The 144,179-nt window shown below is 35.8% G+C and overlaps 6 protein-coding genes across 10 annotated transcripts in view; 1 reads left to right on the forward strand and 5 right to left on the reverse strand.

Annotated features, from left to right (window-relative positions):
- tlcd3ba (TLC domain containing 3Ba) overlaps nt 1–9,259 on the reverse strand; it is a 21,056-nt gene extending 11,797 nt beyond the window's left edge. The window contains exons 1-3 of one of the 4 annotated variants that reach the window (XM_056453335.1): nt 9,174–9,259; nt 8,333–8,501; nt 3,625–3,780 (exon numbers count right to left, since the gene is read on the reverse strand). In XM_056453335.1, the coding sequence (XP_056309310.1) occupies nt 3,625–3,749 (125 nt within the window). In that variant the 5' untranslated portion in view covers nt 3,750–3,780; nt 8,333–8,501; nt 9,174–9,259. Of the gene's footprint in view, nt 1–3,624; nt 3,785–6,423; nt 6,666–8,332; nt 8,502–9,173 lie in introns of those variants that run through there. The other 3 variants (XM_056453334.1, XM_056453336.1, XM_056453337.1) reach the window with 3 other exon arrangements.
- Nucleotides 9,260–12,622: 3,363 nt separating this feature from the next.
- Nucleotides 12,623–40,522, reverse strand: nlk1 (nemo-like kinase, type 1). The gene is made up of 12 exons (XM_056453338.1): nt 40,294–40,522; nt 36,111–36,419; nt 32,128–32,257; nt 31,979–32,034; nt 27,885–27,991; nt 24,928–25,013; nt 24,635–24,844; nt 21,580–21,681; nt 21,383–21,469; nt 18,181–18,379; nt 16,699–16,792; nt 12,623–14,670 (listed from the first exon to the last, which is right to left on the reverse strand). The coding sequence occupies exons 2-12, from the start codon at nt 36,416–36,418 to the stop codon at nt 14,622–14,624; spliced, it is 1,428 nt and encodes a 475-aa protein (XP_056309313.1). The 5' UTR covers nt 36,419; nt 40,294–40,522; the 3' UTR covers nt 12,623–14,621.
- A 2,924-nt stretch (nt 40,523–43,446) lies between these two features.
- On the reverse strand, nt 43,447–63,249 carry LOC130221037 (vascular endothelial zinc finger 1). Of its 2 annotated transcripts, none has more exons than XM_056453340.1 (8): nt 62,481–63,249; nt 62,171–62,321; nt 59,244–59,617; nt 54,922–55,271; nt 51,549–51,612; nt 50,843–51,014; nt 46,810–47,213; nt 43,447–44,314 (listed from the first exon to the last, which is right to left on the reverse strand). In XM_056453340.1, the coding sequence occupies exons 1-7, from the start codon at nt 62,514–62,516 to the stop codon at nt 46,888–46,890; spliced, it is 1,473 nt and encodes a 490-aa protein (XP_056309315.1). In that variant the 5' UTR covers nt 62,517–63,249; the 3' UTR covers nt 43,447–44,314; nt 46,810–46,887. The 2 variants fall into 2 exon arrangements, with proteins under 2 accessions (XP_056309315.1, XP_056309314.1); XM_056453339.1 differs by having other exon boundaries at nt 62,171–62,324.
- Nucleotides 63,250–65,405: 2,156 nt separating this feature from the next.
- On the reverse strand, nt 65,406–74,738 carry cdipt (CDP-diacylglycerol--inositol 3-phosphatidyltransferase (phosphatidylinositol synthase)). Its single transcript, XM_056453341.1, has 6 exons — nt 74,558–74,738; nt 71,159–71,293; nt 70,923–71,076; nt 69,039–69,120; nt 68,399–68,480; nt 65,406–66,292 (listed from the first exon to the last, which is right to left on the reverse strand). Exons 1-6 carry the CDS (start codon nt 74,598–74,600, stop codon nt 66,147–66,149), a joined length of 642 nt encoding a protein of 213 aa, XP_056309316.1. The 5' UTR covers nt 74,601–74,738; the 3' UTR covers nt 65,406–66,146.
- Nucleotides 74,739–76,845: 2,107 nt separating this feature from the next.
- Nucleotides 76,846–117,972, reverse strand: taok2a (TAO kinase 2a). The gene is given in 21 exon segments (XM_056453342.1): nt 76,846–81,891; nt 83,333–83,515; nt 84,591–84,709; nt 84,712–84,802; nt 86,199–86,438; nt 87,863–88,066; nt 88,167–88,295; nt 90,194–90,430; nt 90,513–90,641; nt 92,330–92,536; nt 95,100–95,267; nt 98,427–98,508; nt 99,648–99,741; nt 100,128–100,219; nt 103,102–103,215; nt 103,384–103,480; nt 103,714–103,759; nt 103,834–103,935; nt 106,476–106,547; nt 106,619–106,759; nt 117,524–117,972. Coding segments are annotated over 20 exon segments (3,417 nt in total). The 5' UTR covers nt 106,751–106,759; nt 117,524–117,972; the 3' UTR covers nt 76,846–81,012.
- A 4,445-nt stretch (nt 117,973–122,417) lies between these two features.
- LOC130217470 (transmembrane protease serine 9-like) overlaps nt 122,418–144,179 on the forward strand; it is a 23,846-nt gene continuing 2,084 nt past the window's right edge. The window contains exons 1-11 of the mRNA XM_056449584.1: nt 122,418–122,551; nt 125,113–125,133; nt 125,216–125,384; nt 127,416–127,681; nt 127,768–127,910; nt 132,231–132,500; nt 135,723–135,810; nt 136,296–136,316; nt 141,046–141,211; nt 141,297–141,565; nt 143,967–144,106. Of these exons, the coding sequence (XP_056305559.1) occupies nt 122,497–122,551; nt 125,113–125,133; nt 125,216–125,384; nt 127,416–127,681; nt 127,768–127,910; nt 132,231–132,500; nt 135,723–135,810; nt 136,296–136,316; nt 141,046–141,211; nt 141,297–141,565; nt 143,967–144,106 (1,608 nt within the window). The 5' untranslated portion in view covers nt 122,418–122,496. The remainder of the gene's footprint in view (nt 122,552–125,112; nt 125,134–125,215; nt 125,385–127,415; nt 127,682–127,767; nt 127,911–132,230; nt 132,501–135,722; nt 135,811–136,295; nt 136,317–141,045; nt 141,212–141,296; nt 141,566–143,966; nt 144,107–144,179) is intronic.

Below are 144,179 nucleotides of genomic sequence, written 5' to 3' on the forward strand. Positions count from 1 at the left end.
TACATCCCTCAAAATGGTCTACTGTTACTCAGCAGATCTTTAAGAAATCATATTATGCAGGGATTTTTTAAACAATATGTAATAAAACTCGCACACATGTAAGTGTCCAAACAATGTGTGTGTGAAGTTTCAGCTTTAAAGCACCACATGCATCAATTATTACTGATCTTTTTTTTTTAGGTAAGAGAGAATCAGCCATTGCAACTTAAATGTGTTGAGACTTCTGGTCTCATTCACTTCCACAATTTTTTTGTCATAATATTCATCTTGTTATGCTGCTTGAGATTACAAACTAGTATTTTCCATCTATTTTATCTGAATTTTTAAGCATTGTCAAACACATACTCTTAAAAATGCTGGGTTCCACATGATCTCTTCATGTCGTTCCAGCGCAAATTAATTAAGTTAGCTTAATGGTTTGTACAATTTTAAGTTGGTTGAACATAAAATAACCAAGTTATCCCCCAAAAAACTCAAGGATTATGTTGTTTCAGCTCATTTTAAATACGTAGTTTAAACATGCAGCATTTTATTGAGTGCATTGGTTTGTTCTAGCTTTGTAGTTTGACAGTTTACTGCCATTTGTTATTCTTAATCATTTACACACATGCAAATGAACAGGATGTTCTTACACAAATGCAGAAGAGAGCTCATTTTAGGCCAGTTTAGACTTCTGCATTGAGTGCATGCGGTAGGTCCGGCATAGCCTTCGCAAATGTCACAATGGTCTCGTACCCTTCACTCATTTTAGCTGCTTGTTCAAACTACTTATTTGAAATGATTTGATCAACACAATTTTTGAGGTTTTTTTTTTTGGAACAACTTAATTGTTTTATGATCAATCTACTTAAATTTGTAAAAAACAATCAAGTTAACATACTCTATTTGCGTTGGGACAATTGTGGAATCCAGCATTTTTTACAGTGTTTGCCATACCCTAATGCAGTGTTTCCCAACCCTGTTCCTGAAGGCACACCAACAGTCCACATATTCAACCTCTCCCTAATCAAACACACCTGAATCATCTTATCATAACATCAGAAGAGACTCCAAAACCTGAAGTTAATGGGTCAGATAACGGAGACATCCAAAACATGTACTGTTGGTGTGCCTCCAGGAACAGGGTAGGGAAACACTTCCCTAATGCACACCTCTCAAATTTAACTACATCACAACCACCAAAAACGCAAAATTTATGATTGATTAACTTGGTGGCAGTGGCAAATGCTGGTGGGTCTGAGAGCTGTGGGAGCATTTAACAAGGTTTGAGACCCGTGGAGAAGCTCTGGATGAATACTTTTGTTGCATCGGTACATTTTTTTAGAGGTGTGTGTCAGGGTATGGTAGGCCTGTCACAATAATCAATATATCGACTTATCGCACAACATCGACATGACCTCAATCATTTTTGGTGATGCAATATACAGTTGAAGTCAGAATTATTAGCGCCCCTGAATTATTATAAACCTTGTTTATTTTTTCCCCAATTTCTGTTTAATGAAGAGATTATTTCAGCACATTTCTAAACATAATAGTTTTAATAACTCATTCCTAATAACTGATTTGTTTTATCTTTGCCATGATGACAGTAAATAATATTTTCCTTGATATTTTTCAAGACACTTCTATACAGCTTAAAGTGACATTTAAAGGCTTTAATAGGTTATGTAGGTTAACTTGGCAGGTTAGGGTAATTAGGAAAGTTATTGTATATTAATGTTTTTTTCTGTAGACTAACAAATAAAAAAATTGCTTAAAGGGGCTAATCATTTTAATCTGAAAATGGTTTTTAAAAAATTTAAATCTGCTTTTATTTTAGGCGAAATAAAACAAATAGGACTTTCTCCAGAAGAAAATAATATTACCAGACACACTGTGAAGATGTCCTTGCTCTGGTTAACATCATTCGGGAAATATTTAAAAAAGACAAAATATTCAAGGGGGGGCTAATAATTCTGACTTCAACTGTATATTGCCCATACATTAAAAAAAAAAAACAATTCTAGCAACATTTTAGCTGATTGTGCAAGATCTTGATCTCTACTGGAGGTGTCAGTAGCTATGTTTCCAACTAAAAATGCTAATTAAATTTATGGGCAAAACTGGAATATCGCATAAAAGATATAGATGTGAAGATAGCAGCATTTCCATCCAACGAATCAAAGAGAACAAAATCGTCACTTCCTGATTAACTGACACCAAATACCAACAGTAAAAACAAAATTAGCTGTGGTAGGAGAAGCTGCGTGAGTCTTTTCTTTATTTAATAAATTACATGCGCCTCAGAAGACGATGCCGACATGCAATGAATGTGTGGTGGTGTTTAAAGGCGTGAGACGCAGAGCGCAGACACTCTTGACAGTTTTGGAGGTAATTGATAATATAATAACACTAATACTGAATCGGTTAAGGCATTTGAGAAAAAAACCAAAACAACATTTCAGATGTTTTACAATGTGCTCAGCCTGCTGCTTTGTCCATTCACACACATTTTGATCATCACATGATCTCTTATTACAAAATCACATGACTTTTTTAATGCACATAGTGGAATGGAAAGTGTTTCCATCATAGTGTATGTGCATCTTTTCTTATCAAATAAAAAGTTTATCCTACTCCTATCCCATCTCTAGGAAACATCGATAAACACTCATACACTACAGACAATTTAGTCTACCCAATTCACCTGTACCGCATGTCTTTGGACTGTGGGGGAAACCAGAGCACCCGGAGGAAACCCACACGAACGCGGTGAGAACATGCAAACTGCACACGGAAACGCCAACTGACTCAGCCGAGGCTCGAACCAGCGGCCTTCTTGCTGTGAGGCGACAGCACTACCTACTGCGCCACTGCGTTGCCCAAAAACACTATAATATTTACTACAAATTACTATAATATATTTTCATATGGGTGTCTGACAACTGAAAATAGATCTGGTAGCAGATATCACAGCCTCTGTTACTTTTTAGCTTGCACTTACACAACATATTTATGTATTTAGGATATGCATTTTCACATTCTGATTTCAATGCCTAATTATTAAATTGTTAAAATGACTATAATAAAATTAAATAATGTTAAGAATAAAATATTATGTGTTCTTTGGAAGAGTTTACTTGCATTATGATGCTATTATATTGTCATTCTGCCATTATATAATGAGTGGCATAAAATGATCTTAAAATGATAATTGTTGATCACAATATATTTTGTTGCAATACATTGTACAACAAAATGTAGATATCGTGACAGTCCTAGCGTATGGTGAAGTATATGTAATGTGCGAAGTAAAATCATATTAACCAATAAAGCTTTTGCCACTGAAGATTACGTAATATTTTTAATTATTTAGATTTTATTGATGGATTTTTATGCTTACACAGAGGATTACACTAGTCACAATCACTAATTAAAAATCATTAAAAGCATTAAAAATTATTATTAAATTTATTATTTTACTTTTTTAACTGAAAGTTACTAAAAATCACAAATCAACTGCTAATACTTTCATGTTCATTAAAAAAAATTGTTCTTTACTAGATACACAGGTAAACAAAACCCAGGTAGGTTGAGCCTGACAGCTCCTCTCGACACGTCTCACTTTCTCTTCCCCTTATTTACCTGGATGAGACGATGACAGCATCCTTCTCGCTCCATTTGAGCCCAGGAGCATGTTTCAGAAATCGCTTGGACAGCAGAAAGAGGCCTGGGAAGAATATGGAGCCAGCTGCAAGGATGCTCAGCATAATCTCAGGAAATGTCGCTCAACGTCACTGTCTGTCTAAGGAGCATAAACATCACAAATTTTAGCATTTTGTTTTAATAGGTGTCTAAAAATACCCATTTAATACAAATGTGAGTAAACACAGCCTTGCCATTCATGTAAAGACAAAGATGTAATAGAATTCTTATTACGTTTTTCAGAGTAATGTCTGTTTAGTTAGTGACAGACGTTATGTTTGACCGTTGAATTAGCATATTAATAACGTGGTTCTCACCAAAATCTGATCACTGAAAGAATGAGAGAGAAGGGCAAGGCAAAGATAGAAACAAATAGGGAGGGTAAACAAAGAAAATACATTAGACCACAAAAATCTACTTTTGCAGTCAACACAATTGAGCAATTTTATAATGCAACATGCAAACAAAATGTGCTGCATCAGGTTACCAAAACATTCTCACTTTCAAAGGAATAGTTCACCCAAAAAATAATACAACCATCACTTACTCAACCTTGACTTGTTCCAAACCAGTTTGAGTTTCTTCTGTTGAACACAAAATAAGATGTTTTGAATAATGTACCCACTGACGTCCATAGTATTGCTTCTTTATTATTATTATTATTATTATTAATATGGATGTCAGTGGTTACAGTCAGGTTCAATTCAATTCACCTTTATTTGTATAGCGCTTTTACAACGTAGATTGTGTCAAAGCATCTTCACATAAAAGGTCACAGTAAATAGGAACAGTGTAGTTCAGTTTGTAGTGTTTAAGTTCAGTTCAGTTTAGCTCAGTTCAGTGTGGTTTAATAATCACTACTGAGAGTCCAAACACTGAAGAGCAATTTAACGTTGCGCAGCTCTATAGATAGGTTCAGGCACTAGTTTAGAACAAGTCAAAGTGGGATGAACCGATACCACTTTTTTACAAACCGATACAAGTATAAGTATTTTAATTTGTGTACTTGCCGATACCAAGTACCGATTCCTCGTCCTTTCGACCGAGTTCGTTCTTTCGAGGTAATCTGGGAATACTTTCAATACTGTGAATATAGGCGATTGAAACTGAAACTGACAGATGCAATGGATTATTTTTTTGTCATTAACAATGAAAACAGTTTAATATAGGCTTTTCTGAAAAGACGCATATTTAACTTGATTTTGATTATTATTTTATTTAACAAACCAGTTTGTGTTTTTGGCATTGAAGCATACATAGCGGACTTGTTTTGAAGCACATCACCTCTGTTATTGGTTCTGGTTTATTTTATAGATAACTGACCAACAAAACATACATTAAAATTAAGATACAAATTTTACCAAACGAAATTTGTTTTAAAAAGATCATTTGTCCAAGAAAAATATATGAAGTATATATTTTTGTTCAAGCCCGTCTTACAAATCTGAGCAGGTGGATGGCTTCATGGAAAATAAAGCAATTAATGAGCCATAGTAAATTGCTGTATCACAAACCTCTGCCATATAGGCCTATTTGCTATACAAGTAATACAAGTCATTATTTTTTTTATTCTGTCTTAAGCATCTGAGTATAAAGTTTATATATAAAATGAGCGCTAGCTTGTTTCACCGTGATCATATTGCATATTCGATACATTCTTCAGTAGCCTATAGATTGGTTAATAATGCATTTTATAAATAGATTGTTTATAAAGACTAAGCTATTAATATATAATACATTGATTAATACATTTAGACTTTAAAGTCAGGTAGAACAACAAACCACATCCACGTAGTGAAATACTGTTGAGTGCTTTCGGTATTTCATGCACGATACGAATATGACTATTTTAACCAAGTATCGACCCGATACCCAGATCGGTGCATCCCTAAAGTTAAGGGTAAGTAAATGATGGCTGAAAATTCATTTTTGGGTGAACTATCCCGTTAAGTATACTACTGAAGTCATATTCAAGTCTATTTAACAGGGCATACATTTTAATGACACGACACAGATAGAATCCCCAGGTATCTTCAGGAGGACAATCCCATAGTGAATGCATCCTCTCATCTCATTACTGCATTGCAAGGACTCCTTAAATCATTCCGCACAACTGGCAGATTTATATATCTATATAAAAAAGGGAGAATCTGTACAGCCCTACTGAAATAGGAACGGAAAGGATTAGCAAGCAACAGATTTAGAAAGATTACTGCAGGGAGAGGGAGGGCATCAAGACAAGGGGAGACCGAAAAGAAAGAAGGAAAACGGGTGTGTTTTCAATAATGGGAGGGTGGAGGACATCATTCAGTGCTATGGTCACAGCCAGGGTAACCTTGTGGGAGGAGGTGAAAGGGAGTGTGTTATTGCTAAAGTGGGACTGTGGATGCATGTCTGTAGCAAGCCAATCACAAAAGCTGTGTCAGGAAATGTAATTTCCGTCCAAATCTAAACATCACAGCAAATCCGAGAAGTGCAGTGCTGTCATGCAAGCCTGCTTAAACGAATCTGATGCGACGCGCAAATAATTCAAGAGACCGAGCAGGGCGCACGTCAAATTATGAACACACACACACACATCATCATCAACACGGACGCAACAATATGACGGGTTCAGTTTTCAAACACACTAAATCTCGCGAACAATATACCATAAAACACACCACTGTTGCATTCGTCATTTCGGGTCATGCTATGGTTTTCTCCGTCCGTATAAACAACAGCACTCAAAATCGCTACCTTTATAGCTAGCTGGCTAGCGGCACCCATCCTATTGTGTCCTCGCCAGCGGTCCAGCAGCACGCGACGCGCCGCGAGGCACAGGGAGTCTCGTCGGGACCTCTAGCTAACAGGTTGCATGCGATAGGCCCGCTGGCTGCGTGTGTGCTCTCGGCAGCCAGTAATGGATCGCTTTTCTTCCCACATGGTTGATGGAAAAAAACCGGCTGCCAAAATAGGGATGCGCCCCCCGAGTCCCCAACACGATATGATTATTATTGTGCACCAGTGTTCAGTCCATGCCATGCAAGCAACTCTTGCTGTAACCCGTTCAGACCCGGAGACACAACACACATCAGCATTTCTGTTTTCGTATTTATAATCTAATTCCATTGCAGTGGCAAGCCACGACATCTAGAAGTTTATGCATAATCAATATTATATTATGCTTATTTACGACGATTATATACTGATGCATGATCGTTATGTTGATTGCTAACATAATTGAATTGCTAAACTATTCGAGAAAACTGAAATATTTAAAGGTAACACTTTGTTACGTTGTGTTATATTGTTTAATAAGTCTTCACAACATATTATGGTGGTATTTTTAAATCATAAATCAAATAAAAAAAAGTTTAAATCCTATTTTTCCATTCACATAAGATAAATTGTGCTATAATATTAATTCCCATGGCGTTAATGTGAAAAGTATGGGTCTATTTTTATCATAAATCATACTATTACACTGGAAACAATTAAAAAAAACATGCTAGGCTTAAACTGTAAGTGACATTAACAAAACAGAATGCAATTATTAATCATGATCATCTGCATGACAATTAATCGCCTACACAGGACGAATAATCACTACAGGTTTTAAAAATATATAATATTATAATAATAACAATATTCATTCATTAATTCATTCATTTTCTTTTTCTGCTTATTCCCTTTATTAATCTGGGGTCACCACAGCGGAATGAACCGCCAACACTGAGCAACACACTCTCACATTCGGCCAATTTAACTAACCCAATTCACCTATACCGAATGTATTTGGACTGCGGGGGAACCAGGAGCACCCAGAGGAAACCCAAGCCAACACGGATAATAGCAATATAGCATGCATAATTGTGCAAGCAGCTAACCACAGCTCTTTAGTCAGCAACATGCTGTTAATTAACACTAATCTCTAGTTAACTGTGTGATTATACTACAGCACGACACCGCAACATAAAGGGCACAGCAAATTAATTTGATCTGATTAAGAGTTTCATTTGCATGACAGATATAAGAGCTTAATAAAATATATAAATAAACGTTACTTAACCAAGTATGTCCTCTAGCAGGCGTTATATCCCTTTGTGAGCTTCAAACTTTTTCTCATTACAATGAAATGACCATTGTAATGGTGATTTCATTGTCCCATGAACATTTCCTGCTTGTTATCGAACTGTAACAAGAGGCATTTCAATCATAACTTCATGTTAAAACAGCTATTATTTATCAATATGTGTCTCATTTTAGATTCTCAGAAGCTATAGAGATTGAAAATGTAAAACAGGAAATACGTTGGGACCCTTGTCTTGGTTTACATCCCTCAAAATGGTCTATAACCAAAGAGACACAAAGTGGACAGTCAATACACACTGGCCAGACTTATATTGCTATTGCTGTTACAAGCAAATGATACACAAATGATCTACAAATTTGTTTGAATATAGTAATGAAACTGAAACCATACGAGTTTCTTTTCTGTATTATATATATATATATATATATATGATATAAACAAAAAAAGTAAGTGAGAATTTACGTTGGGGTCTAAACGGGTTAAACCGTAAATCACGGACAACAGCATAAGAATCAAAGGATCAAACTAAACAAGAGCAGAAAATAGCAATCAAAAATAAGGGGAAAAGATTACATTAAGGTCGAGCAGCGTCAGAGGAAGGCCAAAACAATCCTGTCACAGCCTTGCAGAAATCGGATCACAAGGTCCAGGAGGCATCTGTGAGACGGTCCACATGTTGTTGTCAATTCATCCAAAGCGCTTGATCCCCGAAAGCTTCACCGTTTTGGTTTGACAGCACCTGCTGGGAAAATACAACCATTAAAATAGCAGCAAGGAGAGAATTTTTTCAAGGAAGGACGACAGAAATGCAAAGTTCATCTGTGAGCTGTCTGTCCTCATCCACCTGTCCAGCAGACGAGCGCATCCCTACATATAAGAGAGCTGATCCGCGTCCATCTGGTCAGCTCTTCACTCGAGCTGAGTCAGCAGATCAAAAGCTGCAGTGGTCAGATGTGACCACACTCAAACATTAGCCTTGCAAATGACTTATTTACATGAAAATGTAGGCTGCCGTGGCGGAGAGCGGATACCTGGACCAGGTGGATGAAGGGAGAAGCAGGTATCCAGGCAACCACTGTGGTCCCCGGTTCTGCCTCTCTGACCGCCTCACTAGGATTACACAAAACAAGTGGGAACGGGGGGTGGCGAGGAAGGTGGAATGGCTCACATTTGACTACAAAACATGTGCAAATCCTGAACCAAATGGCGAAAGTTGTCTAAATAGAGGCGGTATTCTAATTCGGCTGTATACAAAGTAGAGAAAGGGAGTCACGCTAGCTTTCGGGCTAGCGCTGTGCTAACATGACTCAAAGCCTGGCTTGGAGGATGAATACAGCGGTTGTCTCTAGCTACAAATCTCCGAAAAACGGAGTAAATATTATGAGGAAACGGAGAAAACGCCGGTTTGACTTACTGTGATTCGCTTTCGGGTTACAAATAACGTCTTTGCGAACGGCCCCGGTCGTAAATGTGTTGTTAAGAGATTAATTTTACTTTTAAATCTGCACCGCGACTCTTAGTAACTATCTGCTGATAGGCCGAACAAAAGGAACGCGACGTATTTGCCCAGCGTTGATTGGCTTACGGCATGATTGACAGTAAGCACGACCAATGGCGAGTAAAAACAAAGTGACCTGATAGTGCGAGACCGTATTAACTATTTATGGTCCGACGCCTTTATTGTCACCAACATTCATTGTTTAGGAGGGAGTCCTATTTTGCAAGCTATGCAAATGTGTTCATATTTTGATTGAATATTTATTATTATATCGCTAAAATAGAGATTTTGTTTACATTTTATAAAAAGGGGGTGATTTAAATTTAGAATAAACGTGTGGTATTTTGTCAATAGTTTGTTTACATAACAAAAATCAATATGCTAATGCTTTAATTAAAAAGTACATTAATGCCATTTAAGCAAATCAATTATGCACACAATGCAGTTCCTGACATGGCAATGTTGCTATGTAGCGAGTTTAGTATCCACTCCATAAACTGCTTTATAACACACATGTAATATTACATTTATATTAAATACAGCCTATTTTGATTTTGTCAGACATGATTGGGAAAACTATTAGGATTTAGCTTATGTCAAATATATTTTCATAATAAATACTACTGGGCAATACATTTCTGTTCAAACATCAGGCCCTTGGACCCTAAAATGTATTTGACAATACAACATGCATACAATATTTAAATGTGTTAAGAGAACATTATCTTATATCCTATTTTTAAATAGTTATTTCATTGATTCACAGAATTATTCAGTGACAAATTTTCACAAAGCATTCAAAATAAAAAAAAGCAGCATCTTGTTTGCCGCAGCTACATTTAGTCTAAAAACATGCAATTTTGCATTTAAGGTACTATTTGCTGAGCTGTAACAATAGTTTTAATTGAAAAACTAGATTTTAAAAGAAATACTCATATTAGTCTAGGGTAAAGATGTCCAAACTAGGGCCTGCGGGCCAAAGTTGGCCCATGGTAACCTTTGATTTGACCCATCATCCCATCTGAGAAGATCGGGAGAATGATGGGGATGATTTAGAGATTGTAATGTCAAATTTAATGTAACCCTTTGTTTGTTAAGCTACAAAAAAAGGCTAACTGAAATAGAAATGTTTCAATTTAAATGCTGTAATTCAGTTTAAAATGTACATACTGTCACTCGACTGATAGAGGACAATGCAGAGACTTTGGTAAGGGAATCAAGGCAAAGGCAGATTCTGCTTGACTAGTGTATTCAGCAATAATTGCAATAAGTTCTAATTGAAAAAGTTATACTGCATTAGTTAATACAATTCAAAGTAAAGTTTTCTATTTTTAAATATTATGGAATAAATTAGGAAATTACCCATGGAATCTTTATTGTAATATAGCTTGGTATATGTATCTTCAGCCCACAGCTCTCAATAATATTTGGTTTTTGGCCCTTTATACGAAAACGTTTGGGCATCCCTGGTCTAGGGCAACTGCAATAGATTAGCAACTGTTTTATGTCTGAAAGGCAATACACACACTGAAATAAAAATGAAGGTAGGGTCACAAATTGTATAAATATGGTTACGGGGACTTAAACATAGCATTTAAAATTAACTGAACCCACTGCAGATTCGGAAGCACATATGGCTTTATACAAATCTGAAAACTTGTGTGTACATGTACATTTATAATGAGACCTACACACACACACATTATACACGAGGCATTTGATCCATTAGGATTTCATTCAGAGTAACAGATTAGTAATTTGTGACCAGTTTTTTATTACTCAAAGACCTTTTTTTTGGTAGAGCTTTTATATCAAAGTCTTACTTAAAGGGCACCTGTGATAAAAATCAACATTTGTAAGCTGTTTGGACACAACTGTGTGTAGCTATAGTGTGTTCACTGTCATATTGGAGTGACAAACCCAACCGAATTTTCTCCACCCACCGAATTGATTGACACAGCCATCATGTTTCTATAATAACATGTATACACCTCCACAGTACAGTTTTATTTTTTTTTGCAAATGAACTGGGATTCAAATATGTGTTCCAACTCTCTGTGATTCTTATAAGTTAAAACGTTTTTAAAACCGGATGTTTGTAATAAAGACAATAAAATCTCTAATTCTTAACCGCTATAATCACCATGGTCGCATGGTGTCAGTAAATGCTAATGTGTGTGTGTGTGTGTGTGTGTGTATGGCAAACGGCATTTGTGTGAGACTCATCATTTCAGAAAGGCTTGAGTAAACTCCACCAAAAATACATTAAATAAACTTACTTGGTATTTTTGACGAATGAGCTGTATTTCAGCTTTATTAATCTCTAGCCGCCTTTCCACTGCACACGACACTTGGACACGAGTGTCGGAGTACTCCCCCTTGTGGCTGTCGCACAGAATTTTCAGTTATGTCATGCACCATGGCAGAGAAGCGGTTCTCGCAGTGTCCGAAATAAAGGAGTAAAGAGCCTTTATTCTCTGTGCGTTCACCGTGGTTGAATGAATGCAATAATAGAAACTCATAAACTGCTAAATATTTTGGAGAGATTGTGGAGACAACATAAAAAAATTATTACTTATTTATGAATGGAAACGTTTTTTTAATATAGACTTTTTTCTGATTCAAAAACTATGAAAAAAACAAACAAAAAAAACAATTTCTCATCTCGCGCGCACAGACCTGCTTAGACAACACTGGAATACATCACATCTGGTCAGCCGGTGGTATACGGTCTAGTCGCAGAAGTTCAAATATTTCTACGCATCCGCAGCTCAAATCGGATATGAATTTTCCACATACGGAGATGATCGAAACTCCACGCTCCTAGACTACTCTCCATTGGACTCTCCGGTCTGACGCTTGTCGTGTGCAGTGGAAAGGCGGCTTGTCTCTATTACTGATGGCTGTTTATCTGACATAACGTATGATGAGAAGCAGACACGCACATAGGAACGGTGGGCATGGAGAAGCAGCTCATTTGCATTTAAAGCCAAAGGCTACAAAAACACCTAGAATGAATTCAGACACCAAAATGGGCAGATTCTGGAGGCTATAATAAATTATCTGATAGGTATTTTAAGCTGAAACTTTACAGACACATTCTGGAGACATTAAAGGCTTATCTTACATCCTGTAAAGGGAGTAAAATTGGTGCCCTTCAAAGTTGTGATGAAACTGAAGTAGCAAAAAGCTTTTATATGTAATAAGGGTCGTATGCATTATGTTGTCAATGATTTTTTTTCTTTAAAGAAACAAAATGGTCAGATTATTTACAGACCTTTAATAAGGCAGTATTTCAATGTCTCCATTAGCTGCAAACTAAATTTGATTTATGATGATAAACAAATAAGATGCAGGAGGCGAGGTTTCCAGTGTCTGTTTCTTTAATGTCTATTTTACCCTAATGCACCTCTCTCTCTCTCTCTTTTTTCTTAAAAACTTCAAGTATTTGTTGGGAACACAAAATTCCAAAACTTTTTTTCTTCTAAAATGCAAAGACAAAATAATAAGAAAAAAAAATCTAAAACAACATATAACAAGGAAAAAAATAACCATCTTAAAACAACTGTTCAATCATTTTTTTTCCAAAGCCATAATAGTCATTAACACGAATATCAAGTTTTCAGTTTCATCTTAAAAATGTCTAACATCTATTATCTTACGACTAAAAGGAAATTCACCATTTACTTAAAAAGTTCACTTTCTGCTTGGCAGTCGGTAAGACACAAAAAATGACTATACCAACCCACTGATCTTCATTCCGGTGTCACTATTTTGCTAGTTTTTCTACCAACACAATAGCAAAAGTGGTCTTAAAAACACCAAAAAATAAAAAACTAAATAAATTGGTCACAATACATGAAAACATAAGCCCTAAAAAGAACCAAACGTGTTCCTATCATAAACATAAATAGCAACAGCACATATAAAAAGTTTCTAAAATAAAACTCAATGCACTGCAATTGCAAATCCAAGTGAAGTCCATACTCACATGCATTGAGAGACATTATTGATGAGGAACTGCCTTGATATAGCCAATCTTGCCTTGCGCTTATGCTGCCACCTGGTGGTAGGAAGCAAACATTTACAGTACCACACTTTTTCAACCAGGACAGCACCGTCGACTGCTTATATACAGTGTATCTGTCTAAACCCACGTCTTCAGTCCATATTGAAGTAATATGAAACCTGAGTCGTAGACGTGTTTACTTTTACAAATAAGTCGGGGAGGTTTCGGAGGTATTACACAAACAGCAGCATCACCGTCCCAATAATTCCTCGATCTGAAGGAAAACTAAAATGACTGATTGCGGTCCAGCTCCACACACACACACGCACGCACACCTGACGTCATTCGAATGCATTACAGTACATTTCTGATAAACGATTGGGTTGAGTCTCTATATATACACCAGCTCTGAGGGCCGGCTGAGGTAATGAAATATCCGAAAAAGGTACAACACTGCACATTCCCTAAACTGCACAGCTAATAAAATAAAATAAAAATAAAAACAAGCCAGACCAGGTATCTCACTCTGGTCCGCCTAACACAACACCGAACAAGCTGGACAAGATGACAATAAATTAAAGAAGAGAAAATAAATAAAGGTTCCATCTATCTTCTCTGCCTCACCCAATCAGAACGCAGGATACTGACGTCAATCTGGTTTGGTCCTGATAGGGGACGGGACCTTTTGGGAAGATGTTTCAAAACAAATATGGACGTCATACCTATACAGCCTTCGAATACAGCATGACTTGCGCAGGATGCTTCATTGAGAAGAAACACTGAAAATAAAGAAATGCGAGCGATATTGAACAGAAAGAATGAGGAAGTAGTAACAAAATAAGAAGACTTGAAGTACTTTTGGTTAGCAGAATTTCTAAGAATAAGGAACCCGCAAAAAGGAACACAGTGATAAAAGTCTATGGACAGAGTTTGGAGGATAAAGATGGCCGCGGGGGCGATGCTGTGGGCTTGTGGGCACTGATCCTGATGCTGGTCAGCGCAGTCTTGTCATATTTGCATTATTCCAGAAATCTGTATTGCACAACACTGATGTTGGCTCAAAATTCAACAATCCATGAGATTCTTTTTTTCTTTTTCCTATGGAAAAAACGATTTCCCATAATCCTCAATCGCACACATTCTGTATAAAAGTGTTCTCAGCAGCATCTCAAGCTCTTTTTTTGTTTAAGTGTTGTGTGGAACTGGAAAAATGTGTTAACCCCCCCACCCCCCAAATACGGTGAGTGCTGAGACTTCGTTCGAAAAGCGGTGTGTGATCCATCAAGAACATCTTCGATCATCTCCAATGCAAGCTCGCTCCTATGATCCACACTTCCCAGAATCCACCTCATCACTCATCTCTCCTCTTTCCTTGATACCTTTGAGGAATGCCAGGCTGTGGATCTGGTAAGACAGTGATGAAGAACAGGAATGGTTTAACAAGATGCCAAAAGAGAAAGTAATTTGCTGAAGATGAATCATCAGTGATCATCACAAAGGTCACAGGCCTACTACTACAGCTTATGTGTAAAGCTAAATAGACTACTGTATCAACACTAGCTTTTTACATAAACAACTTCAAAATATACTTAAAAGGTTTCAAATTTACATTAATAACTTAAGTTAAAACAACATGTATGGTTTTCTCAAAAGCTCAGGCACAAATATTTGATAATCTTAGTATTTTTACATCTGATGGAAAAACAAATGAAAGAGTATCTTCTTACAAGTACTAGGGTATCTGGATTGATGATAAGCTTTTATTTAATGTACACATTGCTGATCTGATTGGGAAGCTAAAACTGAAGCTTGACTTTTATTTTATAAATAATAATAATAATAATAATAATACATTTTACTTTTAATGCTAAAAAGAAACTTTTTTATCTGTGCTTTGGTGATATTTTATCTGATTATTGTGATATATTATACTTGTATGCGGCATCTTTTATTCTAACAAGACTTGATTCTGTATACTATGCTTCACTGCGTTTTATTACAAATGCAAAATCCCATACTCGTCATTGCATTTTATATGAGATGGTGGGCTGGACATCACTAGCTGCACGTAGAAAACAGCACTGGTATATTTTTATCTTTATAGCTATGTTAGTTAAACTTCCAGTTTATCTTTGTACTTTTCTTTGTCTTAGTTCTGGGAATTACCAGCTACGCTCTTCCAAGTGTTTGCTTTTTAAATCCAATCAAATTAAATCACTTTATTTTTTAATTTTATTGTTACATTACATGTACTCTGATGAGTGAAAAGCTTAGGTGCATGCTCCAGACGGTGCAAAATACAATGACATACTCCAAAAACAAAACCGTATACTATTATCAATGTTGACAATAAGCATGTAAAAGACAATACATACATAAAGACAATAAATACGGAGAGAAAAACACACATTACACATGTAGACACAAATAGACAAGTACACAGTCAAAAAGATGCACACATAGTTATATACCTCGAGTTAGCACAGAGCTGGGGAAAACAGCTTTTTCATTATTATTGTGCACCTTGAGCATGGAATAATTTGCAAAAAGACTAAAAATGGTGTATTTTTGTTATTTTAAGGTATTATAAAGAGAGCGGTATTGAAAGCATGTGATTATTTTTTTGTGGTGCATTATAAAATTGTTTTACTGTATAGCTGTTACCTTGGCCATGCCTCTCTTGTAAAAGAGATTTTAATCTTAATGAGACGTACTGGTTAAACAATGGTAAAATAAAATAAAACTATTAAAAAATAAAAGTAATAATAATATTAATAAAAACAACACCAGAAACAACATTAAAATAACACAACAATCTTTTTTTAAGAATCAACTTAAACCCTTTAACAATACAGCAACTAAAAACACACAAATACCACCACCTCTAATAATACTATCAATAATGTTTATTGTTGTTGTTTTTGTTGTTTATTTGTTATTATTATTATTAATATTGTTATTATTTATTATTATAATAGACCAAATAATAGCTACACTGATTATGTCTTTGTTTATTTAGTTATTCCCAAATCAGCAACTTACAACCATTTTATGGCAAGATGAATATAGATAAAAACATATCACATACTAATAACAACTTTATAATTCAATAAGAGATGATTAATGAATATACAAATACATCAATGTATTCATTAATAATTAAATACATTAATTTACATTAGAAACATTAGATACCATTTTGCAGATTGATATGATAAATAACTTTTAAAATAATCCTTCTGGAGACACATTTTTAAAAACATGCTTTAAAGCGCTCTAAGTAAATAATAATAATAAAAAAATCAACAACAATTATTAAAGCTAAAGCACCTTCCAAATGAACTACACAAATGAGTAAACATTAAGCCTCAATGTTTTCTTTAATTCTGTGCATGTGCAAAAGTTCTGTCAGGAAATGTTTGTACCACTGACCTGATGAAGGTTTTAAAGGCTGCACTCTGGGGATTGATGCACAAAGGCACTCGTTTGCCTTGCTGGTGCTCTGTTATAAAACGATGGATGAGCTCTGAGATGAAAGAAAACAGGTCATCAAAACATGTTCTTTGTATCAAACAATGATACGGTTTCATGTCTTGAAGGACTAGAACAAGGGTGCCCAATTCTGTTGCTGGAGATCCTACATAGGCTGCATCTGAAATCACATATTTTTATACTATATAGTACGCTAAAAACAGTATGCGAGCCAAGTAGTATGTCCGAATTCATAGAACTCAGAAAACAGTATGAGAGAAGTACCCGACTTACTTCTTCCAGTTCGATTCTAAAGTGCACATCTGATGTATACTACGCTATCCCATGATGCTCCAAGAGAATTCATGAATGGAAGTGAAGCGACGTAACTGACGTGGGTTGGTCACATGATCAAGACAAAATAGTGGATGTAATACGTCAGTTTCATTCATACTACTCTCATTCAAACTGAACAGAACGTACTTTTCTAATGGTCGAGTAGTACATTCAAATTCAAATGCAGTACCTACTCAGTAGTAGTTTATGGATGAGGCCTTAGTTGGTTTATGCTGAGTTCAGACTGCATAATTTTAGCCCCGATTTTGATTCGCCGACAGGTTTTGAGAAATCGCAGACAAATGCCTGAAATCACAGGCAAATTGGTGCCGGTGCACGCGAGAGACAATCACACAGTATGAACTATCAAAGACGCGATCTGAGAGAATCAACGATGCCTGTGAGATATCTGGCGTGCTAAATATCTGGAGCTGTCTGCGATTCCAATCATGCCGTGTGAAATGAGTTCTAATTGAAAATAACATCAGCGATCGCCAACAGTCAATGAGAGAGCAGCATTCGCTTCTGTGTGTTTGTTTGTGTACCTGCAGGCCAGCGGGAGGTTGAGGGAGAAGTTAAAAGTGCTCATTTTCGGTTTATTTGGACCCAAGAAATGGAGGAAAAACTAGTGGAGGTTTGACAGGAACACCCGTGTCTGTTTGACGATTCATACAGAAAGTTAAAAAAGAAAGTTGAGGAGAAATTGCTAATTCCCTCCAAACCCAGGTGAGCAAATATGTACATTTTCTACCCAATTAAAGGCTTCTTTCTTGTTATGTAGTTAATAACAAAAGATTTACAATGTGTTTTTGGCTGTGAGATTTAGTTTGGACGAAGTTGCCGGCGATTCTTCCAATTGTAAAGTCATGCAATGTGAATGCCCCTGTCGCCGATCCATCTTGCAGTGTAAACACGGCCTAGCGACAAAACGCTAGGCCAGATAGTCATTCAGTGTGAAAACATCTGTGACACGACTACTTTGTAAATCATGCAGTCTGAACTTGGCATTAGCTTTGTTTGATTAGAGTTGGAGCTGAACTCTGCAGAAAGTTAGATTCCCAAGAACAGGATTGGGCACCTGGATTGGAGTCCTGAAAATACCATCACCTTTGCCCTGCCAGACGGAGTGCATGCTCTGCTCATAGTTGTGGCTGAACGGCCGATCCGCAGGAGGCTCAAAGTCTCGGGTGTAAACCCTCCCGCTGGGCACAGAGTAACAGCACTTGCACATGCAAGTGTGGTAGCGCAGACGACCCTCGTCCAGATACGGGTGAGACAGAGCGTCACTGCCGGAGATGCGCTTGGCCTGTAGATTAACAAATACAAGACTATTACCTTTAATAATATTTCAACCAAATTCAAACAAAGTATTTGTCACAGCTAGGGATGTAACAGGGAAATCAATGATCATTGCTGATAATCTGACAGGCTGTAATGACAAAACATTGTATTGGCCACAGTTAATGCACACACTAAAGCCGCGGTCACACTGCACTTTTCGCCCCATAGACTTCCATTCATACGTATGCGACTGCGACCGACTGGAAACGCAAGCTTGTGTGACAGGTTTCGCAGTTCGTTGCATTGCAAAGTTCAAGCTTGTTGAATTCTGACCTGCGATCATGTGACTGCATAAGACCAATCGAAGATCAAACATGACCTCTCTGCACAGAAATGTAAAATATCAACCAATCGTTCACTTTTTTTAAATTAGTGAATCATTAGTAATGTCACGTTGCGCACCAAGGCTTCGAAGCATATATCAAAAAAGATACATCTCGCAGTAAAGCAGTGTACTGGAGCTTGATTAGTTTTGACATAATCTGTGACGTCAAAAGCTTCATTTTCGCCTATATCCACGTAACTGCTTCAAATTTTGATTCAAAGGTTTAAACACATTGGCATTTGTACAGTTTATTGGCACAGAAATAAAATAAAAAGTGTTCTTGGAGCTTCGTATGATTACAGTTGATACACTTAAGTCACGTGTAAAGATTTGACAAAGTTATTGGCTTCTTTTCTGGACTTTGATCGTCTTGAGATCGTTGCCGTCTATGGAGAGCTCTCAGATTTCATCTAAAATATATTAATTTGTGCTTAAAAGACAAACGAAGGCCTGAGGGATTTGAAACAACATAAGTGTAATTAATTTTTGTTTTTGGGTGAACTAATCTTTTATGCATTATGTCCCACCTTTTAAAGAGACAAATTGCAATAGCATGTTAATAATGCGATATTCAATACAATATTTACAAAAAGAAAAGTTCTCATATCATTTCAATTTTAATAAAGTTAACTAACATAAATAAAAACATTTTAAATTGCGAATATTTGATATACAGCGCAGCCATATTTTTAACAGATTACTCTTCCTACATAACAAAAAAACAGTGAAACATACAGTCTTCCAACATTATTAACAGATTTGGATTTAATTGCAATTTACGGAAGTAAACGGAACATACAGCTTACATGCAAAATATATACAGAAGATGCGAGGGAAAAATTAAGCAAAAATGTTGCGTTGTAGAACGTATTATCTGATCGTTAATTGTTTTGAATGGCTTAGCTAATCAACTAACTCAACTGGTACATTTAGATTATGATTATAGAAAAAGTTTCACATTCTCTGGAAATTTCCTCAATATACTGCATAAATTATAAAAAACTCACCAACCACTTTATTAGGTACACCTTACTAGTACCGGGTTGGACCCCCTTTTGCTTTCAGAACTGCCTTAATCCTTCATGACATAGATTCAACAAGGTACTGGAAAGATTCCTCAGAGATTTTGATCCATATTGACATGATAGCATCACGCAGTTGCTGCAGGTTTGTCGGCTGCACATGCATGATGTGAATCTCCAGTTCCACCACATCCCAAAGGTGCTCTATTGGATTGAGTTCTGGTGACTGTGGAGGCCATTTAAGTACAGTGAACTCATTGTCATGTTCAAGAAACCAGTCTGAGATGATTTGCGCTTTATGACATGGTGCATTATTCTGCTAGAAGTAGCCATCAGAAGATGGGTACACTGTGGTCATAAAGGTATGGACATGATCAGCAACAACACTCAGGTAGGCTGTGGCATTGATACGGTGTTTAATTGGTACTAATGGGCCCTAATGTGCAAAGAAAATATGCTCCACACCATTACACCACCACCAGCCTGAACTGTTCATATAAGGCAGGATGGGGCCATGCTTTCATGTTGTTGACACCAAATTCTGACCCTACCATCCGAATGTCACAGCAGAAATCAAGACTCATCAGACCAGGCAAGATGTTTCCCATCTTTTATTGTCCAGTTTTGGTGAGCCTGTGTGAATTGTAGCCTCAGTTTCCTGTTCTTAGCTGACAGGAGTGGCACCCTGTGTGGTCTTCTGCTGCTGTAGCCCATCTGCCTCAGGGTTCGATATGTTGTGCATTCAGAGATGCTCTTCTCTTCAGTTGTAACGAGTGGTTTGAGTTACTGTTTTTATCAGCTCGAACCAGTCTGGCCATTCTCCTCTGACCTCTGGCATCAACAAGGCATTTGTGCACACAGATGCTTTTCTTCCACATTCTGATGCTCGGTTTGAACTGCAGCAGATGGTCTTGACCATGTCTACATGCCTAAATACATTGAGTTGCTGCCATGTGATTGGCTGATTAGAAATTTGCATTAAGGAGCAGTTGGACAGGTATAACTATTAAAGTGGCCGGTAAATGTATATAGTATATACATGAGAGAAAATAACAAACATTTACTCATGTAGACACACACATACACCATTTTCCAGTATTGGCATTGAGTGTTTATTTAAATGACAATCGATCAAGAGAATTTGAGGAAACTGACATCACTACTCAGAGCAGTTCCTGAGTTTAACTCGGACTCTTATATCTGTAATGCATTTAATATTAACACTTTCTATTAAGAGTGAGATCATTAAGATTACTTCCGACTTTTAACTTAAAAAAAAACAACAACATAAAATTGGCAATGAACTTGGCAGAGAAGACTTTAATAATCATTTTTTAGGGGTTTTCACCTTTTATTGGGATAGGATACTGGAGGACAAACAGGAAAGTATTAGAAGCAGAGAGAGGGAAAGGGTCGGCACAGGACTTAAAGCCGGGAATCGAACTCGGGTCGCCATGAGCACCATGGTGCTATATGTCAGCGAACTTAACCACTAGGCTACTGGCGCCGACGGCAGTGAAGACTTTTAAAATACATTTACAAAATACAAAATGAATAGTATATATAGTATTAAATACGATTACAAATGTTATCAGCTTAAATATATAAACATCATACTCACTGGATCAAAAACTAGCATTCGGCACAAAAGATGAACGGCTTCATGTGTTGCCCCATCTGACAGCATGTACAGAACAGACAATGAGGGCTAAAGGAGAGAAAATCATAACTATTTAGAATATTGCATTTCATTTGAGAACAGATTTGAGACTAGCAATCGCATAAACTAATAAATAATTTTAAAGAAAGGTACAGAACTGGTTTGTGGGGCCCTCTGAGAATGTGCGCTCGAGCTCCTTCACATGCAGACGTCATGGCAGAAAGAGGAGGAGTCCCGAGGAGATCAGTTATCAGATCCAACTGAGAGAGGAAAAAAAGATAGAAATTAAGAGATTGATTGTGAAGACATTGAGACGGAGTAAAAAGACACTTGAATTCAGCGTTTCAAAATCAAATACAAATCAAAAAGAAAATCCGATTAAAGTAAAATTTGTGTATTTTAAAGGATCATCTTTAACAATTTTAATAACTTTTGTGGAGACCTAAAATACATTACTTGTAATACACTTATTTTTACTATTTAAAACATTCTCAGAGGACTAAAAAGCAAAAACTAAAAAAATTTCATATAATATAATGATCAATTTATACATCTTCAGCTTTGAATTTAATTGTTTCTGGGGTTTTTTATCTCTCATCAAAATGAAACACCAGATAAAGGTGCAATGGAATGTAAATCTGGACATACCTAGGCATGATTGAAAAATAAGAGTTCAGTAATGACATACTGTGAGCCTCAAAAACCATTGTTACCCTGTTCTTATTTAAATCCCATGAGTGTAAAATCCTGGTGAAAAACCGGGTGAAATCCGATCAGAACAAAACACTGATTCTAATCATACAAACAGGATTTGCATGCCCAGGCAGCAGTTGAGCATTTCCTGATCAGATCACAACAATGTTCATGTTTCCCCTTATTTTTAAGTTCATCTAAGATTGTATTATACTTACCATGTATGTGGGACTCTTATTCTGAAAACAAGTCCAGCATTATAGGGCTACCAGATAACGCAACATTATCAGAACACAAAATTTGGGAAATCCATATATAAATGGATTCAGGTGCACCTGAAAAGACATTTTTAACTGTATATTTTGTTAGTTTAACCTTTATATTATAAAATGTGTTGCATGTAATAATGCAGCATACTTGTGTAGGTTTGTAATGAGGTAAACATGTAAACTACTGAGCATTAGTGTTTAATGCATGTTTATGCATGGTGTCATATCTCTCCGCTTTTAAGGTTATTTATTGCACACGGAATCTGAAGTTTTCGTCCATAATTTTTGCATGTTAAAAAATAAATTCGACCTCATGTTGTGTGACTTGTACTGACACACAGCCTCCGAAACTTTCGTCCTTCATAGAAAATTCTAACTTGTTTTTTTTTTTTTTTTTGCATCCAAAAAAGCGCTTTGAGAAGTGTTTTGCAGTACAAGCGTACAAGCCACCGTACAAGTGAACGGCAGAATGTCGTAACTTGAGCCATAGACAACTTTCACAATCACAGTGTATAATATAAGACAGAATGTGGCAGACAGTTAAGAACCTATGATGGATTCGGTGACTGTCACACCTCTCCCCTGCTGCTGTTTGGTGTGTGTGTGTGTGTGTGTGTGTGTGTGTGTGTGTGTGTGTGTGTGTGTGTGTGTGTGTGTGTGTGTGTATCACATGTATCATTACATTTGAAGCACAGACATAATCGACGCATGGTCCGCCTTAGTCCGTTTCTCCGATACGTCAATGCGGCCATCATCTATTATATCATCTCCTCTTTCTACTTTGGATAAGAAAGAGGAAAACAATGCATCACTGCTTAAATTGACTCTGAAATGTTTTGCGTTTTTTTTCTCGCAATGGATTAATTAACACGCATCGGACTCCGTGTGCAAGGTTCGTTTAATTAATCGACAAATTTTTTGCATGGGAATACGAAAAAAATCATACGAAAATTTCAGACTTCAGTCTGTAAAGTCCTTTATTTTATGCCATAAAATATTTCAGATTCTCATTTAACATGTTTTCTTGTTTAGTTTTTTTTTTACAATAAAACCAAAATCAAGTGTAGTGCAACAGGATGTTTGTTTGATTTTTTTTTGTAAACCAACAATGCTGTGTGTGTAAGCCATTATTTAAAAAAGTCATTCTTTAAATGACTTTAGCAGTCATTATTTAAAACAGTAAAAACATGGTCAACCGTTTGGTGGGGCAGTCAAAAGGTTGACCTATATATTGTAAAATGTGTTGCATGTATTTGTAATAACGCAACATTCTTGTGCAGGTTTGTAATGAGGTAAACATGTAAACTACTGAGCATCAATGTTAAGTGCATGTTTATGCATGGTGTCATGTCTCTTTTTCTGGAGTAAAAGCATTATAATTAACTTTAAGGTTGATATTAAATCCTGTCTGTGCTGTCTCATAAGTTAAAGCAACAAAATACAATTCTAAATACATTTCAGTCTGCCCCTTTTGTCAAGTACAATTATAATTTATTTTTGAATTCCTAGGGTTGTAAATGGACTTGTAAAAGTGTTTCTGGGTCATCTTTGCACGTACGCTTTATTTACAAATCAGAGAACAGTTTAACATTGTATCAATGCATTCTATGACACCTTTAAAGGGCACATATCATGCAAAATTAACTTTTGGAAGCTGTTTGGACAGAAATGTGTGCATATATAGTGTATCCACAGTCATGTTGGATATAAACAAGTCTCTTTTTAAAAATTTCCTGACTTTAAAATAGGATTCAAATCCCAGTAATATTGTTGCCCACTGTGATGTAGCATTGCAGTTTTCTCCGCCCACTGAGATTGATTGACATGCGCGTATAGTCATGTCTACAAGACAGGATTTGCTAAGAAACTGGGATTAAAAGATTTGCTCCAACTCTTGCTGTAACAGCGTTTGTGTGTGGCTCATTCATCTTACTGTGGTATTTGTGACTGTGGGTCTTGGTTTCATCTTGTCTGAGATTTTGCTGTTTATCCTGACATCTGACTCTGGTTATCCTTCTCTGAAGAGAAATGGCCCAAAAGTGGGTGGGCAGAACCAGCTCATTTTCATTAAAAGGTACAGAAGGAAAACAACGCTACCCCAAAATTCCATTTTCAACAGGGTATTCTCAATTATCTGATGGGCATTTTGACCTGAATCTTCACTGACAGATTCTTAAGGACACCTAAACGTATTTAACATCTTGTGAAAAGGCCAAAATTGGATGCCTTCAAAGCTAGTGTCGATCATCACCTGCTGTATGGGACTCTGAGCCTGGAAGAGAATCCGTCGACCCAGCAGCTCGGCAAAGATGCAGCCAACAGACCAGACATCTATAGATGAGGTGTAATGCTGGCATCCCATCAGCACCTCTGGAGCACGGTAATACTGCGTCACCACCTCCTGGGTCATGTGACGAGAAGGATCTGGCTCCTCCACACGTGCCAGGCCAAAGTCACAGATCTAGTTGAGAAGAAAGAGAGACCTCCATCACTTTATGGTTCTTTAATAGCATACAGTTGAGCACTTGGTGTGGTGTATGGTACCTTAAGCAGGCAGTTGCTGTTGACCAGCAGGTTCCCTGGTTTGATGTCTCTGTGGAGAATGCCTGCTGAGTGCAGGTACTTCAGTCCTGAGTGAAACAGAGAGAGGACATTAAGGTATCATTACTGCATTTTCAAACTGTTTTAGAATGAAAATGTTCCTCGTCCATATTGGCGTTTTTATTGAATTACAGAAAAACGATCTTCATCCACATTGTACAGCCTACAACACATGACACGTGATCATTCACACTCACTTGGCATGTGCATTTTTTTGCAGGAATCTGTACTTGCAGTCTTTAGGTTGTGTAATAGTCATATGAGATTGGCTTGAGACAAAAAGACCAGTCAAATAACGATTATGGATAGCTGCACCTTTTAGTATTTCAGTCAATCTATTTCGAAACAGAACACCAGCATTTCCACACTAAAATGGGTTCTTCTCAAAAGCATTTTCAAAATGCTCCATTTTTGCAGGTCGAACATGCCGGAGTAGTGTGGACATCAGGCATAACAAAATTTATGCGTAAAAAAATCACTAGAGTAAACTGCACCTTGATTCTCAAGTATGCTCTGAGTGAAAACATTTTTATTTTGAATTTGGAAGACATTTTATTAATGGTTTGGTAAAATGTGGTAATGTAATGTATTTTTATTTAATGCTTTGTCAGCAACCAAGGCTATTTTCACAGCAAAAGCATTCCAACAATAAATATAAAATTAAAAATCAACAAACAACTGAATACATAAATTAAATAAGATTTTTAGCGTTAATACATGATAAAAATTCTAAAATCTTTTCTGGTGTCACTTTGCTAGAAATGTCCTTAAATGTTGGTAAAATGTGGTAAATAAATAGTAAATAAAACAAAGATTTACCTCAAACACATAGCAAATCTTAAACCCAGAAAAACTATGAATTGTGAAGCTGCCTGTTATTTTTTTTTTATAAGAAATGTTTCCTAAACACCAAATAAGCTTTTAGGCATGATAATGTGACAGAATACAGAGAATTAATTCCATTAACTCATTCCAAAACATGCAAAAAATAAAAACAAACTCTCATCTTGTATTTTTGATCAAATAAACAAACTAGAATTTTTTTTAAAGCTAGTATATATATATATATATATATATATATATATATATATATATATATATATATATATATATATATATATATATATATATATATATATATATATATATATATATATATATATATAAATATTTACATATTTAATTTTTCAAATGATGCATTTTTTGGCGAGACTTTAAAATAATGGCCCATTGCTTAATGAACAACAAACTTATCACAGTAAATTTATATATTTGTAAACATTAATTAATGAAAATAAAGTTTTCTATTGTTAGTTTATACCAAGTTTGTTAGTATGTTAATTAAGGGATGAAGTACATCCAGGCGGTTGCTATCGCAGAAGAACTTAGGCTGTTACAAAAAACTGGGCTTTATTATTATTTATTATTTAGGGCTTTATTCAGCGAAAACAACCATCCTGGATGTACTTTAGCCTGCTTATTAAACGGCTACAAAGCATAAAAATAACACACAAAACATTGTTCGGAGTAATAATAGTTTACCAATTCTTCAAATCACAAAGCTGACAGAAACAAAAACAGCTGATAAAGAATTCGCTAATGGCTGATTTAAACTTCTGCGTCAAGCGCACACGTATGGTCCGGCGCAGCCTTCGCGCAGTGCTCGCTGTGGCTGATGCCAACACTCTCGAAAAATGTGACTACACGTCGCTTCAACGCGCAGTGCAAGCTCTGTGATTGGTCGGCTTGGTAGCTGTGATGAGTGTGGGCGGTACTGATAGCTTGTTGAGTCCTATGAAGGAGTTCCAGATAAAAACTTTTGTTTTGTGTTTACCTGATCATTAAAGTTGTTGCACTTCCGCTGGTTCCTGCCTCTGAATTTAGCTACTTGTACATTAAGGTAGTGTTCAGAAAAAACAAAACTCCCACGAAGAAACTTGAGGAACATAAAAACCTACTGTCAGCTAGCGTTTCGCCAGAGTTATTGTAGAGTAACACAAACAGCACGCAGAAGAATCAGCTTGCTAAGTGGTGACGTGTTGGTGACGTATGTAATACTGTTTCTGGGTCCAAGCCCCTACTTATTTGAATTGAGAAAATGTTCGTTTATGATCACTTTTTAGTCATATCACACATTAAAGTGACTTTTATATAAAGTAATAGTGTACACAACAATCTCTGGGCTTGCTGCATCACAAATACCAAAATTTTTACACAATTTATAAAAAGATGAATCATTTCATAAGTCTCCCCATACAGCCTGATAAAGCGCTTGGACCCGGAAACTGCTTCGCGTGACGTCACACTTAACAAGCGGATAAATGCACATCTACATGCAGGGCAGGCATTGTGGGTCATGTCGATCAATCAACGCAGAAGTATAAACCAGCCTTAAAGATACTTTGAAATGTCACGACTGACCAATCAGAATCTAGTATTAAAGACATCCGTGTAGTATCTAATGTCAACAAGCACAACTTTGGATTTTAATAATGCGTTATTAAATGCTGCAAAAATTGTTTCTACTTCGTTCATGTTAGTAAATCATTAATTAATGGACCATTATATTTATGTTTTATATTTTATTCCTAGTACAACATCATTAACATCCGAATCAACATCCTTACTCCAGATTTATTTAACACAAATACGGTTTCAGCAAATCATATGCCAAAAAATGCACTTGACTCTCAAACCGTTAAAACTGCCCCAAACAAGAATAACAGTTCAGTGGGGTTTCGCTAACAAATTTTTATTCCCAGAACACAAGATTAAAGCTTTCCAGGCCGATTACAGGGGGTCAAATATAATCCCATTCTGCAAGAAAACATCAAACGTTCCAGATTATACACTCCCGATTTAAAATAATCCAAGAGAGACATATGCCCATGTGAACTCACCCCTGAGTATCTGGTAGAGGAACACCTTGATGTGATCGGTAGTGAGAGGCTGAGGGGAAACGATGACTTTATGTAGGTCACTCTGCATGAGCTCAGTGATCACGTATCTGCACCACAGACCCAGTTAAGAAATCAACTGACCTGCAAAAATGTCTACAGACACAACAACTTCTACTAGGAGGACAAAACAGAAGAGAAACCTGTATTTGGAGGAATGAACATAACAATTATTAAGAATTGAGAATGTGAATTGAATTTTACCAGCCATAAACCATTATTTTTTTATCTTAACATAACATTATTTGCATTTTTACTATGGCAGGAAGATTATTTTACAGCTTTTCCTAACATTCTTGCACGTTTCAATTTCTAATACATTTACAGTTCCAACTGGCAAATAACAGTTTTATTTATTCACCAAAGCTAAATCTCAGTTGCATTTGGCACTTGTCGAGGTGTTAATTTTTGATACTCAATGCAAAGCTGGATATTCATAACAGAACAAATAAGTGAACGAACGTTTTACATTATGCAACAAATAAAAATACAGGGATTTTATTGATGACATTAAAAGTTATAATTCTAACTTCTGAGCCACTGCAAAAAGGATAATAAACAAACTAGTAAAATGAGTACACCCCTTACAGATCTATTCTTTAAAATAATAGTTTCCATAAGAAGCTATACAACAATATATTTGTGTATATAGAGTATACAGGAGTCAGAGAGTGAAATTCAATACCTTTTAAGACCTTTTTTGAGACTTTCCATACATTTTAAGACCTTATAACCACGCAAGATTTTAACTTATAGTATATTTACTAAAAATTAACGTGAGAAACTAATCCAAAACTAAAACATTATTCATATAATGAATAAAAATCGATTAAATCTAGCTGATTCAGCGGGTTGGTGCCTATAGAACTGTAGAAATAATGGTGTTGCCTTGATTACTGCAGTAAACAAAGCAGCATGATGTCAAATCTAGCAGGATTTATTGATTTTATAAACTAAACAGCATTCTGATATTCGCAGATTTAATTCAGGCAAACTTTAGCATACAATCATACATAACCAAAAATGATATACAATTTAATACCTTGAAAAATAGCATTTAAGACTTTTTAATACTTTAAGGGCCTTAAATTTCTCTACATCGATTTATCAACTTTTAATACTTTTTAAGACCCCGCAGACACCCTGGCATAATTAGGGCTCCCACTTTTTCATGAACCTCAGATTGAAGGACTTTTTAAAGCAAAATTAACTTTAAATCAAACATCATTGTAATTCACACAACATTTTTCTTTACACTTTATTTTTACATCAAAAATGTCAGAGTAATGATGATTTAAATCTGTTGTTTTCTTAAAAAAAAAAAAATTATAAAACATCTTCCAAGAACTTGAATAAAATTTGTCAATACCAGTAATATTCAAATGCGGTTTCTGAAATACTGATAAAATAAATTAAAAAAAGGACATTTTTCCATTATTGTTTTGTTCTGTTTTGTTCTATGGCAGCACGGTACAACTTTTGAAATAACATTCATTCATTCATTTTCCTTCAGCTTTATTCATCAGTGGCCGCCACAGTGGAATAAACCACCAATTTATCCAGCATATGCAGATTATCCAGATACAGCGGATACCCTTCCAGCTGCAACCCAGTGCTGGGAAACACCCATACACTCTTATTCGCACACATACACTACGGCCAATTTAATTTATTCAATTCACCTATAGCGCATATCTTTGGACTGTGGGGGAAACCGGAGCACGTGGAGGAAACCCACACGAACAAGGGGAGAACATGCAAACTCCACACAGAAATGCCAACTGACGCAGTAGGGACTTGAACCAGCAACATTCTTGCTGTGAAGTGACAATGCTAACCACTGAGCCACCATGTTGTCTTTTTGAACACCAAAAATTTCAGCACTTTCAAGGACCTTTGTTTGTTTGTTTTTTTAAGTACTTCCCCAGTCTTGAATTCATATGCCTGGAATTCAAGTAATTTCAAAAAGCGTGGGAACCCTCTATAATAGATTAGTCAGTTCCAAAGCCAAAACTGGAACTAACGAACCAAATAATTTCATGGTGTAAAAAGTAGTACACCCAAATTACTGTTATGAAATATATATATATATATATATATATATATATATATATATATATATATATATATATATATATATATATATATATATATATATATATATATATATATATATATATATATATATATATATATATATATATATATATATATATATTTAAGAGGAGAAAACAAAACCATAAAAAAAAAAAAAACAGTTAACATTTTGTAGTTATTTTGTAGTCTCATTTGAATTTAAATGCATTACAAAATATATTGTCTGGGTGTAATAGATCGCGGTTGATCAGTGATTCGTATGGATCACAACCCACAGTTTGGAACACACACGACCCTCAGATTAATACTTTATTTTACTTGTAGATTAATCCTAAATTTGTAACGATCGCATAGATCGCCTCTCACGTCATTAAATTAAACATGTATGAAAGCATTTAGGCTTTCCTGTAAAATATAGTGATGACGGAAGAAGTTGTTTAGGTTATTTAGGATGTGGTGGGTTTCTTAGGTTATTAAAGGTGTTTTCTGTCACTACTTGTTTAGCCTGCATTAACGCATTCAGTGTAAGCTGCACAATTAATCACTAAAAGATCATGATCTCAACACCCACACAATATATAAATGATGATGACTTGCATATGTTTATCAATCCTTCAAAATCACTGCATTCAAATATGTGTTTGGAAAACGCAAAAATCAATAAAGAGATTCAGTCTTTAGAGTGAGTTAAGAAGTTACCAGAAGTACTGGGATAACAGTTTATAGTTTGAATGAAACCACTGATGTTTATGGTAAAGATTAAAATCACCGTTAAATGCATTTAACTTGACACTTAAAAATGAAAGTTGTAGGCAGCAATTACTTTATTTAATCAATAGGTGACCAATTTAACCAGCCATTAACTATGCCCTTGAATAATTCTTCAAGAATAGTACATCTAGCAATGTAACAAAGTTTTAAGTGAATAACTGAATCATTTATGGAAAATGAGACTAAAAATAAATATGGGTTGTACAAATTATAATGTTAGAATTATACATTTAGCGTCATCAGCAACAGTAGTAGCAACAGTGAACTTTTTTTATAGTATTGAATATTTTACTATTTATTTTTATTCAGCTGATTATTTCTTCATTTTATTCTTAATAAAATTGCAGTTTTAATAAAAGTTTTGATAATAAGCAAACGTTTCTTGCAGTTCTGTTTTTGTAATCAACAGAAAGCAAATTACATTTGTCTCCTCCCCTTTTTGGCTGATCTGAAAAATGGTCCGTGACTAAACCATAATGTGATCTGAACCGGGACATTCGTGATCTGTTATACCACTAATATTCACTCAAAAAAAAATAATATGCTGATATGTCTAAAAAAACATAATGGGGGTCAAAATTCATGTATGCGGATTTCCTGGTTTAAATAAATAGTATATGCCATGTATAATTGTGTTTGTTTTATTCTTACATTTTTCATTTCATTTTCGATTTTGCAAAACCACAATAACCTACATTTATATATACTGCAAATGCTTTATATAAATTATGGCCACCAATAGCAACTTTATGCAAAATTTCCGAATTCAATTACCCAAAATGTAACCAATACACCAGTGTGACTGATATATGACAAACAATTTTATTTTTCCAAGGTATGTCAACATATGCAATTTTTATCCTGCGCATTTATATACTTTCCAAAGCGTTTATACAATATACAATGAGGTTATGCTGTAACCCTTTAGGACTTGTTCTGGTCAGCCATTACGGCACGGTTGAACCACTTTCACAATGATAACGGTCAAGCACAACACTGATTTGCATGCAAATGCATCTACAGCAGTTTATTTAGCATTATACTATCTGCCAAATGCGTTACACAGTCACATAGTGCTAATGGAAGAGAACCAATCACTTAATCCCCTCAATAGTGAGGCAAGAATTGAATAAAATAATAAAATTACAAAAGCATGAAATGAAGGATACATCTCCTCAAAGCAGTCGATTTGTGGAGGTTGGAGAATGTCAAGGGCAGAAAGCACCTGTCAGAGCAAATTACCATCATTACGAAATCAATTCATGAAATTCTAAAGCACACACTGCAAAAAAAAGAGAAAACACTCTACGAAACTCACGTTGTCATGTTTAAAGAAACACAGCATCCGGAGTTCCCTGAACACACGTTTGCAGGAGACCAGGTTCTGGAAGACATTGGGCATTTTCTTCAGAGCCACCTTACGTCCATCCCGAGGGTCCGTCACAGACCTGCCACAACCAGATGTTAACATTTGATGAAGAATATGACAGTGTGAGAACATGTAATATACAGTAGCAGCATTCAAAAGTGATGTCTAGACGTAGAAAATTGATATCTTCCCCAGCAAACAATTGTGTGTTTGTGAGTTTCAGTAGTCATGTCAAAGCAGTTAGTAAATCAGCATACTATCATCTCAAAAACATTGCAAGAATCAGATGCTTTGTTTACAGTGAAGACTTAGAGAAACTTGTTCATGCTTTTATCAGCAGCAGGGTGGATTACTGTAATGGCCTCCTCACTGGCCTTCCCAAAAAGAGAGTCAGAGAGTTGCAGCTCATCCAGAACGCTGCGGCCAGAATTCTGACCAAAACCATGAAATCAGAGCACATCACACCTGTCCTCAGGTCTTTACACTGGCTCCCAGTTACATTCAGAATAGATTTTAAAGTATTATTACTGGTTTATAAATCACTAAATGGCCTATAGATCTCAAAACATAACAGATATGCTCACTGAATACAAACCTAACAGATCACTCAGATCTTTAGGATCAAATAAACTAGAAATTCCAAGAGTTCAGTCAAAGCAGGGTGAATCGGCTTTGAGCTACTGCTGCCCCCCGCTGCTGGAATCAGCTTCCAGAAATGATCAGATGTGCTCCAACTTTAGGCACATTCAAATCAAGACTGAAAACACATCTGTTTAGCTGTGCCTTTACTGAATGAGCACTGTGCTACATCCGACAGATCGAACTACTATGTTTTTCTCTTCTTTTATAACACATTTTATCTGCTTTTTTTGCTTATTTATTTTTTTAACCATTTTTATTATTAGATTTTTTTTCTTATAATTGTTTCTTTTATTCCTGTTTATGTAAAGCACTTTGAATTGCCACTGTGTATGAAATGGGCTATATAAATAAACTTGCCCTGCCTTGTCAACCTACTGTCCTGTCATATAAAGGCAAAAATTCTAAAAAATAAATCTAAAAAAAGAAATAAATGTAATATAAACTATAATCAAAGAATAAAATAGTGTGACAGCATTTAGAACAAAATCAGGCCAAAATGTAATACTAGGGGTGTCAAAATGTATGGTTTCTTTGGTGCTCTGCGACGCAGAGCGGACTATTTTGTATCAGTTCAGTAGTAGATTGGTTATGACATATTGCCGTCATTTATCTTATATGCGTGATATTGCGGCATAATTAAAATACTTCAAATACTAAAAATAAAAAACACAGAAACTCTGTACAGGTTTCCTCTACTCTCAGCTGTTACAGCGATACTTGTGAATCCAGACACGACTGAGTCTGCAGAGCGAGTTTTCTCCACGCGTCTATCATGCATCAGCTGTGATCACCAATGCCATTTATCAGTGTCACTTATCTGTGAACAGCGCCAAATCCATGCTGATCATTAGAGCCAATCACAGCCCGTTCTGTTGATCGCGTGACTAGTCATAAGCATTTAACAACTCTCTCGACAACGATCAAAAAGCGGGATATTTACGTTTATTTTTAAATGCTCATGCATTCCTGTGCCTGTACTTGAGTTTTGTTTAAAGAGCCCATATTATACATGAAATAGGGTCATATTTAGGTTGTAAGGGTCTCCAACAACAGTCTAATATGCATGCAAGGTCATAAAACACTTTGATGGTCTTATCATCTGCATTTATTTTTACCTAATTATCCCAACGACTCCAATATGACTCGTTCAGCGATTCATTTGTTCCCAACCCCCTCCTCAGCGCGAAGCTAATCTGCGCTGATTGGACCGATGACAGCCTGCTGCGATTGGTCGACAGTGACAGGCTTCAGCACGAGACAGAGTGAAATGCCCAGCTGGTAATCAACTATATAAAAGTAGTCACAGTGCACACGCGCTTCATAGTGTAAGGCTTTTTTCACACACACACACACACAACCCTCCTCAGAAGAACTGGGGAGATCGACGCGAGTCTCTCTCTCTCCCTCTCCCTCTCTCACACACACACACAACGCTCCTCAGAAGAACTAGGGAAAGCGACGCGAGTCTCTCCCTCCCTCTCTCTCTCTCTCTCTCTCTCTCTCTCTCTCTCTCTCTCTCACACACACACACAACGCTCCTCAGAAAAACTAGGGAAAGCGACGCGAGTCTCTCTCTCTCTCTCTCTCTCTCTCTCTCTCTCTCTCTCACACACACACACACACAACGCTCCTCAGAAGAACTAGGGAAAGCGACGCGAGTCTCTCTCTCTCTCTCTCTCTCTCTCTCACACACACACACACACACACACACACACACACACACACACACACACACACACACACACACACACACACACACACACACACACACACACAACGCTCCTCAGAAGAACTAGGGAAAGTGACACGAGTCTCCTGTCTCCTAGCTTACGATCGATCGGCATAGCAACGACAAACGGCTGTGGAACGCGAGCTCACAAAAGCCTTTAACGTTAAATCCGTAAACAAAGCGGCACGCGTCGCGTTTTTAACGTGGCTTACATGTGATAAGAGAATATAAAGAGTAACCGCGTGTACTGTACCAGGTTAACAACTCATCTTTGGGTAGAGACTGTCAATATTATCCATCTGAGCACAGCGTGACTTCATTCGACCGGCGGCGTCTGTGTGTGTGTGTCTAGTGTTTTTTCTGTGTTAGTGGGCGGGGCCGCAGGTTTCATATCTCCCTGGTTTGCGCGCGTAACTACTGGCGAGGCTTGTGTTTCGTGGCTGCGTCATTGCGAAACACCTAATGACTCGTTATCAAGACGACTCGTTTGAAGCACTATGAGTCGACTCTTTTATAGATGAATCAATAGTTTTAAACACTGTACACTTACAGATTTAAGCCTTAGTTGGATATTTCACTTCACTTAGAGCTGTGTTACACACTACATGGAAGGGCATTTTCAAAAACCCATAATATGGGCTCTTTAATACATTGAAAAAGAGTGTTTTATTTGAGCAAGTAAAATTAAAGGTACAGTTCATATATCTGTTTGTATTGAAGGACAAAATTGTATAACAAATACACAGAAAATGTATTTATAAATTATACATTTTAATACAAGAATTCTTGTGCTGTGAAGTAAAATATAAAGACTAAAAAGATATCAAATTAAATCGAAGGCATGATAATCATAACTGAACCAAACCGTTAGACCCGTGTAGGTTCACACATCTATGTAACACCCTTACAAAAATGATGAAATTATTATTATTATTTTTTATCTGTAAAAATTACTAAAATTGAAAAACTAAAACGGCAGGACAGCATTTAGAACAAAATCAGGCCAAAATTAAATTTGTCTGGAGCTTTAGGCATTCAAAACAGCTTGCCAGAGAAAACCTTTCAGATAATTCTGCTGTAGCAGATCAATGTCTTTAAACATCATTGGTCAAAATATTCAAAAATATTCTCCAGTTCATTTTCTCTGTTCAGCCAGTTGTCAAAAAGTTAAAATACTGAAGAGCTGCTTTTATGTAAAAAAAGAAGTGTAATTCTAACTGAAAATAACACTGACTGTCATGTTTTAGTGTAAGGCCATCTGCAATATAATGTGCCATAAAAATCTATTATCATATGCTTTCTCAACAGTCGTTTTCTCACTATTGTGATTTTTACTGTCTTATTGAGTTGAAAGTGAGCAACACATATTTACATATTGGTCAACAATATCTATTAATAACAGTAAACCACTGCTCAGTTATTTTGAACTTATTTAACCCCCAAACAATGACGAAAACATCTACCATGGGCTTGAGAGACTTTGATCAAGCATATCTAAAAATCGAACCAATCCCAAACTTTTCAGTGCTAGTCTACCAACAAAATTATCAACGGGACTTACCAGACCACTCCAAACGCGCCGTAACCGATAGGTCGATCAGGCTCCATTTCAGCAGGACTTGGCACCTCACTAGCTGGATTACTGTGAGGTTGCGGGATGGCCGCTCCTCCGCCAGCGCTGCCCCCGAGAGACGCCGGGTGTCTGGGTGTTCCAGCAGGCGCGTTGGGCCCAGTCGGATTTGGTGTTGCACCGAGGCCCGTTGAGGTAGTGCCGGCCGTGGCGTTGACACAAAAATACTTGTGGCCTAACTCTGATGCTGGGAACAAGTTACCACACACTGTCGGCCGAGTGGATCCATGGAAAGCCATCCTAGATTAGAGCAAACATAGACGAGAAATTAAAGGAATATAGCATATAGGGCTGCAGGATAATATACAATATTGATATTGATTATTTCTTATGATATAACACTTTAAGAAGTATTATATCAGCAATTTTTTTAAAAAATTATGTAATGAACAAAAATAAACAGGTATTAGATCTTTTTTCTAAGCTAATTAAATATAAAAAATAAAAAAGGGCTTTAAAACACCATGAATGACTGAAAACATCGGCGGAAATTATGATTCTTATTGGCTGTTGTCATTTTCCTCTCTCAACGCACATATGGAGCACACAAATGCTTGGCACATATAAAGTATTTTCTCTGTGATATGGATAATGCATATTCTATTATAGCGATGACGATAATTTTTCGATATTTTGTGCAACCCTAATACTATACACAAAAATGACAATTCTGGTACCATGATTAATATCATCTCTATGATTTTCAAAAAGATGTTGTTATGAAGAAAGCTAATAACTGAATAGTTCTGGTTTTCATTGACTTCTATTAAATGATGTGACAACATAACAGAGATGAATGGTAACTGAAAATACTTGCTTACCAGTAATTTTCAACACATATTTTTTTCTGCTCAGCGGTAACAGTGCAAATGATCACTTTTGGGTATAATATCTTTTAAAATCGATGAATTACACTAAAAAAAAAGAAGATTAACAAAATACATTTCATAATGTGACCGCAAACTCACAAAAATATTATATTCTGAAAAAATGCAGTCATTTACTCATCCATATGTAGATTTTTTTTATTATTTAATAATTAAACTATAATTTACTTTAAAAGTTGCATTCACTGGAGACGGTTTATCCTATTGAGTTTTTAAAACTATAATACTGGTTCATGTCTGAATATGTGGGATGAAAAATGGCATGAATAGCTTAGGGTAAAGGGAGGTTTCCACTGAAATATGTCATATATTTTGCATGCTTTGCAAATTAAACTGTCATACACCTTAGGAAGACTTGAAAAATAGTGTCATGGGTTATACATACCACTTTAATACAGTCTATTTTGTTTATCAGAGGCTTAAAGAGAAATCATTTACCTAAAAGACAAAATGTACAGTTAATTTACTCCCTTTACAGTTATGAAAGATGTATTACACCCAAGTCTGTGTAAATTGGAAGTCGCTGAAACGTATTTTAAGTATTGATTAGGAGGTGCGACTTTCTTTTGATGCATAATTTTCTCACAGCAAACTAAAAGGTAAGAGGAGCGTGGTTAAGTATATTGTGGCTGAAGCCATCAAGCTGATGTCAACCACTCTAAATGTGGAAGCTTATGGTTGGACTTTGATTGAAGATTAGATTACCAATTCTTTTTTTTCTTAACAATAATTGTGCAAAATGAAAGAAAAAAAATTATTTTACAGACTTTAAACATTAAAGCAGGGGTCTCAGACTGCCGGCCCGCAGGCTATTTACGGCCCGCATCTACTATCAAAAATATATAATGAGATTCGGCCCGCCAAAACATATTTTGAACCACTATCATTGTTGTGCAGTCACGTCTAGCCACTTGTGGTTTTGACCGCCACCTAGTCGACATTTAAAGTATTGCATTCAGACTATTTTTACTTTCATTTTCTCTCAGTGTACGGTTGAGAGTAACATATGCGTTTTAAATCTGGGGCTGATTTAAACAATAAAATATGTCCGTAAGTGCTGTATTTTTACTTGAGCTCTTTTTTTGTAAATATTTAAGGGGTCGTTTGATTGCTATCAGTTTTATTCCACTTGTATATTATTGTACAAACACGTCTTCATAGCTTACACATTATGCTGGTGGTGTAACAACTTTGATCAATTTGCTAATATTCTATTCATATTGCCTCATTTAACAGATTTTCCTCATATGCTTATTAAGATTTGCATAAAACTACGTACATTAGCAAAATTGTACTGCTGGTTGAATTAGTAAATGTGAATATGTACATACTTTTCCCCTCTTTGTTGTAGTTTTACCAACAAAAAAAAAAGATATTGAGAAGAACAATTGCCTGTAAAGTCACTTAAGTTACCCAAACTGCTTTCTGCTGTTCTTATGCTATCGGGACAATACAATTGGTTGAGACAAAATAATAATTATTATGCCTATTATTTGTAGTATTTTCATAGGAATTTAAACTCCCTCACAATAAACATGCTGATTTGCATTATCACTGGTGACAGGTAATGCTTGAAATATAAACTTCATGTCTGTTGTCCTAAGACGCATCAATTATGTCAGGTTTTTACTTTTTTCTTGTGCTTGAATGTTAAAGCTGCCCTCCTATAAATTGTCAGTCACTAAATTACAATAAAAGGACATTTCATCCAATGCGCATATGTGGTGCTGTGGTTTAACTTGAATCGAGAGAACAATAAAGGGCAAGCTATATTTCTTACATTTCTATGGTAACCTTATGCACGTAAATTCAAACATTCATGAGTGGCGATGGCAAAAAGAAAAATAATCTGTAAATTGTTCTTTCTTCATACATTGTGATGCATAATATTTGTTTATTTTTGAGTTGTGCATGGACATAAATAAAGGTTTTGGGTATAAATAAAGGTTTTGTTATATACACACACCACTTATGGCTTTTTAAAAAAGCATTTGATTAAAAAAAATCTGAAATGGCTCTTTGCTGAAAAAAGGTTCCTGACCCCTGGTCTAGCACAACATTCCTGTCACAAAGTGGCTTGCAAACAGCAGAAGCTATTGTGTGAATTTCTGCATGCCATTATACTGTGATCGTAACCTTGTTAAAAAGTATTAATTAATGTTCATATATATATATATATATATATATATATATATATATATATATATATTAATGACTTAAGTGCTGGTAGACTTTAATTATAATTACCAAAGTACCACTGTTTCAGCTACAACAAATTCTTTAAAATTCCCTTAAGACTCATGGTAATAAAAATAAAGAATGACATGTCAGTGAGTAAATGATTACAGAACGTTAAACCAACTTAAGATGACAAATTAATTTATGTAAGCTACGTTTAAACGTAAAATTATAAACACGTTTAACTATTCCCCTAAACAACGTTGTCTTGACAGTGGCAGTAGACTTGGGTAAAGACTTAACTTGCTCAGAATGAATTGGGTTACAAGGGAGAGCTATAAATAAAACATTAAACCTAAACAAACAAGCAAATATTAGGCAATACAAACAACTTGTCTCTTTAAAAGTCAGTGTCCAGTACTACCAGCAGCCGCATTGCAACAGTGCAGCTTGCCCAGAAACATTAGATCAAATTCAATCAAGCCAAAGGTTGATGTACTTTAATCGTGTGCTCTGTCGGTGATCTGACAGCTCCTCTACCAGTTAAACAATTCAAGCAAAAAAACAATCCACCTCTTGCTCTCGACACGTTTGTCAAGTTAACATCACTTTTCTTCCTCATCTTTGTTCGCAAGAAGCTCTCGTTTCCTCAACATTTCGCTAAATCCAAGCTAACAAGCTACACTGGGATAACACAAACCGTGTTAAAAATCAGCCCGCTTTATGCCCCTCAACATACCACACTAACAGGTCTGCACACGCACATCTCAACCATCTAGTTTTAAACAATTCTAACTCTATTTATAACATAACTAACACGACCTCACCAGCTGTTACCTCAGGCTAGCTAGCTAATTAATCTGCTCCGTGACCTATATATGATGTTTATATGCGCAAACGATGCCTTCGGAGCGCAAATAGCAACATAAAGTGAACGTATTACACCTCAATGCGTAAACGAATACCAAACTATAACTAAAACTGGCGAAACAGGCTAAGGTTTTTCGGCTGCAGATGTTTGTAAAGTTAGCTTTAGCACAGCGGCTAACCTCTCGGAGCTGATGGCAGCGGCGGCGGCGGAGCTCAGTTCTTCATGTCGGCCGCTGGAGGATCGCAGCGCTTTTCCTGCATTCTCCACTCGCGGTAAATCCTTCTCCTGCCAAGGGTCCAAAACCCCAAATCTCTCGCCGTGTTCCTCTCTGCGCGATCTGGAAATCAGCTGTTGGAAATAGCGGTAGTGAGGGAGCAGAAGGAGGAGTTGAAAGAGGGGGATGGAGTGAAAGAAAGGAGGGATGAGTGAATGGGGGAGGGGAGGAGAGGACCACCGGTGTAAACAATGCGAAGGGACGCGGTTTAACCGCTCACAGGCTACTGCCTCACGAACAGGGTAACCGTGTAGAGGGTGAAACTTTTATTAATGAAGCGTTTCTTTTCTTTCATTTTTAAAAGTGAAAGCTGTGCCGGACCTTCAGGACTATTTATCTGATAACTATTTATTATTAATAACATTTATGAATGAAAATAATTCATTTGAAATGAACACTTTTTTCTTGTAGTAACTTGGGTATCAGGTGTGAATGGTTTAACTTTATGAATACAGTTTGTGTAGAAGTCGTAATATAATATATATGCATGTTCTTGCCAAGATTAGAGTTTTTTTAATCAATGAAGCAATACATTAAATTAAAGAATTAAATGATTCAGTATTTGCCTAATAACTTCACATTTATTCAAGTTTATGAATAAAGGCTAGTTAATACTGCAATTAAAGATAATAATAATAAAAATTGGGAATTTGAATAGGAAAACTACATTTTGCTTGCATAATACATTCAAATCTGATTAAAAATAATGCATTGAAGTAAATAATTTACTATATTAAACAAAAATAACTTGTATAAAATAATTACTGAATTGTTCCAGAATTGAAATGAAGAATTAAACCAAATAATACATACAAATTTCGGATGAGATGTTAAACCAAGGTCCTGACACTCTGTGGTTATTAAAAAAAAAAAAAAAAAAAAAAAAAAAAAAAAAAAAAAAAAAAAAAAAAAAAAAAAAAAAAATCGCAGGATGTCCTTCGAAAAAGAGTAGTGGTTTAACCCCGGCATGCTGGCTAAATCTGCCCACTGGCCTCTGTCCATCATGGCCTCCTAACCATTCCCATATCATAATTGGCTTCATCACTCTGTCTTCTCTCCATCATCAATCAGCTGGTGTGCGGTCTGGCGCAATATGGCTGCCGTCGCGTCATCCAGGTGGATGCTGCACACTGGTGGTGGATGAGGAGATTCCCCCCTTTGTGTGAAGGGCTTTGAGTGCCCAGAAAAGCGGAGAAGCGCTATATAAATGTAAGGAATTATTATTATTATAAATCTGATAAAAAAAAATAATAAAAGTAAATAATTTATTTACTATATTAAACAAAAAGAAAAAAACTTGTATAAAATAATTACTCAATTATTCCACAATTGAAATTAAGATTTAAAGCAAATAATACATACAAATCTGATAAAAAAAAAATAAAGTAAATGATTTATTTACCCTATTAAACTAAAATAAAAAATAACTTCTATAACAGAATTACTGAATTATTCCAGAATTGAAATTAAGAAATAAAGCAAATAAATGATTTAAATCTGATAAAAAATGTTAAATAAATAAACTTTTGTTCTTGTAGTAACTTGGGTATCAGGTGTGAATTGTTTAACTTCATGAATACAGTTTGTGTAGAAGTTGTAATATAATATAATGTAATATATGCATGTTTTTTATTTATTTTTTGCCAAGGTTACAGTTTTTTTAATCAATGAAGCAATAAATAAAATTAATTAAATAATTCAGTATTTGTTTAATCATTTAACATTTATTCAACTTTATAAATATAGGCTAGCTATACTGTGATTAAAGATAATAATAAAAAATTGGGGATTCGAATAGGAAAAAATAAGCAAATAATATATACAAATAAGGTTAAAAATAATAAATGAAAATAAGTAAATAACTTATTTACTATATTAAACAAAAATAAAAAATAACTTGTACAATATAATTACTGAACTATAACAAAATCTGAATATTTTTCAAATATTACTTAAAACCCATTAATAATAATAATAACAATAATAATAACTACACTGTAAAAATGAATAAGTAGACTTAAAATAGTCAACTTTTACAGATGCCTTTTACATAAACACTACCTGACAAGTCTTGTCACCTATCCAAGTTTTAGGAACAACAAATTATAACTTGTATAACAACAAATAATAACTTAAATAATGACTTCTAGTTGATCACTTGGTATCAGAAGTGACTTATATGAAAGGCAAAGGCCTCTAGATTACGCTTATTTTACAGAAATAAAATATGATCATGGATTGATTTTTAACTATTTCATTAGAACGATAAGGTCTGACTTTGCTTAAACAAAAGTCTTGTCACTTAAAAGAATCAACTTATTAATAAAGTCATCTGGAATGGCAAAGAAAGCGTTCTTCCAGGACTCCCAGAGTTCATCAATATACTTTGGATTCATCTTCAATGCCTTATCCATCTTACCCCAGTCATGCTCAGTAATGTTCATGTCTGGTGACTGGGCTGGCCAATCCCGTAACACCTTGACATTCTTTGCTTTCAGGAACTGTGATGTGGAGGCTGAAGTATGAGGAGCGCTATCCTGCTGAAGAATTTGCCCTCTCCTGTGGTTTTTAATGGGCAGCACAAATGTCTTGATGCCTCAGGCTGTTGATGTTGCCATCCACTCTGCAGATCTCTCGCACGCCCCCATACTAAAATGTAACTCCAACAATGATTTTTCCTTCACCAAACTTGACTGATTTCTATAAGAATCTTGGGTCCATGCGGGTTCCAATAGGTCTTCTGCAGTATTTGTGATGATTGGGATGCAGATCAACAGATGATTCATCAGAAAAATCTACCTTCTGACACTTTTCCAAATGATCGACTAGAAGTCAAGTTATTATTTGTTGCTCTTACAACTGGGATCAACAACAAGACTTTTGTCAGGTAGTGTAAGCACATGTGTTCCTTAGACAAAGATTATGATATTTGGGTGTTTATAGTGAATAAAAAAATGAACCCCCCTGCTCAATATGCAAAAAAAGTGTCTCTTTTTTTAGTTTCACAAGAGTAACTGCATCAAAAGCATATGTGTAAAAAAGAAAGTGAGAACACCATTAGTTAAATCCAGTATAATTAGGTGCATGTTCATTATACAGAGATTAATAAGGATAAGAGCACAGCGATACCAACACATATTGGCGTTAAACAAGCATCAACACAAACCCAACTGGAAACATAGGTTACAGATCTTATGCAACATAATCAACACTACATTTGTTTAAACTTCTTTTAGTCAAGATCAATAAGAAAAATACCAAAAGTATAGAGATGGAATAGATGCTTATTTTTTGCTTAATATTCACGTATACTACATACATTACAAATATAAATATTTTGTCCAAGTTTAACCCCTCTTGCGATCCTGATGAGAGGAAATGGCACTATATTTGATCCCCTCGAATGTTCAAGTTGTGCGCAGGCGGCCCTCAAGATCATTTATGATGGAATGATCTCTTACAACAGAGTAAATTCTTTTATAAAACCCATCTCTTCTGGACTTGGAGAGCATGTGGATACAGACGTTATTATATAAGGAAACAGATTGGAGGTTTAATGTATCAATTCCTCTCAGCGTTCTATATTCCTCAACACTGCTTTTTTTTTTTAATAATGAACTAGGACAGTGCTTAATAACAGCCTACATTTAAAACCAGTCATCTCTCCAATGGGACTGTGCAAGGAAATGTACTGATACCCAAACCAGTTGTCCATCAGATCTTCTTCGATAAAAAAAATTGGGACTGTTTACACAATCTGGGCATAAAAGTGAAAGTAAAGCAGGGTTTATGTTTCGTGAGTTCATTCAAAAGTCAGACTTATTTTGAGGAGAGTTCCAGAACAGTGGCGGCAGGGTGGACGGGATGGGTTTGGGTAACGACTAGGTTTCCATGGCCATCTTTGTGTTGCCGTTTTCAAGGAAGCCTGGGATTAGAAAGAAATCAGAGGTTTATTTTGTTAAAAGCTGATGTGCAGTAGTGTTTTCACTATTGTGGAAATCCTAACTTCGATATGATTCCTTGAAAAATATCGATATTCAATATCATTTTCGATACCACGAGAAAAAAATACAGTGTTATGCTGAACACTTGCAGCACGTGTCAACTCACGATGAGAAGAGAGAAAGTTGGTAACAATACTAATCAAAAGCAAGATCGTATCATTTTAAATATTCCAGTATCGATATGTATTAGAATGTCGCGATTTTGACAACACTACCTTAAACACATACATTTATCTATTAATCAGTGTTCATTTAGTTCATTTTATCAACAAATAAGAGCAGAAAATGTATATAGATGACCTTTTTTCTGAGACTAAAACAAGGACTACATTAGCATGCAATGACGCCAAAAGGCAAGACTTAAATGAAGTCAGAAAGATAAAATCTAACCTACACTCATTTTTGTTACACTCTGTCAAGTTTCTGTCCGATTCAAGCCATAGGCGATGAACATAATTTTTTACAATAATGGTATTTCTACAATTGATACGAAACTTTGACAAATATCAACATTCTATACCATTTTTGATACAGCAAATAAAAAAAAATACATGGTGCTATGCTATGAGAAGAGAGAAAGCTGTTACCAATACTAACCAAAAGCAAGATCGTATCGTTTAAAAATGTTCAGTAGCGATATGTATCGAAATGTTGATATTTTGACAATACTACCTTTATACACATACTGTTATCTATTAATCAGTGTTCATTTTGTCAACAAAAATAAGAGCGGAAAATGTTTGTAGATGTTCTTTTTTCTGAAACTAAAACAGCGACTACATCACCATGCAATAATTCAAAAACACAAGACTAAAATGAAGTCAAAAAGATAACCGACATTCATTTTGGTTACACTGTCAATTTTCTATTTGACTCAAGCCACATGCAATGCACATTTTTCATCTTTGTTTCTGTTGACAAAATTAACACTGCTATTAAATAACACATGACTAATGGAATGTTATTGTTAAGGCTTCCCACATATTTGGATAATTTTCATTTAAATGCACAGTATAAGCAGTAATCTTTATTAATATGCGCCACACATTGCAACAACGTGGGTTACTAACATAAACTTTCATTCTAAAACCTTTTTAAAGGCATTGTGTGACATTTTATACTCTCTTCTGTCTTAGGAGTACAGAAGATTTTTTTTCCTGAAAGAAATGACCACTTATTCAATAAGGACAATGTTACAACTAATCATTTTTCAAATAAATGTTGTGCCATTTAACTTCTATTCATGAATCTTGAGAATCAATGCATCGTGGTTTTCACAACAAAACTGTTTTGTGATTTTATTTTCATAGTTAGTCATAAGAAGAAATATTATGACACCAGATCAGCAAATTAGAATGATTTATGAAAGATCCTGTGACACTGAAAACTGCAGTAATGATGCTGAAAATTCAGCTTTGAATCACAGGAATAAATGACCAGAACAGAAAGAGTCAATTGCTTTAATGTGAAAATATATAATATATAATCAGTGCTTCCCACACTCCGAGTTCCCACTCTCCGAGTATTTAGTAAAGTTTTTGAATCGTTTAGATTAAAGAATCTATTGTTTACTTTTTCGCTCGTGGCTATGCGCACTGCAGCTATGAAGCCAAGCAGAAAGTAATCTTTAATAAGAGTATTGCAAAAACGCATACAATTAACAACAGAAAGCGGAAGCAAAAGTCGACTCCCGGACATTTTATGAGATTTAGAAACACCAGGCGAACATTTAAGCTCCAAAAAAGGTGCATCTCTGTGGGTCTCTGCAGAGCACGTGAAACTGTCTGAAGTGTTGATGACAGTTCTCGTGCACACAATGAGCAGTACGAAATGTGTAGGGTGCGAGAAGAGTTTCCACTAGTTAATTGAACGTGAATGTTTGATTATTTTAGATTGATACAAAAAAAGAGGATGTAAAAGGATGATAATATTGGGGGAAAAAAAACTTAATCAAATATACTTTTGCGGCTGTTGATATACCTGGGCGGCCCGCCCAAGTAAAGTCTATGTGTGGGAAGCATTGATAATACTATAATATATATTATAATATATATTATTATTCATTTACTTATTTGTTTAAAAATATTAATACTACAGCCTTGGTGTAAATAATAATTAACACAAATAATAAACAAATGAATTATGCGGTATTTGAACTGTAGTGCATATAAAATTCCAGATAGAAATAAAATACATAAATAAATAAAAACCTCACAAACCTCCAAAAATAAGAGTGTTCAATTCATTCATTTAAAAGAATTGAGTCACAGATATTAAACATTAAAACTTCTGCAAACTGCAAGGCAGGCAGGATAGACCAGTTTTTATGAAACTTGAAATGCACATAAAAAAATGCACTCTAACATTTAATTTCATACCAGTAAGTATCTAATAAATCATGAAGTTCTTCACTCACCTGTCCAAACTAACCCCATCCTCCACGTATGAACCCCGTCTTCATCCATCCACCCGCCTCTCTCCTCTCTCCTGTTGGCTAGCTGTGGCTCTGTGGAGCGATGCTGGAGCAGTCCGTCACCAGCAGCCCCACTGTGACTGGAGGACTGGAAACAGGAGCGGCTGTGCCCACCGTCGCCACTGCACTGCTGCTGCTGCTGATGGGGCAGGGAGCGTTGGGGTCCGTCTGATTGGCGTGGGTGGCCATGTGGCCCTGCAGCTGCGTGGGGGTCTTACAGTGAATGCCACACAGCTGGCAGAGCAGCACCCCGCCTGGGCCCGAGCCACGGCCAACGCCGCTCTCCTTCCATTCCTGCCCGTGATGCTTCTGGGCATGAACACGCAGGTACGTCAGTGTGGTGAAGCCTGCGAGGAAACAAGAAGATACATTTTTCAATAATAAAAAAAATAACGTTTTTGTAAATTAAATATTATACAGAGATGTTTTGTAATGGTGTAAGGATGGCTAAGTCTCTCCATAATATCAGAACCTGATAACTGTTATGAAATTCCATGAGGCAAGACCACAAGAATGGTCAGGCACTAAAACAATAAACTTTCTAATCTGAGAAGAAGATCAGCTAGGAAACCAGTTGTCCAACTGTCTCGATCATGCAGCTTGAGCCTTTCTCTCTGCCCTGGACTTTACCTTCTCCACCAGTGAAGCTCATTCACATTCCACACAGATAATATGTAATATGGTGTACCTTGTGGCTCTATATTCTTGTTTGGCGTCATTTTAAATGTGTCTGTGTGATTGGTAAAGTGGTCTCAATTTCACTGTAATATTTTACAATCTCCCTTATATCAGTTGATTTGGGTTTTGACTTTGATAAAAGCTTTGCTAGATGCTCCACTCCAGGGAAAATGGTCTTCACATCAACTCATGACCAGGCAAGGGTCTTGGTGAAGCTTTTATTGTCTTGAATTTATGGTGATTTGAGTATTTAGGCGAAGCATGCAGAAGTGTCTGTGGGATTCTGTAGCCAGGATACCCCATTGCAGTGTTGAGTCTCTGAGCTCTGCATCAGGACTCATATGCTGCAATGTATTTCTACATGGTCAGGTAATAATCTCTAACTCTTAAATGGATCTTTGAGTAATTGACGTTGTACAATCTGAATTGGCTTATTTTGTTTTATTATGTGAATTGGAACGGAAAGTCTTTGCCTGACAAATAAATGTAAAATTCTTGTTTAACTATAATATCTCTAGAAATCATTGTAAATCTAGTAGATTGTTTAGGCTGATGTTTCCGCAGCCTACGACCAGGATTAGTCATACATTCAGGCTCAACGGATGGAGCATAGGCACAGCATTAGAGACATGTTGATTTCTGACAATCACTGACTTAACATGATATAATCTAGTGGCTAAACCAAACTTTATGTATGAGCAAGCATGGGGTGGCCTAATATTACTTAAAGGGAATTAGTTTAAAGTTATATCCTCTATCTAAGAACCAGAACTGAGGAGGATGTGTCCGTGAGCAGATGTAACTGGCCAGCATACTGACTCTAAGTGACTTTGAGTAAATGATGAACCTTTAACTGAAAATAAGGATTTATTAGGTTAATCGATCTAAATTAGACCAAATCACAACCTATAAGCTAATGAGCCTGAATTGGATCTAAATTTAAATGATTGGAAATTGGAGTCAGATTAAATTCAGAGTTGGAAACAAATTAAAATAAATGTTAACAAATAAAAATATTTCTTTTCACATGTGCTAAAAAGGCTTTCACGCATTTAACCTTCACTTGACTGATAGATGGACCCTTACAACTGGAACATTCTAAAAATATTATTTTTAAGCCTCGTTTATTGCTCAAATTGACTACCCTTTCATTGTGTTTTTGATTGTTTTTGCCCCATTGACTTCCATTATAATACAATTTTTTGATTGTAAAGCCATGACAGCATATAATCATGCATTCTTGATTGTTGTTGGTTGTTCCTGTTGGGAAGAGGTAAAATTTTAAATTTTTACTGTTGATCATCAGTTGGCAGCATTAACCCTTTAGATGGGCCTGTGCAAAAATATATATTGAGTTCTATGGAGTAAAACAACAAATTTTAGTGTGCGTGCATAGACACACTAACCATGTTTACTTAGAACATTGAAATTGAATTATTAGAATTATTGAATAATTAGAAAAGTGTGATGTGGCCACAATGCACGGAGGAGTGGTTGTTGATATTTGTCAGGTTTTTGTCCTCAAATTGCTGCATTGTGTAGCATTTGTTTCTTACACATCTCATCCAAATTTGTTTAGTTTTTATTTTATAAAAAAAGTTCTTGACTGTTATGGCTATAAAATAGGTATGGGATAATTAATAGACTGGCGTGCATTAAAGAATTTAAAAAGCACAATGCTGAGGCAAAAAATTCAATTCAATTCACCTTTATTTGTATAGCGCTTCTACAATGTAGATTGTGTCATAGCAGCTTCACATAGAAGATCATGGTAAAATGAAACAGATTAGTTCAGTTTTCAGAGTTTAAGTTCAGTTCAGCTCAGTTCAGTGTGGTTTAATTATCACTACTGAGTCCAAACACTGAAGAGCAAATCAATCAATGCGCAGCTCTACAGATTGCAAACCATGCAAGCCAGTGGCGACAGCAATTGACGAAAGTGAACCATCCAGCTATTGATTATCCCACTTATTCCATGGTCATTTGTCAAGTTTTAGACAAGACAAAATTAGTAATGTTCTTGGCAGCACAATATATGACTGAATCAGGTTAATCATTAGTTACAACATATTAGATCTCCCTGCTTTATAGGGCCGCACACCGTACAAGCCCCGGCATGTCTTTTAATTTTCAAAACATTGTTTTCTATTTGTGTACACACATGCATGGTTCCCAGCTACACTTGTTGGTCTAACTTAATTTAATTAGCACACACATTTCTACACATTTTGAATTCCATTATGTCAACTGGTTTTAATTGAGAACTTATTTTAGGCAATCACTTATTTTATTTTAAGAAACTCTTCTAAATCTTCAAACTAAGTGAAGATCAAATTCTAACAATCTTTATTCTAACTTAAAACACCAAAGATGACTTTTATTGTCGACATTCCCTCCTCTTAATTCAATCCCATGCAAAGCATGCTAGGAACTACATATACACTAACCAGGTAGTTACACCAACACAAGTCCTTCATGTTGTCCCAACACAAAACAATTAACTTAACGTTTTACAAATATAAGTGGACCGAACATAAAACAAAAAAACTGTCTAAACAAATGACAAGTATTGTGTTGTTTCAGATCATGTTAAACAAGCAGCAACAATGATTTCTTTTTTGAGTGTACTAATAATGATGCTGTTCAAATTACTGCTGTTCCACAGAATACGATCTGGAGTCTTGTATTTAATAACATCATTGTGTATAGTGTCTGCACGCTGGTGTACAATACTTCAAGCTGTCATAGACATAGTAACATGTGTTAGCTACCTCTTGGTTAATCTCTATTGGCTCTCTGGTGAAGTCTGAGGGACACTGGGTTACTATGGTTACTACCAATGTCTGAGGGCAGCGCAATTATTTTGAATTGTAATCTAAATTCACTGGAGCTTCCTGTGCGTTAAACAATTTTTTGCACACCTTCCAGCCAATCAAAATCTAAATTTTAAAAAGACCATGGAATAACTGAAATCGTTTAGCGAAGTGATAAAGAACTAAATTGTCATCAAGACATGACTGGAACTACTTTAGCTGTCCGTTTATCTGAAATCAATTGCACACCACAGAAGGTTAATCAGCCAATTGGAATTAATAAATCAATGTAATCATAATTTCATAATACTGATATTTATCATAAGAAACCCCTTTTAAAATTTTCCCTTTGAACAGTATATTAAAGCATATTTAAAGATTCACTTTCACAAAATATACATTTATTAAAACAAAAGGTAATTAGAGTAATGGAATTGTGTCCTTTTCTAAAGCACAGGTGAAGTAATCTAATCAACGAGACTCACTGCGGTTGCAGAGGTGGCAGACGTGATGCTGTGATTGGTTATGAACCCTCATGTGATCTGTGATGTAAGCTGGGGAGAGAAGTTTGCCACAGATGTGGCAGGGCACCTTGTCCTCATGTCTTATCATATGAGCCCGTAACCGGTCTTTAGTCGCAAATGCGGACTCGCATGTCTGCACAAACAAACAACACACTTTATATTAAAACACATTATGCATTGCGTTCTCTGTGGTACTCCAGCTCAATCTGCACAACATGACTCATCCAAGACTCACACACTGACAGACACATACGGCTGCAGCCCACACACACACACACAAGCTGAAAAACCTAGAACACAGACCTAATTCATGGCAATACCACAATAAATTGGTCTGAAGTTTAATAAATGAACTCAAAAGCAAGAATGTTTTATATTAAAAATAATGAATGCAGAATGTAAATATAATAATAATATAATAATATCTTCATCCACATGTTAAGGATACATACGCAAAAAAATGTTTTGTTTAAGAAATCAAAAATAATTATGAATTTTAAAGTAAAAAACCCAACAACAAGGATTCTGTTCATACCAGGATTATTAGGATAAGACTAATAAAGTGACTAAGTAATGCTTTTTATTGAATGCTTTTCCTTTCTTTATACAATCTAAGGGATGCTGCATGGAGAAAAGGTAAAAGGTGGTGGCAGAACATTTTGCTTACCGGGCATTTGAAGGGTCTTTCAGTAGAGTGTACCTGTCGCACGTGACTGTTAAGATGGTCAGGTCTGGTGGAGACAGAAAGATCGCTCAATTAGCAAATGCACACAAACCCACATTAACTACAAGGAGCCCTTCATCTAAAATTTTTTGGCCTTTCTGGCTTTATTAAGTGAATAGGACAGTATTTCAGACAGGAAGCAAAGTGGGAGAGAGAGAGGTGGTAGGGATGGGAAAGGTCCTCGAGCTGGGATTTGAACTCGGGACACCCTGAAGTGCTACTGCACCATATGTCAGTGCGCTAACCAGTAGGCTATTGTGCCGATGGAGCCCTTCATCTCTATTGAACTAGAGCAGAATGGCCTCTGTCTGTAAAATCACGGCCCTTTTAAAACAGCAGAAGCTTGTTTTCGTTAAATATTTACTTCTGTATTTTCAGCAGATGCTTGACTCAAACCAGCTTGCATATCAATGTATTTTTGTCTGAAACAATATTGTGCCCTTTCAACAATAAATCAGCCTTCTTTTTTTATAGGGACACACCTGTGTAAATTGATTAAAGGACATTATTTCGCATTTATAAAAAGGACATTTTCAGCTAATCTTATCAAATGTATGCATCACCTTTTAGATCAGGTTCTTACATTTTATCAATATCAAGTTGACTTAATAACAATCTAAATGATTTCAGAACAGTTCTAAGAACAATTCAAATACACTTTAATACAAGTCAGTTCAGTTTTCAGAGTTGAAGTTCAGTTTAGTTCAGTCTAGTGTGGTTTAAATTTCACTGCTGAAAGTCCAAACACTGAAGAGCAAATCCATCGATGTGCAGCTTCACACGTCTAAAATCAAGCAAGCCAGTGGCGAGGAACAAAACTTCACCAATTGACAAAAGTGAAGCAAAAAACCTTGAGAGAAAGCAGGCTCAGTTGGGCATGACCATTTCTCCTCTGACCAAACATCCTGTACAGAGCTGCAGTGTAGGCGCCGGGCTAGAGAACACCGGATATCCATCGTGGAGAATTGCAGGTGTGAGTAGATCACCAGCAAGTGGTCAGTCTGGCTCATGTGATCAATGCAAAGACTCCTCCATGACTGCAAATTCATCTGGTCAGGATACGGCCTGGTCCAGGATTATGGATACCTTGGCATCATCAGAACAGTCAGGTATGGTTGTATTTCCACATGAGCCTGGTATAGTTCTCAGCCCTGAATTCTAGGTATGGGTAAACAACTGTGTTGAGCCGTGCTGGTAAAGTGCATGTGCATGTGACATCACCATCCTATTGCCTGGATACCAGTTTCTCTGTAACTGGCTAAGCGGAAGCACACAATTTTTTTCTCATTCAGTAAATATCAGATAAGGAGTCACAAAAACAGAAATATCATCATCCATATTGCTGTTTACATAACACTTGCATTGACTTGCGCATTTGTATTACATTCCAAAAAGCTCCATTATCAGCACCACAGCGGAAAATGAAACCGCATCCATACTGACTGGCCGGGATCAGCACAGAACGGTTCAGCTAAGAAAACCATTCTGCCCAATAGTCAAAGAAAGCTGCTATTGTACACCTCAGCATATGGATGTACATCTGTGTTTAAATATATAAGATAGATGGATAGATAAATACAGGCAGAAGGTCACTTATTCCTCATCACACTAACCCATTTTCAGTCTCAAATTAGTAACTGGAGCATCACTCTGTAGCTTTCGGTTAAATGACAACATTCAAGCCCTGCCAGAACTACAGTATAATGCTCGCTGTTGTGAAACCTGCTGTGAATTGGCCTGATACTGGCCCCAGTGAGCATGTGTTTATAGAAATCATGAAAAATGCATGCCCTCGTAATCTTCACTCGTGGAAGAGTTTTTATGCTGGGAAGGGGTGACGTGGACTAATATCTCCATATTTTCAAGAATTCATTGCAATAACATTATTGTAGAGGCTAAGCCTATTGCTTGAAGTCCCTGAGATGTTGTTAGACAGGCACCCAGATGACGCACACTGTCCTTTGTTTGATGAAGTGTATACACAATGAACAGTCTTACTTGTTTCCATGAGTATTTAGGTTTATTGCAGTTGCAAACTCCAATAGTTCACAAATTTCCCTCCAAGTAAGTTTCCGTTTGTACATCAAACACTGCCTCATATCGTGACATACAGACCAAAAAAACAAACTGTCACGCTAAAGCGTGAATGAATGTGTATGCGTTCGTTTTTGTGTGTGTATGAATGAATGTGTGTGTATGTGTGTGTGGTCAAAACTGTATGTGCTCCCTTCCGTCTAGCAACACCTGTTACCTGAATATTCGTTCCCACTTATAAAGCCTGTTTAAAGAGCACCACCTAGTGGAGCAATTGACAGTTGCCAAATGGCTCCTACAATTATTAACAATATTATTCATATGTATGGACGAAGAGATGAAAAACAGCCACGTAACGATAGTAACGATAAAATAGAAATGCTTAAACTGATCAAACCTGTAGACAATATACAAGATTGTGGTGTTCTTAAAGCCACCCTTAGAGTTTTTATATAAGAATAAAGTATATTTAAATTATAAAAGCAATGATAATCAACATAACACAACATAACGCTTTATAGGATACTATAAATGGACTGCATAGTGGTTAGCACCTCAAAACAAGGTCTCTGGTTCAAGTCCCAGCTGGACCAGGAGTCCATTCTGTGTGGAGTTTGCCTGGCCTTGCTCAGGTTTCCCCCATAGTTCAAAGATATAGGTAATTGGATTGAAAAAATAAAAAAGGAATTGGCCATAGTATATGAATGAAAGTGTGGGTGTTTTCCAGCACAGAGGCTTTACTCTCAGTGTTGGGTTGGGGCAGTAAAAACATACTGGAGGGTAACTGGCAGTTCATCTGATTGTGGTGACCCTTGATTAAGCAGGGAATAAGTTAATGGAAAGTAAATGAGTGAGAATACTACAAAATAGATTGATTTCTTACTTATTCTGGATAATGAAACTATGTTTGGTCACCAAAAAATATTTCACATATCCAACTAATGTTATGAAGTCAAATCGGAGTCAAAGTATGTCTGTAAATCTCTATGAACATAAATGGGCTCAAAACACATGCACATTTGTATTGCACACTCAATACTGTAGTGCAATTAAGGCGAGTGTCCACTGAAGTGTTTTTATGAAGCTGAAAACACCAGCACTGTTGCAAAAAAGCTCAGCTGCAAGCGCATTTCCAACTGTCAAGGAATCCAGATTGTAGGCTTTATCATTCTTATCATGATAATTCTAATCATGAAGAGTTTTTTAATCTGTATATCCCCTATTTCTAGTTTATGCAATTAGTTTTCTGGTGTTTACAAGTCTGCAATTGTGTTTCGCTTACCTTGAGAAGCCCTTGGCGCAATGCGGACACACATACGGTTTCTCCACTCCTCCCTGGTGAGAGCGAACATGATAACTCATGCGATCCTTTCTCTTGAACCGCTGTTGGCAGATTGGACAGGAGTACGGCTTCTCATCTGAATGGGACAAGCGATGACGGTTCAGATGGTACACATCCCTGAAGGCCTTCCCACATGCCTCGCAAGCATGGTTCTTCCTGACCGGATTGGGATTTGGGTTGGGATTAGGATTGGGAGTTGGATTGATGGGTAACGGGTTTGTGATTGGTATAGATATTTGAATCGGGGTGGGGTTGTTCAGGTTATCATTGATGTTGCTATTTGGTGCAGCCTGAAAAACAAGAGGAGATCAGATTTTATGAGCCTGAGCAGTTTTTTGTGCTGAAGAGCCACTAATGCAGCAGATCTTTCTGTGTCTTCTGGGTGCAACAAGTACAATGTTTGCTGACCTACTAACCGACTGACTGCAAGTGTTCGACAAATGAGGTGCAAGCAGGTATGAGACCATGTTATACAACTGCTGACGCCATAGCCTGATTTCTGCAATGTCTTGGGGATTGAAAACTGAATGTTTGAAACTGACTGTTTTACATTAGAATGGGAGAGCAGGCGTGATAAGAAATTATGATGAAATAATGGTCAATTTTAGTGTATAAATGAATAGTGAATTGTTAAGAATTCAAATTCAGTAAGATAAAATGGAAACATTACAACATAATAATATTTTTACATTTCAACTCTTACACCCAATCTGTTATATTTAATATCATTATAAAATCTAGGCTGAAAGTTTAGAAATAAATAGAAATGGGATGTATTTGTAATTATATTTATTTCATTATATATTTTTTTACTTTTAAATAATTTTATGTAAAAAAAAAAAAAAGTAGGCAGTAAAATTTGCTCAGTTAAACCCAGGGGCATAGCTAGACCCCATTTACTGGGGCACGTGCCCCAGTAAAAATTGCCAGTGCCCCAGTAAATGCTTTGAGATACGATTTACTTTATATGCAAGTGTATTTATAAGTGTGGTAATCCCAGAAGACATTATTCTCTATGTGACACCGAACCAACGCTGTGGTGAAAGCAATGTAGTTTAATTGAAAAGCAAACTGACGCAAGTGCGCAGAAAAAAAAACATTCCCATGTGTCTCACACACTGCTCCTTGTGAACATGCATGATGAAAAAAATACGCAACGCTCATGCGACATGAAACCGGCGTAACAGCCTTTTATGTGGAGGTGTCCGTTTTGGAAATCGACAGAACTAAAGTTTAAATAATATGATGGTGATCTTATTTAGACTAAGCACAGCTCCTGATAGATTTTGTTTTGCATGAAGCGGAAAGGAGGGATGATGAGTCAGGGAGGTAAGACTTAATGAAGTCTAAGACAACAGATAATTCTATAAAACATCTTTGTTTTGTTTTCTATAGAATTTCATTCAAATGAAATTAATATTCATGCAAACGATTTCTTAAATGATCTTATGATCACTCTAATTGTGTCTTTAGATTGTTTTCCAGTTACATTTAGGATTAATTTATGTTACTTATTTAGAATAATAATTGAATAATAACAATAATACTTTTATTTATTTATAATAATTTTCTTTTGTATATGTATATATATATATATATATATATATATATATATATATATATATATATATATATATATATATATATATATATATATATATATATATATATATATATATATATATACACACACATACATACATATATATACACACACATATTTTTTCTATTTATTTATTTTTCTGAGGGGCCGTGCCCCAGTAGAGCCATAGTTTATAGTTTAAGCTATAGTTTAAACTGCAAGCTTTAAGTTAAAATTAGGTACGAAAAAAGAATAATGATTTAAACTTTTACTAACATTAATTTAATTTACATGTCATTAGCATGTTTATTAGCACATAGATAATATTTTAACCATGTTTAATTGTATGCTAGCATTGATTAGTATGTTGCTTGCTTAACTTTTTCTAACATAAGTATCACTCTACTAACGTGTTAGTAACATGTTTTAACATGTTTTAACCCATGGTTATAATTTCTTTAATACCTAAGGAATTAACATTTAAATAAAATAAATTAGCATGCTGTTAGCATGTCTAGAATTTTAACATTTTGCAAACATACTTGTTATGATCACCAGCGAACTGCGTGTTTCCCAGCAATCTGCAGCCGCTAGATCGCTGGTGATCATAGCAATACTCATGTCTCTAGCATGTTTAACACTGCTAATTTGAATAAGCATGTTGCTAACATGTTTCAAACAGGCTTTAGCACATGGCTAACATGTTTTATTACATTGCATGTTCTAACATTATGCTAGGGTTCTCGCAAAACCATTAATTCACGTTACGATACTATACCAGCTGAAGTATTATGATACCAAGTAGTATTGCGATACTGTAACTCGTAACTTAAATCTATGAAATAAAGAAAATTGTCAGAAATACTATATTTTATATGTCATAATAGGCTTACTTGAATTGAATTCATAATTCCCATATTATTGAAAAAAGTATTTGCACATCACTTCATTTAAACTATTTTGTAGATAACTGACCGTCAAAAAACACATTAAAATAAAGATACAAATTATACCAATGAAATTCATCACAAAAAGAGTATTTTCCAACTATTTCAGCCTATATGAAGTGGTCAAAAACTGTTTCAATGTTTCCTGTTGTTCTTTTGGGTTTTTCATCAATAGTTTTTTTAGTCTTATCAGGTATTTAAAATCTCATTTTGTGAGTCGTTCTTTTAAAGAGATTGTTGCGGTTGTTGTAGCTACTGAATCATATTGACAGAAACAGAAATGAATTGATTCAGATGTGCATTCGAACTTAAACTTCAGAAAACGTGCAATAAGCGGTGTGAATGGTGTGAATTCTACAGTTTTGCAACCTTAAAGGGCTCCACAGACTATTCAAATAAAATGGTCTATTGTTGCACAAACATGAGCATTTTACTGACTTTCCACATGCAACATTGTGTATTGTAGATAGATCGTTAATGCCGATACTACCGTTAACAAACTACAGTGGCACCACTAGTATTTTGGAGCCATAGTATCGCGATACTACCATAATACCGGTAAACCATGCAACCCTACATTATGCTAGCATAAAATACCATGTTGCTAGTATCTTTGAGGATCATATCACAAACATGTTAAGCATGCTTCATGTATCTAGCATTTTAAACTTTTTGCTAGCATACGCATGTTTTAAGCATGGTGACACTGCTAATATGAAAGACACTGCTAATATTACTAGCATGTTTTATCATGGTTATCACAGTGTAATTTGGTTATTAGTAGGCCCACACAGAATCTGCGCGTGCAGAATTCCGCAGATTTCCAGCCCATCATTCTGTTTATTTACTTGAGTAAATGTGTGTAAATCTATATTTATTGTTTTTAAATTACAGTAAAATTATTGACTAATATGAAAATGTTTATCTGATTTATTTACAATAAAGCTTGTACAGTAATATTTCCTGTCTTTTAGTAGATATATTATATAAAAGACTTGCTTTGTTTAACAAATAAAGTGAATCTAATTGGATTTGCATTTTAAACATTAAATAAAAGTTAAAAGATATAATTTTTTATTTCACATATTAAGGTTTTAGTTATGATACTCCCAAAATAATTCCGCAGAAATCCGCAAATTTTTACCAAAATTCTCAGAAAAAAATAGCAAAAAACGTCTGCAGATTCCGTCTGGCCCTAGTTGTTAGTTAGACCTGTGATAAAGAAAGTCAATGTGAGACACGCAGAATTCCGCAGATTTTTAGCCCATTATTGATTGTTTATTTACTTGTGTAAATTTATATTTATTCAGTTTCTAAATGGATTACAGTAATATTATTGACTAATATGAAAATATTCATATGATTTATTTACAATAAGGTTTGTAAAGTAATATTTTCTGACTTTTAGTAGATCTATTATATGAGAGACTTGCTTTGTTTACCAAATAAAGTGGATCTAATTGTATTTGCATTGTAAACATTAAATAAAAGTTAAAAAGGTATTACTTTTTATTTCATACATTAAGTTTTTAGTTATGATACTGCTAAAATAATTCCGCATAAATCCGCAGATTTTTAACACAATTCTGCGCAGAAATAGCAAAAAATGTCCGCAGATCCCGTCTGGCCCTAGACAAGACACATGTAAGGAACAGCCAAACAATCAAGAACAATACATGTGCAGCAAAGGTATTATGCAAATCATTAGCAAAAGACAAAAAACACAATCTAACCTGCACCATTGTCCCTGTCACCACAACTGCAGTAGGGAGGGGCTGGTTCATGGTCATGGAAACTGTTGCTGGGGCGATAGACAACGCGACTGTTTCCACCTGCTGATTGGTGATTGGGGACGGATGGCCCATGGCATCGACTGCTGAGGGTATGGAGGCTGGTATGGACAGCTGGAGGAGAGAGAGAGGAATGGTCTGCCTCTCCACTCGTGCTCCAGCCTTCCCTGCATCAATTTTCTCTTTAGCGGCTCTGTCCTTCATCTTTACTCCGGTGTGGACAGACTGATGACGCCGCAGGTTGTAGCTATTCTTAAACTGCTTGTTACAAATGGAGCAGATGTGTGCAGGTCGGGCAGGTCGACTGACTGGTTTTACTGGGAAAGAGAAGAGAGAGACCTGGTTAAAGGAGACTTCAAGTATTCATAGACACATGTAGTCTACAAGGCTTCTCATTCAAAATGCTCCTTTAAGCTAATCAGTGCGAATGGCACACCAAGTATGAAATTATAGACATTAAAGAAGGGTTTAGGATTGTACACTTAAAAATGTACGTCTCGATTAAAAATTTGCATTTTTTTTTTTTTTTTGCACATTGTTTGATTTGATTTACGTATTACAACAACAACAAAAATCACACAAAGCAATTCTTTAAAGAAAATACATTTTATCATGGTCGAAATGGAGCGGGATGAAGCACAAAAACATTGTTATTCTTTAGGTGAACAATTAATCCTTGCAAGTTAATTAATTGTTTTGGTAATATTTAATCAAAGTCTCACCATTTGCTTATGCCTTTGGAGTGGCGTTCCTTCTCTGATCATGTCAATTTGACAACTTCAGCCACAATATTCTTAACTACATCCCTCCTACCATTGTTTTGCTATGAGAGAATGATGAAAAAAGAAAGTCCCAACCCCTACTCAATATTCCGTTTCATGCCAGCACCGATAACCCATCATGACATATAGACTATTCAGAGGAGTGTAAACAATAACAATGGTCCTAATATATTCCTTGTTATATATATTTAATTTCCCTAGCTTCTGAGAATCACTTAAGATCTAAATATTGATAAATAATGTCATGATCACTGTTATAATGTTAAGTTATGATTGCCTCTTGTTACAATCGTGCAACAGTTTGACAAGCAGGAAATGTTCATGGGCCAATGACATCGCTACATTGAAATGGTCTTTATGTCCTGAGTTCGAATCACGACTCATGGACCTTTGAAAGCTGCATCTATCAGTTGATCCATCAGCAGTTTGACAAGGCATTCAAATGCTAACATAATGTTTTGAACAATTGGAGAAAAACAGATATTTTATGAACCTTTTGTTCCATGCATGAGGCATTTACAATGGAAACAGAGATACATAAATACAAGTAAAATACACACACATGATTATATATATATATATATATATATATATATATATATATATATATATATATATATACACATACATATATACACATACATATATACACATACATACATGGGATGCTCCAATCAGGATTTTTGGAGCCAATACCAATTCCTTGTCATAGTGATCGGCCGATACTGAGTACCTAACTTTAAACATGCATAAAGCACATGTTCCCTCTATGTATGATAGTTAAGAGAAGATCTCTTCTTTCCCAAAAGAATAAATGAAGGATATTGCATATAATCCCTTAAACAAGTTATGGCCAGAAGCAGATTTACAGAAAATAATAGATAAAATGATGCCGGTAGCTAGCGGTCTGTGTGGGTCCTAACGCCCCAGTAAAAAAAAAAAAAAAAAAAAAAAAAAAAAAAAAAAAAAAAAAAAAAAAAAAAAAAAAAAAAAAAAAAAAAAAAAAAAAAAATCGCAGGATGTTGTTTGAAAAGATTAATGTTTAACCCCGGCATACTAGCCAAATTTGCCCACTGGCCTCTGTCCATCAGGGCTTCTAACCATCCACATATGATAATTGGCTTCATCACTCTGTCTTCTCTCCACCAATCAGCTGGTGTGTGGTGTGCAGTCTGGCGCAAAATGACTGCCGTCGCGTCATCCAGGTGGATGCTGCACACTGATGGTAAATGAAGAGATTCCCCCCAAAAATTTGTAAAGCGCTTTGAGTGTCCAGAAAATCGCTATATAAAACGTAAGAAATATTATTATCACTAAAACAGATAAAAAATTTGGTAAGAAAAATGACTAACAACGCATTTTGGAAACATCTCAAATAATGGAAGAATAATTCAACATGCCTCAATGAAAAAGTTTGGAGTGAATACAAACAAACACTTGCAATTGGTTTATGCGTTTGGCCATATAGGAGAGTAATTATCGAGTCATAAAAAGTGATTATCGGCCGATACCGATTTCCGGACGATCGATTGGAGCATTACTAATATATATATATATATATATATATATATATATATATATATATATATATATATATATATATATATATATATACACACACATACCGCCAAGTTTTTATTTTATAAATATTATTAATAATGCATCTTCTATTTATATTTTATTTCACTTTCATTTTAAATTTATTCATTCATTTACTCATTTTTTGTTATTAAAGACATTCATTACCCCAGTTTCTAATCAAATTGGTGAATCTCTCTTTTGCATTGTGGGAAGTGTAGTTGACTTATAGCTAAGCCCCTTTTTAAAATGATAACAACAATTAAAACGGAAAACACAGAAACTTGGGTCTGATCCCTGTGTCATCTCATAAACACTATCATTCTTACATGATTTCAGGGCAACAACTAGCAGAAGCACCTATGCCTGCTTCCCAAATGTATGCAAATCAATGGCCTGTTTAACCTTCTCACTAATTTACATGACTCTCGAGGCACCACAACTGCAACCAGCCTAACCTCCTGTTCTCCACTCCCTGCCCACCCTCCTCCTGTTTTGGCCCTCCCTCACCCGGCACGGGCTCCTCGCTCAGCGCGGCGGTGTCCACCGTGGACGGGGGCGGGGCTATGTGATCGGGGGGCGGGTCCTGAGCGGCGTCCGTGAGGTCCGGGAGAAGATCTGATTGGAGGGTCCCGTCATTTTGCGACTGCGAGGGTGGAGTCTGCTGTGGGAGGGGGCAAATTCACAGATTTTAAACATTCTTCTGGCTAAACTTATGAATGAAAGAACACGGGGGTTATAATGCAGATTTTAAATGTCATGACATGCATCTGAATTGAACAAATTCAATATATTATATGTATTGCAAATATTTTCTTACCTGAAAGAGAAAATTGCTCCAAGCTGCATCCATCATGACGTGTAGAAGAGTACAGATCCCGTTTACAAAGCTAATTGATTGTTTCCACTATTTTATCATACAGATATACAGTGTATTGAGCTTGTAACACTATGAATTATAAAAAGAGTTTTAAATATTTTAAAAGTGAAAGAAATATTACACTGACGCTGATAAAATAATAAATATTAGCCTTACTTCAAAGTATTTAAAAGACATGACAGCTGTCAGTCACAGTCTTTGTTATTAAAGCCGCATTGTGACATAACAGTGGCCCATCGTGCTGAAAAATACCATAAAAAAGAAATTAATTCTGCATTTGACGTTTTCTTGTTAATTAGACCGCTGTGCATAATACTTCATGCGGAATAAATATATACATCATTAAGATGGCAGTTTAATGTTTCATTTGCTGCAAGCGGTCGCATGGTGTGAGTAAAAATGCCATCAAATTCATTATAAGAATCTCCATCCAGGCCCCGGCGGCTTCCGCGCGAGCCTCGGCGTTGAGTTAAATCTCACGCGTGTCTGGAGAGCGCCTCACCGGTCGTCGTCCATGGCTCCGCCTCGGCATTTCAATCGAGAGGATGACATTTTTTCCTTTTTTTCCCAGCAATACTCTCACCCTCCCACCCTCGCTCTTTCTTCCTTTTCTTTTTTTATCCCGTCTTCTCTGCCCCGCTATCTCTCCCCCACCGCCGTGTCCCCCTTGTTTTAAAGGGATAGTATATTTTGAGTGAACACCCCCTCTTGTGTCTTCGTCCCCTCCTCCACGCGATGTTCTCGAGCGCGGTGTCTCCCCTCCGGCGCTCGGGTTCGGCCGACGCAAATTACAGCATAAACATCGAGATCAGTCAAAAGAAACCATCCGCTCGTCCCTCTCCAAAAACCCCGGTCCACAACGCGAAGATTGTCGGGCGTAGACAACTGGATGTTCGTATGGGGGAAAAAATGTCGCAGGTCCTTAAAGGTAAAGACGCACGCAGACGCAGCTGCGGTAAATAATAAGCGGCTCCAGATCACTGCCGATAATAATTGTTCTCGCCCAATGGGATTAAACACACATATCAGTAAATATCAATCTCATTCCCAAAATATCTAAATATATATTTTTCTTCCCAGTACAGTAGTAATTAATAGGTTTCTCTGAACGTTCAGTTTTGCTGTTTATAATGGACGTTTGGGACGTTTTTTAAACCGATCTACATTATATCAACATAAAAATTACGTTTTGTCTGCAAACATAGTCATGGAAAATTAAGTCAATGTTCTTATAACTTTTGGATCTGATTTTTTGGGTTTTTGTGGCTCTGGGAAGAATAATAATATTGGCCTGTTTTAATTCGACGAATAAAGTTGTTTCTTTGAGTCAGGATATACTTTTTGGTCCCTCAGAAATTTCCCAGAGCAGATATTTAATGTTTTTAGTACACTGGTAATTAATATGTAAGAAGACTAAAATAACCATACAAGTTAGCTTATAATTTTTTTTAAAATTATGTTATAAAATCTGTCTATAAGCATTTAGATTTTAGCGTGATTAGCCTACTTCTTTTTACCAAGAAAATGAATGTTTTGAGTTTCAATGAGCCCCATACCTGGAATTGCTGAGGGTCCCCAAATCACTAGTCCCTCCCTGCTCCGAACATTCCCTGAACAGAGCTTTGCTGTTTATAATGGAATAGGACGTTTGTTTTGGACATTCCTTTAACCGCTCTCCATCACGTCAAATCAATACTCGTCTGCAAACATTACTGAATTAGTCATGGAAAATTAAGTCAATGTTCTTGTAACTTTTGGATCTGATTGGTTTTTATTGGAAGAATAATAATATTGGCCCTCAGAATTTTCCCAGAGCAAAGATTTCACACTAGTTAATAATATGTCTCTCAGAACGTTCCCTGAGCAGAACTTTGATGTTTATAATGGATGTTTTGCACGTTCTTTTAACCGTTCTACATCATGGTTTGCGGGTATGGGAGGAATAAAAATATTGCCCTTGGTTTATCCACAGCCTGAGCTATCAAGACATTTGTGCTGCCCGTTACATTACAAACCACAGGGGGATAGCACTCCTTCTCATACTTCAGCCTCCACATCAAAGTTCCTGAAAGCAAAGAAGGTCAAGATGCTCCAGGATTGGCCAGCCTAGTCACCAGAGATGAACATTATTGAGCATGTCTGAGGTAAGTTGGAGGAGACATTGAAGATGAATCCAAAGAATCTTGATAAACTCTGTAAGTCCTACAAAAGCGCTTTCTTTGTCATTCCAGATGACTTTATTAATTTAAGTTATTCGAGTCATTGCAGAGACGTATGGATGCAGTCCTCCAAGCTCATGGGAGTCATACACAATATTAATCATTTTTCCACTGCATTATGACTTTATATTCTATACTGTACATACCATACTATACTGCAAAGTCAGACCTTACTGTTAAATAATTAAAAACCAAGACATGATCATGTTTTGTTTTGGTAAAATAAGCGTAATCTAGAGGCCTTGGTCTTTCACATAAGCCAATTCTGAGACCAAATGATTAACTAGAAGTCAAGTTATTATGTGTTGTTCCTAAAACTTGGATAGGCAACAAGTCTTTTGTTAGGTAGTGTATTGCTCTGATGCAATTTGATGAATAAAGCAATAACTTCTTGTCAGGAGGATATAGTTTGTGAGCCACTTAGAATGTTCAGATGAACTTTGTTAATTTATTTAGATGATGATTTAGAAAACTTTAACATTTACTTCTCTACCACATTTCAAACATCCCAACAATATCACACAGGATTATTCTTGAAGATGTTCTTGAAATATTAGGAACTGCTTCCCCTAACCTTTTTTTTAATATGAGAAATACCAGCTGGAGAACTGCTGTAAATCAATGGCTAAAGAAATACAGCTTCATCTCACTGTCAGGATATCTTTATTGTCAAACCACTTATTATTACAGTACAAAACGACTTTTTTTTCTCCCACAATCATATAACGCTCATGTATTTCTGATCATGTATAATCACAGCTCTAAAACTTCAGAATGTCTACCCCTCTACTACAGTCTAATAATACATTCAGAAGGCTATGGACGAAAATAATGCCAAAGCCACTAGAATTCTAATGGCTTTGCGCTCTTCTAACTGATAAATAATATTCGGGACAAAAACAGTGATAGACAGGTTCAAATACAGTATGTTCAATTCAATAATAATAATAAAATGATAAAAACAACCAGCAAATACAGTAATACTCACGTGGCTTCAGTTGAAGTGTGGAATGTATGTGTCTGCCTGTCATGTATGCGTGTAGAAATATAGCAGTGCTATTCTAACCCCAATATAACGGCATGATATTTTCATTAACAAATAAAACATCCCCAAAAAATAAAAATTTATATGAAAAACACCTCTAAAGATGACATAAACATAGTACACTCATAGTGCAACTAGCTCCATCAACAGCACAACTAGAATAGGAATATGGATAAATCTTTGCCCTGGTTTTATGTCACTGATAATCGATATTCAAATAAATATACAGAAGCTCAATGAGGCTTTGCTAGGTCCCGTGACTGATTTCCCTCATCTACACTGGCCCATGTTCTCCCTGTGTATCTCTCCATTTTTTTCTTGGTTTCTCTATGTGCTCATGTCTTATTGTGCTTTGCTCCGCTCTTTCTCTCGGTCGGCCACATCGATAGCAGCCATATTGCGGGAAGCGGTGATGAGGTGAAGGAAACTTATGGCAGACTTCAGCAGACACACCACGCCGCAAACTCCCAGCAGCCACTGCAGCCACACTGAGCAAAAACAGAGAGGGTAAGGGGTTATTTAGGAGCAGCCGATATTCAAGTTGAAGTCATCTGGGTTTTCATAATATTGTGGTAGTGTATACGTAAGAAATAAGCTGGAACAGGCTGTTGAATTATAAGATGATAGCACACAAGCACGGTGGTGGACAATAGGATCATTCGGCAATGGTTATCAGAGCTAAAAATGTTGTTCAGATGGTGCTTTTCAAGATTTTTCTTTAGTTTTAAGTCCTCTAGCTGTAGCAGTGTGTGGGACTAGTTTCTTATGCGTCTCATTCAAACTAGGGCTGGACAATATATCGTTTGAGCATCGATATCGCAATGTGTGTGTGTGCGTGTGTGTGTCAATTGCAATATTCACATAGCAAGATATGCAATGTTGAGTTGGGATTATAGATGACCAGGAACCATAGGTCAAAACACATGAGATTTGTGGAGACTCTGCAGAATTTAAGCATAATAGGGTGAAAGTGAATCATGTGTATGTGCATAAAAAAAAAAAAGTTTAATAAAGATTGATTTTATTGAACGATTTATATGATGAAGACTACGCATTGTTAATTTACATTTGATTATTCAGTTTGTGTAACCGAATACTGTTAGACTTTCCTCAGAAAACTGTAAATCACTGTTTATTTTACTTTAATATTTGCTTCATTGTGTTTATGACTGTATTTTGTTTAATATATGTATATAATAACTTGCATTATGTGCAGTTGAAGTCAGAATTATTAGCCCCCCTTCTTTTTTAAATATTTCCCAAATGATGTTTAACAGAGCAAGGAAATTTTTACAGTATGTCTGATGATATTTTTTCTTCTGCAGAAAGTCTTATTTGCTTGATTTCAGCTAGAACAAAAGGAGTTTAAAATTTTTTAAATACTATTTTAAGGTCAAAATTATTAGCCCCTTTAAGCTATATTTTTTTTATGTCACTTTAAGCTGTTTATAAGTGTCTTGAAAAATATCTAGTAAAATATTATTTACTGTCATCATGGCAAAGATAAAATAAATCAGTTATTAGAAATTAGTTATTAAAACCATTATGTTTAGAAATTAGTTGAAAAAATCTCTCTCCGTTAAACAGAAACTGGGGGTAAAATAAACAGGGTTGGCTGCTAATTCTGACTTCAACTGTATATAATAAATGATTCTAAAGTCTTTGCAAAGTCATCTGGTGAAATTATATTTCAATATATTATATATAATCGCAGAGAAAAAAAATAAATAAAAAAAATAAAAAATAAAATAAAAAATAAATAAAAATTGCAATGTCAAAATTTTCCAATAACATGCAGCTCAAATTCAAACCTATTGTTTTATTTTCATTTAAAAGGAACAATATTTAAGATTTAAGGTTTTATTAAACTATAAAAAAAAAAACACTAGATAACACCGTGACATATGTTGCTCACATTATATTATGTGCTTACATTATATGAAATGTTTCAAAGAATTTTTAAATCCAGAGAAATTTGTAATTTTAACTAGTGAAATGAACATGCTAATGATGTCATACACCCTCGATTTTGGTTTTATAACAGGGAAACACACACTTTAATATGTTTTGAGTTTTATCAGGATGCACATTATACCAGAATCTTAAAAAAATGTATTTAGTGTGATAAAACAGCACTGCTGCTTCTCCACATGATCAAGAGCGGAAAAAATGGGAACAGTGGACTGTGTCATAATAAAAGCTGTTCTGATTTTGTGCAGTTTTGCACTCATCAATGTAATGAAAACCACAACTCCCCTGATTCGTCATACAACTATACTTTTGTTTGTTGTGAATAAGCACCCTCTAGTGGTGAACATTTTTGACCCTGCTTTTAAGTTTGGACTGTTCTAGGATGTGAAATGACTGAAATAATTAGATGTAGTGATATGGAAATGTATGCAGTCAAGACCTGCCTGGAACTACTTTAGCTGTGCATTTATCTGAAAATATTTGTACATGTTTATCAGAATCAAGCATACGATGACACATACGATGAATAAAAATAAATAAATAAATCAACGACACTTCAACTAATAAAACTGGTCGGGGGAAATTAAATATTAAGTAGAATATGATATGATGCTGATACTCACTCTGGGGTTCCTCGATGTAGTACATTATATACAGCAGGCAGAAGAACAGCTCATTGCCCATACACATGAAAAACAGCACCGGCTGTAAAAACAAAGACAAAACAACACAGCACATGTCATGACAGCCAGTACATTTTTTTAAAGATGTACATGCTTGACTACAACTAGTTAACAAGCAGAACCCCACTAGTCAAGTGAAAAAAGCCTTTAATGTGAGTTCTTGACTGTGGTGCCATTTACACTAATGTGTTTTCGTTTATCAATGACCCCAAAAAGCAGTGTAGTGAAAACTATCCAGAGAGTCTGAAACACAAACTTTTGAAAATATAGGTGTGGCTATCCCCAATCGCTATCTGATTAATCTCCTGGACCATAACGCTCCCTGATTCTTCAAGCCCTTCACACGTTATCTTTAAAACAATATGTACAGATGCCGTAAAAATATGTGCATGTCTAGTGAGCTTTAATGATCACCTATAATGCGCTTCAGGTTGTATAGTGTGGAAGGAGATTGTTTTCCTAAACGTAATTAAAATGGCAGTGTGGATGAGGAGCGTTTTCATTCCAAAAAAAGTTTTTAAAACAGAAACGCACTAATACTAACGACACTCGTGAGTGAATGCGTAATTGATTATTTTACCCTGGATGTATAATACAGCCGTAAAATGGGGTTGCCAGAGAGATCAATGGCCTTGTGACTGGTGGCTCCCTTCATCATGGAACTGGAAGCAACAAAACAAACAGACACTCGTATTATTAGTAATTGATTTAGAACATGCAGGACACAAATATACATACACATAAACAGAATTATATTTACTTTTTATAAACATGAACTAATATGAAAATGTAGTAGTAATATGAATTCATAAAGGAAGCAAAGTTGTAAATAGTGTTCAGTTCATTTTCACAGTTGTTGATCGTCATAAGACTTGTTTTTCATTTTATCTTGCCTATCTATCTATCTATCTATCTATCTATCTATATATATATATATATATATATATATATATATTCTCTTAAAATACTAGTCAAAGCTGACTTGAACTGTTTTAATCACCAAGAACCACAGTTTCAACTAAACATCTTATTTAATTTTCTTCTTAAGATAAAGTCACCTACATCTTGGACTCGGAATGTCTGATGGTTAATAAATGAACAGCAAATTTAATTAAAATTTTTGGGTTAATACTTTAAGAGAACTAATCAATTGAATAAGTTGTTTAATCAAAAGTTGATTTAGGAGTGTGCATTGCATTGTATTGACTGTATTAACTGTGCGCCCTGACCTGCGCAGAGAGAAAATATATGTGTGACCAAAGTCAAATAATTGTATGTTATTTTTTCTTTTTTGGACAAGAGTCTCAGGACTGCTGCTGCTTATGGAGGATGAGAGAGTCTCAGATTCATCTAAAATATCTTAATTTGTGTTCTGAACATGAATGAATGGTCTCAGAGGATTGTAACAACATGTGGTTGAGTAACTAATAACAGAATTTTAATTGTTGGTCAAACTAAACCTTTAAGAATTACAAAATGATTGTTTGAAATAATAATTCATGTTGAAAAGACATAAGAAGTGAATTATATGTTTTTATTATTATAATTCCTGTATAAATATTAAAAGTTTTGTATTCAGTCTGTCCTTGGGTTGGCTGAGGATCTGTAAAAGCTGGAAACCCATGCGCTAGAGGTATGATCCCTGCTCTATATAGTAGAGATTATGGCTTCAAAAGAGTGTTTTAACAATAAAACTGCAGTTGTCAGTGGATCTGTATAAAAAGTGGTTGCACATTTAATTTGGAAGTTTTACTGGAATGGAAATCAGGCTGCAAATTAGACAAGTGGAGCGTGCATCGGAGAAGGTGTCACTGGCATCCCATGATTCTCAAATCAACAGTGCGAGCCTACTTAAAATGACTATGTTGGATGATCCCTACCAATTTAGAGCAGAATAATCTGTAATCAGAAAGATTTTTGGTGCTCAACGGCTTCTAACTAATTTATGTACTGTATACAGCAGGGGTGTCAAACCCGCAGCTCTACAGTTTGGTTCCAATCCTGCTTCAACACGCTTGGCTGTAGGTTTCAAACAAGCCCGAAGGACTCAATTAGTTTCATCAGGTGTGTTTAATTAGGGTTGGAATTAAACTGTGCAGAGCTGCGGCCCTCCAGGAACTGAGTTTGACACCCCTGGTATACAGTATATCCAGTGATGCGTACAGAGTTTCGCATTGATGACATATTTTGTTAAGCCAACCGAGAAATTAGAATCAACTCGACTCTCTTGATAAAAAAAAACATGCTAAAGCAGAAGAATTTAATTTCCCTGATAATCTTGGTCTTCCCCACTGTAGGCTACGTATTAATAACCATCTCTTTGACAAACAAAAAACACACACAAAAGCTTTAAAAAGTGTTGACTCTTGGATGATGGAACCCCCCTTAAATTCAGAAATGCCTTTTCCCTTGCATTTAGGACTTCCAGCAGCTCTATTTTAAATATAAGGTGATTTGGACACACCTGTGCAGATGTAGCCAGTGACTGGCCACGTCCAGACACATGCTGAGCTGGAACAGGAAAGTGTATGACGGGTACAGCAGTGCCAGGTTCACCAGCAAACACATGGTGGCACAACGATCAGTCAACATGTCCAGCATCGCACCAAATTTTGTACCTGAGGACGACGCATGTATGAGTACAGAGAGTGGGAAAGACAAAGAAAGAGGAATAATGTACAACACCGAGCTGGAAAGGACCTTGATTGAGCGCACGGGCTGCATGTCCATCGAAGGCATCCAACAGGGCACTCAGCAGGTAACAAAACACTGCTGGGCCTGGGCAGCAGGGCATCAGGAAGAAAGACACCAGAGCCAGTACGATACGGGCATATCCTATTAAACGTGTGGGAAAAGATACAAAGTAAGCTTGAGCGTACAGTGGGAAGTCACTCATTATTTACTTGTTCAAAATCTCTCAGACTTTCTTCAGTTAAATACAAAGAAGATATTTAGAAGAAAGATGAAAACATCTAACCATCAACTTTGATAGTAGGAAAAACAAATACTAGGGAAGTCAATGTTTACAGGTTTACAGATTTCTTTAAAATTTATTATTTTACATTACATATTACAGAAGAAAGTCTAAGAGGTTTTCAAGTAAAGGATGAGTAAATGATGACTATTTTCACCTGTGGGTGAACTATCCCTATAAAGGCATTATAAAACATTAGAATAGCGTTATATATTTATATATGATGTACTTGCATTATCCCAAATGCTTCGAAGTATACTCAAATCCAGAGAAACATGCTATTAAATCTAGTGACATGGACAATACTTTGTGTCTCCATAACAATGACATTGTACCAACCTCATTATCTTGTTTGGCTTTATAGAAAACACCAAAGATGTTGTGTTGTGCATTTTATTAGACTGCACAGAGCAGCTTTTTATAACAGTAACTTAAAATGTATTTGGTGTAATTAAACAGCGCTGCTACTTCACGTGATCATGAGCGATAAACAATGAGCGGTGGACTTTGACATATTAAACGATCTGTTGTTTTCATGCAGCATCCCACTCGTCTCATCATTTGTTTCATTCATCCTCATATAGTATGTCTTGTAGGATATGAAGATGACAACTCCCATATTTCAACACTTAATCATGGGGTCATCAGACTACACCTTTGTTTGTTGTGAAGAAGCACCTTCTAGTGGTGAAAATTACACGCTGAAATTGATGTTTCGATGGACAGAGATTGCCACATCCAAAGCTATATAGTATACAATAGTGGTTCTAAAAGTGGGGGTCGGGACAAGGCATGGGCCGGTATAAGATGCTGACAGTTTGATAACCTTGGATAAAAATATTACCATGATATTGTGATTATTGCTCTAAAATAAGCTCTTTTTAAATGTCTGGGTAAAAAGCAAAAGGAATTTTCCAAAATATTTTATTGTTAGAAACATTTGTAATATTTTGGAGCAGTAAACATGTCAGGCTAAATAATTCAACTGAATCGTTGACTTCTGCCGTCTTCAAAAACACTGGTTTCTTTTCCCCTTTTAATGGCATCTTTGGATATCTTTTCTGCTGGAGATAACAAAACAACAAAGTAAATAAAAAAAAAATCGTACACATACCTTATATTACAGAAAATTTTGTCTGTTTTAAAACCTTGAATTTTCCAAATCGCTGTATACCTTGAAAACAGTTATCGTCCCATGCCTAGTCGGGATCCCCTGGAGGGTCACGAGACATTGATAGGGGGGGTGGCCTAAGTGATTACCAAAAGTCAAATAAATGTTATTAAATCAGACATCCCAAGTCTTCCCGAAGTTCTGGGAGTCTTCGCATATGCATAGACTCCCGGATGCTCTCAAACGAATGATAATCTCACGGAAATCTCGCGTCTCCCGCACCCCCCTCTCTCTCCCCACCTGTCTTCACATACGTTGCCGCACGCCGTCTACGTGATTCTAATAATTACATACAATGGGCATGGGCACATTACTATCCAACCAGGCCACAGGGGAAGATTTGTGAACGCCAATGAAGCAACACAACTGTGCTGCCAAATCACATGATTGTGACAATACCGAAAATGTAGCAAGACAGCTTAAAACTTATACTACACACATTTGTTTTATATAAGTAATTATTTAAAAAAAAGAGACAATAACAATACTAGAGTAACAACAAGATGATTTTAAAACCTGAAATCAAGAGTGTATTACATCATTAGCAGATGACACAGCCCATGTCACTAGTTAAAATGTCGTTCTTCAAAATTCATCAAAACATTTCAGATGCAAGTAGTAGTAGTAGTAGTAGTACACAAATCAACAAAACATATAACACTGCACTAGTGAGGGTTTTTTTTTGAAGAAGGGGATATTTTAATAAATGAATCTTACATGTTGTGGCTTTAAGTTCTACTTCTGTAGATATTCTGCTGAAAGTAAAGTACTGCAGGAGTCATTTAATGTATTACAGTTCTGAGACAGGGATGACACGGTAGCTCAGTGCTTAGCACTGTCGTCTCACAGCAAGAAGGTTGCTGGTTCGAGTCCCGCCTGGGCCAGTTGGCATTTCTATGTGGAGTTTGCATGTCCTCCCCGTGTTGGTGTGGGTTTTCTCCGGGTGCTCTGTTTTCCCCCACAGTCCAAAAATATGCCATATGGGTGAATTGGATTAACTAAAATTGGTTGTAGTGTATGAATGTGAATGTAAGAGTGTATAGGTGTTTCCCCAGTACTGGGTTGGGGCTCGAAGGGCATCTGCTGCATAAAACATATGCTGGATAAGTTGGCGGTTCATTCCGCTGTGGCGACCCCTAATAAATAATGGACTAAGCTGAAGGAAAATGAATGAATAAATGAGTTCTTCTGACTCTGAGACAGTAATATTGTAAGGTAGGAAATAACTTTTAAATAACAGTAACACAAAATGCATAATGTAATACAGGTTAGAGGTAACTTGCACAAGACTGAAATGATGACGAAATAAGAGGGAAGTACTACAATAAAATACAAAGTGTTTACAAGAAAAACACCGGAACACTTGTTAATATCATGTGAAAACGGTCATTTGTCTATGCTGATCACTTGTTTTCAGATCACTGAAAATGCATATTAGTACCAGGAGAAGAAAGTGGAATCAAACAAATGTGGGTTTAATGATTGGAAACGTCACCAGAAATAGGCCTGTGGATTTTAATGAAAGGTCCAATCAAGGCGTTTTAAATTAGGATTGCTAGGTAAAACGTAAACAATGACACATGCTTAAGATATTCTTAATCTATAATCTGTATTTTAAGTGAAAAAATGAAATGGCTCGAATGTGTAAATACTACGCCAACTTTAACCCTTTACACTGTATTTACAGTATTAGTGAATAAATGTGCTGCATTAAATGAGCTTCATACTGGATTACGATGACAGCCAATAGCATCACGCCAAACATCCGCAGGAAGTCAAACCAACTGCTGTCACAATCATTTACAGTACTTTAAAATACCACGAAGAAAGCATTCATAAGATATATTAGATATTTTCACGAAACACACTTGTCATTAGGCTGCCTTTGAATGTGCGCAGAACTCTGTCGCGCGCTGACGATCTGCTTCCGTCAACTCGCTCGTCTGACACTCACCGATCAAATTCGGGACGAACAGGAAGATGTTTTCTTCGGTCATGATGCCGGTCAAGTTTTAAGTTTCTGTCTTTGGACGGAGCTCCCTGAATTTGTCTTTTAGGTTTCTGTTTCCCTCCTCAACTCCCTCTGACTGCTGGAGTACTGAATATAAGCGTGGCGCGTGACGTTATGTTTCCTGTACGCACGCACGCCGTCGAATGAATCCTCCCCTTTAATTGGCAAGCGCTCAATCTGCGCGGTCACAGGCCGCGCCTGACCTCATATCAGCTGTTCTCTGACACTACTGTGACAGAGCGCCGTATTTCAACACTTAACTAGCAAAAACATCTATCATATTTCTTTTTTTCTATCCATCTATCTATCTATAAACATTTTAATCAATCTATCTATCTATCTATCTATCTATCTATCTATCTATCTATCTATCTATCTATCTATCTATCTATCTATCTATCTATCTATCTATCTATCTATCTATCTATCTATCTATCTATCTATCTATCTATCTATCTATCTATCCATCCACCAATCCATCTACCTATCTATCTATAAACATTTTAATCAATCTATCTATCTATCAATTGTTGTAAAAAAATAAATGAGTCTTATAGAAGAGAACCCAGTCCAGGAGACTCGAAACAAGCAGAATTCCTTTATTGAGACGTGTTGGTTAATATGCAGTCAAACAGCGTCTTCGAGAAGTCCATGTGTCTGCAGAGCCTATTGGAGGTCTGCAGTCTGCGAGTTTTATCACAAGTCTGAATTAAGACAAAGATGTCCTGTCTATATTGTCTTAGGAGGAGAGGAGATGGCTAAACAAAGCATGCAAATTCAGTTTTGGAGTCAGCAGGGTAAATTGGCATATAGGTGTAGAAACCGGCCCAGCTACTGATCACACAAGTTAATCAATAAAATGGTTTCTGTAGCATGAAAGCATGACCCAAAGACAAAGGCAGTCATTAGCATTTGCAGTACTCTGGCTCAGCCTGTAGTCAGAAAGACAAAGGTAAATGTCCCTCATGGCTGGGCTGTTAATGAAATTATGTAATCAAAAACCAAAGAATATAACTTTTCAGTTATATGTAGATTATTATTCATTTAAAACTAGATTATATAAATTTATATTCCCACACTATCTATCTATCTATCTATCTATCTATCTATCTATCTATCTATCTATCTATCTATCTATCTATCTATCTATCTATCTATCTATCTCTTTCCATCTTATTTCTATCTATCCATCCATCATTTATCCATTTCTTTCCATCTTATTTCTATCAATCCATCTATCCGTCCAACCATCTAATTTCTATCCGTCTAATTATGCTATTCATGTTGTTTATAGTTTATTATATTCAATAAAATGTTAAATACTTTGAATACCAGAGATTGCATTAAACTGATGTCTTAAAATGGTGTCTTTGAATCATTTTAATAAAATTCCTCAGCAAATGGAGGGTGATTCCATGATTTGTAATCGTTTTAATCATTATTAATTTATGGTTTGTCCCATAACGCCTGTAAAGTCTGCCTTGCTGCTCATTTTGGCAAGAAAGAGATTCTCTCAGAGTCTTTTCTGGTTAACAGAAAGTATATGCAGAATATAACTGAGCATTTTATCAAATGATATCATCCATTAGTGTTTAGTGTATTCAATTAAATTTCCATAAATACTTCTGCATAATAATGACCATTAGAAAACGTTCAGTTACGTTCATTAAATAGGAGCCTGTAAATAATTGTAATACTATAGTTAACTATAGATTTATCAGTCCAAAAACATTATTTTTAAATCACTCCACACTTTTAAGTGACAAAAGGTACTTCACCGGAGAATCATTTAGTACTATAGTTGTATTTGTGCTATTTATCTATTTTTTTAAAGACAAATTTATATTAATATATATATATATATATATATATATATATATATATATATATATATATATATATATATATATATATATATATATATATATATATATATATATATATATTAATATTAAAGCACATTAAACAAGAACACTGGTGGCAATTTATAGATTATACATCAGAAAAAAAAAAATCTGTGCCATAATTGTGTCTAAGATTAAAAATAGTACCAACATGTGTTTTTTTTTTACAAGCATCCAGTAATTTCCACTTAGCACAGCCTCTGTCTCTATGGAAACGGTCTTTTCTCTGTACCTTCAGCAAGGCAGATGCACATTTTGTCCATTCAGAAAACAGCCCGGCGGAGCTGAGAACACAGAGTGCAGAAACAGATTACACAGCAAGGCACATTCAGTTTGAATCCTTTTTTTTAATGACTTGTTAATCATTTTCTGTACAAGTTCTATAGCCCATGTGTGTTAAAGAGTCCTGTAATCATATCACCTGAACGTAATTTGGCCTTTTATTATTATAATCTGAGCTCCCTGAACAACCATACTCTCCACCAGCTCCAAACACTGCAGACGATGACAGTCATTTCATACATTTACCACCTCCAGTTTAGATTACCGCCAGATACTGAAACGGCCCCTTTAAAGAGAATACACTAAAAGAATCCAGCGAGTGTTGCTGTAAACGCATTACATGGCAGCCCAGAGCTACAGACGGGCCGAGGATTGTTTGTTAAATTTCTCCTCTTCTGTCCACAGATGTTAGTAAGCAAGTAAGAGCCTAAGAAGGAGAAGCAATGAAGTGAACACTGAAAAGTGATTGGCCAGGCACAGGGAAGTGAGGTACTGCACTGAGAGTCCGAGTGAACGCTGGTGTAGAAAGAGAGCTGGCAGTGTGGGAGCACAAAACATTCTGGAAAAAAGGAAAAATAAACGATGTAACATTACTGACACAACCCAGCTTCGCAGTTCACCGCGTATGCTGGAGATTTTGTTGTCAATGTAAACAGCTTGTGGAGTTGTTTTGTAGATACAAAAATATGCCAAAACAATTCGTTAATGCATTCCAGAAAGTAAAATGGAAAATGGAGAGGGAAAAAAAAACAAACTGCTGGATCGGAGAGAAGGTTGAGACACTTTACAGTCGTCTAGAAATGTTCTATACAGCTAAAATCTCTTAAAATGGTCTGTACAAGTTTAATACTGGCTCTAAAATACTACTCTCCTGACAACGCACTGCACAATAGACTCCTACCCTGAGATGTAACAAGGAATGCTGGGATAGGTAGTCCTTTTTTTGTTGTTTTTTTGTAGTTTTTTAAATCTAAAACAAGACCGTGACACTGTAATATTCCCCACCTAGTGGTAAGCATTGATTAAAAAAAATAATAACAAAAAAAACCTTAAAATTAGTGTACAACACAAATATTACAGCGGCAGTAGTTGTAACAATGACAGTATCTAATTTGTTTTCTCCATCTCACTTTCCAATTCACATAGCAAAATTATTATTACCCTATATAAGAGTTAGTGCTTGTATATACACACACACATCGCATAAGTACAATATAGATCAAAAGTGTGAGCAGGAAACAATCTTTCGACGTTCTCCATCAAACCTCCGGCGGGTGATGTATTATACACATATATATATATATATATACTCAAAGTCATATATAAACGTCTGCTGTGTGTACGTTTGTATACAAATGGTCTCTGTACATCAGTCTCATGCGCGGAAACTCGACTCTCTTATGGACATGTACATCCTATATACACGAGCAAAAGAAATGGCTTAATCACCTAGCCAGGTTCAATCTCTTTTTCAAAGTAGCAGGCGCTAAAAACAAGCTGAATAACAGCCCAAATTGCAACTTAAATGGCAGCTTGTCCTTATAAGGACAGTGGGCGGAGTTGCTTTCGCTCAGCTGAGCCTCTAGATGGCAGTATGACGTATGTGGCATCATTTTTAAACAAACTAAACAGAACGTTTCAAAATAAAAAACGCCTTGACTCGAATACAAATGTACAGTTTAAAACCCATCACTTGATAGATGTTCTTTTAGTATTGTTTTTTTAGTACTATCTACATAATTACACAAAGATCAGTTTATTCACCCTTTTAGTTCCTCAGTTTACGCCTGGTCTCCCTGAAACTTGCTACCGCACCTTTCTATTGCATCCGACTTGCTCCCGTTAGCAGTAGAATTGATGTTAGTAGGACTCATCCTCCTCTGGCTCAGATTATCTGGCTCAAACACAAAAAAATACGGTCAATGAATCATTCTGCCATTATTCACTCATCCCTACGATTTCTAAAGATGTTGTTCAACATTTGTCATCATTTACTCACCATTCGCTTGATCCAAATGTGAGACTTTTAAGCTATTTAGAAGAATTTTGGAAATTAAATAGCATTTCCTTTTCTACAATAAAAGTCGGGATCACTTTATTTTGATGGTACTTTTAACGCATAGACCTCAAACTCAATTCCTGGAGGCCCTCAGCTCTGCAGTTTTGCTCCGACCCTAATCAAACATAGCTGATGCAACTAATCAAGTTGTACAAAAGAGTCTCGAACGCCTTGATTATTTGGATCAGCAGTGTTTGATTAGTGTTGGAGCAAAACAGCAGAGCTGCGGCCCTCCAGGAATTGAGTTTGAGACCCATGCTTTAATGCATTTTGTTAAATTTAAGTTACATTATCAATAGAATATAAGTTGACTGTTAGGCTGCGGTTAGGGTTATGGTTAGTGTAAGTTGACATGTACTTGTGAAGTTTCTTATAGTCAGTTAAATGTCTGTTGAAGGAGCAGTATCAACAGATATTTAGCAGACAGTCTACTAATAGTCAAGTGAGAATTGGCATGTAGCTGCAATGCAACTTTTAGTCAACAAAATGTACACTAGGAACCATCAAAATAAAGTCTTATCTAAAAGTCAATGACTATGAAACTGGGTGAGTAAACAACAAAAATGTTAATTTTTGAGTATCGATGCGTAACATGCAGCTTTTTTCCATATTAAGTACTATGCGAACTGTGTACTATGGGAAAATATTTAGGCATTTATAGATTATTTTTGATTAATTGATTCATTTTCAGACATTAATCTTGGTTTGCTAAAATAAAACATAGTTCGTAGTCACTTTTATGGTTCTTATATGGTGTTTTCAGCTTCATTTTAGATCTTGAGAGTCGACCAATCAGCATGTAGGGTTCGTCACAACGTTTCCGAGAGTAAATAATGACAGACTATTCATTTTTTTGGCAAACTATTGCTCAGAAAATGAAGTAAATTGCACCAAATTAATTTAGCTTATTACGATCCAGGATTAATTGTAAATGATGAAAAAATCGTGTAATGTTAAAGTACTATTTTTGATTCATTTTCAGATATAAATATTGGTTTGCTAAAATAAAAGATGGTTCAAAGTCACTTAACGGTGTTTTCGGATTCATTTTAGATCTTGAGAGTCGACCAATGAGCATGTAGGGTTCATCACTATGTTTCCAAGAGTAAATAATGACAGACTTTTCATTTTTTTTGGCAAACTATTCCTCGGAAAATAAGTTAATTGCACTAAATTAACTCAGCTTAATTTGATCCAGGATTAATTGTAAAATAATGAAAAAGTTGTGTAATGTTTAAGTACTATTTTTGATTGATTTTCAGACATAAATCTTGGTTTGCTAAAATAAATTATGGTTTGTAGTCCCTTTGTGGTGTTTTCAGCTTCATTTTACATCTTGTAAGTCGACCAATCAGCATGTAGGGTTCGTCACAATGTTTCCGAGAGTAAATAATGACAGACTTTTCATTTTTTTGGCAAACTATTCCTCAGAAAATGAAGTAAATTGCACTAAATTAACTCAGCTTAATTTGATCCAGGATTAAGTGTAAAATAATGAAAAAGTCGTTAAAGTACTATTTTTGATTCATTGTCAGACATTAATCTTGGTTTGCTAAAATAAAGCATTGTTCGAAGTCACTTGTATGGTTCTTATATGGTGTTTTCGGCTTCATTTTAGATCTTGAGCCAATCAGCATGTAGGGTTCGTCACAACGTTTCCGAGAGTATTCATCCTTTTGGCAAAATATTTCTTTAGAAAATGAACTAAATTGCACTAAATGAATTCAGCTTAATACGATCCAGGATTAAGTGTAAAATAATGAAGTCATGTAATGTTGGAACATTACACATTTCGACGTGCAAGAAATCACCTGGACATATACTGGCAGAATTCAAGAGAGGTTAAAAATAAACCAACCAGCTGAAGATGAGCCCAATCTACAGTATTGGCACCACTTATGTTATTTTTGTCCTCCCGCCCACACACGCAAACACACAACAGCATAGCTTTCTGCTTCTGTTACAGTACATCTCGTCTTATCAGTTCCCGATCTAAACCCTGAGCCCTCCCGAATCCCTTGGTAACCCTGAGATCTATCTTCTTACAAGTAAAGGTGTGCCCATCTAAAAAGTCCTCTCTTCGCCTCCCTGCGTGAAGGCCTTTCTTCTAATAAAATAAAGAAATAAAAATGGCACCATCTGAAATTCGCCCTCTAGGAATACGACAGATGAGATCCGTTGGAGATGTGTGACGTCACTGAAGTACTCCGGCTCAAACCTCCATCTCCGCCTGACCCGCCGGCACCTCCACCCGAGGCGGTTCTCCGCAGAGGCCCGGGACTGTTTCTCAGAGCCATCAGACTGGGGCCTCGGACAACCAAACCCTCGCCCCTTCCTCCGTAGCCACTCTGAGAGGATGAAGATGAGGAGGAGGATTGAGGTGAAGAGGAGGAAAGAGAGATGGGTGGAGGAGGCGGCGGTGGAGGGAGAAGGGCGAGGGATTGGGCAGAAATGTGATGCGAGTGGCCGTGAGAGGAGGATGAGGAAGAGTGGTGACCTCCTCCTCCTCCACTTCCCCACTCTCTCTCTCTGCTTTCGCGGTATAGGTGTGGCGTGCTCTGGTGGTGGTACTGCTGCGGGATGTAGCGGAGGTGATGATGCGAGGAAGATGATGATGATGATGATGCCGATGAAGCGGAGGAGCGAGAGCCTGGATAGGCACGAGCGGCCATGCTCTCCAGCTCCCGGTCTCGATCTCTCTCCCGACTGGACATTTGCTCTGCTCTGCTGAATCCGGCTGTGCTGTTCTGACTGCGCCAGGAGGGCGGCGCTGCTGAGTTCTGGACACCATGGCTCCACTGGCTGCCTGAACGAGGGACAGGACGGGACGGCCAGCCTCCGGGCCCGGATGAAGGAGGGTTGGAGTAGCCCTGATTGTAAGCCTCAGCGGGGATGCCACTCAAAGCCATGTTACTGAAGCCCAGGCGCATGCTCTCAGAGTCAAAGGACTCGATTTCCCGAGCCTGTTGTTCAAGCAAAGCTCGGATTCGCTCAGAGCGCTCGTTCTGCAGAGACAACATCTCTTCCTCAATCTAAAGACAAATGTGAGAGAGAAAGAAATATTACAAAAGTTTTTTTTCTTTATAACATTATAGTCCACTGAGATTACATACAATATGACACTGAAGCACAAAACCACTCTTATTTTGTAATTATCATGTTCCATGAAGATAATTTGTAAATTTCCTACCATAAATGTATCAAAATGTAATTTTAAATGAGTAAAACACATTGCTATTGTCATATAATAAACAATACAGCAATCATTTATCTTTCAAATGCTGTATCATCTCAATTCTTTATTCAAAAATAAAAAAACCTGAAAAATCACATGCACATAAGTATTCACAGCCTTTGATCAATACTTTGTTGATGCACCTTTGGCAGCAATTACAGCCTCAAGTCTTTTTGAATATGATGCCACCAGCTTGGCACACCTGTCTTTGGGAATTTTCCATTCTTCTTTGCAGTACCTCTCAAGCTCTATCAGTTTAGATATGTAGCAGCGGTGTACAGCCAATTTTAGATCTCTCCAGAGATGTTCAATTGGATTTAGGTCTCGGATCAGACTGGGCCACTCAAGGACATTAACAGAGCCACTCCATTGATATTTTGGCGGTGTGCTTTGGGTCATTGTCCTTCTGTAAGGTTCTCCTCTCACCACAGAAGAACGCTGGAGCTCAGACAGAGTGACCATCGGGTTATTGATCACCTACCCGACTAAGGCCCTTCTTCCAAGATCACTGAGATTAGATGGCCGGCCAGCGCAAGGAAGAGTCCTGGTGGTTGCAAAAAACTTCCACTTACGGATGATGGAGGCCACTGTGCTCATTGGAACTTCCAGAACAGCAGATTTTTTTCTGTAACCTTCCCCATCCTTGTGTCTCGAGACAATCCTGTCTTGGAGGTCTACAGAAAATTCCTTTGTCTTCATGCTTGGTTTGTGCTTTGACATGCACTGTCAACCCTGGGACCTTCTATAGACAGGTGTATGCCTTTTCCAATCATGTCCAATCAACTAAATTGACCACAGGTGAACTCCAGTTAAACTGCTGAAACATCTCAAGAATGATCAGTGGAAACAGAATTAACCTGAGCTCAATTTAGAGCTTCACTGCAAAAGCTGTGAATAATTATATATATGAGCTTTTTTATTTTTAATAATTTTGCAACAGTTTCAAAAAATCTTTTTTCACATTGTCATTATGGTGTATTGTGTGAAGAATTTTGAGGAAATAAATGATATTAATCAATTTTGGAATAAGGCTGTAATATAAATAAATGTGGAAAAAAATTGAAGTGCTATGAATACTTTCCGGATGCACTGTATGTTCGGTGATGTTGACGATTTATAAAAGTTTCTATGACTTTGTGTTGTTGTGGCCATTGTGGTTATATGACAACCATGTTGCGTGCTGGTCGAACCAATTTAATGAGTAACATTCAGTCCATTTTCTTTTCTCTCTCTCTTACCCTTTGTTCAAGAAGAGCTCTCCGTATGGACACCCTCTGCTCCAGGTCTTTGACCTCTCTCTCGTGTTGCGTGTCTGTGTGCATCTTGATTTTGCTCTGATAGGCGTTAAGTAGCTCTAACTCCTGCTGCAGCTGCATGCGCAATGCTCGATACTCATCCTCCTGTGTCTCATCCAATCGCAACTGTCAAGAAAACAAAGAGGCGGGACATCAGTAGAGAAGCAGTCAATGAAGACACATGTAATGATTTAAGAATAGATTAATTAACCATAAGAAGGAGAATCTCAAAAACCAGTCAAGAACATTATCTGTCATTGGTCAACTTTAAAATAATAATAATAAAAAGATATATATTTATATGCATACAATTTATTACTAATAAGTTATTATTATTATTATTAAAGCAATCATATAATGACAAAGGCATTAATATTATTAGATTCAGCATATTTCATTTTATTCACAAAAATATACAGTTTAAGTCAGAATTATTTGCCCCCGTTTATTTTTTCCCCCCAGTTTCTGTTTAACGGACAGAAGATTTTCTCAACACATTTCTAAACATAATAGTTTTAACAACTCATCTCTAATAACTGATTTATTTTATCTTTGCCTTGATGACAGTAAATAATATTTGACTAGATAATTTTCAAGACACTTCTATACAGCTTAATACTAGGTTAATTAGGTTAACTAGGCAGGTTAGGGTAATTAGGCCAGTTATTGATGGTTTGTTCTGTAGACTATCAAAAAATACATAGCTTAAAGGGGCTAATAATTTTGACCCTAAAATGTTTTTTAAAAAATTAAAAACCGCTTTTATTCTAGCCAAAATAAAACAAATAAGACTTTCTCCAGAAGAAAAAATATTATCAGACATACTGTGAAAATTTCCTTGCTCTGTTAAACATAATTTGGGAAATATTTTAAAAAGAAAATAAATTTAAAGGGGGGGCTAATAATTCTGACTTCAACTGTTTATAATAAAATATAATCGCAAAAAATAAGAAAACCTACATATTTAGTTAATATTTAATATAATTTATACATATAAGACTAAGCTATTCAGACGATAAAAGACAATATTTTAACATAAATATAATTTGTATGAGGTGAAAAGTGACCATGTTCTTAAGCAGATTTGTGTGATTGACCCATGCATGTGTTTACATACATGCATTATTATATAATCATGTGATTGTGCACCACTCAAAATTGAAACAAAGCATTAAAGATGGTCTCTCCTTGCCTTACTCACAGCCTGTGTGGACAGCATGTCTTTGATGGAATGGTCGTACTGCTCGGCCAAGATGGCCAGTTTACGTGTTTGCTCTTCTTTGAGTCTCTTCAGCAAAGTTTTATGCTCTGATTTGGGGTGGTTTCCAGCAGGTGGTTCCGCAGGGCTTTGTATTGACGTGTCTGAATCTTACAAGTGTCTTGGAACTGACGTTTGATCTGGAGCTCTTTCGTCTGAGAGAACAAAATGCAGAAAGAAAAAAAAAAAAACATATTTGAGCCGCCTGTGCACGTTGAAGCAAACAAACCAATTCAATTGACCTGGCATATATTTACATCACTGGAATGTTTGAACAGGTGTTGGGTTATGGCCACAGACGGTTGGGTTTAAGCTCTCGGTGGCATCACACTATTGCAACTGCCATAAATATGCCTTTTCCTAAATAAACATCAGTGCACAACAGAGCAGTCTGAGGTTTGATTGTCTTTTAAACTGCAACTGAATTGGAATTGGTGTAACAAACAGCATTTATTGTAATATTCCTGAAGTATTAAACTCATGAAATTCAGAAAATGCTGCTGAAGTACCATTTTTTTTACATAGGAAATTCATAAATGTGTCACAATATGTCACTTAATTTAATTATGATTTTAGATTTTTGCATTTCAAAAATCTGTATTTTATTTTATTATTATTTTTGTTTATATACATAATAAATAATTCATGTTTGTGACAATGTCAACAATTTATTTAGGGTATTAACCAGAAACTATTTTTTTACTATCTAAAATGTGCTGAAACTTATTCCAGAGCAACTTATAATTATATTTGTATTGCACATTTCCCACAAGCCGCTTAATTTGGATTCAATTTAAAATATTTTGTTTAGGCTTGAGGTTTAAAATAAATGCTGTCTGTAAGCGCTGCCAATAAAATATGTTTGCTCATTACTTGATGTTCCCATTATTATTATTTTGAAAAGCATTAAATTTGAAGGGGCTGTTTTGATGTGTTTTGGAGAGAAATAAAGTACAATACAATAAAGTGTTTTTCAATTTTTACAATAAAGTATTCTGTTGCCTGGCTACAAGTTACAAGTTGGACAAGCGTAAGTGCACAATTTAATATAGGTAATCTCATAATGTAGAGTCAAAAACATAAATATCTGATCATCTTCCATTTCACTGTTTACATTATACTTGGGTTACTAACGCACATTTGTATTGCATTCCAGAAAGCTGCATTATCAGCACCATCTTGGAAAATTTCAAATGTATCTGACCCAGATAAAATGTATGCTGACTGACCCAGATTGGTATGGAATAGAACCACCATTCAGCTTGATAGTGGAAAACCAGCTTTTGTTTTATTAGGTCTACTAGTAAACAATTTTACAATCATTCTGAATAAAATCTAATTGATACACCAATGCTACTCATGTATTAACAATGCAGTTTAAGCAATACTATGTTCTTCTTCATTTCCCAATTCAATTAAATTAAAAATTGCAACATTAAATTTTTTAAATTCTGAAATTTGTCTGTAAAATTGTACAAAAATGCAAATTTCACCTCAGTGTATTGTATTGAAGTATGCACCACATCAAGAAAAAAAACCCTATCCTTTCACCTTTAAGCTTTTGGGTTGCTGGCGGACTTCCACAGCGTGTTTCTGACGGAGCTCCTGTTCGCGCCGTTTATTGTACTCCATCTGATTGGCTAGTTCACTCTGGTGCTGCGTTCGGATCAGATCGGCGCGAGTGCGCTGGACCAGTGCAAGCTGTCTGAACTCCAGCTCCTGAGTGGACTCGTGATGCCTCAACAACATGGCACACTCCAAATCCTTCTGGGTTTGACGCTTATTTAGGTCCTACATGGGCAAACACAGACAAAAGAATGACAGATATCAATAAAAGGTAGTAAGACAAAGTGAAAACGAGATGGAAAAGATTGCATTTGAAAAATGTATGTAAAAAAAAAAACTGAAATATGAAATCCCTTTGTAGAATTTCAGAAGGAAGCTGAAACAAATTGTCTGTCTATATAACTTGTATCACCTGCTATTAATATACCATTGATTTGATACCTTAATATTGTATTTACATGCATTTATTTACATACAGTGCTCAACATAAATGAATACACCACATTTTGAAAATTTATATTTTTATCCATTTCTTAGTGAATATAGGTAATATATTTTAGTGTGCTTTAACCAAAACAGACTTCTTAAACAAATACGTTTATTAAAATAATATTCTAGTCACCGAACGTCTTTAGAAATAGAAAGATAATACATTTTAATTAATGCAAATGTTGGGGGAAAAAAATTACAAACTACAAACTTTTATACATCTTTTTGTTTTCTCTTTTTACATTTTTTATTTAATATTTTTCTTCAAACATATAAATTTTGGTGTACTAATTTTGGACAGTTATCATAAGTTTTACTGCAGTACTGACTAATACAATGTATATGCACGAATATAATATTGTGACGCTTCGAATAGAAAACATTCATTTAAAGGGTCATGAAATCCCCTCCTTCGGTTCAAGTCTACCTCAGAATATTTTCAAAAAAATGCTCTGAGATGGGTGTGCATTAAATGTTTAGACATGGTGTCACCAAAGTCCCTGTAAGAAGTCTAAAGTCTTTGGTACGTGCCTTTGATATACCCCTTGGCCACATTGTCCCCTGATAATGTCAATTGGACTTTATCAGACTGGACTGTCTTAGCAACTGGCTAAATGTTAAGGAGGACCAAGCAAAACGGTTTCTACTTTATAATTAATGTTCTCAACGCACAATACAACTTTACAATGAGTACAATTGTTTGTATTCAATACATTAATATTATTATAATTTCCATTTTCCATATTTGTAATGCCTGTATTATGGATTTTTTTAAGTCCACTAAGAATCCACATGGAAATAATTTTTGTTTGCCATTGCCATTGATTGTTTTGAAATCCAAATGGCACTTACATGACTGTGTTTTTATTTCTGTAATAAATTCAGCTTTTCGTGATTAATCACAAAAAAAGTGTGAATAATAAATTTTTTAAATCAATTGACAGCCCTAATCTATATATATATATATATATATATATATATATATATATATATATATATATATATATATATATATATATATATATATATATATATATATATATAAATACAATTTAGCATGTTTTGTTTTCTTTAGTACATGTTAAACGCTCCTAAAAATGAATAAATAAAAAATAAAAAAAAAAAGAGAGAGAGAGAGATGGAGAAGCACTAAGTCATACCTCTCTGAGCAGGTCCTGTTCCAAATTGTGCCTCGCGAGCAGCATCTTCCTCTTATACTGTCGGCACTGCAGCTCGTAATACTGCCTCTGTCGCCGTAACAATGAAGCCTCTTCCTCAGCCTGGATCTGCTGCAGACATTCCTTCTGCCTCACCAACCACTCCTGCTTCTCTCGCTTCGGCGTGGACTGATTCTCACTCAGCTCCTGGTGCCAAAAGTGGATGAATACGGTTCAAATCAAAAGACTCTTACAGTTGAGTGCTTTATAACAAGTGTAGTTCCTCTGAGGTCAAAGCAAGCCTTACCTCCTTCAGCTGCTCCTTGCGTTGCCTGTACTGCCGTTTCTGATTATCCAGCAGGCTGTTAAGCTCTTTCTTCTGCTGGTTCAAAATGTGCTGCTGAAATTTCTTCTCTTCTGTCTGAGCACCTTTAATCTGAAAAAGCACACCAGATAAATACATGTGCAAAACAATTATATTTATTGTTCACTGTACTGGCTCTGCTTCCTACATATCCTCTAAAAAACAGATGACATTATAACACTTTCAGTTTTAAAAGTCTAAAAGCAATTAAAATTCATTAAATTCTAACAGATACTCGATCAAATAAATGAGGTCTTGATGATGCTTCAAGTTATGAAATAAAACATCTTAAGCTGTGTTTACACTAGACTTTGAACAAGCTAAATTCTGCCGTATGGTGCTGCGAAAAGGGGCAGGATAAAAGAAGATAAAATAAGGGAGAGTTTTGAGCTCATTTCCACATCAGCTTCTCTGACTATATCACGGCAAAAAAACAGATCATGTTTACCACAATTTATAAATATCACTTTTATAAATGATAAAAATATTTTAACAATTAAAAAGTCATCAACAGCAATAAATAATACATAACATAAAATACATGAATAATAATAATAATAAAGAAATTTAATGATTCACCTTGAATCGGTTGAAATCGATTGAAATATGTGACTACTCATACCTGTAAAAATGTTAAACAGATTGCGATACATTTTTTGAACAGAGAGGGCGCTGTGTTTTCAGGTGCAAACTCGATTTACCTGCACATCAGCGGCGAGGGTTGCCAGACGAAACACAAACTATGCAAATACTGCGAAAAGACATTTACTTACACTAACAGAACAACGAATTTGATGCAGCACAGTGGAAAAACTACTGTCACAGACGTCTATACGCAAAAAACTATTAATTGTTACAGAGACCACACTGTGCATCAGTGTTTTCATAGCAAAAGTGAGAACATGTTTTTCAGACTGAAAGTCAACGCTGTGCTGTTACAGATTCAGGTATTAGATTGTTCCTTTAATTATATAATTTGCTTATTATATCATATATTATAATCAGTTTTTTTATGCCAGTGATCAGAGGGCCAATTGACCACCTCTATACACCTTGCTCTTTGGTTTAGGAAAGGCTTTCCTCTTCACAGCAGCCATCTCAGTCCCCAGTGAGAGTTTTCTCATGAGCAGAGGACATTGTAAATGTGCAAAGATCTCAGCTTATGCCAGAAAACATAGAAATTCTGATATTTCTTAAAAAAAAAAAAAAAAAAACAGTAAAATCCCAGCACAGTCACAGTTTTTGTTTACTTGTAATAAAGAGCCTTCTTTGATTTGTATTGTTCATTTTTGGTTTGGAATTCGTTTTAAATTTGTCTTTGTTTATATTAAAAAGTCTTTTTTAGTTTGTATTACTCACTTTTTATTTGGATTTTGTTTTAAAATTGCAAAGTAGTTCTTGCAGAAATTAAAAAAAAAAGTGCGTAAAAAAAGTGCAGCATTTGAGAAAAAAATGAAAGGGCTCTTGTTCACCTTAAATAATTGTTAAAAAAATCGTAAGATTAAATAAATGACTAAATCGTAAGATTAGTATCATGAATGGTATCGAATAGTTACATCCCTATATACAAGATAAAATTCTAAAAGAAGCAATTGATCCCATATTTTACATTTTTGTACAGGGGGGGTCACATAATCTTCAATTGGTCTCAAGCAATCACGTGACGCAAAGGTCTCAGGTCAAAGTTTTAACATTAGAACAAGCATACTTTTCTGGTCTGGTGCTCTCGCATACAAATGAATATAAGTAAATGGGATGAAAAGTGCAGCGTGACCGCAGCTTTACTGAACTTACACTTTTAAATGGTATTTTAAAAACGATAATATATTAACAGCAATATTTGATTAAAACAGTTTAAGTGCTTAAAACAGCCCTGTATGGGTTCAATACACACGCATACAGAAACCAAACATTTGCATTATGAATATATGTACTTTGGCGAAACGTTTTTTTCCTTTCTAATCCCTTACCTCTTTTTCCAGGATGGCCAGGTGTTTTTTACCAAGCTTGTCAGCCTCACTGCCAAAGTTGTTCCTCTGGGTCTCAAGCTCTTTGTCCAGCCTGAGCTGATGTTCATCCATCTCCGATTTGAGTTTGTTCTCCAAAGCTAGCAGCTGTTTCTGGTGTTGCCTCCTCATGCGCTTGTATCCTGACATCTGCTCCCTCAGAGCTGAGCCCTGTTCATGCTCCTGAATCTGACGGGTTACCTGAAAACAAAAAAATGACGATAAAATAATCTGTCCATTCTAACTTTAGATCACAAGAGCATTTGGACTGTAATATTCTCACCACAGAGGCTGTCCGAATAGTGGCAAAGTGATCTCGGTTTCTGTGCACCCTTCTCCGAGCGGCAGATGAGGCCGGCTGTTGAGACTCCATCTCCGGCTGATAGGGGTCATCGTAAATATTATCACGTGCCTGTTAAAACAATGTTAATTATTCATTTATTTAGGTTTTAATGAAATATCAAGAGCACTGGCTATATTTATGGCAACATTTGTACTAAGTATTCAATATATAATTTGCAATTGCAACTGTTTCTTAACCCTTGTGTGCGGTTGGAGATGTTTTCATCCACTCTGGGCTGATTTTAAGTCATAATTTGGCCACAACTTTTTCTATTTCAGCAAATGGAATGATTTTTGGTGACAAATCTTATTTTAAGAGAATACTTTGAAATTTAAAATAAATTAATAATTTCAACAATACACTGAGCAACTTTACTAGCCTTTCGTATGTGTGGGGCAAAAATAGCCACGAACATAAAAAAAGGGGAATAAATTTGAGCAGTACTCAAGGGTTAATAATCTTGCATTGTACAAAAAAAAAAACATACAAATAACAACACTGACCAAAAAAAGTAAAATAAGATCATTCAATTTGATCAATGATAAATATTCTAAAATCCCTCTAGAAAGCCCCCTTTTAAAGATTGCCCTTAAAATATAAAATTTTATTTATAAAATACATCTCTTATTTCATTTTAAAATACACATTCTATCAAAATATGTTTTATTGTCTAAATATTTAATCAAATAGGCTTCTCTTTCCCTTTTAATAAATATGAGGGTGCAAGTCTTGATGATAATGCGATATATAAAAACTGATCAGTCAAAGTAAATACAGTTTCTGATTAGGGCTGCACGATTCTGGATAAAATGAGAATCACGCTTTTTTTTTCTAAAAACCAAGAACACAATTTTCTCACGATTCTGTAGATGTAAAATAAAGGTTAATGAGTATGTTTTTTTTTATTATTGTTAATTCTTAAACATACGGTAAAACAACAATATTAGGCCAATGTGTACGTCTACTGTTGGCTAAAATGCTACATTTTGTATAGACTTTAAATGGTGTAGACTTAAACAGACTTTAAATATGTCCTGGTTGTTAATTCACAGTAAAGTGATGACATCATAACATTCATAATTCTGAAGTTGAATTATTATGCTTGTCATTTGTCATTGACAACATTATTAGACCTTTTTTCAGTGGTAAAATGAGACATTTGTTATTATCAGACTCCCCTTAACATTGTATAGGCTAGAGAAAGAAAAAACATATCAAATACTTGTCGTAGTCATAGATCTAAAATGCAATATGATTATTTAAATGATGTGCCCACTTTCGGTTTCACTTTTTACTGCCGAGTGCCCACATGTCATGGCTGTCACTTTGCTACAAACTGAATGTTATTTCGAACTTTATTACCTGCTATTCATAGCCTATGCAGGTTCTGTTCACTAAAGCAGACATCATTGGTGGGCATGTGCGCGTTTTCTCGATAGTAAACAAACAGTGCATCAGATTTTGCAGCTGTGAATACATTACATTATGACAGAAATTATATTTTGGGGTGAATTATTCCTTATAAATACAGTATATGACACTTTTAAAACCATTTGAAGGTGTTCATGTTGCTGAGCAGTGTCTATAAAACAATGTGAAGACTTGTGCAATCGCCTTTACACTTCTCTCCTGACTTTGAAAATATAATTGGCTGAATTGCAGAAAAGCTGAATTAAGGTTGCGTGTAGGCTCAAATTGAGATTGTGATCTTTTTCCGATTAATCGTGCAGCCCTATTTCTGATAATTGATAACATACAGTGGGACGATGGATGATTGAGCTGTTTGAAGTGACTGTCTGTTCTCCCTCCTGCATCATAGCCATCTCTGCACTGTCATCAGAGCCATCGGCCAGGCTGTTGACTGAGGAACTCTGGGAGCTGGCGCTGATGGACATTGAAGGTACAGACTGGGAGCTCTCCATACTGTTCACCGTGCCCGTCTGCAAGAGGTACTGCTCCCCTTCCTGCACACAAAAGATGTTACAATCTTTCCCCATTTTTTCCTATAATATAAACTTACTTAATCCATCTTATCACATTAATTCCTGTTCACACAAAGCAGGACGATGATGATGAATTTTTATTTAATGCCATGCCAGCAACAAAGGCTATTTTCATGGCAAGAACATTTCACTAATCAAAATACAGTTAAAAACAACAAGCAAATGAATACATAAATCAAATATGATTATTTGCATTAATAATCCTGGTGACACTTTGCTAAAAATGTCCTTAAAAGAGTTCATTTTATAAAAAAAAAGCTTTCTACAATAATCAGGAAAACTTTAAACATAAATATATTCATGTCCACAACGACTAATGGTAACGATCTTTTTATTTAAAAATTTTCACTTGGAATTAACCGCTTGTGACCAACAGGTGTCCTCAGTGTGCTATTGGTGCATTTGTTCAGTGAATCAAGTAGGGTCTGCCTGCGGACTGCAGACAGGGGCATAACATTTACCTTGTAGTTCATTAGAGGTGTAACTTGACGTTATGGAGACACACGTCAAAACTATGATGTTCGCAAAATGGCGCTATACATCAGTTATTAACGTCTACAGCTACTCCACACCTAAATCCAACCATCACAGTTATAAACGTCTACACCTACCCCAACCCTAAACCCAACCATCATTATTAACATCAACACCTTTCTCAAACCTAAACCTAACCATCAGTTATTAACGTCTACACTTACCCCAACCCTAAACCCAACCATCATTAACATCCACACCTTCCTCAACCCTAAACCTAACCATCACAGTTATTAACGTCTACACCTACCCCAGCCCTAAACCCAACCATCATCATTATTAACATCTACACCTTCTCCAAACCTAAACCTAACCATTACAGCTATTAATGTCTACAACTACCCCAACCCTCAAGGCAACAATCATCGTTATTAACGTCTAAACCTTCTCCAAACCCATCCATCAATGTTATTAACGTCTACACCTTCCCCAAACCTAAACCCAACCATCAGTTATTAACGTCTCCAACTACCCCAACCCTAAACCCAACCATCATTGTTATTAACGTCTCCAACTACCCCAACCCTAAACCCAACCATCATTGTTATTAACGTCTCCAACTACCCCAACCCTAAACCCAACCATCATTGTTATTAACGTCAACACCTTCTCCAAACCCATCCATCATTGTAATTAAAGTCTACACCTTCACCAATCCTAAACCCAACCATCACACGATAACAAGTTGTGGAGGTTTTCATATTTGATGCGCTCTCCATTGTACTGATAAAGTTAGAGAAAACTCAGGAAAACATTTGCTGAAAATATCCTCTTGTAAGTATTTCTTGCCAACAACATCTCGTTGTGACATCTCGCATGGTTCAATGGGATCTCGATAACTGCAAGTTATACTTCTAACTTACTACAAGTTACGGCTCTCTGTTGCAGATAGACGTGGAGTGAATCCAGCTTGTGACTTGTAATCAATCAAGCGATCGCAAAATTCAAATTCAAATTATTTTTCCCAGCATTTTGAAAACAGAACACTCAAAAAAATGCTAAAACTAGCACAGAATACTTGAGGTACTTTTATTTTTATATTTCAATTTTTGCTAGCCTGGCTTGCATAACTGCTATGTACTTGATTATTTTGCACGGCATAATAAATTGTTTCAGAGTTAGCCACTATCTTTTATCAGCTGTAGCTTTAAATACAACGAGCCCATTTCACAGACTATACAAAAAACAAACACATTCTGAAAGTGATATTTGTTCTCTACATCTTAATCATTGTATCTATGGTCTGAACTGCATTGTTTTACATTTAGAAAGATTTTTAGTGCTCATTATCGTTATCGTGTTCTGTGTGAACTGGCCTTAAGTGTACCAAAAGCAGCATTGACTTTTTGAGTGTGCTGATAAAATAAACAAATGAGACTTCGTTTTCAAGGTAACCAAACATAAACCTTGCGATTACTAGTTATGAGATTTGAGTTTTATTCATGCATCAGCTCACCCACAAATGAAAAGTGTGTTATTAATTACTGTAACAGTATATTATACATACTATAGGGCAAACAAAAACGAATTTATATTTTGTTCTATTGCCACTCATAAGGGTTCTTGGAGCTTCACATTATTACAGTTGAACCACTGAAGTCACATGGAATGTTCTGATGAATGAAGGTCTGTCTCGGGGGTTTGGAACAACATAAGGGCGAGTAATTAATAACAGATTTTACATTTTTTGGGGGAACTAATCCTTTAAGAACAGATACTAATTAAGGAACTAAGTTAACAGTACAGCATTTGTTTTTGTTTTTTTTACACATCTTCCAAACTAAAAGACCTCTACCGAACATTTTCATTATGCTTCCTGTTATACCATTTCTAAACTATTTCTACTTGAATACAGAAACATACAGAGAAGAAAAGATGTCATAATCTTTTCCTCTTTTCTGTAGCATTAACTAATATAACAAATGAGCAGAAACGGGCCAGAAGGATCAAAGAAGGGAAAGACAAAAGGTTGACAAGCGACTGGATGCACCTCTTCCTCCTCTCCTCCTTCCTGTGCAGGGCCGTTGTGAGTTTCCTGAAACAGGATCTTCTTCATCTTCCTGTACTGCAGGTTGTCCAGCTCTCGCACGGCGTCTTTGGTGCGCGTGATCAGATCCATCACTACAGAATGGGGGCGCTCTCGGCACAGGAAATGGTGCTGCAGGGAATCACAGAGATTTATGTTAATAAAGCCATGACAGAGATGGATGAGCTATAATTAGAGAAGTTACATTTGTCATATTAATAACTGCAATCACTAATATAATTTAAAAATTGTCATATCAAGATTAATAAGCAGAGCATAAAGATGGATTTATAAGATTAAAAAAACTAATGTTAGCTGTCAAAACATGAAGTTTGCACTAGGGAAAATGATTACTGTTGATATTCTACTCGGTTTTTCATTATATAAAAACAGTTGAAGTCAGAATTATTACCCCTACTGAATTATTAGCCCCCTGTATATTTTTCCCCAATTTCTGCTTAACGCAAATGAGATTTTTTTTCAACATTTCTAATCATAATAGTTTTAATAACTCATTTCTAATAACCATACCCGTCAACCCTCCTGTTTTTACCGGGATTCTCCTGTTTTTTACAGTTCTATCCTGCTATCATCCCGTAAAAGTATTTTCTCTGTATTTCTCCCGTATTTTCAGTCTTTCTCTGAAGAGTGACAAATAAACATTAAAGAGCCGAGCCTCCCTATACGCAACCCATAACGCTGAACCACCAGGGGCCGCCCATGCTCTTAAATGTGGGTCTGTTCTGTGCTTTCGCTTTATGATGGGATTCCCTTTCCTTTTCATTACAGGTGCCATTTCCCCTTCATATGCAATCCTCAAAACAGTCATATAGTGGTGCATGACTGTCAGCTGACGCGGTCCATAGTGATAAATATACAGTTTCCCAAACGGATTCTGTACGTGCTATTTGAAGTGGAGTAAAAGTCTGGGTTTTGGGTGTGTGTTTGAACAGACATATAAACATAATTAATATTAATAATAATAATAATAATAATAATATCTAAAGATGTCGATCTTGGTAGGTTTTTTTTCAAACACAACTAATTCCGTCCTAAATGAGCATAAATTTAGTAAACCAATCGAAAGCTTTCATTATAACTTTAGATGTGTGCATTTTTAAAGTGACACCTGTTATTTAATGTAATGAAAAGAAAAAAATCTAAATAAATAAGAGATTCATTTGTTGCTCTTTAATCAGAATGTGCAAGTTATACAGTGAAGAAACAGCTAATGAGATTTGAAAGCTTGAATCCATTTCATTATAATAGCTTTTCATTTTAATAAGCTGAACTGTTTGCTAATGTATTTGCTGCTAATGTATACCATTTAATTTTTCTTTTGTAAATAATAATAATAAAACATATTACTGACCATTTAACTGTTTATTTACAATGAAACGGCTCCAAATGAACATATTTAGCAATTCAGGGAATTTTTAAGGCTTAACTAAGTTAACTAGGCAGGTTAGGGTAATTAGGCAAATCATAATACGATGGTTTGTTCTGTTGACAATTGGGAAAAAAATTGCTCAAGGGAGATAATAACATTGAAATGGTTTAAAAAAAAATTAAAAACTGCTTTTATTCTAGCCGAAATAACACAAGACTTTCTCTAAAAGAAAAAAAAAATATGAGAAATACTGTAAACATTTCCTTGCTCTTCTAAACATAATTTACGAAATATTTGAAAAAGAAATATAAATTCACAGGAGGGCTAATAATTGACTTCAAGTGTACATAGCAGCCTCTTGATCTTCCAAAGATTTGTTACATTTATATTTTATATTTATTTACATTTACATTTATACATTTCAGTCTAATAGGAGTATTGTATTTAAAATAAACACTTCTTAAACTTTAGTCATCCAAGACTTTTAGGGTGGAAAAATGTATCATGGTTATCACAAATTATAAAGCAAAACTGTTTTAACATGGATAACAATGAAGTGTTTCTTTACCATCAAATGAGCTTGTTAAATTGATTTTTGAAAGATCATGAGACTGGAGTAATGACTACTGAAAATTCAGCTTTCCTACAGAGATTAAATTACATTTTAATATATTTAAAGACATAAAAAGTCATTAAATTGCAAAGTAACTTAAAAAAATAAGTTAGTATAACTTTTTCTGCATGTTTGATCAATGATTTGGTGACCATGAGACTTTTTAATATGCATTTAAAAAAAATCTTATCAACCCTCCAAATTTGAGTAATACTGTCTGAATATGCAGGCCAAATTTAATTAAAAGCTGCTGACATGAAATTAACTACTTGCTTTTTATCCCATGAACATTAAGGGATAGAAGGGATGTATGGTTGCCAAGCAACCAGTGGTTGAATTTGCACTATTCAAAACAAAACAAGAAGGATTTAAATGCTTGCTAAAACATTTGAGATACAGACATTCAGTTTCACATTTGCTGTCAAAGTCTTATTCAGTAAGTATTGAACAAACTGTTTTTTTCTGTGAATCATATTTCTAAAGGAGCTGTTGACATGAAATTGAACCAGATTTTGGTAAAAACCCAAACAATAAAAACATTAAAAAAATAAATAAATAAAAATAAATCAGAAAAATGAGTTGTGTAATAAAAATTGAATGACACAAGAAGTACTGAACTACTGAAACGTATTTAATACTTTATATAAAAAGCTTTTTTGGTGATGGCAGCCTAAAGACACCTCTTATAAGGAAAATGAAGCCATTTTCATTGCTCAGGTGTGATTTTTAAAATATTTTCTATTGGATTGAAATCAGGTGATTGGCTGGGCCATTCTACAGCTTGGTTTTCTTTCTCTGAAACCATTTGAGAGTTTCCTTGGCTGTGTTTTGAATCATTGTCTTGCTGAAATGTACACCCAGGTTTACTGTGCACTCTGTCTGGGCGTTTGCTGACTTTCTACACCTCCCTTTTTTCACATGTTCTATTTTTTTTCCCTGTGTCATTTCATTTTATCACGCATAACTTCATTTGTAAATGAATTGGTTTTGTTTTCTTTGCATATATGGGTTTCTTTGGTTTTTAATCAACCTCAGGGGAAAATTTCAAGTCAACGGCACCTAAGAAATATGTTTTCTGAGAAAAATGGCAACATGTTAGTAATAATACTTATTCTCTCCGCTGTATATAGTGTACAATAATTGCAGTTTTTTTAACAAAACACGTCAAGACGATGAGATGATGCTTTCTAAAGTTGAAGAGGAAAGATGGAAAGAAATTTCTATGAAAAAACTAATTAAGAAGTCAGAGAAGTGTGTGTGTGTGTGTTCATTCGTGTTCAAGTCTCACATTGAGCAGCACATCTGAGGTAGGCCTGTCCTGAGGGATCTTTTGAAGACATGAGTCCACAAAGTTACGGAAGTAGTCCGACCTGCATATAAAAATAAAACAAAAGTTGAAAAACGTGCTCAGAAAAGTGCAAATACTGCCATTTTAAAATCCTGAAAGGCTTCCAATCAGCAACATCCATTTAAGTGACTTTATGATATATTCCTAATTACTAGGGCTGAACAATATGCCATTTGAGCATTGATATCGCAATGTGTGTAGGATTATATTACTTACAAAATTTATATATATATATATATATATATATATATATATATATATATATATATATATATATATATATATACACACACACACACACACACACACATTTTATTCATTTATTTTTATTATTATTTATACAATGATGACCATGTTATTTTACATTTGACCATTCAATTTCTATACTTGAATGCTGTTAGACTTCCCAGAAAATCAGAAAGCGCTCTCTTTATTCATTTTTGCTTATAATTTATTATAATTTAAGAAGATGCACTGCATAGAAAAAGACTTGCTCATCTAAGTCAATCTAAATGAATGAAATCTTTCCAAATAGAGCTATTTAAGTCCTCTAGTGAAATTATATTCATATTGCAATATAAATTGTGGCAAAACAAATATCACAATGTCAGATTTTTCCAATATTGTGCAGCCATGCTAATTACATAGTTTTACTATAGTCATTTACAGCGTTAAATGGAAATTCTCTCAGCTGCAGTCTGCTTTAAATCAGATTGAGTGAGAAAGTGAGCCTCTGAAATCTAAACATCAGTATACAATCTCCCTCTCTGACTTATAACAGAGTTTCAAACAACATTCTCTTATCAGAGAAAGAAAAAGACATGAATCTCAGCTCACTTTTACTACATTAACATAAGTGTTATCTTGACATAACTAAAAAAAATCCATGTTCACACTGATATTGAAGGTTTTATCAATTTATAACAATAAATTATTATATTTGTGTCACATTATACATCACATTTTCATCATATTGTATTACTGTTGAGTAACACTACTACATTATTGTATTACTCTTACAAACACAAGTGAAGTTTACCTGCACAAACACTACTCAAATAAACTGAATGCAAATGCTAAGGACGGTAGAAGGACAAATCCAAATGGCTAAGATATATGAACAAAAGAACAGGAGGACAAAAATTAGAGCAAAGTTCTCACCAGTGGTTTGACGCCAAGACAGGGCTTTCATTTTGCGCAATGTGGTATAAGGCACTCATAGCATTCATATTGAACAAGGGAGGCTTCCTTTCAGCTAGAGAAAGAGACAAACAGAAACATGAAACCAGCGCAAACACACACAAATAGAGAATTAAGAAAGAACAAAAGGATGAGAGACCAAAATTAGATCTGCAGTGAAATAAACAGATACTAAGAGGTATGAGGGGAATAAATGAAAACGCCAGGAGGTTTGAGCGCGATGGAAAGAGAGGGAAAGAGCAAGAGAAAGAAGAGTAGAAGTTAGCTTACAACCCCAAAGCAGCTTAGACTCTAAAACCCAAATCCCTTTCCCTCGCAAAAGACGTAGACACAACACAGAAACACACTGGCCTAAATAAACCCTCTTAATACCAGAGATGTCCTGAAGTTTCAGGGGTCAGCAGGAGGTGGGAAGTCATCGGTTCCAACAAATTTACAAACCTAGTTCGATAGAGGTGATCCCGAGAGACCAGACGTCCACTTTTCCGTCGTACTGCCCCTCGTCCATGGCTAGGATCACTTCTGGGGCCATCCTGAAAACACGATGAGATGGATCCGGTTAACTGGACTTCTTTGTGGCCAAAATGGTTCATAATTTTAATGTTCTTTTTATTAAGTTCACAAATATTGTGTTTTTAGACTCGTTTAGCAACATCTGCTATGGATTGTGAGTATAGGACATTTTAATGGCAAACTGTATTTAAGATTTAGCAGAACAAAATGCTTTTAGATGTGGTAGGGTTGCACATTCATCTGTGTAGACTAGTTAAAACTAACAATTAATTCAGTTCAAAATTCAAAACTTGGATTCAAAGACATGTTCTACTTGAAAATTTAAGAAAATAAACTCTCTGCAAGCATATTATGTAAACAGTGGTGCTTATTACCATGTAAACTACTGATAAACGGATTAAGATTAGTAAGATTGTGTGTTTTGGCAAGAAGTCTCTAATGTTTATTTATTTGTTCAGAAGCACAGCAAACATTGATACTGTGATAAGTAAAAGCATAGTATTTTAAGTAACTGTTCTTAGTCTAACAATACAGCGTTCCAGAGTCCCGACGTTATTTCAGAACAGCATATCTGTGATTTCCCTTTACGCGATGTGATAATACCTCAACGTTTTAACCTTTAGCAGTCACAAGACTGGAAGCTCAGGTTTAAGGTTGGTTTATACTTCTGCCTCAAGTGGACGCGTATGACCAGTGCAGCATCCCGATTGGTCGCATAGTCCTCACTGTGGTAGACGCCAATGCTGACACACCCCTCTCAAAAAATTTAACTTCACGTTGCAAAGAGCAAGCTCTGTGATTGGTCGGCTTGGTATCGCTGACAAGCGTGGGCAGTGCTGAAAGCCACGAGCCTGATGGAGCGATTGTTTACAAGTGTCGAGTCCCGTGAAGGAGCTCCAGATATAAACTTTTGTTTTGTGTTTACCTCATGATTAAAGTTGCTGCACATCCGCCGGTTCATGTCTCTGAATGAGCGAGTTTTAGCTATTTGCAGCGTTTAGAAAAAACAAAACACCCACGAGGAAACTCGACACAGAGGAACATAAAAACCTCATTAGCGTTTCGGATGTATTATTGCAGAGCAACACAAACAGTGCGCAGAAGTATAAAGGCTGGTTTATACTTCTGCGTCAAGTGATTGCCGTGACCCATGGCGCATGCCTTGTGCGTTGTCGTGCATTTATACTTCTGTATGCTGTTTGTGTTGCTCTGTAATAACACTTCCGAAACGCCAGCTGGCAGTAGGTTTTTATGTTCCTCTGTGTCGAGTTTCTTCATGGGTGTTTTGTTTTTTTGAATGCTACCTTAAAATGTACAAGTAGGTAAAACTCGCTCATTCAGAGGCGGGAACCGGTGAATGTGCAACAACTTTATTCATAAGGTAAATGCAAAACAAAACTTTCCACCTGGAGCTCCTTCACAGGACTCGACACTTGTAAACACTCGATCCAACGGGTTCGCGCAGCTCTCAGTCCCGCCAACATTTGTCAGCACTACCAAGCAGACTAATCACAGAGCTTGCGATATGCATTGTTGCTACAGGTAGTTACATTTTTTGAGTGGTGCACGTCAGCATCGGCATTAGCCATGGTGAGGGCTATGCGTACATATTTGTCAAGTGCATGCATACGCATGCACTTGACGTAGAAGTATAAATCAGCCTTTAATGCATGACTGAATGCAAGGCAGGCGATCACTTGAAGGAGAAGTATAAATCAGCTTTGAAGGCGGCACTTATGTCTCATCACAAAGGGGAAAACAAAACTGACATTTAGCCTACAATCCTTGAACAACATACACTTTTATCTGTTGTCGCTCTCTTTCGGTAGTACCCAATTTAAACATGACATTTTCTAAACCAGATCTAAATTTGGCAGGAACGGTCAGGCAGAAAATTATTCTAATCGGGCAGCAGGTGAACAAAGACTGAATATACAGCAGGAGCGCTTGGGTGCAGAATAAAACCTTGCGGTAGAGGGACTATAAAAACAGTCCAGCGCAGACCTCTTTTCTAAAGTTTATGAAGGCACTAAAATGAAACATAATCATAGAATATGGTAAAAACAAATAATCACTTGCATTCACAACTTGTCTTTAAAAAGGTATACATGCAAAAGCGTTAGAAGAAATATTTGAGGCAGAGCCAGATTCTCCAAAAATGTATTGTGTTTTTAGTGTATTAAAAATGTTACAATTAGAGTTTCATGATCATTAGTACAATTATAATGAGGGATGCACCGAATCTGCAATGCAAAGCCGCAATGCCCTGGGGTGTTCAGGACGCTGGGTTCACTCTACCTCCAGCTATTGTCACTGCGCAGCTATGAAACATTTCAGTGCATTTCAGTGGAACACAATATTGAGCTAGCACACTGTGATCAAAGTTCAAAACAACTTATCCCACTCTCATGTACACATATACTTCATGAACCGTACATGCTCACAGAAAAGCAAAGATCGCTTAAATTATTACTGACAGGACATTTTTATGCACTTATTCCTGCTGCTTGCAATACTGTATACGGGCATGGCAATGGTTGAAAAATGACACGTTCACCGTCCAAACAATATCTACTGTCGAAAGGTCATTGTTTTGGCTTGCGTTTTTTTATCGTCAGTATCATTTCAGTTATTTAGTTAAAAAGTCTTAAAAATTACTTTATATTATTTTATAAAATAATAATCAAAGGTTTTTGGTTTTAGTTCCCAGCGGAGTGCATAAAGAATTTTCGGTTTGGGCCCAGATTTGATATTTTGGTGCATCACTAATTATAGATTGTCATTAGATGAATAAATTATTGTCCATTATTACTAAATAGATGAATAAATAATAAAATAATAATAATAATAAAATTCTCATACTATAGCCAAAATCAAATAACCCTTTAAATTCACGACTTACCAGTAAGGTGTACCCACAAAAGAGTTGGCAGGAGAAACGATTGAGGCAGAGCCAAAATCTCCAAGCTTCACCTGACCGGGCTCAGTTAGCAGAATATTACCAGCCTTCACATCTCTGGATAATAAAGAAAAAAAAAAAAAAAGAAAATGGCTATGTTACAGCACTGACACAAAAAATGGAGTGAAAACCAAGTGGCAAGAAGTCAGCAGGAGAAAGTTTTAAAGTGAGCTGTGAAGATAAAAATTGATATACACAGAAAAGCTTGAGGGTCTGCGATCTCACCTGTGTATCATGTTATGAGAGTGAAGGTAGGCAAGGCCCTGAAGTGCACCGTGGGTAATAGCAGCTATTTCCATCTCCTGCAGAGGCTTTTTATGCACTGCAGGGGGGAAAACAGCAACAAAATATTTCACCGTGGGAAAACACCACAATCCAGAGATTTGATGATTACAATATTTACACCTGCATTTTCCTCCAAATGATCATGGTAGTACAAATACAGCACAGAAAATACAATTGGTCACACTAATGTCAGACAGGGTAGCTGAGAGTAGCTTTTTTTTTTAAATAAGAACGAAATAATAGGAGGAAGGGTAAACATGAGCTACTCACCCTCTAACAGATCAGAGGCTGATCCTAGACAGTATTCCATCACCAGCTAACAGGAGAGACAGACACATTAGCACACGTCAGACAAACACGTCGCTCACAGACTAATGCATAGACACTTACCCATGCTGTGTGCTCTCTGAGGTAGCACCCTTTATATTCGATGGTATTGGGGTGTCTGAGCTTCTGCAAGAACTTCACCTCCTTTATGATGTCCTGCCATTTCTATGGGCCAAGAGAGAGAACAGTAAACAATAGCAAAATATAAAAAAAAATTCACCAAACTGTCAAAACTCGATAAACTGACTCAAAACTACTGCGTAGGACTGGGTGATTCTGGTTAATTAATGTAATGACTTGCTGTTTTTTTGAAGATTTGTAGCCTCTCTATATAAAAATATTAGCAAACTTAACAATCAGACTTGAGGCCTGTTGCACAAAGCCAGTTTGGATTTTTGTAAGTTTGTGTTTACTTTGAGCAAACTCTGAGTTTTTTTGGGTTCAAGAAGGTTGGTTGGATTTGATTAGGTTTCCTGTAGAGTTTAGATTCTCTGCCTGAGCCTGAGCCCAGACCTGGTTGATATTTACTGGCACTATCTTCAGGCCGGGCCGTGATCAAGCATTAGTGTTTTGCTTTTTAGTCATTACTTAATTAGCCTAATTGCGTGAAGAGCTATACACAAATCTATAATGAAAGCATTTGATTATTTTTGTAATGTTTGTGCTTATTTAAGACAAAATTATTTGTGTTTAAAATAAAACACAATAAAAGCGAAAGCATAATTCTCTTGAACAGCTCTTGCAATTAGACTATTACATTTAAGTTCGGCTCTTTGATGCTACTTTCAATTTTCATAGAAAAATATGGGAAAATGCTTAAACAGGACGATAGCGGGATGGTAGAATGGTTAAATAAAAAAAATAAATTACATAAAAAAAACAGGAAAATCACAGCAAAAGCGGGATGGTTGACAGTGAGCATTTAATGTCCCCTTTTGTCACTTCTTCAAGCATACCCCTGAGAGTGAGGTAAGATAAATCTAAACTAATTTCTGTAGTTCAAACAATTCAGAATTGTAGTTGAGAACCGTTGTGCTGAGTTCACACCAGACCCGGAAGCATCAAGCGCGAGTGATATACATGTTAAGTCAAAGACGCGAATAGACTTTTTTGCATGTACTTTTTATTGCATGTACGAATCAGATTATGAAGAATGATTAAGAGCTTGCATTTTTAATACATTCTTTTCAAAAGTTATTTTATTTATCTATTTATTTTTTAAGTGGTGAGAACATTATTCACTGGCAAAAATGTTCCTCCCGTACCACCAACAAATAAAGTAGCCTACCTAATTTAATTTACCTTTATGTAAAAATTAAGGAATGACTTATAACTTAAAAATTAATTAATAAAACATCGGTATAAACGTACATGTCTATTTTCGAACTTTCGTTAATAAAACAACACAATACTGCTTATAAATATTGTAGTAAATATTAAATAACTTTAACTGCTTGAAACCGTATTATAATAATAATTAAACGATACATTTTTAAGAACTTCACAAATAGCCAAAATGGCACTTTACTAATCAGTAATAATGTAAATTGTAATAATTATAGGCACAAAAATCTTAGCCGACTAGTAAATATAAGTCAGATGTTTAAAAACAGCGTAGGTTCCCTCCACCTTTTGTTGTCTATTCATATTTTAAATTCTTTGCCAGAAAAAGTAACATCTTGACTTTGTACGGTTTAAGTGAAGACCTAATTGGGGTTATAATGTTTCCAGCAATACACGTTCAGACGGTGTGCTTGTAGCCCAAATGCACAAATACTTTTTCTCAACTGTGCAAGAGAGAGTTTCTTGCTTCTGTTCTGCCGCCTGCATTTCTCGGAAAGCAGGTTTCTCTACACTGCATTCGGAGCGGCGCGTTCTTAACTAAGTTACCAAATATGTTGCGCTCATTTTCTCATCAATGTCTTCCATTGATCACTATCTCTTTAGTATCTGGCCATTTTTGGAAAGGCCTCTGCGATACCTGGATGACTAGCTGGGCGTTTGCGTTTAGAAGACAGGAGTTGATAATACAAGGTTTTTCCCCCCTCGTCGCCGTCAATTGCCATTGGCTTGCATGATTCGGGATCCGTGGAGCTGCGCGTCGATGGATTTGCTCTTCAGTGTTTGGACTCTCAGCAGTGATTATTAAACCACACTTTAACACTTTTTAACACTTTTTTAAACAAACCCTACAAAACGCTTAATCCAAATTAAATGGTTCACCTTTCTCCGTCGGCACGAATCCAAAATGTTCCCAGATGTAAGATTTCGTTTTCCAACAAGATTCATGGTTGAACTTGAACTTGCTGAATCGTGCCTAAAGTTAATGTTTCTAACAGATATGTAATACTTGACAACATAATGGTAATTTGTGTTTTAAAGTGCATGACGTCACGTACTACTGTCGATGGCAATGGAAAACCGCGGTGGCAACTGACCACCACGGTGACGCGGTTGTAATGGTGACAGTCACAGCCCTATGAAACGCCAGTAGACTTGTTGACTTGTATTTCATAATTGACCAAATTCTAGTCAAGGACAAAAAATAACCTACATCTTGGATGGCCTGAGAGTAAAATAACTGCAAATTATCATTTCTGTGAGAAACTTACATAAAACAACAGTTATCGTTTTCTTGAATTAGTCAAACAGTATTTTTGTCATACCCTCAATCCCACTATTATACATCTGGTTATGATTCTGACCTCATTGGACTGTTTGCCACTGAACGACATCTTCTTGATGGCCACCACTTCGTTGGACCGCACATCGTGAGCCTGAGAGAAAAATATGGTCATGTGGAGCCTTCAAACACATTCAATGATGAATACTGGTATGTCTTGCTCACAAAGTACACTGCTCCAAAGCTGCCATGACCAATCTCCCGGAGGTCAGTAAAGAGCTTCTCTGGATCATCTCTATAGAAGAGCTCAGACACCTCAGAGTCCTTCAGGGTCCCAGTACGCACACTGGCAGGCATGACTGGCTCCTGAAACATAGTTAAAAAAAAGAAGAGGCATCAGAAAAACCTCAAGAAACTCCTCAAAACCCCACAAATTCCCAGACACACAAGTGTGGACTTTTTTTTGGATAATATCAAACCACAGAGAAAATAAAATGGCTTTGAGCGAATAAAAGGTCACCCAGTGGCTGATGACTCCGTTAAAAACAAATGCATTGATTGAAAAAAAGATAGTGGTTCTGACGTGACGTAAATGACATGCATGATTTGAATCAATTACGTACCGTCTTCACAAAGAAATGATCTGTCATTTAACCATCTCATTTCAAATCTTCACATACAGGTTTGTCTAAGATACCTAATGTCTTTTCCAAAATGCCATGTGGCAAAACATTCCACACACAAGGTCAACAACAGCATACTTTAGTGACAGGTGCTGTTTATCTGTATGCACAAAAATGCAGCAGGAATCAGTTAAGTAACCCCACTGTAACAGATAAATATAAAAATAACATGTTTACAGTTCATCCGGCAAAAGGGTACATTTAGACACTGGGCAATGTGGGCAAGTGACAACTCCTTTCAATTTATACACACTCACAACATTCAGTTTTATCAAGGAAATGAATACTTTTATTCAGCATGGATTGATAGGGTAAAGGTAGTGAAGAGTAATGTGAATTATTCCAAATAAAATAAGACAAAATTAATCAAGAAAATGGAAGCAAACTGAATTTTAAGCTACTTATTGATTTTCAGAAATTAAACCATGTGTGAAAAACAGTCAAATGCTATTCTATACATGTGAACCTCTCATCTTGCTCTGACTTGGCTTCAACGCCACAATCTGGCATCTGCAGCACACTATAAAAGACTTAGAAATCTGTGACCCACTTAGAAGTGGTGAGACTCAGCGCTGCGCATTAATAATGAAGATGCTGTAATCTGCCCTGGTTGGATGTTGGGCGATTCGCAATCAGATGCGTCATTCCTTCTATTTCATTTTCTTAATACATCTGACGCTGTTTGCAAATTATTAGTAAGGATAACGGGCAAATTTAGCACGTCTGGTTAATTTGCATCCAAACACCTTATACATAATGCACACACACACATATACACTCTGATCAAAATATAAAGAGCATCCTGACAGTCTCATTTGAATATGCATTTAAAATTGACTCATGCATGGTGGAAATGTAAATCTGCATTTATGTTTCAGGCTGGGTGAGAAGGTTTGGTGTTTGGGGAGCAAATAACTAGTTTGGTAACTGATTCCATTTTTGGATTTGGTTTTATTCCCCATTTCATATTTTTCTGTTAAATCTATTTTATTCGTTAAAATGGTATTTTTGCAATCAAAAACCATGTCCAATTAAACACACAATATTTAAGAACATTTATAAAAATATCCAAACGCTACTAGAACAGTGTTTTTTGCTGACTTATGTACTTGCATTATTCCAAATGTTTCAAAGAGTGTTCAAATCCAGAGAAATAAGCAATTTTATGTTAACGACATCTATACAGCCTTAATTTTCATTTCTGCTTCATAGAAAAATACAGGAAGTTTAACACTAAAGATATGTACAAAGATATTTGTTGCGTGTTTTATTATACTATATAATATATCATTATAACAGAACTTCAAAATGTATTAACATAATAAAACAGCACTGCTTCTCCATGTGATCACAACAAGAAATAAAAACAGAATGTTTACATTTAGCAACAACATTTAGCTTTTATGCCAAGGCATTCACACACACGCAGAGCAATGGGCCACTTGGGGAGCAGACGAGGGTTCGGGGCTCAAGGGACTCACATCAGCCATGGCATTAAGGGTGGAAGAGTGTTAGTAATTCATTCCCACCACCTACAATCCCTGCCAGGAGGACTCAAACCTGCAACCTCTGGATCACAAGTCCAACTCTTTAATAGCCAGTTTCCACTGAGTGGCATGGTAGGGAGCCGTATGTTTTTATGGCCGTTTACACTGTCAACAGGTACCAAAAAGCGAACCGTAACACTTTTTGGGTAAGCTTTTGAAAGGGTATCTAGCACGACAAAAGGGTACCAAAATGCGGAGCTAGACGCACAGCTGAACCCTAATGGTTTACAGAGAAACATCACTAGTGTGTAAAAAAAACCAGGAGAATGAAAACAAGGGACCCGCCATTTTTAAATACACAGCCGAGACATTATATCGTAATAATATATACATACAATACCAAGCCATGGTCGACCCGAGCTCAAGCAAGCCTTGTTTTCAGCTTGATGAACAGCCACAAACTAAAGAAGAAAAAAATGTGCCAAGTCTTGTTTTTTTTTTACAAGGTCGTCTATTAAAAAGTGCGAGCGGTTTCACTTTCTCCAGAGCTTGCCGCACATCTATATTTGAAATAACAAATTTCTTGAGCTGATGATAATAATAATGTGTGATAAAAGATTAAAGACGCAGATGAGAGGTTTGCTCTGACAGTGGGCTATATGTTGAGTGTTGATTTTAAACCTAAATAAGGACTAAACGTATGCTGTGTCTAGTCTTTTTGTAATTGGTAACATATCAGAGACTGTAAGGAGCTGTGTGTTTGTTGCATTTTTTTGTTTTATATAATTGCAGATGTTACAGTAGGCTATTTCACACTACCATTGATCTGCAGGTATAATCAAACAATGTTTTTAGAAAGTGTAGTAATGAACATTTATACACAAGTATTTGTGCGTATAAAGAATCTGTTTTGTGAGAAGTGCTTCTCATACGATATGTGAACGACCCGTACAACTTTACTTTGACATTTCCTTGAGCAAGAATGATGTCGACAGAAACTTTCTGTTGTACACCACGCCCATCATTGGTACCCTTTTGGCTGTGGAAACGCAAGCCTGATAAAGGTAACCTGTACTGACCAGTACTGTACTGTACCACTCAGTGGAAACGGGCCATAACCAACAGGCCACAGCGGCCCCATAGGATTTAATAATCAAACTACACCTATGTTTGTTGTGAATATGTGCCCTCAAGTGGTCAAAATTACAAAACAAGCATTTATTTAAAATCATGAAACTTATTACATTTCTTCAAATAAAACAAGTCTTTCTTTTCTTTTGGTCATAAAACTAAGTTTGTGCAATCAAGGCATTATATTTTTCTAACAATACTTGTGAATTGACTACTAGAGCAGCCGAGAAGTTCATGTCCTAATACAGCAAGACAGCAAACACTGAATCCATGCTTGATGTGTCATTGTTATTCAAGTTTGAGTGTGTGAGTGTAAGAAACAAAACTTCACTACTCATTTCACACCAACACTCCATATTTAACATTCAGTGACACTCGTCTACATGTTGAATTTGTTGCACAGCATGACTTTTGATTTATTCATCTAAACTGTGACATTCTGGATTATGAAGATAAATCCTTTTTTTTTTTTAATGGCAAGATTTCATGATGCAAGAAATATGTGTCCTGTGTAGGAATATGAATACATAGATGGACAACGGACATTTTAAGTGTTTACAAATACCAATATTGTTTTATAGTCTTGTTATAAAAGTGCATGTAAAGACATTTAGTGACACGTCACGCTATTCATTCCATTTAGCTTTTTTGAGAGGAATGTTTGGCTCAAGACTTTCCTAAACTGGCTCTTTCTGTAAAACTTGAATCCTGTCTCTTTAAGATCTGCTTTGTAAGAAAGGAGTTCTCTTTGCTCACTCAGGTGTATTAACATCTGTGCCAAACTCCAGTCATAAATGTTCTTGCTGGGCAGCTGTTTCTTTACTCAGCTGGTCAATAATATTATTTTTTATAATATTTAGGAGTTTAAATTTCATGATTCCACATTGAAGTGATGCTATTGTGATAACTCACATTTCACACCAATTTAGCATATGATGCTTATAATTTTGACCCAAGTAAAAATTGTAGACTTCATTACACAGAGTAGGGCTAGGGATGCAACGATTATAGATTTTGGTTGTCTGAGGAATAATCACGGTTTCACAATTATTCTGTATTTATTCATTTCAAAACACTACTAGTTTAGAAAATTACGTAAAAGCTCCTTATATTTTAAAGTGTTACTTATAGCTGCTCATTAACCAAATAGTACAGCACAAAATAATAATAAAACCAAACATTGACCATTTAAACTAAATCTAAAATAGTCTATTTACTTAAAAATAAGTAAAAAATAAAGGTTTTTAGCATTTAAACAAAAGTAATAATTTTACACTGAAAATAAATGACAGAACAATTAATAAATAAATGAATAAATAAATAAAAATAAGAATAAATAAACTATATTTGTCTAATGTCAATCTAAGCTGCATATTAGCTACACCGTTAGTGTCACTGGCAATATGTGTGCAAGCCATGTCCCTCTATTAGAAATAACGAACTTGTGCGCGCAAAACATGGGATATGTGAATGGCCCTTAGTTAATAGCCTCAGCCATAGTTAAAATCAGCCTTTGATCCAGTGTGCGTGCATTGTGTATAAGCTCGGAACTTCGAACTATCGCACAGTTGGCGTAACTTTTAGTTGCAGCAGTTTTGTTCCATACAGAAAAGTGGTGTTAAGAAGCCTTTACAATTAGTTAACCGTGACGAATTAAAGTGCGGTTAATAGTGAAATCGGTTAATCGTTACATATCAAAGTAGGGCTGGGCGATATGGCAAAAATGCAATCTCGAAAATTATTTTCCATATTAAATGATAACGATATACATTTCAATATCAGGTTTTAATCCTTCCAGATTTAAAGAGTACCCCAACAATGACTAAAGCCACAAAGATTAGAGGGTTCATTAAATGGCCTAACATTTTCAGCCGATAAATTTCAGTGGCTGTAGATTCAGTACATCTCTAATATCAACAGACTTCTAGATTTCTGCTGCATGATTGTCTTTTAGATGAATATAGAGTAAAAAAAGTTTTTTTATTTTTATTGACATAAATTTTATCGCAATTCGATATAATATCGTTAATCGGCCCTGCCCTAACTTAGTCAACCAATCAAACACAAACCTGTTTCTGATGCTTTAACTGCAAGTTTTAGTTGGCATGCTCAGTTTTTATTATGAATTCGCTTTTTTTTAACAGTCACCAAAGAAACACTAAATCAAAATCAAACAATTATTGCAGATTAAATATCCATGCACACCACTACTAGAAATATGCTAGAAATATCCTTTGCTGCAAATGCACAGAAGCACAAGGTGTTCTTTGGCAAAAGAAAAACACTAGCATGCCTGTTTATTCAAGAAAATAACTGCACTGAACACCACCAGCATACTTTGAAGCACATGACAAAAACCTGGCTGATCAATTTACTCGTATGACTTATGTTCTGGTGATGATAATCGATACTGAAATCTGATCTGAATATATTCAGACTAGATGACGAAGCCCAATTTAACAGTGATGAAAATGATTTTTTTTAAAGGCATTGGAGACGTTCTCACATTAGTTTGGTTAACAGACAGGTGCAGACTTGCAATTTCTGAGATTCCTTTAGTATTATCTTGATGTTCTTTTAGGCACAAGCTTTTCTAACACAATTACAATCCAACACCATATTTACGAAATCAAACTGAACAGACTATCATTCTTAGATCTAGACCATTTCAACCACACTTTAAAAGAACGTTTCGACTACATATTAAAGACATGTAAATGAATATAAACCACATGAATGGAAGCCACTTGAATAGAAATGAATATTAAGGAAATGGGTGAGGTCCAAAAAGTCAACACGATGAAATGCAGTTTAAAAACCTATTTACTTTCTGTAACCTGACAACTTTCACAATGAAACATGATACTGCAAAAGTGGAATGGGACTAGATATGATCCACTGGGAATTGACAATGGAGCCAGATGGTTGGAAGGGAGGGGGTCGAAGATATTGAGGGATTTGTGACATCAGCAGAAAAAGGAAAGTGGCTTCCTTATAGAAAAGATGAACAAGAAAACACTGACTTTCTGCCTGCTCTGATTATTTGATTATTCCAATATTCAGAATAAGGTCATAAATTATGGTAAGATGTTATAATTACAAAAGCAGACCTATTCATTCGTGTTTGCAAACTATCTTCATTATTCTGATTACTCAGTAAGTAGTGAAACTGCAGAGCACAGATTATGAACAAGAAGACTTTTATTGACCACTTTTTAGTACGCTTGCACTAAATGTGAGATTTCTGTGAACATATTGGATGGTTAACCTGCACAATGATGCCCACATTGGCATTTGCCACAGTTTTATGCTATAATAGTTACTTTGATTATTAGCTCTACCATATCAATGTTTTGAAGTATTGTGTTGATATGAGTTAAAGCTAAAATCCTAATATAACTGCATTATGTGGGTGCATGTAGATAGATTAGATTCAACTTTATAGTCATTGTGCAAAGTACAATACAGAGCCAGTGAAATGGATTAATCAGTTGTTGTAAAAAGGAAACACCACAGATTAATGTGGATTAAGAAAACAAATTTGAAAGGACGTAAATTTTACTTCCATATTGTGAGATACATTAGTGCAGACTTGTTAACTGTATTGAACTGATTTCAACTACTTAGTTGGTTTGGTTCCAGATGGGCTAGTCTGAGTATTTCAGCTTCTACTGGGATTTTCACACACAACAACCTTGAGACCTCATATTGAATGAACTGAAAAACACGAAAATGCTGTTGATGCCAGGGGAGAATGGTCAGACTGGTTTGAACTGGATGGCCATCAATTTAGGCCCTGATTTGGTCATTCGAGAAAAATTGTGGAAATCCTAAAACATTATTATAATACTGATTTGACATGTTCTCACACAGCAAATTAATGGCTGTTGCCTTCAATTTTCCCTTTGATGGAATTTTGGCAGTGTTAGAAGATGAGACATTCTCCTGCAGTGACGACAATCAAACCAAGAACCAAAAGAATTGTGAAACTGATGACACAAACGCCACAACAACTTCAAACCACAGCAGGGAATTGTCCAACATGACCTTCAGGCATGTTATAGGCAAGATTAATGCAACAGATTGTTTATGCTTGCTGTGAAGTATCATTTCAGGTCACGGGTCATTGAACGTGACAAATATATGTCCGTGTTTGGTGCATCTTGAATGTCGTACAGTCTGATGTAACTTACACTTTTTGTACAGTCTGATACACTTTTTGTACAGTCTGATAAGCTACAGTTGTAAAGAATCATTAAAATGGCACAGTGTTAACCTGGTTTACCGGAAATATCTACCTTGTTACAACAAAAGTCTGTGGGAATACAAAACACCTCAAACCTTAAAGGTCAGGTCCTCCCTTCAGTCACAACGAAGGCCACTCTTACCATAAGTTTGCTATGAGGGAATGATGTGAAAAATGAAAGCTCCGCCTCATACACAATGTTCCACTTTAGTTGGAAGTACATAAGCATACTAAAACAAAAGATCTCAGCAAATTCCAGTTCACACCGACTTTAAACATCAAAACCTACCAGAGTACTGTTGACCACGTCCATAATTTATGACCAACTTACAAAATAATGTGAATTTCCATTTCATGCCTACTTTAAACATTTTAGCATGGAGCACAGAAGACAAGTCTAATTATAGGTACGATAGTTTCAGAGAAATATGCTTTGTGGAAAAAACCCAACTCCAACAGAGAGAGACAGATTGAAATATAATACTTCAACCAGACAAACCGGCACAATAAGACAGACGGTGACTCAATCACACTGCGGGAGACAAACAACTCCACTTCAGCGTCAAACAAGTTCATCCGAGTTTCCAAGCTTTTAGCAGCGCACAAAACTTTCTGGTCTTTATTACAGCAACCAGAAAATATATCAAGGAAAAAAAACATGTGATCGGATCTCTGTGGATCACCACCAGTGCTTCCTTTGCTTCAAAAAGCATGATTACAGGGTGGTGGGGGTCTATGGGATGGAGAAGTCTTTCACATTTCCTGTTTAAAGAAAAGAGGTTCACACAATAATTCTAAGTAAAAACCCACATCTGCAAACCAACCCATAAACTGATTTTTTACTAGAGTAATTTTCAAACTTGACCATGGACATACTTATTACTCTAAATTTTGGATTGCATATCCACTATATTTGTAAATAAAGACTGGGTGCGGCCATCTCCAACTGAGGAATGTGGTGTCATTTGCATCCAGTTGTTTGCCAGTGTAAGAAGGTTTTATTAACATTATTTTAATAATTTGTCTTTATTGATAACATACCAATTTGTTGCTCATACCTTAAATAGAGCCATAGATTAACCATTTTGGCTCCCTAATGAACATTTAAGCAGAATTTTTAAATAAAAAAAACAATGTCATACTTGTCAACATTTGTCTCCGAAAATCCAGGAGATGAGTTGGGTGGCGGGGCTATTCTGAGTAACAGAGTTGAGAACCGGAGGGTGTTTGTGTTGTTAGTAACTGTACCATGGACCAGCTTTCAGGACAAGAGGCAATGGCAATTGGATACTAAAGGCTGATATATACTTCTGCATCGAGTGATCAGCGTGACCCATGGTGCAAGCCTTGCATGTAGTCGTGCATTTATACTTCTGTTTGAGGTTTGTGTTGCTCCGCAATAACACTTGCGCACCCTTAGCTGGCAGTAGGTTTTTATGTTCCTCTCTGTCAAGTTTCTTCGTGGGTGCTTTGTTTTTTCTGAACGATACAAGTAGGAACTGGCGAATGTGCACAACTTAAATAATGAGGTAAACACAAAACAAAAGTTTCTATCTGGAGCTCCTTCATGAGACTCAACACTTGTAAACAACCGTTCCATCGGGCTCGTGGCTCTCAGCAAGGCCCGCGCTCGTCACCGCTACCGAGCCGACCAATCACAGAGCTTGAGCTATGCGTCGTTGCAATATGTAGTTACATATTTTGAGAGGTGCGCATCAGTGTCGGTCTCAGCCAGGACGAGAGCTATGTGACTGCGCGGAGGCTGCGCCAGACCATATGCGTGCACTTGACGCAGAAATATAAATCAGCCTTAAGTTGACGACCAGGAGGGAATGTTGAAGACTGTACCAAAAAGTTGAGGACCTGGGGGTGGGAGGTGGACTTACGGTAGTCTTCCGGGAGAAATAACAACGCGGGAGGATGGCGGGAGATGGGTGTGAAACTCCCAGGAAAAATGGGAGTGTTGGCAAGTATGCATTGTGAACAATATAAAAAATAAATAAATAAAATAAATAAATAAATCGAAAGAACTGCTTTTTATGATTATTAAAAAAAGAACCATTTATGGAATAGGGCAGTTTCATGATGTTAAAAGTTTGTGATGGAGCCATCAATTCTGATTAAGAAGCTTTACTTTTAAGAGTGTGATGAAACGCATGCCTTGGCCAACTATGCAGGAAAAAACATACGCACAAGTTGCTGTTTGAAATATGGCTGTAAATATAAACAATGTTATATTAAATAATGATAAAATTGTCAATAACAATAATAAGCTCTGGACGTTTTTACTCTATATTGATCTAAGGGTCAATCACACATCAGAAATGTGCAACATTGGGAATCAAAGTGTGTTGATATTAGAGATGCACAGAATTTTTGGCCACCAAAATTTACCAACCGGAAATATGTGACACCATTAATGATCCCTCTAATTTTTGTGGCTTCGGTCATTGTTGGGGTACTCTTTTAAATCTGGAAGCATTAACAACTTTTATCGAAATATATATCGTTATTGTTGAATATGCAAAATAATTATAGAGATTGGATTTTTGCCATATCGCCCAGCCCTAGTTTGAAACCCATAACTTTCATTCATTTTCAAAACAAAGGTACTTTCTTTAAATAAATCCGAAAAGTTTCTGTACTTCAACTTCAACTTTTCTGACTCAAAAACTAAAATCGCCCTAAATCTTATATAAAACTGGACTGAAATCTTTTCGGTTAATATTTTATCTCCGGTTATGTCCTAAAAAGTAACAAAAAAGTCTATAAATGTTTGAAAGCACATGAATGTGAGGAACTGACCTACATCTTGAGCTCAAAAGTAGAGGCTCCAGAAGCTGAACTGGGTGTGTCATCATCCACAATATGCAACAACAAGATTAAGAACTGTATCTTTGCAAAGTATTGATGAGAACTTTGACCCCTCCCTCTACTTTCAGTCTCCTAACATTACATGATGAATATCGTGTATTGATTACACATGCCCTAATGTGCTATTACTGTACTTAAAGGGCACACAGTAATGTTCTTTCCTCCACCCACTGAGTGCACTTAAGTGCATAATGTGTTTGTACAGAAGCACACCTTTCACACCAGCTTTCCTGCAGACTTTTTGTGATGTATGGAGCAATTTTGTTGGCCTCGGGGGTGGATGAATTTTGATGGGTGGTTTAAAAAGGGTAAAGACTTGTGTACTATTGTATAAATGTTAATTAGGGATATATGGGAGCACAATCAGTTTCCGGAGTTCTACGGGAAAAGGGAAACTAAACAATAGGGAATCACGACGGCTGTCTCAAATCCCAAATTACAAGGCGAAATGTTTTTCTTGCTAATATTTCATCAAGTAGCTCATTATTTTGAAAAAACAAACCAGGGAGGATAAGATATGCCTGCAGTGCAAGTCTATTGTTGCATTGTTATGATGGAAGATGTCCGGCTAGCTCATGACAGGCTCAAGATGAGCGTGTCAACAACACAGTCTGAGTTTAACGTTACGTGCCTGATCCACTTTTAAATGTCACATAATCACATGAAGGGGTTCAAACTCCAGCGTTCACAGAAAATGAATCCATCTTACCGTGGCGCTCTGCGATTTTCCTCTTTATTCCCCGTGAATAAACAGTTATCCGGCTTCCTCCGCAAGTAAACCGTGGCGTTTGCTGTTTTATTTTGCCCGTTGCGAAGTTTCAAATCAACACACGGCCCATATTCCTACCAACGTCCGCCTTCTAGCGTGCAGAAGAGTACAATTTGATAAGTATTAATGTCCGAAAAGTCTTTGGGGTGTATGAAGTCTTTATCACTCTCGCTAGCGGTCCGTTAGCCAGCTAGCCGACGGTTTCCTTTCTGAATTCGGGCCGCGGCTGGTGTACCTGCTCGCCCGCTCCCGCGCCTATCATATTGCAAACTTACATCCGCACTTTTGATTGAACGTGTGATTTCAAGACTAATTTTATCCCGTGTGTCTGATTGTCTTTCTGTCTAACCCCCTTTTTTGTCCAGGAAACGCAAAATGGCTACGTGGGGCGGGAGCCAACCGGAAGAAGGGTCAAAATGATGTGCCGTGTGTTTCCGGTAGAGAGTGGCGTCGGGAATATGACATATTGATAAGGGCAAATGCTGGACTTAATAATAGTCAAGTGACAATTTAAATGTTATTTTCCCTAGTTGCTTTTAGACTCTGTTGAATTTCAACTTTTTGTTTGTTTAATGTCTTATTGTTAAGGTATAGGCGATTAGCTATTGTATTTTATAGTGTTCAATGCATTAAATGTAGGCTATATCTGGTTCCAGAACCATATTTTGCAAATGCTAAATAGATAAAAATGATGTATGTATATATATATATATATATATATATATATATATATATATATATATATATATATATATATATATATATATATATATATATATATATATATATATATATATATATATATATAATATATATAAATATATATAAATATATAAATATATATATATATATATATATATATATATATATATATATATATATATATATATATATATATATATATATATATATATATATATATATAAATATAAATATATATATATATATATATTTATATATATATATATATATATATATATATATATATATATATATATATATATATATATATATATATATATATATATATATATATATATATATATATATATAATAAATATATATTATATATATAATAAATATATATTATATATTTATAATTTTGTAATGGCAACAGCAAGAAGGTCGCTGGTTTGAGCCCCAGTTTGGCATTTCTGTGTGGAGTTTGCATGTTTGCTCCGGTTTCCCCCACAGTCCAAAGACATGCGCTATATGTAAATTCATTTAGTCGTTTTATTTTCCGCTTAATCCCTTTATTATTTAGGGGTCACCACAGCGGAATGAACCGCCAACTAATCCAGCACATGTTTTACACAATGGATGCCCTTCCAGCCACAACCCAACACTAGGAAACAGCTATACACTCTTGCATTTACACATACACTACGGCCAATTTAGCTTATTCAATTCACCTATAGCGCATGTCTTTAGACTGTGGGGGAAACTGTAGGAAATCCACACGAACAGAGGGAGAACATGCAAACTCCACACAGAAATGCCAACTGGCCTAGCCGGGGCTCGAACCGATGACCTTCTTGCTATGAAGTGATCGTGCTACCCACTGCGCCACCATGACACTGCTATAGGTGAATTGAATAAGCTAAATTGTCCGTGGTGTATGTGTGTGAATGAGAGTGTATAGGTGTTTCCCAGTACTGGGTTGCAGCTGGAAGGGCATCCGCTGCGTAAAACAAAGTAAGTTGGTGGTTTATTTTGCTGTGGCGACCCCAGAATAATAAAGGGACTAAGCTGAAAATAAAATAAATGAATAATAAAAAATAATAATTGAATCCAGCGTATATTGGTGTATATATTTGGGCCATATACGTGTATCATGATGTAATCGATAAATAATAACCACTGAATGAAAAAAAGAGTGCAATCACTATTTTATTGCCTTCTATTATATAGTAAAAATACCAAAGTGCTGTACATATAAACACATAATACATGCAAACATACAAAGAACCAAAGTGCATAAACTTACAACACATGAGTAGGAGATGTTCTTAAGGAGAATGGAAGATCGTTCCAAAGTCTTGGAGCTGCTACTGAAAAACACTGCTCCATAGAGTGAAGATATCTCACGGGTTGGTGTATGTTAATTAGCTCAGAAATATATTCAGAGGCCAGGCCATGGAGGGATTTAAATACATACAGCAGTACTTTGTACTTAATTCTAAACTGGATTGGTAGCCAGTGTAGGGAAACCAGTACAGGTGTGATGTTGGATGTGCTCTCCTTTTTTGTGCCTGTTAAAATCCTGGCAGCTGCGTTCTGGACCAGCTGTAGACGAGAGAGATAGGCCTGACTCACACCCAAATACAATGCGTTGCAATAATCCAGACGAGAAGAGATAAAGACATAAACAACCTTCTCCAAGTCACTGAAAGACTTCAGCTTGGCAATATTTCTAAGGTAGAAAAAAATATTTTTGACAACGACATTAATTTGGTGATCAAATTTAAGCTCAGAGTCAAAAATAACACCAAGACTTTTTACAGAGGAATGTATTTTTTTCCAGGAAGCAATGACAGATTGACATTAGCATCCAAACCTGTTTGACCAAAAACAATAAATTCACTCTTGTCCTCATTCAGTTGGAGAAAGGGATTCGCTCAACAACACTTTACATCAGCCAAACAATTAAAAGCCTGAAGGGAGGATTAATCCCTAGATTAAATGGGGAAGCACGTTTGATAGTCATCAGCATATATAGATGGTAATTTATGCCATGCTTTAGTTATTCTATAATAATAACTTGTCGAAGTAAAGACATGAGAACTAACAGCTGAAGGCTGAAAATTGGAATCTATAACATGTATAAGCTTGCTGGTTTCCCCTCACTCACACAACAGGTTAAACCAGACCAATTTATGGCCCACATGGTATCTGTAATCAGGGATATTATCTCTTCTACATAAACCAAAAAAACAAAAGCCAAGATCTTTTCAAAAACAGGCTGATCATGGATTTGCAGAATAAGCAAAAATATTCCATACAAACATAAACAAGACAATGGCATCTATAACATTACACCAGCATGTTCCATGGTTGTCATTTCACTTTACAGTACAGTGGTGTTTACTCCAGACATCACTATTCATAACGCAGATGATCAACCATATAAAAATTTCTTACAATCATTTAATGAAGTGCTTTAAAGGGATAGTTCACACAAAACAAATGCTTCATTATCTCATGTGGTTTTAAAACATGAGTTTTCTTATACTGTTGAACACAAAAGAAGGTATTTCGAAGAATGATGGTTTCTGGCACCATTTGACTTCTATAATAGGAAAAATTACTATGGAAGTCAATAGGCTCCAGCAACCAAAATTATTCAAAACATCTACTTTTGTCTTCGGCGGAAGAAAGAAACTCAAACAGGTTTTGAATAAGTGATGTTTGCGTGAATGATCATATCTGTGAACTACCCCTTAAAATGTTGATAATTGTTTTGCTAGTGCTTCTTATCAAAACCTAGATTTTGGTAAGAGGAAGTAGATGTGTTCTTTCAATAAATCTCATGTTGTGTGTTGTCGATTGAGCTGTGCTTTATCTGCATGGGGCTCGAGGGAAGGCTTCATTTTGACAGAAACATAGAGGTTTGTCTATTGTAATTAAACTAGATCCCTTCCTGGAAAAAATGCAGTTGTAATCAATGCAAATGATTTGAAAATGTTCTCTGTTTTAAATAACCGTAACAAACATTACACATATTGTTTAAAAAAAATAAACAGAACTTAAAAAAAAATAGTGAAAATGTTAAGATATGTAGTATTGGTTTAGCTGTTCTCCATTGATTCTCTCTATTTGCCCAAGTGAACAAGCAAAACCTGTTGTTTGGAATATAAGATCTTCTAATTAAATTTCCTTTTATTTATGGATGCAAAAAGTGTTCATTATAATTTTACGCAGCATTTTAAATATATTCTGTTATTGAGAATCGGATACTTGATGGATACTTAAACAATGGGTGTTAATAATAATATTAAGCAGTTTTCAACATTGATAATGTACACTGTAAAAAGCAATTAGCTGACTTGACATTAAAAACTGAGTAAACAGATTATGTGCAAATAATAAATAAGCTAATCACTGTTAAGGCAACAAATTTACTCACTTTTTAAAAGAAAAACTGATCACTTTTTAGTGTGAGAAATGTTTCTTGAGCAGCTACTCATAATATCAGAGTGATTTTTGATTGACTTTGTGACACTAAAGACTGGAGTAATGTAGCTGACAATTCAGAAATAAGTGTTGTTTTGGGGAAAAAACTGCAAACAGTTATTTTAAATGGCCAAGTTTTTGATTAAGCAAATTTATCTTTAGTGATTCCACATTAACAAATCACAACAGTAAAGCACAGGTATCTTCCTTCTGTTTGACAAGCACAAACATCTATTAAATGAATATAGTAAAAAGAAGAATTCTCATAATCACTTCTTACGTCTCTTTATTGTTCATTTCATATGTAAAGTATAAGAGACAAAAGGCAGAGAAACAGGTTTACGATAAAAGAAACTCACCCTGGAGGACTTTTATTTTGTATTTATAACACAATATATAGGTGTAATCCCACTATTATATCTTGGTCCTAATTTGAAAATGATATCATAAAAATCAAATTAGAGATACTTGAAAAGGTGTAATATGTTAACAGGTTGAGAAGGGACCTTGAACTGATTGAGCTCTATAAGTAATCCTTCGCATTACCTGTAAAGGTGACCGGGGTGTGTATTGTAAATACTGGCGAATGAAGGCATCTGAAAAAATAAAAAGCTAAGTCAGAGCCTGATGGCAGTGGGGGGGTCAAAACTGCTGATGAATGCCGCACTACCTGCTTTACATCTCATTAGCCACGGCAGGGGAGAGCAAACAGCAGTGTGGAGCCAGACCAGAGCACAAATATGAAGATGAACACAGCTTTGACTGTTGTTGGAGCATTATTACTCAACATTGCAGGTAAGATCTTGGGTTTACAAAATTCTTTAAATATTTGATGTTGTTTAAAATGCTTTAATAATGTCTTAACAGTTGAGTTATTGTTGCCAAGGAACTTTGTAACTCACCTCGATACCTGAAATGGCTGTTAACACAGATATTGCCTTCATAGGAACAAATTTACAAATATAGTATGAACTGGTTACTTTTAAGTTGCATTAGTTGGTGATTAATCCATTAACTAACATTTATAATGAGCAATATATGTTATTTTTAATGTATTCACTTTTAGTAATGTTAGTTACTAAACATACAGCAGTCTATTATTAGTTAATGTTAGCTCCATTTCATTCCATAATATGTACTATAATACACTATTAAAATCAAAAGATGTATTAAAAAAGTTAATCAATTCTTGATTTGACATGTTTGCTAATGTAGTCAACTACTACATTTTATTATAAAGTGTTACAGATGTATTCCCTCTCGCTCTCAATCTTAGTATCGCTTACATTTTTTTAATCGATAGGTTTATTGCATATGCTCGAATACTATTTAAAAAGCATCTCAGGTTTTACCTCAGACGAGTGGGAACTGAAATCAGCACAATAGATGGCGACTTTGAAAAAATTTAATTGTTCTAAATTAAAATAATAATTAAAATAAAAACTGTGATTTGTCCAAACAGTCTTTACTATCAATTTTACTATTGCACATAATAAAAAGAATGTTTTGACATTTTATATAGACTTAAGTTAGACTTAGCTACAAATGGTCAACATTATTTTTCATATACTCTCAAATACAGATTTTAAAGGATTTCAAACTAGACAACACATTCTTTGGCTATCCAAGGAAACTTTTAGTGGACAGAACCCTTTTTCTTAAAATGAAAATATTTATGAAATGAAAATGAAAAAATTAATATAGAGAACTTTTTTGTGACGGTAAAAATACATGGATGTAACAAAGTGTTTTTAATGTAGATAAGAGATTAAAGAGTCCAAGATTTAACTGCAAGGTATTTTTTTCCAACAAGTCATATTGACACTTAATATCTGTAAATATTTCCATTTTAAATATTTCCATTGTTTCCTCATAGTTGATGATTTTAAAAGTGTCTGTAAGACCTGTCTCACACAAGCTGCACATGCAAGCATGTGCAAGTCTGTTTGTTTAAAATCTCATGTTACACATACACCCTAAAACCATGGCTCAAAAATTGATGTTCATTCAGAGACACCATTTTTCAGAACCTTTCCATCTTCAGTCTTGACTGCCATTTTGAAGAACACTTTAATAAAGGGCAACGGGGAAATAGATTTATGAATATTCAAAGGTCTTCCTGGAATCGTCAGTGTCAATAAAGAACCTTTATGTTAGTGAACAGTATATACAGTTTGCTCTCTTGGAAATAAAGGTACAAAAGCTGTCACTGGGAAAGTACCCTTTCAAAAGGTACACTTTATGTACTTAAAGGGTATGTTAGATCCATATTGGCACTTTAAAGTTACATGTTAGTATCTAAAGGATTCATATTGTACCTTAAAATGACATATTACCTAAAATGTACAAAAATGTACATTTTAAAATGGTTACCGCCTCAGTGACAGCTTTTGTACCTTTATTTCTGAGAGTGTATACACATAAGCTGCACAGTATAAAATATAGTTGTTGAGTAGAGTTTCGGTGCTAAACAACAAGTTAAAAAATAGACCATAAACCAATTTTTATAGCAAAGGTTTTTTTATGATCAGAATAAAATACTTGAGCAGACTAACCTGACCTGTACCATTTGAAAACAGAACAAACATGAAGTTTAAACATCCATTGAATGTTTATTTGATTACATAAACTATAGGTGAACAATGATAACCAAGTTTAAAATATTTCTCAATGTCCAGCTCCTGATAAGCATTTTTTATAATTTATGGATATCAAGAAACAAATTCTCAATGCTGTAATGTAATCAGCGTACTATCTGTTTAAAGAAACAGTCATCCTGAAAGTACATGAACCTGCTGCCCAACAAGCATTTTCTGTTTTTAAAAGATGTCTAATAGACGTCTAAACATAGTCGTCTTGGCGAAAACAAGGCTAAATTTGGGCTGTCAGTGAAAATAGGTCCAAGAATAGGCCAAAACAAGAGTAGTCATCAAATAAACAGAAATGAATGACTACACATATAAAGTCTGTCCAATCTGTTTATTTAACCACTAGTCTAGTTTTGGGCTGTTCTTAGATGTCTATTAGATTTTCACTGACAGCTCAAGTTTAGCCTTGTTTTTAGCCAAGCTGTCTACGTTTAGATGTCTATTAGATGTCTATTAAACACATGTTTAAGTGCTGTTAGTTACATGACTGCGTCACTTCAGATGGCGTGAAACATCTAATTTAATCAACAGGACGAACAGGTTGACTTACTAATTCATGACAAACAAATTGCTTAACATCATGATTAGAAAATCTTGCCTCATGCCAAAGATTTGTGCTATAGCACCTTCGTAAAAGGTGAAACTGTGAGGTTTCAGGCTACACAAACAGACTCTACATCAATTAATTGTGTATTCTTTGTTTCATAGGTTCACTCTGTCAGTTAAATGGTAAGTTATCCTACTATTAATCTGCATATATTTTGTGTTTAAATGTTTATGTGATTTCCCATATTCACTTTGCTCTCCTCAGTTTGTGGTCGGGCCCCTCTTAACACTAAGATTGTAGGAGGACAGAATGCAGGAGTGGGGTCTTGGCCGTGGCAAGTCAGCCTTCAGAGTACCACTTTTGGAGGCCATTTCTGTGGCGGGAGTCTAATCAATAAAGACTGGGTTCTGTCTGCAGCTCACTGCTTCCAGGGGTAAGCTTAAAAATTTTGTCATATTACACAGTATAAAATGCTGGGTTTCACACAATTTCTTCATGTTAACTTAACCTAATTGTTCTTACAAATTTAAGTGGATTGAACATAAAACAATTGAGTTGTCCACCCAAGAAACATAAGAATTGTGATGAACTCATTTTAAAGAAGTAGTTTAAAAAAGCAGCAAAGGTTATTATTTTAATTGTACCAGGAAACAGGAAAATAAGTAGCCTATTATGCAAACTAGGCAAGTAAGTCATGTAGCAAGCGTAGCAAGAAAACTGCATTTTTCAGTTCAATGTGGTGATGTCCCAGGCCAATGAACATTTCCTGCTTGTTGAGAAACTATTTAGAAACTGGCAATTTAATCATATCCTAATGTTAAGATGGCTGCTATAACATTATTTATCAATATGTGGACCTTTTTTTTGATTCTTGGAAGCTATGGAGATTAAAAAAGTAACGTAACACAGGAAATACATTAGGATCATTGTTATTGTTTACATGCCTGGATGGATTCAATTTAGTGCCAACAAACCACATCTTTTACAGAATAATCTTACAAAGCCAGACCTTCAGACTGACGGAAAAATGTCTGGACTCCAATGGGATCTAATTGACTAGTAAAGTAACCAATCACAGTTTGTTTTGCTCAGTATCATGTTTAGGGGCATGAACATTTATGTCCTTACGATAACAGAACTATAAAAATGTATTACCTGGTTAACAGTAAGTTTAGTTTCCTTAATAAATACAATGAATTACCTTAAATTGGTACAACAATGACTCAGTGGTTAGCACTGTTGCTTCACAGCAAGAAGGTCACTAGTTCGAGCCCCGGCTGGGCCAGTTGGCTTTTCTGTGTGGAGTTTGCATGCTCCCCTGAAGGATGTCAGAACAACATATATGGGATGTAAGTCCATTAAACAGAGAGTAAATAATATTTATAATTAAAATAATATATACACTGTAAAACCCAACAGTCAACTTTATCAAATGAAATGTGTAGTTATCTCAAAATTTAATGAAAGTTAATTCTACTAATTTGAAGAGTCTTGAACTCAGTGTTAAAGGTAAAGAGTTAATTAAATACCTCATTACTTCAACTTAAATAAAGTAAGTTCACAATACTCATATAGATTAGTTTAACTCAAATGGTTTGTAGCAATCGGTGTCCTAAAACGATTTGAGTTTCAAATGAGTAGAATTACCTTTCACTCAATTTTGAGTTAACTGCAATCATTTCATTTGATAAAGTTGACTGTTGGGTTTTACAGTGTTGTAAAACAACTGTTTGTTTCTACATACAGCCTAAAAGTAAAGTGAAACTGCTGCACAGTCTGTATAGTTTGGCCTACAGTAACCTCTGAAATAGCAAATCAGAGTATACTGTAGGTCAGAATACACTAAATAGCCCTCAAAACACTGAAAACTAAATACATTTTATTTATAAATTAGACGTAATCGAAATAAATACATACATTTGATTAACTGAAGCATGTTTTACACAAACTAGCATTACCAAAAAAGCTACCCTGATCGTCAATGTATAGTTTGCACCCTGCATACAGTGTATGCACTTGAACCCAAATTTGGCAGCATAGTAATTAGTAATAATAAACAAAGTAATTTAAGAATATATCCGGGAAAATATTGTATCTATGAAATGCAAGGCAGGTTTTGTGAAAGTATTGTATCCTTTATTATACAATTCCTTTTACACAGAGTGCTCTAAAATAATTAAAGATTGGCATATAATTAATAAAGCATCTGTTCAAAAACACTGTTTTCTCTCATTGAAAGACTTTGTGTGCCCTATGTAACGTTTTGGCGTCACGACAGCTTTGTTTCCAGTCTGAGACAGAAATATTCAACCAATAAAATGATAACTTTGATGTTTATCATCCAAGCCTGTGACTATTTAGATACCAAATAAAGCAAGCCAAAGGTGGCAAGGAACCCATAAGATAAATTAAATAGTATTCAAGACTGCTCATAATAATTAATATTTGCTTTCTTTATTTGCAGCTCCTATGGCACAGTTAGAGTCGTACTGGGACTTCAGAGCCAGTCAGGCTCAAACCCTTATAAGATAACCAAAACAGCAGCTCAAGTCATTGTCCATCGTTACTATAACACCCCTAGCAATGACAATGACATAGCACTGCTCAAGCTCGATTCTTCTGTGACTTTCAATGATTACATTCAGCCAGTGTGTCTGGCTGCTGCTGGAAATACATATGCTGCTGGTACACAGAGCTGGGTCACTGGATGGGGGAAACTCAATGCTGCAGGTGAGTGAACGTGCCAGCAAATACTGCAAAGATGGATACTTTACAGTAAAATAATCAATAAAACATTTCCCTGATGTGCATCACAGCCACTCAGATTCCTGACATACTGCAGGAGGTGCAGATACCGATTGTGAGCAACAGTGACTGTAACCGTGCGTATGCAGGCGGCATCACAAGCAATATGATTTGTGCTGGATTGTTAGTTCAGGGAGGGAAAGATTCATGTCAGGTAAGATTTTAACCATTCAGTTTGCACTTTCAGAGTATAAGTGGGTATATTTCGACTTTACGTCACTCTATGCACATCGACTGCATCTGGATTTTCACTAAAATCTCAGTCATATGGTAGTTTCCAGTATTTTATTCACAATTGAGGGAATATGCATGATGGAAGAAGGTGGAGCTGATGAAGAATTTAAGTAATGTGCTCGTTCCTGCTTGTAAGACTTTTCAACTGTAAGGCCACCACCTAGTCAAGCTGAGATGTCACTAAGGGAACAGTTTCCGCATCCTGCAGAAGTCAAAATCTAATAAAAAAAACAATTATTTAAATCAGGGGTCTCAAACTACCAGCCCACAGAGAGGGGTCTGGCTGCAGACTCGGTGCAGATGCAATCTGAGCTGCATGCAATGCTTTTGAATGGGCTCACTTAACCCTACCCATCACAATGACGTCACTAGCTCCACTGAGTGCATTGTGTCTGAAATTAAATCTCTGAGATTATTTCTGGGGCTGATTTAAACGTTGAAATATATGTCCGTAAGTGCTCTATTTTTTACTAAAGCTGTATTTTAGAAAATATTCAAGATGTTATGTGGTGGTGTAAATATGATCATTTTGCTAATATTCGATTCAAATGGTGACATTTAATAGATTTTCCTCAGATGCATATTGAGAAAATGTGCATTAGTGAAATTTGACTGCTGAATGAATTGAACATGTTAAAGTAAAAGTAAATATATATACAGTTAAAGTCAGAATTATAAGCCCCCTGTTTATTTTTTTCCCCAATTTCTGTTTAACGGAGAGCAGATTTCTTCAACACAGTTCTAAACATAATAGTTTTAATAACTCATTTCTAATAACTGATTTATTTTATCTTTGCCTTGATGACAGTAATTAATATATTACCCGATGTTTTTCAAGACACTTCTAAACAGCTTAAAGTGATATTTAAAGGCTTAACTAGGTTAATTAGGTTAACTAGGCAGGTTAGGGTAATAATTAGGCAAGTTATTGTATAACGATGGTTTGTTCTGTAAACTATCAAAAATAATATAGCTTAAAGGGGCTAATAATTTTGACCTTAAAATGTTTTTTTAAAAATTAAAAACTGCTTTAATTCTAGCCGAAATAAAACAAATAAGACTTTCTCCAGAAGAAAATATATTATCAGACATACTGTGAAAATGTCCTTGCTCAAACATAATTTAGGAAATATTTAAAAAAGAAAAACAAATTAAAAGGGGGGTTAATAATTCTGACTTCAACTATATATATATACCTACACACTTCCCCCCTCTTTGTTGTAGTTTTACAAAAAAGAAAGTCACTAAAGTTACCCAATATGCTTTCTGCTTTTCTTGCGATATCTGTTAAACTCTTGGTTAAGCAAACATTGGGACAGAGCAATAATAATTTTTATTATGCCTATTATGAAATGCCAGTATTTTCATAGCAATTTAAACTACCCCTTCAATATGTGCAATAAGAAACAAAAAGAAGGAGCTTTGACTGCATATACTGGGGAAGAATGTCTGAGTGCATCAATTATATCAGGTTTCCACTTTTTTTCTTGTGCTTGAACGTTAAAGCGGCTTTCCTATGAATTGACAGTCACTGATACGGCCACCTGCCATTTTTAGCTTTAACCACAGTTAAAATACCTGAACCAGTTAATCAAGCTCTATCTAGGTATACTAGAAACTTAAAGTGTATTGAAGCAAGTTGAAGGACTGAGTTTGGCCATCCTTGCCATAACCCAACAAGATCCTGTCCCTTTTTGATATGTCCACTATTATTACTAGACATGCTCCTTACTGCAGATGGGCTATACACAGACTTTTAATTTTCAGCCAGGCAGCGCAAGGGCTTCCGGTGAATTGTTTTTCAATTACAAAATTGTCACGTTTACAATCTTTACTACCTGTTAGATATAAGATATGAAGTGGGTCTCAGATCGGACAAGAAGCACTGCATTAAATTCCACCATGTCTTTAAAAAATGACTGTTTACTTTACACAGTATTTTCAATGGAATTTCTGCACTAGCCTGGTGGCGCTAGTGGTTACAACGGTCTTTCATATCGTTTTACGCTTGAACAACTAAATGAATGCTTAACTCTATTTAAATGGATGTATTGTAATTAAAATCAAAACATTGATGCTGTAAAAACAACATTGTGAAATTGAAAATAGTCCCATTAAGTTTTCACCGGAAGTTTATTGCCTGCAAGTGTGTTTTGGGATTCGGTCTGTCACTATGGTTAAATGCATTAAATGATTTTGACCTGCTGTACAGGTTACAAAAAAGTACAAAAAAGTTAAAAAACCAAAGCTTAATAATTAAATATACATGTCCTTGATGCAAGTCTTTAACACAGGAGGAAACAAATACCAAAGTGGAGGAAGTACTAAAATAAATCGGAATTTTTTCAGACAGCAACAGTAAAACCTTAAACAATGTTGTCTTATTATCTGTTCAAATCTTTAAAAAGACAAGGGATTTCCGCAGATTTTCAGCCCATCATTGAGTCTATTTATTTAGTTGTGTGAAAATATATATTTATACAGTTTTTATATTAATTTCAGATAATATTACTGATTAATATGAAACCATTCATATGATTTACTTACAATAAAGTTTGTAAAGTAATAGTTTCTGTCTTTTAGTAGATATATGATAGATATATTATATGATTATATGAGAGACTTGTTTAACAAAATGAATGGATCTAATAGGATTTGCAATGTAAACATTAAATAAAAGTTAAAAATGTGTAATGCGCAGAAATAGCAAAAAATGTCAGCAGATTCTGTCTGGCCCTCATTACTTTAATGTGTAAATTTGTGGATGCATGTCAGCAAAGCATAACTAATCCTTTAAATGTCCATGCTTAATTGATCATTGATAAGGTCTATCGATTAAAAGGGTTACAGACAATCAAGTGATCATCGAAAAATCATTAACATCCCTAACATATAGACCTATGTATGGGATCTCACGAGAAAACATAAGTATTTTACGTTTTGACAGTTTAGTGGCTAATTCGTACGAATTTGTACGAGTTCAGTCGTTCGAAATTGTACGATTTTAAAAAGGAGGCGTGGCACCTAACCCCACCCCTAAACCCAACCGTCATTGGCGGATGAGCAAATCGTACTAAATTGTTCGAATTAGATCGTACGAATTTGTACGAATCAGCCACTAAATCAAAAAGTTACGAATTGCCGTGAGATTGTGTTGCTATATATGCGGTTAAGCGATATACCGCTTGATTACTTGCTTCATCACGATGGTAACAAAAAATCAGTTACCGCCGCAGCCCTAGTTGCCGCATGTTGCTGCTGTGGAATCTTAGATCAATATCGAGAAAAAATGTCCAGAGCTTATCTTCGTTGTCGCTATTGACCTTATTCTTCATGTAGGAGCGAGCGCAGCCATTTGAATCTTTTTGGCTTGAGACTTTCGATCTCATTCATTTCCATTGATTTTTAGACGTTAAAAATAGCTTGATTTGCTGCTTGATGTTGCAAACTGATGTTTTCTTATTATAGTATTCTGCTTTGTCTTTATAGTCATGAACATACTTGTTTGTAGAGCGTTTTCTGCCGTTTATTAGTCATTTTTCCCACAGGCAACTGAATCAGAAGTTTTAAAACAACCGCAAAAACGAGTGCACGAATAGATCTAAAAACAGCTACGGTATCAATATATCAATACTGTTATACCGTCATAAAAATAGTGCACTTATATAGGAGACAAAGAATAAATATGAAATCTAATTTATTTAATGTCTAAAATGTGTGGTTGTCATCACATGACAAAATACTTGGCGAAGGAAATGGTCTCTTCACAGTGGAAAAAATGTTAGCCTTCATATAACTGTTGTGGGTTTGTTTGCACTTTTTTATAAGCTACACTTTGTTGTTATTAATAGTTGTTTAGGCAGTGTGATTTAAATTAATTGATTTGTAGGGCACATCTTAATTTAATCCGGTTGCCCTTTTTTTATAAACTGCTATTTGTTGCTAATAAACGTTGTTAATATTGTTGTGCATATTCATTTGTTATTGTTTCAGTATTAGTGTTTGATATCTAGTTTATGAAGGGTTTAGGCACAAGCCAACAGTTTGATGATGTTGTCTGAGCCCTACGTCATATTTTTTATTATTATTCACAGTAATACCGTATACCGAGGTAAAATAGGGAGGAGGTTTGACGGTATCAAAATTTGGATACCGCCCAAGCATACAATCATCTTTTTTTTGGGTCAGTTGTTCAATGTATGTTTTCAGACATATAACTTTTAGTTCTTTATCAATGCAGGGAGACTCTGGGGGTCCAATGGTCAGTAGGAATGGCTCCCAGTGGATTCAGTCTGGCATTGTGAGTTTCGGTCAAGGATGTGCTGAGCCCGGTTATCCTGGTGTTTACGCCAGAGTGTCGCAATACCAGGACTGGATTACAAGTTACACAGGCAGCAGCAATCCACCTGGGTTCGTTCAATTCAATTCCAGTGGATTCAGAAGCTCACCTAACCTGTTTTTATTTTCCATTTCTCTCACATTCTCCATCATTCCTTTAGTCTCTATGTTTCTCTCTTTATAGAAATTGTGTTAACGATGGCCATAATTGTTCTTTTATTACACAAGTGTACTGTAAGAAAGCAAGTATATATTATATTGTAATGAATTATTCTACCTTATTAAATTACACTATTTTTTAGGAAGCTACTCTTTTTTATAGAATCTATCCAAATGTACACTAATGAAGTTCATCATACTTGAGCTCTCAAAATGAAGGTGCATCTTATGATGTCAGCACTATTAATGTAAATGTCTGAAATAATAATGCATCATTGTCTTCACTGTGATCTTGGACCTACAATCTATTTAACCTACTGAATGTATATTGACTTGTTGTTTTTGCCAATGTACTGCAGCCACTTTTTAAAGCTTTTAATTCTCAGGGTCTGAATGTTTGTAATTAATGGAATTTGAATAAATAATAAATTATCTACCGTGCTGTAGTCTAGTAGTTTAAACAAAATAAACACAGAAAAAAGGAACTGACCACTGTCTTTGTACATATCATTGAACAGTCCATTTGCACCACTTGATTTCTCATTTTTGTGATTTCATATCTCACAGTGTGATCCAGGCCTTTCATTTCATTCATTCATTCATTCATTCATTCATTCATTCATTCATTCATTTATTTATTTTACACCAGAAGGTAGAGGCTAAAACAGCAATTACACAATGGCAATTTTCTCCACATGCATTTTCTAGATTTTCCAGTATTTTTGTCAATTTTATGGTCAGTAAACATTAATTATTCCCCTCAAAAACGTTTGACATAGGCTACCGCAAGCTCTCCAATAGCTATGGACGTTGACAGGTAATGTGAGTAGACACAGTGGCACACCTTAAAGGTTATAGATCAGTTAAGTCTAAATAATCACAATTTTCAAACCTGTTTCATAGAGTTTGCATGAAAAAAGTCGTATTAAAGAAAATTATTGTCAAAAAGATAATAAATTATATATAATAGCTATATTATCTTATATTTTACTATATAGATTATAGCAATATTTCTGATTAAGGCACGTATGCCATCTAGTGGCATCATACTGCACATACTCAACCACTTATACGGCCACTGATGGAGAAAGAAGTGCATCAACTAATCACCGACTTTCCAACACTTCTATAAGATAATAACAACAACAACAACAACAACAACAACAACAACAACAACAATAATAAGAAGAAGAAGAAGAAGAAGAAGAAAGAAAGGAAAAGGAAAAAAAGAAATAGAAAACCTTCACAGATAAAAGGTATAGGTTTTAATGGTTACATGTTTGCTAGAAAGGTCCTATTGGTTTTATAGGCTATAATAATGGAAATTATATTAGTTTTAATAAAATCTATAATAGTCATTTAAGTTTTTTTTTTTTGGCTTGTTATTGGCTTGTTAAAACCAATAAATCTTAAATTTGTCCCAAAAACACACTGTAAACTGTTTCATTGATTAAATTTTAATGGTGTATATATAGACTATATTTGAGTGTTTTTGGTGATATTTGTAGTGGAAACTATTAAGAAATCATTTTTATAGGACAGTATGTATTCAAATAAAATAACATGCAATTACACTGTAAAAAATCCTGGTTGCCTTAAATTTATAAGCTAAATTAACCGTATGAATCCATTGAACTTATTTTATGTTAAACTGACTTAAAACAGCATGTGTAACTTATTAAATTAAGCATGATTAACTTAGTTTAGTAAGTTAAAATTACCTAAAAACATATGCTGTAAGGACTAATTGATAATAGAATTTTTTTACAGTGTACCATACTTACATGTAGCATATTGGCTTGTACTACCAAAAATATGATTATTATCAGAAGTAAATTTGTGACATTTAAGACCCAAATGAAAATCTTGAAAATAAAAGCATAGTAGAAGTAATTAACCGTATGCAAAGGTGAGAAGGGTGTTTGTACTAAAACATTACAACTGGGGTGAAAACTGCGTGGAGTTGCTGAATTACAAAACTTTAGTGGTGGATAAATTTGGAGGACACAATACACTTGTGTAAATGATTAATTTAGGAAACATTTTATTTCCAGCTGTATGCTTAGTGCAAAACTTCACATAGGCTACAATAAAGACAAAACATAATTTACTGAAAGAAAAGCTTTGAACAACCCGTCCACAGAATTCTTTTTAAAAAAACTTTATTGGACAAATTAAACAACTATAAATGTTCTGGTGCAAAATACAAACCTCCTTAATCAGACAACAGGCAAGCATCATAAACAAAATGTAATAAAAAGATAAATAAAAAACACTTAAGGCTTTTCAGCAAGTTCAAGGTGTTTAGTAAATGACAGAGAATTACAGCATTCTGTTTCTTCATTTGCTTAAGCGGTAGAAAATAAGGACCCAGTTCCTTGTGAAAAACATATAATTTTGGAAAAATTCCTAAGCACCTATTCTTATGTAAAAAGAATAATAATTGTGTTAATTGCTAAATCATCACGTGTTTCATCTTTCAAAAATAAACCAAATAGTACATTTCCTTAGTTAATGCATGTAAATCTTTAAACTTAGAAAATAACCTAAATTCTAAATTCTTTAGAAGGATAGATTGCATTTAGAATTTTAACATAATGCTTCCTTTACTTCTGGTGCTTTTACTTTTGGAAACTTTAAATATTTTGTGGCCTGAGGCTCGAACCAGCAACCTTCTTGCTGTAAAGTGAACGTGCTAACCACTGCGCCACCGTGCAGCCCATAGTTTGTTCTAAGCAATTAAATTATTTTCCTTAGAGAAATGATAAAATAATACATTTTTATTTCAATAAAAGGGATATAGTTCTTTAATAATAATATTCCGGATTGGATAAGTGCATATCAATAATTGAAGCTCCATTCACCAAAAGCTGAGGAAGACAAGGTGTTATATTATTTTGAGATAGATTACAAGACATCTGAAATATAGATTGCGGGATAGCTTTAATGATATTATCATATTGTTTTCTGTCAAATAAATTACATTTAGAACTAAACGCTTCACTACTCAGGTGTTGACATCTGCATGACTGACCATATTGTTTTCCCCCACCAGTTTTCGTAAAATAAAGATTTGTTCCTAAATATAGGCTAACATATCTACAATTCCATAAAGCAGTCTCTCAACTTCCGCCAACTCCGCTATGACGTCTATTTTTGTCGCGAGCACCGAAACCAATTTGCGGATGCGTCGACAATAAATCAGCTTCCAGACTGACACTGTCACTTTTAATAGTGCAAACAATACTACACAGCAGAGACATTAAGGATGAAAGTTCGTCAGTTTGTGTATGTCGGAGAGTTTTTACTTCTCAATATAGCAGGTAAGATATAAACAATATGTACAATTCGACAAATAGCCTACTGTTTAAACAAAATCATCGCAACTAATATGTGTCTATAATACCCAGCATGATTATATTTCGGGGTTTAGATGATGAATCGTTTTCCATGTTTAAATCTTTTACATTTTAATAGCTTTTTTAAGCACAAACATATTGCATATTAAAAACTACAATAGATAATTAAAAAAAATCTGATTAATAGCCTCCCACAGACAAAAATCAATCATCGTTTACTGATAAACATTTGAGTAATATTCATTTTGGGTTACCTAATGCTTTGGCAATGCTGAAGGAAACACTGAACAGGTTATTCTACTCAAACAACCTGTTTGCTTATTAGCATGTTTCCAATAGTTTCATCTACGCGAGAACCGGTTCTGACTGTAATGCAATCATTTTCAAGAAAACGAAAACACAACTTGTAATCGATTTTAATAATTCATTATTTCTTTGTTTTCCTATAGGATCACTGTGTCAATTAGACGGTGAGTTTCACATACAAACACGTTTAATGGAAAAAACCTGAATAACCTGAATAACAGAAACCATGTAATGTTTTTTCAGTGGTTATCATGGAAATTGTATTGGCTTTCGTGGAAATTGTTATGATCCCTGGTTTTCTTTGACTTCTTCAACTACTAAAACTTAATAAAATGTACTGTATCCCAAAGCACTCAAGAAACAATTACTGGTTTTGATGGTTAAAAGTTGATTCTCTGCAATGTTCTTAAAGGGATAGTTCACACAGAAATAAAAATTGTCATCATTATTTACCCTCCACTTCCTCCAAGCCGGCTTTTCATCTACCGAGCACAAAATAATATTCATTCATTCATTTTCTTTTCGGCTTAGTCCCTTTAATAATCAGGGGTCGCCACAGCGGAATGAACTGCCAAATTATCCAGCATATGTTTTACACAGCTGCAACCCAACTCTGAAAAACACCCATACACTCTTGCATTCACACACATACACTACGGCCAATTTAGCTTATTCAATTCACCTATAGCGCATGTCTTTGGACTGTGGGGGAAACCGGAGCACCCGGAGGAAACCCACGCGAACACAAAGAGAACATGCAAACAGAAATGCCAACTGACCCAGCCGGAGCTCAAACCAGCGACCTTCTTGCTGTGAGGCGATCGTCTTGCCCACTGCACCACCGTGACACTCACAAAATAATATAAGAATGCAAAATCAAGCAAAATGTGCTCAGGAGTAGCTTAAATAACGTGTCGGTACTCTTTTGGGTAAGGGATTCATCAGAATAAACAGCAAAAATCAGTCCAAGGAACTCAAAATGTGGAAAAAATATTTCAAAATATCTTTAAAAATATTTTTTTCACATTTTTCGAGTGCCTTGGACCGATTTTGGCAGATTATTCACAAAATAATATATTTTGAAGAATGACAAAACTGTTGTTGATCCCCCGTTGACTTCCATGGTATTTTTTTTCCATACTATAGAAGTCAATGGGGACCATCATCTTAATGGTGCCAAGCTTCTTTAAAACGTCTTCTTCTGTGTTCAGCAGAAGAAAAGAAACAAGTTCTAGTTTGAAGTTAAGGGTGAGTAAATGCATTATGATTTCTGTGTAAACTATAACTTTAACAGTATTTGTAGTGGACTTCTGTGAAGATTTCTAATGTTGAGTACATTTGGCATCTGTAGCTTGCCAAACAAATTCAGTCTTGTTTTTAAGTACCACACATGTAGAACTTAAGGAAACTGTTCATCCAAAAAAGAGAATTACCCCATAGTTTACTCCAGCCATGACTTCTTTTGTCAGATGAACACAGCTGGAGTAATACAATTTTAATCCTGACTATTGAGTGCTGTTTAATGGTGTTGGATAGTGGCCCATTTTTTGAAAGATTCCAAAAGCATGTAAATCTGTTTTGAAAAGAACCCATACACATGCAGGGGGTTAATGCATGTCTTATGAAGTGGATTTGCATATGACAAGTGACATAAGATGAGAAGCAAAGAAGAGAAGCTCAGGTGAAAGTACACAAATGCGTGTAACCTAACACTAACTAATTGAAGATAGAAAATGAGAAGTTAAATTGTCAGGATTTCACCATAAGAGAAGAGGACCTTGACTTATTTTGCACAGCTGTATTGGGTTTGACCCAGCATACATCATCATCATCATCTTATGGTTTACATCAAGTCAGAGAGATCAGCCAAGAAGTTGTCATGAATGCACATTCATCAGCTGCTGGTAGTCAGTGAGTTTAGCTTCTAATTTAAAAATTAGAAATATAGGGTGTCACGGTGGCGCAGAGGGTAGCACGATCGGCTAACAGCAAGAAGGTCACTGGTTCAAGTCCCCACTGGGCCAGTTGGCATTTCTATGTGGAGTTTGCATGTTCTCCTCGTGTTCACGTGGGTTACCTCCAGGGTGCTCCAGTTTCCCTCACAGTCCAAAAGACATGCACTGTAAGTAAATTGGGTAAACAACTGGCCGTAGTATATGTGTGTGAATGCTAGAGTGTATGGGTGATTCCCAGAACTAGGTTGCTGCTGGAAGGGCATCCGCTGTGTAAAACATATGCTGGTTTATTCCGCTGTCGCCACCCCTGATAAATAAGAGACTAAGCCAAAAAAATTTAAAATATTTTGTTTATAAAAATACATTGATCCACTTTGTAAGACATGCATTAACCCTCTTCTGTCATGAACACTCTCGGGATTTAGTATGATAATGAATATGTATATGGAAATGTTGATGTATTTGGTCTTGGCGTTATAGATCTGCTACACTGTGGCTACTGCTTTGATTATGGCAGGGCAGGTACCGAGACCTGCTACTGCCAGTATATAATAATAATAATAATAATAATACATTTTATTTGTAATGCGCTTTTGTTAAGCTCAAAAGTGCGTACAAGGCAAAAAAACAATAAAACCGTAAAAACAATAAATAGGAAAATATAACAATAAGTAAGATAACAATAGATTAAAAACATTACTAAACAAGTGGGTCTTCTGAAGCTTCTTAAAACAGTCCAGAGACATGACATTCCTAATGGTAATGTTCAGTGCTTAATTTGTGAACTGTGAGATCCCGGAACAGATCGGGGTAACGGATCCGGCATGTTACCCGAAGATGAAGAGGTGTCGCGCATGAAAGTGTAGAGCAGGGAGGGAGTGTTGTACGTGTATGGCGGAGGGTATGTCGTGGACGAAAGTGAAGAGGGTTGGGGAGTCACGGAAGAAAGTGAAAGTAACAGCGGACGAGGCGGTTGATGAGGGGCATCGGTAAAATGAGGTGCCGGATCAGATTTCAGAGGTGCCAGATCCGGATCAGGTTCCGGCACAAATTAAGCACTGGTAATTAGTAATGCATTCAAAAATGTTGGTATGAAAAAGTCCATGGTGCCAAGTCTGCAGTGTGGCTGAAACAGGGTAAGACTCAAAGCAGAGCGAAGACTGTGAGCAGGAGTAGAAAGTGTTACAAGATCACAGATGTAATTAGGAACTAGCATATGGACTGCTTTATAAGTTAAAGTCAGAGTCTTAAAATCAATCCGTGATCTAACCGGTAGCCAATAAAGCTGCTGGAGAACAGGTGTGATGTGATGGCGAGAGGGTGTATGAGTAAGAACACGTGCGGCTGAATTTTGAATATACTGTAACTTTTAAGACAATTTGCAGGTAAACCCCCAAAGAGCGAATTACAGAAATCAAGACGGGATGTTATGAAGCCATGGACAAGCCTCTCCGCAATCTCATTATCATTATATACAAAGACATTCTGTCTGAAAATATTACACACTGCTGCTGCAAACATAATACATATGTAACCCCTGTAGCAGATCTAACACAGGTGGAGCTGGGGTGGAGGAGGGTCTCCGAAAACAAGCCGCAGCTTCAGAATCACTTTTATTGCCAAGTGTGCTTCACACACAAGCAGTTTGTTTTGGCTACAGAAGCTTCCAGTGTACATAAAGTGACAAGTGACCAACACAAAATAAATATGAAAAAAAGACGATAAACATTAAACAGAGATGCAGTTAATCAAAAAAAGATCAGGATGTTGAATTGTATGTACACTTTTGTTATAAATATACAGGTTATAAGGTGCGGTGTACAAATGCGTATGAGAAAGTATTGCACGTTTATTGCACAGTAGGGGAATATTTAACTGTTCATGAGGTAGATGGCCCGAGGAAAGAAACGTGTATGGCTGTTTTTGTGCTCTGTAGCGCAGTCCATACGGTAACCGTTCAAACAGGAAGTGTGCTGGATGTGAGGGGTCCAGAGTGATTTTGCAAGCCCTTTTACTCACTCTGGAAGAGTACAGTTCTTGAAGTGAAGGAAGGGTAGTGCCAGTGATTCGTTCAGCAGTCCGAACAATTCGCTGTAGCCTATGGAGGTCGGTTTTGGCAGCTGAGCCGAACCAGACGGTGGTTGAAGTGTAGAGGATGGATTGGATGACAGCTGAGTAGAACTGTGGCAGGTTAAACTTCCTCAGCTGAAGAAGGAAGTACAGTGTCTGCTAGGCTTTCTTCACAATAGTCTATGTGAATGTCCCCCTTAAGATCCTGAGAGATGGTGGTGCCCAGGAACCTGAATGACTCTACTGCAGTCACAGTGCTGTTCATGATGGTGAGTGAGGGGAGTATGTCTTAACAGCGTAAAATGATGCAGAGCATTTAAACTGATGAGGAGCAAGCTCATTGGCTGCCTGGGTGGCACCCCTTCACCATGTAGTTAAATTTATGTGCTATTGGAATCCTCAAAAAGAAAAGATATTTATATCCAAAGAAAAGAAAGATCTCCAAAGATGTCTTCAAGTTGTAAGGAAATCAGTGTTTTTGAAACTAATGAAGTCAATGATTTATTTTAATTATTCAGCCTGACATGTTTACTGTATTTAAAATGTTTCTGAAAGTAAAATATAGTGTGTTCAATGGGGATTTTTTTTTTTTTTTAACGTAGATGTTCAAAAGTAACATTTTAGAGCAGTAATATCACAATACTGTGAAACCGTGATATTTTTATCCAAGGTTATCGTACCATCAGAATCTTATACAAGCACATGCCTAATTTAAAACTTGTCCGAATGTGTTCGTCTGACAGAAAAAAAATCATATACACAGAGAATAGCCTGACTAAATTACTCGTCCTTTAATTTGAAAGTGTATGATTGATTTACTGTATATTTGAATTAATCTGTCGTGATCATCTATTTTTTTCCTCCAAAGTATGTGGCCAGGTGCCCTTAAACAACAATATTGATGGAGACGATGCCGTTGCGGGCTCTTGGCCCTGGCAGGCAAGCGTTCATAGAATTTCCCCTGAAGATCACATCTGTGGCGGGAGTCTAATCAATAAAGACTGGGTTTTATCTGCAGCTCACTGCTTTATGATGTATGCTATATAATATCGTTCCTCATATATGTACTGTATATGTATAGGACGGGAGTTTACTCTGATATCTTCGCTCTATTAACAGCACAGCTACAGCAAATATAAAAATCTATCTGGGACGTCAGTTCCAAACAGGCTCAAACCCGAATGAGATATCCAGGACATTGACTCAGATCATCATCCATCCCGAATATAGCACAACTACTCAAAACAATGACATAGCGCTGCTCAGACTGAGCTCTTCTGTGACGTTCACGGATTACATTAGGCCAGTATGTCTGGCCGCTGCTGAAAGTGTGTTTGCTGGAGGAACCAAGAGCTGGATCACTGGGTGGGACAAACACAGATCTTCAGGTGAGTTCAAGTATGCAGATTTTAGCTCAAACTTGCCTCGACACAACTGCAAGGATGTTTCTAGAAAGCCAAGTAAAGCCGCAGTCACTCTGGACTTTTCTCCCCATAGACTTCCATTCATACGCACTCGAATGCGTCAGACTGGAAGCGCAAGCTCGTGCGGCAAGTTGAGATATATCTAGTTGCAGACTCGCAGATCCACATACGTTTAAGCACACACAATCCAGGACACATGATCTAAGAAAGGGCGAACCATATATAGTTAATGACGGATCAGAAGCATTATCGCCACCTACCGTAATTCACAAATATGGCGAATGAGTGAACAGTTTAGAGTTTCCCATTTCAGTCATTATTTCATTTACATCGTAACGATCATTTTAACATCTGTGCAGTTTTAGTACTCATGTTATATAAATAAAAATATATAGTTAAAATAGTAATGACTATTATTTGATTAAGCAAATAAATACTATTCAATTACTGGAGTAATATATTAATATAGTGTTTTACATTCATTCATTCATTCATTCATTCATTTTCTTTTCAGCTTAGTCCCTTTATTAATCTGGGGTCACCACAGCGGATTAAACTGCCAACTTATTCAGCACATGTTTTACGCAGCGAATGCCCTTCCAGCTGCAACCCATCACTGGGAAACATCCATACACACTCATTCACACACATAGGCTACGGACAATTTTAGGCTTACCCAATTCACCTATACCACATGTCTTTGGACTTGCGGGGGAAACCGGAGCACCCGGAGGAAACCCACGCAAACGCGGGGAGAACATGCAAACTCCACACAAAAATGCCAACTGACCCAGCCGAGGCTCGAACCAGCGACGTTCTTGCTGTGAGGCGACAGCACTACCTACTGCGCCACCGAGTCGCCCCGTTACACAGAAAACTGTTCAGTCTATTATATTAAATGGCGATCGGAAACAACGTTCCCCATTCGCCCGTCTCGATCGCCATATTTGTGAAATAGTATACACTATTGTCTATTGTGTACACTATTTATTAACTATATATATAAAAATATATTGATGATGAGGTCCGAAAAGACATTAATAACATTAACATCCATCTTAATCATATATGGTTTACCCTTTCCTAGATCGTGTGGGCTGGATTGGGTGTGCTGAAACGTGTGTGGGTCTGTGAGTCTGCAGCTGGATATTATTGCAAGTTTCGCAGTTCAATGCGTTGCAAAGTTCAAGTTTGGTGAACTCTGACCTGCGAAATCTGTGTGAGACCAATCGAAGATCAAAAAAATGACCTCTTAGACAGAAATTTAAAATCTGGACCAATCGCTCGCTTTTTAAAATGTCTAATAATCTTGTTTAATCCCGCCCCTTTTCGCAGTGCTGTCATTTTTCAAATTTTTGATACAATAACCTACGCTGCAAAGTGGGATTTGTCAGCCGTTTGCTATTAAAGAAAGGAGTAGCAGTGACTTATGTATGGGACTTTGACAGAGACTTTATCAGTAACTGTTACAGTTCATATGGACCAGTTTCTTTCGGATCAGACATGTAAGTGTAATTAAAATTGTTGCCTCATTTTGTGTAGTTTGCTAAATATTCATTTAATTGTGTGTTGTAAGTTGCAAGTCACTCCACGCGGCTTGTAATCACTTATCTTTTATAGATCAGTCCTACAGGTCACTTCCTACACCGATTTAAATTCATTTCTGAACTCTTAATCCTCTGCCTTTTGCCTTTGCTATGGCCGCAATCAGCTATTCCTACACGCGCGGTGCCACTGTGTGGATTAATAGTGAATGTGTTATTGTTATTACTTGGGGTTAGGTTTAAGAGTAGAGTAATATGATGCATATTGCATTCCTGCATTGGGCTCTCACATAAGTGTCTGCTACTTCATAGCTGTGGTGGGCGTTTCTCTCTGTCTCGCTCTGAACCCAGTCGACCAATCACAACAGACTGGGTCATTGGACCAATCACAGCAGATTAGCCTTATGCAAAGAAGGGGTTTGGAAACAAATGAATCCCTGAACGATTCATATGGGAGTCGTTAGGGTTAATTAGGTAAAAATAAATGCATATTATAAGACAATGAAAGAGTTTTTGACCTTGCATACACATCAGCCTGTTGTTGGAGAACCCCAAAACCAAAATATTACCTTTTATAATGCAAAATAGGGGCTTTTTAAGTGTATATTTTGTTGATCATGATGAACTGTATTTTGTTTGAAGAATTGTTTTAAGTGTGTGATATTCTGTTCGAAATAAATCAAATCAAACCAGGCAGAAAAAAAAAGAAAGCACAAAGATTTATTACCTGAAGTCTTTTAAAGGAAACTCCCCAAACTAGAGAAAGCACATGCACATGAGTGTCAATGATTAAAATATTTGTATTTTTTTTTTTGTTTTAGATATTCAAGTTACAAACGTGCTGCAGGAGGTGCAATTACCGGTTGTGAGCAATACGGAATGCAATGCAGACTATAAAGGCATCATTACAAACAACATGATATGCGCTGGAATGAACGAGGGTGGAAAAGATGCATGTCAGGTATGGTACTCATAGTCAGGTCTCCACTATACAAATTTAGGCAGAACTTTGCATTTTTTTTAAAGTAAAATAT

The sequence above is a fragment of the Danio aesculapii genome, chromosome 3 (assembly GCF_903798145.1).
Source record: "Danio aesculapii chromosome 3, fDanAes4.1, whole genome shotgun sequence".
Taxonomy (NCBI): Eukaryota; Metazoa; Chordata; class Actinopteri; order Cypriniformes; family Danionidae; genus Danio; species Danio aesculapii.

What these genes read in the sequence shown, in the direction of transcription:
- nlk1 (XM_056453338.1), bottom strand. Translation starts at nt 36,418, where the DNA reads ATGGCTTTCCATGGATCCACTCGGCCGACAGTGTGTGGTAACTTGTTC. An exon ending in ATCGACTGCTTTGAGGAGAT is followed by an intron (nt 27,992 to 31,978) that starts GTATCCTTCATT and finishes TCTGTGGTGCAG; the next exon opens with ATACGTGATCACTGAGCTCA. An exon ending in ACAGCAACTGCCTGCTTAAG is followed by an intron (nt 24,845 to 24,927) that starts GTACCATACACC and finishes CTTCTCAACTAG; the next exon opens with ATCTGTGACTTTGGCCTGGC.
- LOC130221037 (XM_056453339.1), bottom strand. Translation starts at nt 62,516, where the DNA reads ATGATGGATGCAGCTTGGAGCAATTTTCTCTTTCAG. An exon ending in GAGCGAGGAGCCCGTGCCGG is followed by an intron (nt 59,618 to 62,170) that starts GTGAGGGAGGGC and finishes TCTCTTTCCCAG; the next exon opens with TAAAACCAGTCAGTCGACCT. An exon ending in AAAGACCCTTCAAATGCCCG is followed by an intron (nt 51,015 to 51,548) that starts GTAAGCAAAATG and finishes TTGTTTGTGCAG; the next exon opens with ACATGCGAGTCCGCATTTGC.
- cdipt (XM_056453341.1), bottom strand. Translation starts at nt 74,600, where the DNA reads ATGACCGAAGAAAACATCTTCCTGTTCGTCCCGAATTTGATCG. An exon ending in GTTCGTCCCGAATTTGATCG is followed by an intron (nt 71,294 to 74,557) that starts GTGAGTGTCAGA and finishes CACGTTTAATAG; the next exon opens with GATATGCCCGTATCGTACTG. An exon ending in GGCTGTATTATACATCCAGG is followed by an intron (nt 68,481 to 69,038) that starts GTAAAATAATCA and finishes TTGTTTTTACAG; the next exon opens with CCGGTGCTGTTTTTCATGTG.